The sequence below is a fragment of the Schistocerca piceifrons genome, chromosome 9 (assembly GCF_021461385.2).
Source record: "Schistocerca piceifrons isolate TAMUIC-IGC-003096 chromosome 9, iqSchPice1.1, whole genome shotgun sequence".
Taxonomy (NCBI): Eukaryota; Metazoa; Arthropoda; class Insecta; order Orthoptera; family Acrididae; genus Schistocerca; species Schistocerca piceifrons.
The window spans coordinates 165948430-166092608 of NC_060146.1; positions in this window are offsets into that span (position 1 = coordinate 165948430).

The window sequence follows — 144179 nt, forward strand, 5'->3', positions numbered from 1 at the left end:
CATCGTGCTGAAACCACATGCGGTTACGAATGGCGAGCGGAACATCTTGCAGCAGTTCTGGTAACACTTCTTGCAGAAAAATAAGATAGCTTTCGCCACAGAGTCGCGTGGGTAGTAAGTATGGCCCAATCAAAAAGTCGTTCACAATACCAGCCCACACATTAATACCGAAACGTTGTTGATACGCATGTGGACGCGTTGCATGTGGATTATCTGTTGCCCACACATGGGAATTGTGCGCATTAAAGACACCCTCGCGTGAAAATGTCGCTTCATCTGTAAATAGCACATGACCTACGAAATCCGGCTGCAACGCACATTGCTGCAACAACCACTGGCAGAAGTTCACGCGAAGAGGATAATCTGCCGGATTCAATGCTTGTACTTTTTGAAAATGGAAGGGGTGTAAGCGATTTTCATTTAACACTCTGCATACAGTCTGATGACTCACATGTACGTCACGCGCAACAGTTCTTGTGCTTGACTCGGGTCTATCAGCCACTATGTTCAAGATGCGTTCTTCCAGTCTTGGAGTGCGTACAGCTCTTAATCGACCAGCGTCATGTCTGTTGACGTCGAACGTACCTGTTTCACAAAGTTGACGATGTAACCGTTGAAAAATTCTATGATCCGGCATTCGTCGATTAGGATACTCTGCGCGATACATTCGTAACGCAGCTCTGGCGTTACCATTTGCACGGCCGTACATGTAATGCATGTCTGCTTTTTCTGCATACGTAAAGTCACCCATCGTCTACGGCAGCACAATTGTGAATGGCGCTTGTCCCTACTGCGATACATCATGTTCATCTACTGCCCTCTACCGGCAGTGACACCAACCGATCACTCCATTTCTCTTTCCCCTGTTTACGCCTCACCGCGTCACCTGCGACTATACATTCCTATACAATAAATCCTTGTTACAATGTCCTGTACCTACCATTAAAGTTTGTACCATGAATTCGGGACCACCCTGTATATATCAGTTCATGATATCCAGCCTTATAAATTTACTGTCTCTGATGGACAAACGTCCAGATCATCCGCTCTCAAAACTCCGCCATCTCTCTCCCCACATCCACCACTGCTGGCGGCTCACCTCCAACTGCGCAACACTACGCGCTGTTCATATCCAACTGCCCAACACTACAATAGCGAATATTTCAACACTGCCAACCAGCCACAGACTGCGCACAGCACAGCCAGTGATTTTCATACAGACCGCTACGTGGCGTTACCAATATAAAAACCTAAACAGCCTACTTACAACAGTAAAACTAAAATCATGCCAAATTGATTATCGGTTGCATGAGGCAGCACATCTCGTATGAAGCAAGGATTGTTAAGCAGAAGAACTAAATTCTACATATAAGCCGTTTACCATTTATGTCGATCATACTGTAAAAATGTGTATTTTGTTTTAGTACTAGTAACAGTAAGCCTCCATAATAGCAGATTCCAGTAGAACATGTGATTCTCGTTAGTGCGTAAGCACCTAGTTGCGAACTGAAAGGTCTAGAAAAGCGGTTTTATCTGCTGAGCTGAGCAGAGTGAGCGAACCTAGGCCTACCCTCGTGACGTATGCGCCACAGCCTGTCTTGCTCGTGGGCATCGTCACAGTCCGCATGCACATGACCGCTACCGTGTATCCTGGTATCCGTGAGCGATATTAATGGAATCCACCATGACGGCTGTGGACTAGTTGAAGATAGTTGCGGACCACCTGAATCCCTTCAAGCTCTTTATCTTTGTCGATGGTTCTGGCTTCTTTGAGCTCGAAAACCGTCCGTGTCACAAGGCCAGAATTGCGCTGCAGAGCTTTGAGATGCATGACAGCAAAGTGATGTTGATGTCTTGGGCACCACATCGGTGTGATTTGAATGCGATGGAACACATCTGGGACAATACCGAGCGGGGTGGCGCAGTGGTTAGACACTGGACTCGCATTCGGGAGGACGACGGTTCAATCCCGCGTCCGGCCATCCTGATTTAGATTTTCCGTGATTTCCCTAAATCACTCCAGGCAAATGCCGGGATGGTTCCTCTGAAAGGGCACGGCCGACTTCCTCCCCAATCCTTCCCTAATCCGCTGAGACCGATGACCACGCTGTCTGGTCTCCTTCCCCAAACCAACCAACCAGCCAGCATCTGGGACACTCCACGTCCACAAACCACCGGACCACAGTTTGTTGGAACTAAGTGACCTGTGCATAGACACTGTTTCATGTATCATCTAGACATCTACATCTACTTGATTACTCTGCTATTCACAATAAAGTGCCTGGCAGAGGGTTCAATGAACCACCTTCAAGCTGTCTCTCTACCCTTCCACTCTCGAACGGCACGCGGGAAAGTCGAGCGCTTAAATTATTCTGTGCTAGCACTGGTTTCTCTTATTTTATCGCCAAGATCATTTCTCCCTATGTAGGTGGGTGCCAACAGAATGTTTTCGCAATCGGAGGAGAAAACTGGTGATTGAAATTTCATGAGAAGATCCCGTCGCAACGAAAAACTCCTTTGTTTCAATGATTGCAACTCCAATTCACGTATCATGTCTGTGGCACTACCTCCCCTATTTAGCGATATTACAAAACGAGCTGCCCTTCTTTGTACTTTTTCCAATGTCATCCGTCAGTCCCACCTGATGCGGATCCCACACCGCACAACAATACTCCAACTCAGTTGGCAGTTGATGGTTGCTGACACATTCTTTGCGTATCCAGTAATGCTGGCAACTGGTGGGTTATGCATGGAGATCATATCAACCTGTACCGCACCAAAAACAGCCTGAAAATGACGCAATGAAGCGTTGAAACAAGTAGCGACAAAATAAAATCATAAGGACGGCTGTAGGTGTTTTTATTTTTTGTCACGATAGTAAACGGCCGTCGTCTCAGAGACCTCCTGCTAAAAGGATGGACATACAAAAGCAAATCAACCAAAGTTTTAATGTAGGCTGCAGCACTCACTGTGGTCCCACGTTCAGTGAAGTCCACCAGCAACATACAATGGTTATCCCACAACACTGTCACAAGCACTTTCCTAGGAGACTGAGTTACTTTGAATTTTTTTCGTACTTGGGAACCAGCATGTTCCCACGCTCCGTTTCGGGTGTATACCCACGAAGCACCAACAGTGACTATACTTTCAGAAAGTCATGCCCTTCTGCGGTGTAATGCGTTGGTGATCCAAGCTTTCCACCATTCGCTGGCCCTTGTAGTTATCTGTCAGGTTCTTAAGCACCCAGCGAGCAGTAACTTCATGAAATTTCAACGTATCCTCAACAGTATCGTACACCACATCATAGGAAATGTTGAACTGTTGCGATAAGGTTCGTAGTTGCACATGCCGGTCGTGCAAAAATTTCTGACATTCTGCGGGGTTGCAGATGTTACTGGCGAACCGGAGCCTGGCGAATCACTGAGGCTCCCACGGCCTTCTCGGAAGAATGCAGACCATCTGCAGACATTGCTACGGTCCATACAGTTGTCTCCATATGTGGCACTCACGTCCCTGCGAATTTCATTCGATGTATGCTCTCTGGTCCACAAATATCGAACTATATTTCGCTGCTCTTCACAAGCTGACGACAATAACATCCACGCCACGTTTATTTCACAGTTCTACCCTCTCTCGATAGAGCCGCACATGAAAATAAAATAGCCTCTGTAGCACAAACCTCAAACTATATCATCGTGAAATTTCAACATTCCAGCTGGATTAACAGCGGAGATAAAAATTATTGTGCGTTACTTTCCGATCCTTCTTCGTACCAGAAAATATGATATCTACTCGAAACTGGCAGTTATAAGAGTCGAGGGACATGAAAGGGAAGCAGTGGTTGGGAAGGGAGTGAGACAGGGTTGTACCCTCTCCCCGATGTTATTCAGTCTGTATATTGAGCAAGCAGTAAAGGAAACAAAATAAAAATTCGGAGTGGGTATTAAAATCCATGGAGAAGAAATAAAAACTTGAGGTTCGTCGATGACATTGTAATTCGGTCAGAGACAGCAAAGGACTTGGAAGAACAGTTGATCCGAATGGACAGAGTCTTGAAAGGAGGATATAAGATGAACATCAACAACAGTAAAACGAGGATAATGGAATGTAGTCGAATTAAGTCGGGTGATGCCGAGGGAACTAGATTAGGAAATGAGACATTTAAAGTAGTAAAGGAGTTTTAATATTTGGGAACCAAAATAACTGATGATGGACGAAGTAGAGAGAATATAAAATGTAGACTGGCAATGGCTAGGAAAGCGTATTTGAAGAAGAGAAATCTGTTAACATCGAGTATAGATTTAAGTGTCAGGAAGCCATTTCTGAAAGTATTTGTATGGAGTGTGGCCATGTATGGAAGTGAAACATGGACGACAAATAATTTGGACAAGAAGAGAATAGAAGCTTTCGATGTGTGGTGCTACAGAAGAACGCTCAAGATTAGATGGGTAGATCACATAACTAATGAGGAGGCATTGAATAGAATTGGGGAGAAGAGGAGTTTGTGGCACAACTTGACTAAAAGAAGGGATCGGTTGGTAGGACATGTTCTAAGGCATCAAGGGATCACCAATTTAGTATTGGAGGGCAGCGTAGAGAGTAAAAATCGTAGAGGGAGACCAAGAGAAGAATACACTAAGCAGATTCAGAAGGATGTAGGTTGCAGTAGGTCCTGGGAGATGAAGCAGCTTGCACAGGATAGAGTAGCATGGAGAGCTGCATCAAACCAGTCTCAGGACTGAAGACCACAACAACAACAACTCGAAACTTTGTGACCTGAAACACAATCATGGTAGTCATTTGAATAGGTATGAATCTAGGTGCTTCCACATACAAAAATATTTATAATAAAAAGTGACGTTATTTTAAAATATAGTCTCTGGTTCTTTTCTATCTTGTGTCTTAATTCTGCTTCAGTAGACATAAATAACACGGATAAGTTGCCCGTAAAAACTTCAGAGTGTTCTATTCATTGGTTCCATATACACGGTGTTTCAAAAATGACCGGTATATTTGAAACGGCAATAAAAACTAAACGAGCAGCGATAGAAATACACCGTTTGTTGCAATATGCTAGGGACAACAGTACATTTTCAGGCGGACAAACTTTCGAAATTACAGTAGTTACAATTTTCAACAACAGATGGCGCTGCAAGTGATGTGAAAGATATAGAAGACAACGCAGTCTGTGGGTGCGCCATTCTGTACGTCGTCTTTCTGCTGTAAGCGTGTGCTGTTCACAACGTGCAAGTGTGCTGTAGACAACATGGTTTATTCCTTAGAACAGAGGATTTTTCTGGTGTTGGAATTCCACCGCCTAGAACACAGTGTTGTTGCAACAAGACGAAGTTTTCAACGGAGGTTTAATGTAACCAATGGACCGAAAAGCGATACAATAAAGGATCTGTTTGAAAAATTTCAACGGACTGGGAACGTGACGGATGAACGTGCTGGAAAGGTAGAGCGACCGCGTACGGCAACCACAGAGGGCAGCGCTCAGCTAGTGCAGCAGGTGATCCAACAGCGGCCTCGGGTTTCCGTTCGCCGTGTTGCAGCTGCGGTCCAAATGACGCCAACGTCCACGTATCGTCTCATGCGCCAGAGTTTACACCTATATCCATACAAAATTCAAACGCGGCAACCCCTCAGCGCCGCTACCATTGCTGCACGAGAGACATTCGCTAACAATATAGTGCACAGGATTGATGACGGCGATATGCATGTGGGCAGCATTTGGTTTACTGACGAAGCTTATTTTTACCTGGACGGCTTCGTCAATAAACAGAACTGGCGCATATGGGGAACCGAAAAGCCCCATGTTGCAGTCCCATCGTCCCTGCATCCTCAAAAAGTACTGGTCTGGGCCGCCATTTCTTCCAAAGGAATCATTGGCCCATTTTTCAGATCCGAAAAGATTACTGCATCACGCTATCTGGACATTCTTCGTGAATTTGTGGCAGTACAAACTGCCTTAGACGACACTGCGAACACCTCGTGGTTTATGCAAGATGGCGCCCGGCCACATCGCACGGCCGACGTCTTTAATTTCCTGAATGAATATTTCGATGATCGTGTGATTGCTTTGGGCTATCCGAAACATACAGGAGGCGGCGTGGATTGGCATCCCTATTCGCCAGACATGAACCCCTGTGACTTCTTTCTGTGGGGACACTTGAAAGACCAGGTGTACCGCCAGAATCCAGAAACAATTGAACAGCTGAAGCAGTACATCTCATCTGCATGTGAAGCGATTCCGCCAGACACGTTGTCAAAGGTTTCGGGTAATTTCATTCAGAGACTACGCCATATTATTGCTACACGTGGTGGATATGTGGAAAATATCGTACTATAGAGTTTCCCAGATCGCAGCGCCATCTGTTGTTGAAAATTGTAACTACTGTAATTTCGAAAGTTTGTCTGTCTGAAAATGTACTGTTGTCCCAAGCATATTGCAACAAACGGTGTATTTCTATCGCTGCTCGTTTAGTTTTTATTGCCGTTTCAAATATACCGGTCATTTTTGAAACACCCTGTATAAAGGTGGATAAACTTGACTTATTTAAGACTAGTATTTCCCCCGACTTCTTTTGGGTGGATCTCGAACCCACATGAATTTTGAAAAGTCCTGAAGCTTATTATCAGTGAGACAAATGGATATAAAATAACCGAAGTTGAAGCTATCAAAAGGGCTCAGCGGTAGAGAATTGATGTGTTTGATAGCACAGATCTAGATATTTGAAGTATAAAATACCAACAGACCTGATAAGGGAACAGCTTCTTTATATACAGCATTTGATGTTTTGCGCATAGGAGCCATTATGAACAAATTGTCGCAGCTAGTGCGCCCCGAGAAGCTACATCGAGTTGTCCACTTGAGGAACAGTTCGCCCTCAGGTCGACGCTGGCGAATCGAAGCGTCTCTGACTTTTTGACCTGTTGATGGTCATGGCGAGGCTCACGGGAAACATCATGCTGCGACGATAAACTTCTTCAGGCTCCTGTTCACTTTCTGTTAATCTTCTCAATAGTGCTTGTTCGCCCTGAGCAGAAACAGAAGAAAGGTTACGCCGTTTTCAGGAAGGTATTATTACTACTTGAGAAATTTGTCAACAATAACAGTTACACCGATTCATGAATGAATTCAAAATGACTATCCTGGTTCATTTAGTTTAGTTTCATAAAACTTCTGCTGTTCCCATTTTTTCTTCTACTGTAATGAAATGATCCTTACACGAAACTGAGTCGATCCAAATAAAACGAAAAAAAAGTGCCAATTTTACTCATTTGTATGGAAAACTCACACTTGACCAGAAATTTGATTATGGCAAAATTGTTTGCACAAAAAAGCACCTGAAGCTTCCTAAGACAGTTTCCCTGCATCTCCTATGGATTCCGATGTCCCTGTACTGACCCAGTTAAAGAAACATTCTGCATGTGGAGATAACTCGGCTTCTAGGCGGCGTATCAAGAAGAAACATGCACCAGATTTTAAGTTAGACCTCCAACGATACAACTTTGAAAACCGCATCCACATTCGTGCAGTAGTTTTTGCATGATGCCTATACAAAAATAGGGACGGACAGAGAGACAAACAAAAACTAACGAAAATTCTAAAAAAATAATTGTTTTAGCTTCTATAGCTATTATAAAGAGCCCTCATATTAAGTTTTCTTAAACATGAGGGCTGTTCGGGAAGCGAGTTCCGATCGGTCGCGAAATGGAAATCACTGTGAAAACCTAAAATGTTTTATTTGCAACAGCTGACTACATCTTCCAGCTACTTCTCGACATAGTCGCCGCTCCGACTTGAGACATCTGTGATAGCCTTGTGCCAACTTTCCAACACTCTCGTCAAACAAGGCAGCTGCCTGTCTTTTCGCTGATACTCTACGCCGGTCTACAGCTCGTTGTCTGTGTCAGAATGTTGTCTTCAAAGCCAGCGGTTCAAGTGAGCAGAGATGAAACTCAGGGGCAGCCAGTTACGGACGGTATTGTGGGTGATCGAACACTTCCCATCGAAAACGCTGCAGTGGTACTGAACCGTGCTGCGGCTCGCGTTGGTGTGTTTGTAGGTTTCTGTCCTCTGTTGGAGGCCAGACTGTATCGTTTAGTTAACATGGTTGCGGTTGTCTGTCTTCTTCTCGTGTTGACTGGCGCCATTTGGTTTCGCAAGCGTTGCCTGTCCCCTAGTGGCAGCAGTGGCGCTTATCGATATGTAGCAGTGTGCGATTTGCAGGGGGGGATGGGGGGATTCCCCCCCCCCCTCCCTCTGCATCAGACCATCCCCTCCTCTGGTGACCGAGCGAGGTGGCGCAGTGGTTAGACACTGGACTCGTATTCGGGAGGACGACGGTTCAATCCCACGTCCGGCCATCCTGATTTAGGTTTTCCGTGATTTCCCTAAATCACTCCAGGCAAATGCCGGGATGGTTCCTCTGAAAGGGCACGGCCGACATCCTTCCCTAATCCGATGAGACCGATGACCACGCTGTCTGGTCTCCTTCTCCGAAACAACCAACCAACCAACCAACCTCCTCTGGTTTTAGTTTATGCATCCCAACCTGGGATGTTTATTTCCCAAGCACTGGAGTAAAACTTTACATATAATTTAAATTTGTGGACCCGAACACTGAAAGTTTTTAATAAGTCTTACTATTAATACTATTAATATGTTTCAGTTTTCTATCATCATAATAAGTACAACTTTTCACAAATGTGCCTCTACTTTTTGAATTCCCCTCGTATATCTCTACCTGTATGTAGATGATTTTGTAAATAAGCTTTACCTATAATGTACTTTTAAAGATATAACAAGGGATGGCTTTTCTGATAGTGCATACGCGTCAATAGTGAGTTTCGGCATTAACATATATTTATAAATAGCTGTTCAACCATGCGTAACGCCACGGTCCAAGCTAGTAACATATTTAATTCTACTAACCCCCCTAAGACATCCCCCCCCCCACTGGTAAAAGCACAAATCGCACCCTGATATGTAGTAAATGTGGCCCTACCTTTGGGGAGACGTTTTGGTTCTTCCAGGTCGAGTCAGTGTGCAGTTCGCTTGGGGACTCAGACGCTCATGGGCTGCCGGATTGAAAGCCTCTGGCCGTGAGGGTGCACGACCTCGTCGTAAACCGGATCCTGCAGATTTTAAGTGCTTTTGGATGCAGGTAGAGAAACCTCTATCATTGTGAGATCTTGCGATTCTCCACTGACTTGGGTTCGTGTCACTGCTCATAGTTTGCCGAGGTGAAAAGCAGAGAGTGGAGTGTTGGGGAAGGCGGATCTGATTAGCTATCCTGGACTTTTAATTACTATTTATTGCGCTCAGTTGGTTACTATTTGTTATGTTCAACCAGCGGTATTTTTCCTGCCTCGTGGCCGCTAACACTCCAGTTACCTGCCCTGGGGGTTAGTGTATGTAACGGCAGTGTACGTTTCCTCGCCAGGCCACTGCTGTCCGGTGAGGTGTGCAGTTTTGACAGCTTTCTTGATTGTAGGTTGCTTGGCGATTCTTCTACTCTGGTAGTAGTGATTCCTTTCTCGTTCGGGCGCTCTAAGCACACTATTCTATGGACGGAGTCCAGACCGCCAGTTCCGGCTTTGGCGTATGTTTACATCTTTGCATTTGCTTTATTGGACAGATAGCCTCAGCAAGATTATCATCAGTCATTCGTTGGACTGCCACTAGTCTGAGTTACCATCTTGTGAAGTGAATTCAACTGTTGGCTGCCTATCTCATCGCTCGCGAAAGTGTTTTTTGCCGGACCTACTCAGAAATCGATTCCTGGTGCACCATGTGTGACTGGCTCTTGTGTTGTATTGTTGTATTTGGCGCCGGTGGTGACACCTACAACGTAATGACATGAGGAAAGTTTCCAACCGATTTCTCATACACAAACAGCAGTGACCGGCGTTACCTGGTGAAACGTTGTTGTGATGCCTCGTGTAAGGAGGAGAAATGCGTATCATCACGTTTCCGACTTCGATAAAGGTAGGATTGTAGCCTATCGCGATTGTGGTTCATCGTATCGCGACATTGCTGCTCGCGTTGGTCGAGATCCAACGACTCTTAGCAGAATATGGAATCGGTGGGTTCAGGAGGGTAACACGGAACGCCGTGCTGGATCGGAACGGCCTCGTATCACTAGCAGTCGAGATGACAGGCATCTTATCCGCATGGCTGTAACGGATCGTGCAGCTACGTCTCGATCCCTGAATCAACAGATGTGGACGTTTGCAAGACAACAACCATCTGCACGACCAGTTCGCGACGTTTACAGCAGTTTACTATCCGCTCTGAGACCACGGCTTCGGTTACCTTGGTGCTGCATCACAGACAGGAGCGCCTGCGAGGGTGTACTCAACGACGAACCTGGGCGCACGAATGGCAAAACTTCATTTTTTTTGGGATGAATCCAGGTTCTGTTTACAGCATCACGATGGTCGCATCCGTGTTTGGCGACATCGCGGTGAACCCACATTGGAATCGCGTATTCGTCATCGCCATACTGGCGCATCACCTGGCGTGACGGTATAGTCACGTCTCGGTACCTCTTGTTCGTATTGACGGCACTTTGAACAGTGGACGTTACATTTCAGATGTGTTACGACCCGTGGCTCTACCCATCATTCGATCCCTGCGAAACCCGACATTTCAGCAGGATAATGCACGACCGCATGTTGTAGGTCCTGCACAGGCCTTTCTGGATACAGAAAATGTTCGACTGTTGCCCTGGCCAGCACATTCTCCAGATCTCTCACCAACTGAAAACGTCTGGTCAATGGTGGCCGAGCAACTGGGTCGTCACAATACGCCAGTCACTACTCTTGATGAACTGTGGTATCGTGTTGAAGGTGCATGGGAAGCTGTACCTGCACACGCCATCCAAGCTCTGTTTGACTCAATGCCCAGGCGTATCAAGGCCGTTATTACGGCCAGAGGTGGTTGTTCTGAGTACTGATTTCTCAGGATCTATGCGCCCAAATTGCGTGAAAATGTAATCACATGTCAGTTCTAGTATAATATATTTGTCCAATGAATACCCGTTTATCATCTGCATTTCTTCTTGTTGTATCAATTTTAATGGGCAGTTGTGTATTTTATATTTAAGACTGACTGCATAGTTCCTCAACTCAACTGTAACTGAACAAGCTTCAACTACGATTCTACGCACTTCACTGATGCGGGTTCCGTCTGTTCCGTAGCGGATGTCGTATCGTCCCAGTGAGAACTGCGCCCAACTGGGACTCTCACGCAAACGAGACCCAGTGACACAGAAATTCTCCCCAAGCTTCCTACACCGAGTGGCAGATAATGTGGGTTGTACACATACACACAAGTCTTCTCTCTTTTACATCTCCCCGTTTAAACGCTTTGCAGTCATCTCATTGGCGGCGGCGGCGTCATTCATTACGAGTTAATGAGGGAGCCTGCATTCAGCTGGTAGGCCAGCCGCGCGCACACAAACACACACGCACGCTCGCGCCAGTGTCCGCTAAGCCCCAGCACTCCGGCTCTGACAGGAACCTGTTCCCCCACCCCCTCCCTATTCACATCGCCGCCGAAATCTCGCAAATTAAACCACCGACACTCTCAGCTTTATTGGTCGCCGTATTTACACCGGGAGATGGCGTTGGAAATATCTGGAGAGGACAGTTTCCAATCACTGCCGAACATTAAACTCTTTGGCAAACGACGCAACGTGCTGACGACTTGGCTCAGATGTCGGCGCGTTTCGTAGGTTTTTGTGATGGAAAGGGAGGGGGAGTTATCTGACGCAGAGGGGGATGTGTCGATACTCTGTTTCTCGTCATTCCCTAAACTAGTAAGCCGCTGAAAGGTTCGCAGTAATTGACCGAAAGTCATCGAGGTATTGTTATAGGCCATCTGCTGCTCGTTAGCTATATAAACGATTTAGGAGACAATCTGAGCAGCCAGGTTACCTGTAGACGACGCTGTCGTTTATCGTATAGTAAAGTCATCAGAAGAACAAAACAAATTTAAAACGATTTAGATAAAACATCAGTGTGGTGCGAAAATAAGCAAAAATTGGTTCAAATGGCTCTGAACACTATGAGATTTAACATCTGAGTTCATGAGTCCCATAGAACTTAGAACTACTTAAACCTAACTAACCTAAGGAGATCACACGCAGGATTCGAACCTGCGACCGCAGTAGTCGCGCGGTTCCGGACTGAAGCGCTTAGAACCGCTCGGCCACCGCGGCCGGCGAAAATAGGCAACTGATCATAAGTAATGAAAACTGTAAGGTCATCCAAATGAGTGCTAAAACGAATCCGTTAAATCTTCGGCGCTTTAACGAACGAAACCCGGAAAAAATATAAACAAACAAGAATTCCACCGAATACAGCAATGTAGCTTCCGAAGGATTGAAATCGAGCTTGCTATGCGCTTTTGTCGGTGAATAAAAGCAGATATGGCCTCGTGATGACTGGGTGTTGTGTGATGTCCTTAGGTTAGTTAGGTTTAAGTAGTTCTAAGTTCTAGGGGACTGATGACCGTAGATGTTAAGTCCCATAGTGCTCAGAGCCATTTGAACCAGCAGATATGCAGAGCATAGGACACGTAATGTAGTCATCCAATAGCAACATCACTGTTAATTACTGCGGACACACGACTAGGGAAAGTTGATGCTTTAAATTAGCCACAAGAGAAGCTAACCTTCCACATATAATATTGATTGTCAATTTTTTCCCTAGCGTGTGGATAAGCAGGATCCTAAGAGCCCAGTTGAATATTTCCGACAAACACAATTTCAGATTTCATTGCCTTGCACCGAACAATTTGAGTGTTACCTGGCTGGGCCGGCCGGAGTGGCCGTGCGGTTCTAGGCGCTACAGTCTGGAACCGCGAGACCGCTACGGTCGCAGGTTCGAATCCTGCCTCGGGCATGGATGTGTGTGATGTCCTTAGGTTAGTTAGGTTTAAGTAGTTCTATGTTCTAGGGGACTGATGACCTCAGAAGTTGAGTCCCATAGTGCTAAGAGCCATTTGAACCTTTTTTTTTTTTGTGATTACATTTTCACGCAATTTGGGTGCATAGATCCTGAGAAATCAGTAGCCAGACCAACCACCTCTGGCCGTAATAACGGCCTTGATATACCTGGCCATTGAGTCAAACAGAGCTTGGATGGCGTGTACAGATACAGCTGCCCATATAGCTTCAACACAGTTCATCAAGAGTAGTGACTGGCGTATTGTCACGAACCAGTTGCTCGGCCACCATTGACAAGAAGTTTTCAATTGGTGAGAGATCTGGAGAATGTACTGGCCAGGGCAGCAGCAGTGGAACATTTTCTGTATCCAGAAAGGCCTGTACAGGACCTGCAACATGCGGTCGTGCATTATCCTGCTGAAATGTAGGGTTTCGCAGGGATCGAATGAAGGGTAGAGCCACGGGTCGTAACATATCTGAAATGTAACGTCCACTGTTCAAAGTGCCGTCAATGCGAACAAGAGGTGACCGAGGCGTGTAACCAATGGCACCCCATACCATCACGCTGGGTGATACGCCAGTATGGCGATGAAGAATACACGCTTCCAATGTGCGTCCACCGCGATGTCGCTAAACGTGGATGCGACCATCATGATGCTGTAAACAGAACCTGGATTCATCCGAAAAAATGACGTTTTGCCATTCGTGCACCCAGGTTCGTCGTAGAGTACACCATCGCAGGCGCTCCTGTCTGTGATACAGCACCAAGGGTAACCGCAACCACGGTCTCCGAGCTGATAGTCCATGCTGCTGCAAACGTTGTCGAACTGTTCGTGCAGATGGTTGTTGTCTTGCAAACGTCTCCATCTGTTGACTCAGGGATCGAGACGTGGCTGAATGACGCGTTACAGCCATGCGGATAAGATGCCTGTCATCTCGACTGCTAGTGATACGAGGCCGTTGGGATCCAGCACGGCGTTCCGTATTACCCTCCTGAACCCATCGATTCCATATTCTGCTAACAGTCATTGGATCTCGACCAGCCCGCATCTCGTGGTCGTGCGGTAGCGTTCTCGCTTCCCACGCCCGGGTTCCTGGGTTCGATTCCCGGCGGGGTCAGGGATTTTCTCTGCCTCGTGATGGCTGGGTGTTGTGTGATGTCCTTAGGTTAGTTCGGTTTAAGTAGTTCTAAGTTCTAGGGGACTGGTGACCATAGATGTTAAGTCCCATAGCGCTCAGAACCATTTGATGTCGACCAGCGCGAACAGCAATGTCGCGATACGATAAACCGCAGTCACGATAGGCTACAATCCGACCTTTATCAAAGTCGGAAACGTGATGATAAGCATTTCTCCTCCTTACACGAAGCATCACAACGTTTCACCAGGCAACGCCGGTTTGTGTATGAGAAATCGGTTGGAAACTTCCCTCATGTCAGCACGTTGTAGGTGTCGCCACCGGGGCCAACCTTGTGTGAACGCTCTGAAAAGCTAATCATTTGCATATCACAGCGTCTTCTTCCTGTCGGTTAAATTTCGCGTCTGTAGCACGTCATCTTCGTGGTGAAGCAATTTTAATGGTCTGTAGTGTAGTAAACGAGGATCCAATAAAAAAATTTTCCACAAATTTGGTTACTTTTGCGTATGTCCCTTCTTAAAGATAATTGCACCTGGCGATGTAAGGGATTTAAGTGAACGGTGACGTCTCCACACAGTGGAGGTAGCCGTGCCTGCCGTCAGGACGCGTGTGACAGAGTGTACGCCTGCAGCGCGCGGCGCAGCAGGCGGGCTGCGGCTAGACAGAGACGGAGAGCGCGCCGTCGTGGCAGCTCCCCTTTAAAGGCCGCTGAGCGATGGGCCACCGGCGGGCGCGCCCGGCTAACCGCGCCAATTATTCTGCGTCGCCTGCGCTGCCCGCCGCACGGCGCGGCGCCGCCCCCACCCCCGGCGCCAGCCCCCGCCGCCCACCCCACCCTCGCCCCCGACGGCCGCCCCCCGCCCGCGCTGCCGCCGCGCCAGGCTGGGCGCCGCCGCCCCCCGCCCCCGGCGCCCGCCGCCCGCGCACGTCCGCTCTGCCTGGGTCGGCCGCGCGCGCCGAGGCGCGCAGGCTGGCAGCGCTGCAGACGGCGGGGAGAGGCGAGGCGAGGCGAGGCTGCGCGCCGAAAGGAGGAGCGCCGCTCCTTCGTCGCCTGCCTGCTGCCTCTCCCCACGCCGCGCAAACACCTGCGCCCGGCGAAATATCTCCTCACACGCACGCACACACACACACACACACACACACACACACACACACGCTACATTCCAGTTTGAATTTTCCATTCCGTTATCAAAACTGGACGTACCTGTCGGCAAGGCATCTCTGCAATCTCTTATTACTTAGAACTGACCAAATTTGCACTGTGTTGCCCACATTCGTATCTGTCGAGCAAAATAAGAATGACAACCCATTTTACTAACACCGAAATTACAGGAGCCAACATTAAGAACAAAACACAAATGAAACAATGGCGGATTCAAACATGGCAGAGAGAGTGGGCTGCATCCGATAAGGGTCGCCGAATACACTCTTTCTTTCCTGATGTACACGAATGACTACAACTGAAACATGTCGACCCAAGCCGGGGGATGGTCCATTTCTTAACAGGCCACGGGCCGTATCCGGTGCATTTAAACCGTATCGGACGAACTGACGATGAAGTATGCGTATGCGGAGAAACTGGGACACCAGAGCTTGTCAGAGACCAATACAGAACGACAATGACATCGCCAGAATAATACGTAATCCCGATGGTTGGAACAAAATAAATAGCGTAGCCGATACTGTATCGAACACTCTGCACGAAGAATACAAGCGCCAAAACCCGTATGGAAGGAGGCGTGGACAAGCACAAACAACACAACAAACCACATGGGAGGACACAAACACGAGCACAGATTTCGAAACCGAGGAAGGAATGGGGGCGCAATGGGGAGTTTCCCTTGTAAGCAACTACACCCGGTACCTGTTATCAGGTGTAGGTTACCTGTCTAAAATCTGTCAGGGGCAACAAAAATTTGATTTTCAATAATATCCTTAATTATTAACCGAAATTAAACGCTAAAAATTCTCTCACTATCTACTTATTAAGAGGTGTAATTTTGCAGAAAATTTTTTAACACATGTGTCACAGTTAGAAACTGTATTTCTTTTGAGGCAGCGTAAGTGATGGCGCGCAAATACTCGGACTTTATTCATCCATTATTTCAGAATGAGTGCACAGTAAAGTTTACACATAGTATTAAATCATCAAGAAACTTTTTCTCGCCGACACTCTTCATAAAATTGCGAAAGAAAAATGATTTATCGCTTACTGCATTTTCTACAGCTACATCTACATGGCTGATTTATAAATCACACTTCATTGTCTGGCAGAGGGTTCAATGAAACACCTTCATACTAGTTCTCTGTTATTCTACTCTCTAAAGTAACGAACACCTAACCTTTACATGCGAGCTGTGATTTTCCCTATTTTATTATGATGATCGGTTCTCCCTATGTAGGTCGGAGTCACAAAATATTTTCGCATTGAGAGGAGAAAATTGGTGATTCAAATTTCATGAGAAGATGACACCGCAACGAAAAACGCCATTGTTTCAATGATTTTCACCCCAAATCCTGCATCATGTCAGTAACACTCTCTCCCCTCCATAATACACTCCTGGAAATGGAAAAAAGAACACATTGACACCGGTGTGTCAGACCCACCATACTTGCTCCGGACACTGCGAGAGGGCTGTACAAGCAATGATCACACGCACGGCACAGCGGACACACCAGGAACCGCGGTGTTGGCCGTCGAATGGCGCTAGCTGCGCAGCATTTGTGCACCGCCGCCGTCAGTGTCAGCCAGTTTGCCGTGGCATACGGAGCTCCATCGCAGTCTTTAACACTGGTAGCATGCCGCGACAGCGTGGACGTGAACCGTATGTGCAGTTGACAGACTTTGAGCGAGGGCGTATAGTGGGCATGCGGGAAGCCGGGTGGACGTACCGCCGAATTGCTCAACACGTGGGGCGTGAGGTCTCCACAGTACATCGATGTTGTCGCCAGTGGTTGGCGGAAGGTGCACGGGCCCGTCGACCTGGGACCGGACCGCAGCGACGCACGGATGCACGCCAAGACCGTAGGATCCTACGCAGTGCCGTAGGGGACCGCACCGCCACTTCCCAGCAAATTAGGGACACTGTTGCTCCAAGGGTATCGGCGAGGACCATTCGCAACCGTCTCCATGAAGCTGGGATACGGTCCCGCACACCGTTAGGCCGTCTTCCGCTCACGCCCCAACATCGTGCAGCCCGCCTCCAGTGGTGTCGCGACAGGCGTGAATGGAGGGACGAATGGAGACGTGTCGTCTTCAGCGATGAGAGTCGCTTCTGCCTTGGTGCCAATGATGGTCGTATGCGTGTTTGGCGCCGTGCAGGTGAGTGCCACAATCAGGACTGCATACGACCGAGGCACACAGGGCCAACACCCGGCATCATGGTGTGGGGAGCGATCTCCTACACTGGCCGTACACCACTGGTGATCGTCGAGGGGACACTGAATAGTGCACGGTACATCCAAACCGTCATCGAACCCATCGTTCTACCATTCCTAGACCGGCAAGGGAACGTGCTGTTCTAACAGGACAATGCACGTCCGCATGTATCCCGTGCCACCCAACGTGCTCTAGAAGGTGTAAGTCAACTACCCTGGCCAGCAAGATCTCCGGATCTGTCCCCCATTGAGCATGTTTGGGACTGGATGAAGCGTCGTCTCACGCGGTCTGCACGTCCAGCACGAACGCTGGTCCAACTGAGGCGCGAGGTGAAAATGGCATGGCAAGCCGTTCCACAGGACTACATCCAGCATCTCTACGATCGTCTCCATGGGAGAATAGCAGCCTGCATTGCTGCGAAAGGTGGATATACATTGTACTAGTGCCGACATTGTGCATGCTCTGTTGCCTGTGTCTATGTGCCTGTGGTTCTGTCAGTGTGATCATGTGATGTATCTGACCCCAGGAATGTGTCAATAAAGTTTCCCCTTCCTGGGACAATGAATTCACGGTGTTCTTATTTCAATTTCCAGGAGTGTACAAAACGTGTTGCTCTCCTTTGAACTTTCTCGATGTACTTCGATAATCCTATCTGGTAAGGATCCTACACCGCCCAGGACGGGAAAGCGTAGTGTAGGCAGTCTCTAAAGTAGATTTGTCACATTTTCTAAGTGTCCAGCCAATAAAACGCAGTCTTTGGTTAGCCTTTCCCACAACATCTTGCATGTGTTCTTTCCAATTTAAGCTGTTCGTACTTGTAAGTCCGCCGGCCGCTGTGGCCGAGCGGTTCTAGGCGCTTCAGTCCGGAATCGCACTGCTGCTACGGTCGCAGGTTAGAATCCTGCCTCGGGCATGGATGTGTGTGATGTCCTTAGGTTAGTTAGGTTTAAGTAGTTCTAAGTCTAGGGTACTGATGACCTCAGATGTTAAGTCCCATAGTGCTTAGAGCCATTTTGAAACTGTGTGAAAGTCCGCAGTAGCTGTTTATTGTATTTTTCCCCGTATGACGACCGGTTTCATGCGCTGGGGGTATATCTTCAGGTAATACAAAACTAATACTTCAAGTCCCATAGAGCTTTGAACCATTTGAACTTGTAATTCCTAGGTATTTAGTTGGAGAAACAGCCTTTAGATTTGATTGACTTATCATATAACCGAAGTTTAATGGATTTCTTTTGACACTCATATGGATGACCACACACTTTTCATTATTTATGGTCAATTGCCAATTTTCGCACCATACAGATGTCTTATCTCACTCGTTTTCTCTATTCATGCAGTAAAACTTTACCATCACATATGAAGTTTTAATTTATTACTTCTTTACTTCAGACTCTATCACAACACAGTTTGCGGGCAGTATCCACGTATACCACTGAATTTAACTGCAAAATTTTATAGTTCAGGAAATATGACCTGCATGAAATACTAGCTTTCATTTCAATAGGAGAGCAAATTACTCAGACTACTTCATCCAGTGTTTCATAGCGAGGCCATTTAATGACTTCAAGTATAATTTCGAACTTTTTATAAACTTTTTCCCGCTTACATGCCTAACGTCAAATATTTAATAAAGTAACACATTTCAAAGTAATGGGATGTTTCAAACAGTTTTATACATGGAAGTTCGCTTTTTTAAGGAATCAGGAGTTTACTGGTTGGGTTTCAAATCCATGGTTTTTAGTATTAGAGAGCTACAATGTTTTATGCAATTACAATACAAACAATACCATCGTCATTACAGAATAACTGGTCACTACGGAACACTAGCAAATTTACTATCATAAACTGAAGCCAAACCTCTCTGTTGGTACTTCATATCAAAAATTAAAGGTACTTTGGTTAGTACAAAAAGAGCGCAGGGTGAACAAGTGCCCTCTGCGCGAAGGACCAGGATTTAAAAAAAAACAGTCTCAAAATGATTTACTCATAAAACATTCCAAAGCATGAAACATGAAACTTTACACATCTTTTGCTAGACTGACAAACATATTTTATTAAAGGGAGACAGGTAAAAAATTTTCAGCGGTGTGTTCGCTCTTCTGTTTTCATTGAAACGTCGCAGACGAACTGCTTTGGGTGTCGAGTTAAAAGTAGCGCCGCTGTGAGGTTCCTTCGGCTAGCTCTGCGCTGGTAAATGATAAGATTTGCCTTATAGGACACAAGTTCCGTCTTTTTGCAAACACTCCTTCTTTTTACCAAAACATGTCTCAGCGCTTCTGTGCCATCATAACTGGGTTTTCGTTTGTTGAAAACAGTAAAAAGTGAACATAGCTTGTAACTGATGTAAAAAAGTGAGGCCTAAAGAAAGGTTTTGTTCGTTTTGGTTCTTACCGTGATTTTACATTGAATGTTTTCGCAGAACTAACAGTATGGTGTCCTGCACTGATAACTTGTCATCCGCAAACCAAACGATATAAAACTGAATTTCATCGACGAGTGAATACATCCTTTGGTATTTTAAAAGCCGTGATTTTGGCTTGTCAAAATATTTTGGGTATATATTTGTTACTACTCAGTTTTGTTGTGACTGATCCTTCCTCTTTTGCGTTCTTAGGACACTGCACACATATTAATGCACTTCGTGTAATTTCGTTCTTTATAAACGCCTTTTCACTTTAGCGAAGTAAACTTTTATTTTTTGATGAACTGCTTAACGGATCTGAAGATGGACAACACGGCCCGAAGCTGGGCACATTGAAACAATAATGGGCAGGATCGGGAGATTGAAAAAAAGCGTATTTCTGTTTTCTTGTGGCATACCACACTGTTAATTCCTTGATGAAGAAAAGACATTTACAGACCATAGTTGCTGATGTCTGTCCGCTGCAGGATCCTAGAACCTGTTTTGGGACTATCAAAGTTATTTTGCTCTGTCAACACAGCGTCGTCCTAGATAAACTGAGATTTTATAAAAACCGATGATATAGCCAGCCAGTGGATGATTTCACAGTTATCCAAAATAATGCAGAAATCTCTACTTATTAACCCAACCAATGTAGGCAAGGGAGGTACTACAGACTGGGGAGAAATTCCGTATGGAATTCCACATGGTTCGATCATAGGTTCCTCACAGACGCGGTGTGTTCAAAAAGTAATCGTAATTTCGTAATTTTTCGTATTGTATTAGCCAAATGCTCGTGAATTTTTCGTTGAGAAAAGTGTCTGAAAAGTATCTTGTACATCTTTAACCATATCGGCTACTTTCTTTGTAGCCAGCTACCGAACAGTTGCATGTATTTTTGCAGTATCGGCGATTATTTAGTCTGTACCTCTACATCTCCATCTACGTAGATACTCCGCAAGCTACCGTCCGGTGCTTGGCGGAGGCTACCCTGTACCACAACTAGTCATTTCCTTTCCTGTTCCACTCGCAAACAGAGCGAGGGAAAAAAGACTATCTATATGCCTCCGTATGAGCCCTAATTTCTTCGTGATCCTTGTATGTTGGCGGCAGTAGAATGTTTTGGCAGTCAGCTTCAAATGCCGGTTCTCTAAATTTTCTCAGTAGTGTACGTCGCCTTCCCCCCAGCTATTCCCATTTGAGTTCGCGAAGCATCTCCGTAACACTTACGTGTTGTTCGAAACTATCGATAACAAATCTAGCAGCCCGCCTCTGAATTGCTTCGGTGTCTTCCTTCAATCTGACTTAGTACCGATGCCAAACACTAGGGCAGTACTCAAGAACAGGTGGCACTAGCGGCCTATATGAGGTTTCCTTTAGAGACGAAGCACACTTTGCTGGAATTCGCCCAGTAAACGGAAGTCGCCCATCGCTTTCCCTACCACGGTTCTCATATGCTCGTCCATTTCATATCGCTTTATAATGTTACGCCCAGTTATTGAAATGATCGTATTGCATTGTCGGCCGGGAGGCCCCTTGTGGGGAAGTTCGGCCGCCGTATTGCAAGTCCTTTTTAGTTAACGCCACTTCGGCGACTTACAAGTCAATGATGATGAAATGATGATGAAGAACACACAACACCAAGTCATCACGAGGTAGAGAAAATCCCTGACCCCCCCGGGAATCGAACCCAGGACCCCGTGCGCGGGAAGCGAGAACGCTACCGCAAGACCACGAGTTATTTAAATGACTTGACTGTCACAAGCAGGTCATTCAAAATGCTGCATCCGAACATTACATGTTTGTTCCTCCTATTTATCCGCATTAACTTACATTCTTCCACATTTACAGCCAGCTGCCATTCATCGCATTAACTTACATTCATCCACATTTACAGCCAGCTGCCATTCATGGCATTAACTTACATTCTTCCACATTTACAGCCAGCTGCCATTCATCACACCAGAAATTTTCTATATGTCGTCTTGTATCTTACTACAGCCACTCAACTACGACACCTTAACCTACACCACACCATCATCAGCAAAAAACCGCAGATTGCTGCCCACCCTGTCCTCAAATCTTTTATGTATTCAGGCTGTTACAAAAAGGTACGGCCAAACTTTCAGGAAACATTCCTCACACACAAAGAAAGAAAATATGTTATGTGGACATGTGTCCGGAAACGCTTACTTTCCATGTTAGAGCTCACATTAATCATGGAATGGAAACACACAGCAACAGAACGTACCAGAGTGACTTCAAACACTTTGTTACAGGATATCTTCAAAATGTCCTCCGTTAGCGAGGATACATGCATCCACCCTCCGTCGCAAGGAATCCCTAATGCGCTGATGCAGCCCAAGACAATGGCGTATTGTATCACAGCCGTCCACAATACGAGCACGAAGAGTCTCTACATTTGGTACCGGGGATGCGTAGACAAGAGCTTTGAAATGCCCCCATAAATGAAAGTCAAGAGGGTTGAGGTCAGGAGAGCGTGGAGGCCATGGAATTTGTCCGCCTCTACCAATCCAATCTGTTGTTGAGAAGCGTACGAATACTTCGACTGGAATGTGCAGGAGCTCCATCGTGCATGAACAACATGTTGTGTCGTACTTGTAAAGGCACATGTTCTAGCAGCACAGGTAGAGTATCCCGTATGAAATCATGATAACGTGCTCCATTGAGCGTAGGTGGAAGAACATGGGGCCCAATCAAGACATCACCAACAATGCCTGCCCAAACGTTCACAGAAAATCTGTGTTGATGACGTGATTACAGAATTGGGTGCGGATTCTCGTCAGCCCACACATGTCGATTTTATCACGTTGGAATGAAGCCTCATCCGTAAACAGAATGTTTGCACTGAAATGAGGATTGACACATAGTTGGATGAACCATTCGCAGAAGTGTACCTGTGGAGGCCAATCAGCTGCTGATAGTGCCTGCACACGCTGTACACGGTACGGAAACAACTGGTTCTCCCGTAGTACTCTCCATACAGTGACGTGGTCAACGTTACCTTGTACAGCAGCAACTTCTCTGACGCTGACATTAGGGTTATCGTCAACTGCACGAAGAATTGCCTCGTCCATTGCAGGTGTCCTCGTCGTTCTAGGTTTTCCCCAGTCGCGAGTCGTAGACTGGAATGTTCCGTGCTCCCTAAGACGCCGATCAGTTGCTTCGAACGTCTTCCTGTCGGGACACCTTCGTTCTGGAAATCTGTCTCGATACAAACATACAGCACCACGGTTATTGCCCCGTGCTAATCCAAACATCAATTGGGCATCTGCCAACTCCGCATTTGTAAACATTGCACTGACTGAAAAACCACGTTCGTGATGAACACTGACCTGTTGATGCTACGTACTGATGTGCTTGATGCTAGTACTGTAGAGCAATGAGTCGCATGTCAACACAAGCACCGAAGACAACATTACCTTCGTTCAATTGGCCAACTGGCGGTGAATCGAGAAAGTACAGTACATACTGACGAAACTAAAATGAGCTCTAACATGGAAATTAAGTGTTTCCGGATACATGTCCACATAACATCTTTTCTTTATTTGTGTGTCAGGAATGTTTCCTGAAAGTTTGGCCGTACCTTTTTGTAAGACCCTGTATAGTGAACAACAGCGGTCCTATTACACTTCCCTGGGGACTCCTGACGATAAGCTTGTCTTCGATGAACACTCCCGGCCGTGGACAACATACTGGGTTCTGTAACTTAAGAAGTCTTCAAGCCACTCGCATATCTGTTAACTTATTCCATACGCTCGTACCTTCGTTAATGGGGCACCGTGCCTAACGCCTTCCGGAAATCTAGAAATATGGAATCTGTCTGTTGCCCTTCATCCATAGTTCGTAGTATATCCTGTGAGTAAAGGGCGAGCTGGATTTCGCAACCGGCCGGAGTGGCCGTGCGGTTCTAGGCGCTACAGTCTCGAACCGCGAGACCGCTACGGTCGCAGGTTCGAATCCTGCCTCGGGTATGGATGTGTGTGATGTCCTTAGGTTAGTTAGGTTTAAATAGTTCTACGGGGACTGATGACCTCAGAAGTTGTGTCCCATAGTGCTCAGAGCCATTTGAACCATTTTTTGAGTTTCGCACGACCGATGCAGTCTAAACCCATGCTGATTCGTGGACATTTAGCTTCTCAATCTCAAGAAAGTTTAATATATTCGAATTGAGAATATGTTCAAGGGTTCTGCAGCAAACCGAAGTAGAGGTATTGGTCTGTAATTTTGGGGGTCCTTTCTTTTACCCTTCTTATATACTGCAGTCACCTGGGACTCTGTGCTGGCGAGAGATTCACGATAAATGCAGGCTAAGTAAGGGGCAAATGGCATAGAGTACTCTTTGTAAGCCGAACTAGAATTCCATCCGGTCCTAAGTAAAATTCTATGTACCGACTTGACAGAAAATCCTAGGAAGTTCTTGTCTTACGTTAAATCAGTAAGTGCCTCGAAACAGCATATCCAGACACTCCGGGATGATGATGGCATTGAAACAGAGGATGACACGCGTAAAGCTGAAATACTAAACATCTTTTTCCAATGCTGTTTCACAGATGAAGACCGCACTGCGGTTCCTTCTCTAAATCCTCGCACAAACGAAAAAATGGCTGACATCGAAATAAGTGTCCAAGGAATAGAAAAGCAACTGGAATCACTCAGCAGAGGAAAGTCCACTGGTCCTGACGGGATACCAATTCGATTCTACACAGAGTACGCGAAAGAACTTGCCCCCCTTCTAACAGCAGTGTACCGCAAGTCTCTAGAGGAACGGAAGGTTCCAAATGATTGGAAAAGAGCACAGGTAGTCCCAACCTTCAAGAAGGTTCGTCGAGCAGATGCACAGAACTGTAGACCTATATCTCTGACGCCGATCAGTTGTAGAATTTTAGAACATGTTTTTTGCTCACGTATCATGTCGTTTCTGGAAACCCAGAATCTACTCTGTTGGAATCAACATGGATTCCGGAAACAGCGGTCGTGTGAGACCCAACTCGCTTTATTTGTTCATGACACCAAGAAAATATTAGATACAGAACCCCAGGTAGGTGCCATTTTCCTTGACTTCCGGAAGGCGTTCGATATAGTTCCGCACTGTCGCCTGACAAACAAAGTAACAGCCTACGGAATATCAGACCAGCTGTGTGGCTGGATTGAAGAGGTTTTAGCAAACAGTACACAGCATGTTGTTTTCAATGGAGAGACGTCTACAGGCGTTAAAATAACCTCTGGCGTGCCACAGGGGAGCGTTATGGGACCATTGCTTTACACAATATTTATAAATGGCCTAGTAGTTAGTGTCGGAAGTTCCATGCGGCTTTTCGTGGATGATGCTGTAGTATACAGAGAAGTTGAAGCATTAGAAAATTGCAGCGAAATGCAGGAAGATCTGCAGCGGATAGGCACTTGGTGCAGGAAGTGGCAACTGACCCTTAACATGGACAAATGTAATGTATTGCGAATACATAGAAAGAAGGATCCTTTATTGTATGATTATATGACATCAGGGAATATGCGTGCGGAACGATTTGAAGTGGAATGATCATATAAAATTAATTGTTGGTGAGGGGGTACCAGGTTGAGGTTCATTGGTAGAGTCCTTAGAAAATGTAGTCCATCAACAAAGGAGGTGGCTTACAAAACACTCGTTCGACCTATACTTGAGTATTGCTCATCAGGGTGGGATCCGTACCAGGTCGGGTTGACAGAGGAGATAGAGAAGAGCCAAAGAAGAGCGGCGCGTTTCGTCACAGGGTTATTTGGTAAGCGTGATAGCGTTACGGAGATGTTTAGCAAACTCGAGTGGCAGACTCTGCAAGAGAGGCGCTCTGCAGTGCGGTGTAGCTTGTTGTCCAGGTTTCGAGAGGGTGCGTTTCTGGATGAGGTATCGAATATATTGCTTCCCCCTACTTATACCACCCGTGGCGATCACGAATGTAAAATTAGAGAGATTCGAGCGCGCATGGAGGCTTTCCGGCAGTCGTTCTTCCCGCGAACCATAAGCGACTGGAACAGGAAAGGGAGGTAATGACAATGGCACGTAAAGTGCCCTCCGCCACACACCCTTGGGTGGCTTGCGGAGTATAAATGTAGATGTAATGATTTATTTACTTTCAGATCCTTCAGTTGTTTCTCTACGCCACGTGTTTTTATTACTATGTCGCGCATAGGGGAGCCTCTCCGATGGTCAAATGACGGTATGTTTGTCTGATTCTCCTGCGTAAACGATTTATTGGTCGTGAAAATTGGCACTTCGGCTTTCATTTTGCTGTCTTAAGCTACCACACTAGACTGGTCAACAAGGGACTGACAGGAAGCCTTAGACCCGATTAACGATTTTACATAGGACCAGATATGTGTCACAATTATATGAGCGGATTAAAGTGCAGCGAGGTTGTAGAAATGTGAAAGAGCGCTTTTGGGGAGTCTGCCATGAGTAAAACGATCATTTAATTGAAGTATAAGCGTTTCGAAGAAAGCATTGAAGAGAGGGTGACGAATGCCCTGGGCAGCGGGCGCTCCATCACACCATCAGGCGATGAAATGGTGCGGAAAATGGAAGGACTGATTACCAACGATCGCCGAATCACAATCGCAGACTTGTTTGGTGATGATAGCATACCAGCTGGCTCTTACCATGAAAATGACAATCAGAGAGGTCTTTGGCGGTGATGGCATACCAGCTGGCTCATTCCATGCAAATTTTTTTGGAAGTTCTGGGTATAAAACAGGTGATAGCAAAATTTGTTCGAAAACTGCTAAATTTCGAACAAAAACACAAGTCGCTCAGGAGTCGGCTGATTAAGCGAACAACGATAAAGAACGATTGAAACTGAGCGTTACAGGTGATGAAACACGGGTTTAGGGATGTGGGTTCAGAACTATGGCTCAATCGTCCCAATAGACGCATTTGGACCACCAAGACCGAAAAAAGCTCGACAAAGGCGTCAAATGTCAAGGTTACACAGTCACTGCGTTCTTCTATTTTAGTGGCATAATGCACTACGAATTCTTGCCACAGGGTCGAATGATCAATAGGAAGTACGGAGAAATCCGATAATAATGATAATAATGAATGTGGCGAAACCACGATAATGCATCTGATCATACTTCGTTGCGTGTCCTTGAATTGGCCGGCCGATGTGGCCGAGTGGTTCGAGGCGCTTCAGTCTGGAACCGCGCGACCGCTACGGTCGCAAGTTCGAATGCTGCCTCGGGCATGGATGTGTGTGATGTCCTTAGGTTAGTTAAATTTAAGTAGTTCTAACTTCTAGGGGACTGATGACGTCAGATGTTAAGTCCCATAGTGCTCAGAGCCATTTGAACCATTTCTTTTTTGTTCGTGAATTTTTTGCCAAAAATATTTCTGTAATGAGGCAACAGCCTCCATATACACCATTCTTGGGTCCGAGTAAATATTTTCCATGCCAGAAAATAAAGAATTCTTAGAAGACCGTTGTCTTACAAGCATAGATGAGATTAAAAACGCATAGCTGAGAGTATATTCAGCTTTTGGATTTTCCGCTCTTGAATTTTTTCCTTGTTTTCAGTTAAAATTATTGGATGTATGTTCCACCTTTTACGCAAAACACTGTTTTTTGTTGTTGCCCAAACATGTTTCGCAACTTCTATGTCATCATCAGTGGGCTTTGTTTATTGAACAACAATAAAAAGTAAACATATTTTAGGTACAGAGTTTTTGTTGGTTTTTGTTATTATCTTGATTTTACATTGTATGGTTTTGCAGAACCATCTTTATCGTGTCTTGCACTGCTAGCTTGTCATCTACTAATCAAACGATGTAATGTTAATTTAATCAGCGAGGTAACACATCCCCTGACTTTTAAAAACGTTATTTTGGTGTGGCAGTGTTTTGTCTATATGTTTGTTGCTACTCACGTTTCTTTGTGACTGATCCTTCTTCATTTGCTTTCTGAGGGCACTGCATTCACATATTGAATGTACTTCGCGTATTTTTGGTTTTGCAAATGCCTTCTAAATTCGCAAAACGCGCTATACACGATGTTGTGTGTCCTAAATGTTTAAAACATTACAGGAACATTACAGAAAAGCCAACGCTAACTGGTAAAGGAGCTTACACACACACACACACACACACACACACACAACGCGCGCGCGCCCGCATGCAGAAAAAGAGAGATAAAAGTAAGCAAAATTCAAATTCCGCGCCAAGCTCACTCGGGAACAAATGAATGCCGACGATGTTAGGAGAAACAATAATATCGCATACAGTACATTTTGCGATGTCGAAAAGTATTAAACCAAGAAAATTATGCGTCAAGAGTTCATTATTGCTTTTCTTCTGTTCACTTTTAAGAAAATACTTTTGAGCTTATGAAATTTGTTTATTTATACCTTATTATTCCAGAATGAGATTTTCACTCTGCAGTGGAGTGTGCGCTGATATGAAATTTCCTGGCAGATTAAAACTGCGTGCCGGACCGAGACTCGAACTCGGCACCTTTGCCTGTCGCAGGCAAGTGCTCTACCATCTAAGCTACCCAACCACGACCCACGGCCCGTGCTCACAGTTTTACTTCTGCCAGTACCTCGTCTCCTACTTTCCAAACTTTACGGATCTATCCTGCGAATTTGCAGAACTAGCACTCCTGAAAGAAAGGATATTGCGGAGACATGGCTTAGCCACAGCCTGGGGGATGTTTCCAGAGTGAGATTTTCACTCTGCAGCGGAGTGTGCGCTGATATGAAACTTCCTGGCAGATTAAAACCGTGTACCGGACCGAGACTCGAACTCGGGACCTTTACATTTCGCGGGCAAGTGCTCTGCCAACGGAGTTACCCAAGCACCACTCACGCCCCGTCCTCACAGCTTTACTCCTGGCAGTACCGAGTTCGAGTCTCGGTCCTGCACACAGTTTTAATCTGCCAGGAAGTTTCTGTGTTTTATTATTGATGCACAGATTAGAATTGTATAATATCTGTAAGAAAGTAGAGTAAACATTGTAAAGATTTGGTAATTAAGCTATTTCATTTAAATTTGCTCATACTGTTTCCATACCATATACTTTTGAGTGATAGTGGTAGACTTCTGTAACCGAGGTCACCCTCCCTCCAGTGCTCCGCCGTTGGGAAATATCGTGCCGCATTGATGGGCGAATAGGCACAGAAGTACTAACACTAGCATAAACTCTCAGGGTGGCAACGCGACGTTTTGCGGGGTGCTGTGCTCCTCGCTTGCTGTTCAACCGCCGTGCCACCCCCGCGACACGCATCACGCAATTGCGTGACAGACACGCACGTGCGCGGGCGTCGCACGCCCGTGCCACATGCGGCGCCTCGGCTGAACAGAGCGGCTGTGACTTTCCTGTGCGGCGTCCGTGAGTGTGGAATGAAACGGAGAGAAGCGGCACCAGTTTTAGTGTCATTTTCACGAGAAATCTGTAGGTGCAAGAAGTGGCGACTGACCCTAATCGTCGAAATGTCGCAGCTAAAACAAAAACTCGGAACAATATACTCAAGGAGGTACACAACTGGCCATTAAAATTGCTACACCACGAAGATAACGTGCTACAGACGCGAAATTTAACCGACAGGAAGAAGATGCTGTGTTATGCAAATGATTAGCTTTTCAGAGCATTCCACACAAGGTTGGCGCCGGTGGCGACACCTACAACGTACTGACATGAGGAAAGTTTCCAATTCATTTCTCATACACAAACAGCAGTTAACAGGCGTTGCCTGCCGAAACGTTGTTGTGATGCCTCGTGTAAGGAGGAAAAATGCGTACCATCACGTTTCCGACTTTGATAAAGGTCGGATTGTAGCCTTTCGCGATTGCGGTTTATCGTATCGGGATATAGCTGCTCGCGTTGGCCGAGATCCAATGACTGTTAGCAGAATATGGAATCGGTGGGTTCAGGAGGGTTATACGGAACGCCGTGCTGCATCTCAACGGCCTCGCATCTCTAGCAGTCGAGATGACAGGCATCTTATCCGCACGGCTGTAACGCGTCATTCAGCCACGTCTCGAACCCTGAGTCAACAGATGGGGACGTTTGCAAGAAAACAACCATCTGCACGAACAGTTAGACGACGTTTGCAGCAGCATAGACTATCAGCTCGGAGACCAGTGGCTGCGGTTACCCTTGACGCTGCATCACAGACAGGTGCGCCTGCGATGGTGTACTCGACGACGAACCTGGGTGCACGAATGGCAAAACGTCATGTTTTCGGATGAATCCAGGTTCTGTTTACAGCATCATGATGGTAGCATCCGTGTTTGACGACATCGCGGTGAACGAACATTGGAAGCGTGTATTCGTCATCGCCATACTGGCGTAGTACCCGGCGTGATGGTATGGGGTGCCATTGGTTACACGTCTCGGTCACCTCTTGTTCACATTGACGGCACTTTGAACAGTGGACGTTACATTTCAGATGTGTTACGACCCGTGGCTCTACCCTTCATTCGATCCCTGCGAAACCCTACATTTCAGCAGGATAATGCACGACCGCATGTTGCAGGCCTGTACAGTCCTTTCTGGATACAGAAAATGTTCGACTGCTGCCCTGGCCAGCACATTCTCCAGATCTCTCACCAACTGAAAACGTTTGGTCAATGGTGGCCGTGCAACTGGCACGTCACAATACGCCAGTCACTACTGTTGATGAACTGTGGTATCGTGTTGAAACTGCATGAGCAGCTGTACCTGTACACGCCATCCAAGCTCTGTTTGACTCAATGCCCAGGCGTATCAAGGCCGTTATTACAGCCAGGGGAGGTTGTTCTGGGTACTGATTTCTCAGGATCCTCGCACCCAAATTGCGTGAAAATGCAATCACATGTCAGTCCAATGAATACCCGTTTATCATCTGCATTTCTTCTTGGTGTAGCAATTTTAATGGCCAGTAGTGTAATAGGAACCCTCTCCGGTGCCAATGCAACATCACCAGCTGTATCTCTTCCATACTCACAAGGGACACTCTTCACCACACACCCCTCAGACGGCTCAGCGGATTGGCCGTCAAAAAACTGAAGACAAGAACATGAAAGACATTGCTAAATGTGTGGACAAGAACAAAAAACAATACAGAATTACAAATTCACTCAGAAATTTCATTAATAGAACCCCAGCGACTAATATCTAGAGAACCATTGTGCCGCACATCAATCAGCCTTCAGGACAGTCATTTCAACATCCTGGATGTCTCGAACAATCAATGGTAGGAACAGTCTTCCTTGATGCATGAGCAGTTAACTAAATTTCTGCGGGAACTATCGTCAAGTTTTCATGTACCCGACGACACTGGTGCATACAGAATCGGACCATAAGTGGCCCAGAGCAAATGTGAACCATTGCTACAGTCGTGTGTGAAAGCCCTCCCCTGAATGCACTGCAGCGAAGAGCAGCAAATCAGCACACCACATAACATCTGAATGTTCCCTCAGACCGTTCCAAGGGCCAATTGAAGGCACTCACAATTTGTCTGCATTAGCTTCTGACTAGATTTAAAACCTGTACATACACCTGTGAACCCAGTACAAGCTCAACATTGTGTGTATCTGTATAGAAATGCATACAGCGTGATTCAAGAGGAATGGCATGTAATGTCTGAGGTGGTTCTACATGTGAAAACAAACCGAAAGAGTCCTATGAACACATGTCCGATTTTCGTCGTTATGGAACTGGAGCTGGTTGAAGACTACACACCATGAATGGATATGAAGACAAGTGTGAATATTACTTACCAAAATGCTATGTAGGCACTACGGTTGACAGAATAATAGTGAGACAGGTGACTGATCCATCCTACGAGAGGTGTGGGGTTCTCTAAGAAATGGCAGCACTGTGACGTCGCACTGAGGCAGCAGCCGCCAGCGTACCAAGTGTGCAGTCGTGGGTTGAATCAGTGAGCAGTCGTGAGGCTGTGTGCGTGTCATGCTTAAGTGTTGTTTAATTGGGCAAGATCATTGTATAAGTGAATAGCAACAAACAGCATACATTCACTCTTGCGGAACATTCAGACATGTTGTTTCTGTACGGACACTGTAATGGCAGTGCCCATGCGGCCGTGGCACTATACCAGAGTCGTTCCCTGATCGACAAGCCCCTTGTGCCAGGGTATTTCTCAGGGTTTTTGAAACTTTACATGAATCCAGAACACTATTCCGTGTACACCTAACATCAGAATGTGAGGTCACCCAGTCAGTTACGGAAAAGGACGATATTATTGCTATAGTACAACTCAGTCCCACCACCACTAACATGGCGCATTAGCAATTTGCTCAATATTCCACAAATGCGAGTGTGGTGTACATTACATCCTGAGTGCTTGTACCCAATCCATTGCAACATCAACACCCAGGTGACTCAGTAAGTAGACACCAATGCTACATACTTCCATGAATTTACCAAAAAACTATTGGATCCCTGCTACTGGCATTTTCTGTGACCTATCAAAAGCCTTTGACAGTGTGAACCACAGCATTCTCTTAAGTAATTTAGAATATTACGGTGTCACTGGCAATGCTGCGAAATGATTTGAGTCTTATCTATCTAACAATACACAAAGGGTGTCATTGCGAAATACCTGTGCAGTGAGCAGTCAGTCTTCATCTGACTGGGAATTAATTACATTTGGTGTTGCTCGAGGTTCTATCTTGGGTCCATTGCTTTCTCTTGTGTACATTAATGACCTGTCAACTGTTACATTGCCAGATGCTAAGTTTGTTTTGTTTGCAGATGATACAAACATTGCAATAAGTAGCTAGTCAAGTACAGATTTAGAAATAGCGGCTAATCAAATTTTCACAGACATTAATAAGTGGTTTAAAGCAAATTCACTGTCATTAGACTTTGAGAAGACCCACAATATGCAGTGCAGAACCTGTAAGAGATTTCCTTCCAGCATTTGTATAACAGATGAAGACATGGAGATCTAAGAGGTTGACAGCGTTAAATTTCTGGAATTACAACTCGATAATAAATTCAGTTGGGAAGGTCATACCACAGTATTCCTTAAGCGCCTAACCAAGTCTGTATTTGCCGTGAGAATGATGTCCGATGTAGGAGGTATAAATATTAAAAAAACTTGCTTACTTTGCTTTCTTTCATTCTATTATGTCGTATGGGATCATATACTGGGGCAATTCATCAAATCTAGCAAAAGTTTTTAGGGTGCAAAAGCGTGTGATAAGTATAATTTGTGGTGTAAATTCAAGAACATCATGTAGAAAACTGTTCAAGGAACTTTGTATTCTAACCACTGCTTCTCAGTATATTTATTCCTTAATGAAATTTGTTGGAAGTAATACATCTCTATTTCCAGCCAATAGCTCAACACACAGTATCATTACTAGGAATAAGAACAATCTACATAAAGACGTAAAATCACTTACCTTGGTCCAAAAAGGGGTCCAGAATTCAGTAACACACATTTTTATTAAATTGCCAGCAACCATTAAAAACCTGGTTTCAGATAAAGCACGGTTTAAACAGAGTTTGAAAGACTTTTTGGTAGGTAACTCCTCCTACTACTTAGATGAATATCTTAACAGAGACTGTTAAGCCAGCTTAAGTAAAAATATCTGTTATATTTCAGTTTTGACAGCACTTGGTCACAACAATCAAGATTAGGTATTTTGTGTATGATAAATTTATTAATAGTGCATAACAGTGTTTCATTCTGACAGAGTTTTAATGCTGTAAATATAAGCTGTTCCAGTTTACCGCACTGTATTCACCTATTTTTGACAATCTACTGACAAATGATCAGGGTAGTAAGTATTATATTCAAGTGTTTTATGTTTTTATTTTATATTTTCTGACATGTTCCACGCGCACGAGAATCATCTCATTTTTTGGGTCTATGGAACGAAAACAGAATCTAATCTAATCTCACACTCACTGATGTATTTCGTTCCAAAGACGGACAAACAAGCAATTACGCAGGCGTTCATAATTTTTCAGCTGGTCAGTGTAAGTTCGACAACAGTTTTGTGAATGGGTAGCTGTACGTACAAATGTCTTGCAATACACTTTATTCACAGCTGAGGCTATATTTACATGCAATGGCATCATGGACACCTGTAATTTCCATCCATGGGCGATGGAGAACCCACTTGACACTAGGGAAACATGATTCCAAGTTAGGTTCTCAGTGAATGTGTGTGATTGATGACCAGCGATACACAAGCTTATTTCCTGACAGAAAACTGTGATATTTTTATAGCACATTGGTCGTTGTGAGGGAACCTTCACAAGTAACATAACTTTCAAGGAATAAAGTTTACATCACAACTAAACAAAAAACACCTGTCATAAAGTGCAAAAATGAATGCTGGTTAAATTATAGATGAAACTATTAATAAAAATTTGTTTCACTACAACATGAAACTATACTTTTCAACCCGCTGTACATAAAAATACTGCATTTGTTAAAGTGCCCATTTATGATTAAAAATAAACACTACTTTTACAAGTGCCTATATATGGGCAGAAGTTAATAAATAGGCACTGGTTATTATTGTATAACACTGATATTTGGAGTCATTAGTCCGGAGTTCTTAACTCATTAATTTTAATATTTTGAAAACTAGCATGGAAGTTCCAAGCCTATATTTCTATAGCAGTGTAAATTTAACACTTATATTTTTCTGTTATATGAAAAGAGCATTCTAAATATTTCTATACACAGTAATTACTATTTTGTTCACTTCATACACGCAGTATCAAATATTTTATAAGAAATATTGTAAAAAGTTCCTTGAATGGGTTAAACATCCACAAGGTAAACGTTGCCGAATCCTCAGAGTTGGGAAAAACATGGCGGACGATTCTGCCAATTATGTAGGAGCTCTAGCGCGGGCTGTGACGTCAGCGTCTCAGATTGCTACTGCGCGCACACACACACACACACACACACACACACACACACACACACACACACACACACACCCTACTGTGACTTCTACGAACCCTAGTAGTACGTAAACAAACAAAAAAAATCCCAGAAGTAGCTGTACACGGGCGAATCGAGTTTCACAAGGTCTTTGTTTGCGAAATCCACGTTCGTGTCTACAGAGGAGATTTACCACCTCAAAAAATACCATAAATGATTGTAGAAAGGGTTCCACAATCCCAATACATAACAGCACCGGCGACATGGGCCTATAATCTGAGCCTTGTGTCTGGATGCTTCGGGTCAGCTATTCGACGGTTTCAGGCGAGACTCCACTTTGTGTTACGTGCAGAAGGGACCAGTTCATTTCAAGCGCCCGAAAATAAAAACGTGTGGTCGCAACGTTTTGCAGGTGCACTTAATGCAACACCGACACTAGCTTGCGTGCGGCACGGCGGAGTCCAATCTGACTTCGCTTTCTGATATTTCGGCGCATTTTAAATGTTTTCCGCTAGATCTTGCAGCGCTGTTGACAGTATCAGGCGACCGTATGCAGACTTTTAAATGGAATACTAGGTGCCTGACAATTAGATCGTGAGGTCGGAAACGCTTTATGACATTAATTGATGGGGCAATGTAACTGTAATGCTGCAAACTAACAAATTCCTTTCCGTGTGTAATTTCTGGGATACTTGCGACCATTTTATTGTCTCACGTATATATTTAGAGGATACAAGGGTATCTACTTCGCAGACATCTGAATGGGCAAGTGTACCTCTGAGGACGTAACATCTTCCTCAGTAATTTACATCTACATACTCCCTTTGTCCGAAAAGTTCCAAGAGATATTTTTTAATTAATTTCTGAGTTTGAAAAGCTAAAAAGAAACAAATGTTATTTCTATGTTACCTAGTATGTGTGCGTCCTTGAAATGACCTCGACCATACTTCCACACAAACTCACATGGTGGTTCTTAGCAGCACACTTTTTGGGTTCTTGACGCATTAGTTATGGTGCCACAATGGATGGTGATTGTGAGCAAAGACTGATCACTAAGTTCTGCCTTAAGCTCGAGAAATTAGTCTCGAAAAGAAGTCTTAGTGAAATGTGGACAATGATTAAGCAAGCATATGCAGGCGAGCGTGTCTTCGAGTAGCACGAAGAATTTCGTGAAGGCCAAGATTCCGTGGAAACCGATTCCAGAAGTGGTCGCCCGCCTAAAGCACCTACCGATGCAAACGTGGAGTGTGTAAGGCAGTTAGAACAGGAAGATCGTCATGTAGCTGTGCGTGTGATACGAGAACTTAATTTGAATCGTGATGTGAGTCAGTAAGGGAAAGGGAGACTTAGTACATAACGTGTCCCTCGCGCACTAACAGACGAACAGAAAGAGGAGAGGAATTTCTGCTGTATTACTGGAAACAGCCAGACGAGATTCCACATTTCTATTGTAGGTTATTGCTGAGGATGAAAGTTTGTGCTACCAGTATGATCGTTACACGAAACGCTCAGAGTGGCGGAATCCCGAATCACCAGCCATAAAAAAAGTCAAACGGTAATGCTCGAGAACATAGACAATATTCATCGCTTTCTTTGATAGTAAAGGATTAGTTCACTATGAGTGTGTTTCTCCAAGTCAAACAGTTAACCAAATTCTTTACATCGAAGTCTTGAAACGTTTGCGACTGTGACTAGCAGTTTAACGTCACCGCCCTTATTTGTGGCATTATCAGGACTGGTTCTCACTGCACGACAATGCAAGACCCCATACTGCTCTTATGTTAGCGAGTATGTGGCCAGACATTCTGTTATCATTATCCGCCATATTCGCCCGACCTATCGCCTTCAGATTTTTTCTTGTTTCCGCCAGTGAAAAGGCGACTAAAAGGAGAGCTTCATCACGATATCACAGACATCGAATGGGCTGTGTCACTGAGTTTACACGCTTTGCAGCTGAAAATTTCCCTGCTTGCTTCAAGACCTCCAGAAAGGTTGGCTCCTGTGTACAGACTGCCAAGGGCACTACCTCAATAGGAGCTATGAACATTACTCGGTAACTGTAATTTTCTATTTAGATAAAATAAAAAAAAATAAAAATAAAAAGAAACTGTCCTGGAACTTCCCTGACAAGGGGAATACGTACTTCGCAACGCACCGTATGGTGCATGGTGAAGGGTGCCTTGTACCACTACTAGAGATTTTCTTTCCTGTTACATTCGCAAATAGAACGCGGGAAGAACGACTGTTTGTATGCCTCCGTGCGAGGTTGATCTTCGTGGTCTTTATGTGATATGTAAGTTGGCGGCAGTAAAATTGTTCTGTAGTCAGCTTCATATTCCGGTTCTCTAATTTTCGCCAGCCGCCCGTTGTGACCGAGCGGTTCTAGGCGCTTCCGTCCGGAACCGCGCTGCGGCTACGGTCGCAGGTTCGAATCCTGCCTCAGGTGGTTGTGTGTGATGTCCTTAGGTTAGTTAGGTTTAAGTAGTTCTGAGTCTAAGGGACTGATGACCTCGGATGTTAAGTCCCACAGTGCTCAGAGCCAAATTTCGCCAGAAGTGTTCCGTGAAAGCAACGTTGTCTTCGCTCCAGGGATTCCCATTTGAGTTCTCCAAGCAACACTGTAACCAACCTTCCAGTCAGCATGAGAGGACATTGCAGTTTAATTTTTGTCTTTGAATAAAAGTATCATTTGTTTTCGTCTCATTGGTTATTTCTTTCAGTTACCTTCAGTACTACACTCTAGCAGTTCCTTCTATGTACAGTCCGACTTTCCTCGCATCATGTTCCTTGGCAGAGAAACGTGATGTGAAGTTTAGTTTCGTTCTTATAGCACACCAGTGTACTTTGCCTGAACAAAATCAAACTTTAATTTCTTAACGCTTTGACGAAACGGAATTGTTTAATACGTGATACTAATAAAACGAAGTACAATAAAATCATCTCTGGATTTTTTTGGCATTTTAAGTGATTTTTTGGTATGTTTTTAATCTTTTCAACCTGTTTCAGTAACCAGAAATCTGCCAGCTGGGGTATGGAAACCAACCAATACGTCTCAAGGATCACATGTATGAGTTAATAGCGCTGGAAATCGTAAGTAACACAGAACGATAAGTTCACATTACGAAATTTGTGCTACAAAAGTTGATTCTAACCTAAAAACAAAGCGAGAGAAAAACAGGACAAAATGTAATATAGCAGCAATTATATCTACCACATGTATGTATAAAAGGAAAAATGCCTTACAGGCCACTGGTGATGTTTCCCAAATAAAAAAAGCAAAACGCGTATGGCAATAAACAAACTGCCTTCAGTTAGTTGCATAGACGGTACATATCTCCACGAATTTAAAGCAACTAAGGTGCAGACGGAAAACAGAAAAAATGACGATGTTGCAGAAGGGTTTAATCAATATGGTATGAACACGATTTTGATGCGAGCAGAAACACAGAACCAGCAGCAGGAGAGGGACTCCGAGAGTCATTTAGGACTCCGACTGTCATTTAGATGCTCTTAATCAGCGATATCATTGGACATCAGAATAAGTAACAATTTTATGAAAGTTAAACTGCCGGCCGCTGTGGATCAAATGGCTCTGAGCGCTATGGGACTTAACTTCTGAAGTCATCAGTCCCCTGGAACTTAGAACTACTTAAACCTAACTAACCTAAGGACATCACACACATCCATGCCCGAGGCAGGATTCGAATCTGCAACCGCAGCGGTCGCGTGGTTCCGGACTGAAGCGCCTAGAACCACTCAGCCACAGCGGCCGGCCGCCCGCTGTGGCCGAGCGGTTCTAAGCGCTTTAGTCCGGAACCGCGCGCCTGCTACGGGTTCGAATCCTGCCTCGGGCATGGATGTGTGTGATGGCTTTAGGTTAGTTAGTTTTAAGTAGTTATAAGTCTAGGGGACTGATGCTCTCATATGTTAAGTCCCATAGTGCTTGGAGCCATTTGAGCCATACCTTAGACTTGTGGCCTGTTGCATCATCTTGCTGTAAGAAGCGGTATTGTGTTTCATATTCTGTGAGTTGAGCACGAAATGTTCAAATATTTTCCGTATATGCAGCCATGTTGAGGGTAGTGTCAAAAAATGTAGTCCGCAGCTAGTGGTCGTGCGGTAGCGTTCTCGCTTCCCGCGCCCGGGTTCGATTCCTGGCGGGGTCCGGGATTTTCTCTGCCTCGTGATGACTGGGTGTTGTGTGATGTCCTTAGGTTAGTTAGGTTTAAGTAGTTCTAAGTTCTAGGGGACTGATGATAATAGATGTTAAGTCCCATAGTGCTCAGAGCCAAAAAATGTAGGTCCAATGATGTCCGTTCCCGTTACGATGCACCAAACGCCGGTTTTTTCCATCACGAAGTGGTTGCTGGCACACAATGTTAGGGTTCTCCGTTGCCCGGTACCTCGTGCTCTCTCAATTCACATGACTGGAAAGATGAAACCATGCTTCATCGATCATGATGTAATGAAAAGAGTCTAATATACCATCGTTCATCTTATTCAAAAGCCACGTGCAGTAATCTTCACGTTTCTGACTGTCATCTTCCCGTGATTGCAACAGAACCGTCAAACGATACAGCATCAATCAGACATTTCAAAATCCGCAACTCTACTCATACTTACACGCACATGTTGGACCATTTCATATGCACTCTTCTCGGGGCTCTGAATAATTCTTCGGAGAATGTCTGCAATAGCTTCTGGTGTGCGAACTGAAGGAATTCTTCGTCGTTTTACATTTTCCACAGATACATAGGTTCGCCAATTTTTATACAGACTCCGTATTGCTGTCTTTGCTGGTAGTTCTCTATCCGGATACTTGACCCGAAAATTTCGCGAGTTTCCTTAATCGAACTTGTTTTCACACGTGCTTCCACACTTTCAATTCTTTCTTCTACCGCCGGCCGCTATGGCCGAGCGGTTCTAAGCGCTTCAGTCTGGAACCGCGCGACTGCTACGGTCGCAGGTTCGAATCCTGCCTCGGACATGGATGTGTGTGATGTTCTTAGGTTAGTTTGGTTTAAGTAGTTCTAAGTCAACAGGACTGATGACCTCAGATGGTAAGTCCCATAGTGGTCAGAGCCATTTTTTTCTTTCTTCTACCGAGAAAGTCATATTGCAGACACCTCGTAACTTCAGTGATGAAATAAACTGAAATTCTGACAGAAGAATGCTAACAATCAATTATTGCATAAAACTGTCCATTGTTGTAGGTGTTTACTTCAGAAGTCGAAATATTGCATTTGCTGTCAAAGGGGCGGTGAGGTACTTTTAAATGCGCCACCTTGTAGAAGAGTTGGCCCCAGCTGAAGTAGCAGCTGTCGTGGCTAAATATCGGCACTTGGACAGTTGCAGACGTGCAATCTTCAAGATGGCGGTGTGTAGATTTTGCCTGGTGTGTAGGTGACAACACTGATGCAACGAGATATCTTAGTGCATCACACTTGTGCTATTGTTTTTGTACTGAACCATAATAATAAACAAAAATTACTAAAAGTTTTTGTTAGTAGTTTATAAAGTTAAGATCACGTCAGACAAACAATTGATAAGAGGACCTGCAACCCTAGACAACAACGGAGCGCAAGATAAATCTATCGAGAGAGTTGTGGTTTTGGCGTCCTACGCAGCCAACCGTACGTTTACGCAGCACATCATTTTCTTTCTAGTAGTCGCTTTTGACAGAATTTCTGTACGTCGTTTAAAAATACGAGGGTTGTCCAGAAAGTAAGTTCCGATCGGTCGCTAAATGGAAACCACAGTGAAAATCAGAAACATTTTATTTGCAAAAGTTAGCTACACTTCCCAGATACTTCTCTACATATTCGCCGCTCTGACTTAGACATTTGTCGGAGCGTTATACCAAATTTTCAACACCATCGTCATAGAAGGCAGCTGTCTGTGCTTTCCGATAACTCTCTACGCCGGTCTATAGCGCGTAGCCTGCGCCCAAGTGTTGTCTTCGTATCCAGCAATTCATGTGAACAGAGATGATGCTCAGGATGAGCCAATTAGGGCTGGTTGTGAATGATCAAATACTTCCCATCGAAAAGGCTGCAGGAGCGTCTTCACTGCTCCTGCAGAGTCTGGCTGAGAATGGCCATGAAGAAGGAAGTGCGTGGCACTTGTGTTAGGTGGGCTGCATTCTTTAAGGCGAAGCCTCTCGGCGGGCCCTCCTACTTGGCGGGAGACATCATGCTTCTAGGCACCTTTAGTCGCTCACAGTGCGCTCACAACTGAAAAGAGCCTCTTGACACATCTGGTTTTCACTGTGGTGTCCATTTTACGTCCGATCGGAACTTACTTTCTGGACAACCCTCATATACAGCCTGTAACCGTCTGAATGTTTCTTACAGCAGGTCTATCGTGGAAAAATTAATAGTAAGTCAGTCTAGAAAGTTTCGAGATTTTTGCCAATAACTTTTCCATATTATACAGGAGACTTCCGTAAGAGTGTGAAAAAATGCAACAGGACACAGAAAATGCTCCGCTGAACAATTCGAGATAGCGAACTTGGAGTCGGAGAAGCCAGCTTATGGAGATATGGAAGTAAGATTTTCTACCACTTTGTCTGGTATTACTGTTTTTAAGCTTATTTACAACTAACATGCATACAAGTTTACACATACTGCGCTGTTTATTTAAATGTACGTTCTGCACCAGCATCATATGCGATAATCTCATTGGGCCATATCTTCTACCTGGCCATCTCAATGGCCAAAGGCTTGAGGTTCGTCTCAGTGTGGATGTCCGCAACCATCTCAATGCTGTATTTCCTGATCGCTGGATTGGAAGAGGAGGCCCTATTCCAAGGCCTGCGATGTTACATGACCCGAATCCCCTTGGTTATTTCCTATGGGGATATCTTAAGTTATTTGTGTATGAGACCCCAGTGGATAAGAAGATGGAATTAATTGCCAGAATTGTAGCTGCCTGTGATGTGATTCGAAACACATCGGGGATATTTGTCAGCGTGCGTCAGAATCTTGTTCGCCGATATCATGCTTACGTTTAAGTTGAAGGCCATGTTTCAGCACATGGTAAGTTACAGTACAAATGGTACGTTCATTGTGCCAGTGACGGAATTTGCAGCTAACTGTAACTAATGTAAATAAAAAAAGTACACAGTAATGTGATTGTGCCGGCCGCTGTGGCCGAGCGGTTCTAGGCGCTTCAGTCTGGAACCGCGCTGCTGCTACGATCGCAGGCTAGAATCCTGCCTCGGGCATGGATGTGTATGATGTCCTTAGGTTAGTTAGGTTTAAGTAGTTCTAAGTCTAGGGGACTGATGACCTCACATGTTAATTCCCATAGTGCTTAGAGCCATTTGAACCATTGAAGTAATGTGATTTTATTCCTATTATCTTCTTAAGCTGGCTTCTCCGAGCGCAGGTTCCTTACCCCAATTTGTTCAATGGAGCATCCTCTATACCTGTTAAATTTTTGCACGCTCTTAGTGAAACACCCTGTATATACAGGGCGTTCGGAAATTCCCGTGACAGTCTTCTAGGACGTGTGGAGGGAAGTGAGCATATGATGTCCTGAATAGCAACCCATGTCCTGAAACCTTTTCCATTCTCCGACGGCTTCAGTTCAGATGTTTGAGTCATCCACTTCTGCTCAGGGTAAGAGAAAAGTGTCAGTGTTGCTTGTCCAGAGCATACAGGATGAAGTGTGCTATGTCAGACGCCATTAACGTCTGCCTTTCTGCGAGACCTATCCAATGCCTGTGCGTCTCCGATGCAGTAAATATGGTTCGGTGAACCGTGGCGAGCAGGCTCCAGTGTTATTTTGTTCATTTGTTGAGATCGATTGTGGTTGAGCTAAGCTATCTTTGCTTTTCCCGTATCTATCTGCCGGGTTGCAGGGCGAAGCGAGTTGGTTGTTAGCCTTCGACGGGTAACCCTCGAGTTCTCGTGACATTCGCTGGGAGACGAGCGTCAACGTCTGCCGAACGAGCGGGATGACCGTTACACGTTGTGGTGTGGAGGTGGCCGGGCGTTTTGGCGACACGGGCAGCTTGGAGATGACAAGTTCTGTGACTTCGCTGGGAACAAAATTTGAAGTGAATCGATGAAGCTATGGATCGCCCTCCTTCGTATTGTGTACGTGATATGAATTAAGTGGTCGTAATTGCGTTTTGTTGACCGACGCACTCAGAGGCATTTAAATTTTATTATTATGGTGAGACTTTCATAGTCGATCTTTAAGTTGGCCTAGTTAAATGGTCGCCGTTATTTGAAAGCTTTCTCGGAAGTTTTACTAGTGCTCTGTGTTTCTTGAAATCAAATGGTTCTATGTTGGCGTTTTCAAAGCCTGCACTCTATTAATACAGTTCTCCATGTGTAAAATGCTTAAGGTCAAAGTTGCGAATTTGTCAGTAGTGTAACGTGTTCTTTTACACGCTTACGCATATATCGAGACAAAGGTTCTGCACAGTGTTTCAATGCTTCAGAGTTATTGGAATGTCTTTGTGAATTGCGCAAAACCTTTGATTGTGCCAGCGCCTTGGCGGGGAGTGATATGTCATCCGAGGTCTAGGCCTGGCAGTGTTTAAGAACCTGGCCACGACCGGGAGTTGTTCACATACCGCCTTCCAAAGTTTAGTATTTTTCTTCCTTCTGTCAAGGCGGGTTAAGCTGTTTAATATACACTCCTGGAAATGGAAAAAAGAACACATTGACACCAGTGTGTCAGACCCACCATACTTGCTCCGGACACTGCGAGAGGGCTGTACAAGCAATGATCACACGCACGGCACAGCGGACACACCAGGAACCGCGGTGTTGGCCGTCGAATGGCGCTAGCTGCGCAGCATTTGTGCACCGCCGCCGTCAGTGTCAGCCAGTTTGCCGTGGCATACGGAGCTCCATCGCAGTCTTTAACACTGGTAGCATGCCGCGACAGCGTGGACGTGAACCGTATGTGCAGTTGACGGACTTTGAGCGAGGGCGTATAGTGGGCATGCGGGAGGCCGGGTGGACGTACCGCCGAATTGCTCAACACGTGGGGCGTGAGGTCTCCACAGTACATCGATGTTGTCGCCAGTGGTCGGCGGAAGGTGCACGTGCCCGTCGACCTGGGACCGGACCGCAGCGACGCACGGATGCACGCCAAGACCGTAGGATCCTACGCAGTGCCGTAGGGGACCGCACCGCCACTTCCCAGCAAATTAGGGACACTGTTGCTCCTGGGGTATCGGCAAGGACCATTCGCAACCGTCTCCATGAAGCTGGGCTACGGTCCCGCACACCGTTAGGCCGTCTTCCGCTCACGCCCCAACATCGTGCAGCCCGCCTCCAGTGGTGTCGCGACAGGCGTGAATGGAGGGACGAATGGAGACGTGTCGTCTTCAGCGATGAGAGTCGCTTCTGCCTTGGTGCCAATGATGGTCGTATGCGTGTTTGGCGCCGTGCAGGTGAGCGCCACAATCAGGACTGCATACGACCGAGGCACACAGGGCCAACACCCGGCATCATGGTGTGGGGAGCGATCTCCTACACTGGCCGTGCACCATTGGTGATCGTCGAGGGGACACTGAATAGTGCACGGTACATCCAAACCGTCATCGAACCCATCGTTCTACCATTCCTAGACCGGCAAGGGAACTTGCTGTTCCAACAGGACAATGCACGTCCGCATGTATCTCGTGCCACCCAACGTGCTCTAGAAGGTGTAAGTCAACTACCCTGGCCAGCAAGATCTCCGGATCTGTCCCCCATTGAGCATGTTTGGGACTGGATGAAGCGTCGTCTCACGCGGTCTGCACGTCCAGCACGAACGCTGGTCCAACTGAGGCGCCAGGTGGAAATGGCATGGCAAGTCGTTCCACAGGACTACATCCAGCATCTCTACGATCGTCTCCATGGGAGAATAGCAGCTTGCATTGCTGCGAAAGGTGGATATACACTGTACTAGTGCCGACATTGTGCATGCTCTGTTGCCTGTGTCTATGTGCCTGTGGTTCTGTCAGTGTGATCATGTGATGTATCTGACCCCAGGAATGTGTCAATAAAGTTTCCCCTTCCTGGGACAATGAATTCACGGTGTTCTTATTTCAATTTCCAGGAGTGTATATAAATATATATTGCATGTAACCTGTTCTTATACGAACTTGTTTCCTTAAATATTAGCTACTGGCAACCGGCTAAACTTTAAATTGCATAGTATGTTCTGAGTTCCTTGCGCAGCTCTTTCTAGTAGTCTTTTATTACCACGTCTGAGCACGTGAACATTCATTTTTAAAGATCAGTGTTTCTGCCGTAGTTTTTGTATGTAAGTGGTTCTGTCATGTTATTTAATTGGGACTTAGCTTGGCTCTAGTGTTGAAGTCTCCCTTTATTCCTAACTGTTTCCATTATATATGTATTTTGAGGTAAATGCTATAAGAGAGTTTGAATTTCTGAAGTTTATCAGTAATTGTGTTTTCTTAATGAGGGAAAATAAAGCGAGGGGTATTAATGCCCGGCAACGATAAGTTTGTAATTGACCTTTTAACAAGTGCTTCTATGACGCACAGAAATAGTACGCTTATAAGGGTATTTTAGTGAAGAATATTTTAAGTGTGGCCATCTTAATGTAATAAATGGTTTTAAGGAGTTTGATGAAGTGGCTATGTGAAGTAATTGATAAATGGTATGCTTAAGGTTTCTCTAAATGCCTGGCACATTAAGTTTTTTATAACTTTCTCTTAAGGGACTGTTTATTTGAGCATTGAGTAAGTTGGGTTTCTAACTGTGTTTGCAAAGCTTTATCTACTGGCTCGTCCACGATTTGTAATTGTCAAATTCCTTAAAAGGCGTAATGTCAATAAACTGTCTTAATTACAAATTGTGACTACCAACCATGACTCCATCGCGCTTCCTCTTCTATGCTTTCTAAGATATGGTGTGTGTGTGTGGTACGAACAAGGGAACCCACGTACCATTCGGTACACATTTTCGGAATACACAGACAGGCTCCTTGTGTATGTCAAAGCTCGAAATAATGGAAGAGCAGCTTGCTGGTTGTATCACGAACGTTTTTCGCATCGCAGCACCCCATCGCTCAAACTTTTTGCACAAGTTACGGAGCGGCTCCGAAAAGCAGGTGCCTTCACCGTGAGGAGGCAAGGCTGTGGTGCTCCACGGCAACGCTGCTCGCCCGAATTTGTCAGGGGAAGGGAACCCGTCAACCCGTCAACGACCACTCGAACAAGGGCGCGTGAAATGGCTAATGGTTGAAATGGCTCTGAGCACTATGGGACTTAACATCTTAGGTCATCAGTCCCCTAGAACTTAGAACTACTTAAACCTAACTAACCTAAGGACATCACACACATCCATGCCCGAGGCAGGATTCGAACCTGCGACCGTAGCAGCCGCGCGGTTGTGGACTGCGCGCCTAGAACCGCGAGACCACCGCGGTCGGCGCGACCGTAGCAGTCGCGCGGTTCCGGACTGAGCGCCTAGAACCGCTAGACCACCGCGGCCGGCCGCGTGAAATGGGTGTTAAGTCACAGTATCGTCTGAGACTTCCTGCGTGAGCAACCATCACATCCGTACTCTCTTACAAAGGGTACACGCTATGGGTCCAGGCGATATCCCAAACGCCGGCCGGTGTGGCCGCGCGGTTCTAAGCGCTTCAGTTTGGAACCGCGTGACCGCTACGGTCGCAGGTTCGAATCCTGCCTCGGGCATGGATGTGTGTGATGTCCTTATGTTGGTTAGGTTTAAGTAGTTCTAAGTTCTAGACTGATGACCTGAGAAGTTAAGTCCCATAGTGCTCAGAGCCATTTGAACCATTTTCGATATCCCAAACGCTTTGTTTACTACACGTGGTTTCTGAACTGCTGCGTCTATACATTCCTGTTTCCACGTCGAGCTCTGTTCACAGGTGAACGTAACATTTTTCACTCGCAGCCGCTGATTCCGCGTAATGTCCTGCTGCGGCTGACAGCACCGATGCCCTTCAGTTTACTTTTAATGCTTCACAGCTGCGGGATTCTGCATGGTGTCTGTTCTTTCGGACATGTGCCAAGACCACATGGTTCAGTGGTGAACCCATCTCCCTACTAAGCAGGAGACCTGGGTTCGAATCCCGGTCCGGCACAACTTTTCAACTTTCCCCATCGATTTCAATCAATGATCAATGCCCGCTCGCAGCCAATGTCTGTTATTCCTTTGTATAGTTTCCCTTTTTCGCCAAAACAAACGCAGTGATATTCCTCTTCCGTGAAGGCTCCAAACAGGCGGTCGCACATGCCGAAAATGTGCTCACCATACTAAGAGCCCGCGACTCGCGATCTCCCGGAGGTGGACAGCCTACACAGCAAACGCCAAGCAAGAAAAAGAACCGTTTTTGTGATTTTGTTCAGGTGACTAACACTTCATGTCAGCAGCTACAATTTTACACTGAAAAGCCAAAGAAACTGCCACAGCTGCCGAATATCGTGTAGGACGCCAGCGTGCAAGATAAAGTGCTGCAACACTATGGGGCATGCACTCGACTAATGTCTGAAGTAGTGTTGGAGGGAACCGACTCCACGAATCCTGCAGGGCTGTCCATAAATCCATACGAGTACGATGGGGTTGAGATCTCTTCTGAGCAGCAGGTTGCAAGGCATCCCAGATATGCTCAATAATGTTCATGTGTGGGGAGTTTGGTGGCCGGCGGAAGTATTTAAACTCAGAGGAGTGTTCCTGCAGCCACTCTGTAGCAATTCCGGGCGTGTGGGGTGTCGCATAGTCCTGCTGGAATTGCCCAAGTCCATCGGAATGCACAATGGACGTGAATGGATGCAGGTGGTCAGACAGGATGCTTACGTAAGTGTGACATGTCAGAGTCGTATCTAGACGAATCAGGGATCCAATATCACTCCAACTCCACACGCCTCACACCGTTACAGAGCCTCTACGAGCTTGAACAGTCCCCTGCTGACACGCACAGTCTATGGATTCATGAGGTTGTCTCCAAACCCGCATACGTCCATCCAGTCGATACAATTTGAAACGAGACTCCTCCGACCAGGTAACATGTTTCCAGTCGTCAACAGTCGAATGTCGGTGTTGACGGGCCCAGGCGGGGCGTAAAGCTTTGTGTCGTGCAGTCATCAAGGCTATACGAGTGGACGTTCGGGTCCGTAAGCCCACATCGATGATGTTTCGTTAAATGGTTCGAACGCTGACACATGTCGATTGTCCAGCATTGAAATCTGCAGCAATATGCAGAAGGGTTGCACTTCTGTCACGTTGAACGATTTTCTTCAGTCGTCGTTGGTCCCGTTCTTGTAGAATCTTTTTCCGGCCGCAGCAACGTCGGAGATTTCATGTTTTACCGGATTCCTGATATTCACGGTACACTAATAAAGTGAAATAAAAGATATAGCTGAGGAAAAGGGCGTATATGTTATCCTGTGCAGAACGTACTTAGATCGACTGTCTCAACATTTATGAAGTATTCATTAATCATGATATGAGGAAGACGTCATGTGCTTACAAGGTATGGCCTATCTAGGAAAATTTTTGTGCTTAAGCACGAAGTTTAATCATCTAAAAAGAACTTAGGAGTGGGAAGGATACTATAAAGCCAACATAGTTATTATTATGACTAGGTCTAGAAATTTTTAAGACGTAATTGTTAAGCACTTGGTTAGCTATACCTTTTATTTCACTTTACTAGTAAATTCAAGTTAAGTTCGCGTCTTGTCCCAACAAATAACTATCATACAAAACTTCCTGGCAGATTAAAACTGTATGCCCGACCGAGACTCGAACTCAGGACCTTTGCCTTTCGCGGGCAAGTGCTCTACCAACTGAGCTACCCAAGCACGACTCACGCCCGGTCCTCACAGCTTTACTTCTGCCAGTATCTCGTCTCCTACCTCCAGGTAGGCAAAGGTCCCGAGTTCGAGTCTCGGTCGGGCACACAGTTTTAATCTGCCAGCCAGGAAGTTTCATATCAGCGCACACTCCGCTGCAGAGTGAAAATCTCATTCTGGGAACTATCATACAGTTTATGTGCAGGCGCAAGGTATTGTGTCCGCCTAGGAGGGCCTCATGACACTACGGTCAGTTCCAGTACAGCTCTCGTGGCTGCCGCATCGCGGTCGCAAAGTAGGGCCGAGGCAGTTTCAGATACGTTTTTACAGTCTGACGATAATTTATGGATTTGTAGTTTTAGCCTGACGATGTCAACTATGGACAAACCGTATTTACTGTTATTCTGAAGAAGGTTGGGTTATCCCGACTGAAACCTAGGTAAATTCTAGGTAAACGGTGCAACTGAGGCTGTTGATTATTAAAATTAAAATTAAATCTTGATAACCTGCCATTGTAGCAGCAGTAACCGATCTAACAACTGCGCGAGACACTTGTTGTCTTATATATGAGTTGCCGACTGCAGGGCCATATTCTGCCTGTTTACATATCTCTGTATTTGAAGACGCATGCCTGTACCAGTTTCTTTGACGCTTCAGTGTAAGGGCGGACCTTGTTCACGGTTAACTAATAGTGATATACACATCGATACATGTTTCGACATGACAAGTCTGACCATTCCATAGGAGGGGGTAAGAACTAGTTGATGTCGGCCGGGTGAAGACTGGAGCGCGCGGCGATTAGCTGGCAGGCGGGGGTCGCGTGCGACGCTCCGTGCGGCGAGGCGGCTGAGGCGTCGCGGCGCCGGGCGTCCGTGTGGCGGCAGCGGCGGCGGCGGCGGCGGCCCCTAATTCGATAAGTGCCGGCGGCGTTGTTGTCGCGCGTTAATATCTAAACAGCCGGCGTCGGCGCCTGCTGCCGCGGCCGCGGTCGATACAGCTCGCCGCCCGGCGCGCAAAACCCCACGACTGCCGTCCGCACCCTCCGCCACACACCTCAGCCCGCCCGCACCCTCCCGGTCTTCAGCCGCTGACTCCTCCGCCACGCACCTCGAGGCTGCTTGCGGAGAATTGATTTGGATATACAGGGTGGTCCACAACTCGTGTCACTCTTTTCTAGTGGTTATAGAGGGGACTTCGTAGATCACGATTTACAAAGGAATCCATTTCCGGAAACGTCACCCCAACGACGAGACAGAGCGTCAAAGTTATAAGTTCCGGCGCCTGTATATATATATATATATATATATATATATATATATATATATATATATATATATAGGGTGATTCCGCGATGATGTTCAGACTTTCTAGGATGATGGGGAAGGATAAACGTATCAATTTGAGGTAAGGGTCCCCGTACCGGAAACGAACGAGTCGAAAGTTACAAGGGAAAATCATTCTGATACCTATGATAGTTGAATATACGTGCCGGTACTGTTTTCGCTTAGACTGAAGTATAGGCAACTTTCAGAGGTGGTAGTGTGGAACGAAACAAGGGAAAAATCTCTAGCAAGCACGGGCTCTAAAATGCATATCTGTGGAGCTATGGGCACTTGTCCATCTTCGCTATTGTGAAACACATCTTCTCTACTGAACAACAGCCCATAGATCCTTAGGTATACATTTAAAACCCCATACTTACTGGATATTTTTTCTTGTCTTGGTCCATACTGTTGTTGTTGTTGTTGTTGTTGTTGTTGTTGTGGTCTTCAGTCCAGAGCCTGGTTTGATGCAGCTCTCCATGCTTCCTGTGCACGCTTCTTCATCTCCCAGTACCTACTACAACCTACATCCTTCTGAATCTGCTTAGTATATTCATCTCTTGGTCTCCCTCTACGATTTTTACCCTCCACCCTCCCCTCAAATACTAAATTGGTGATCCCCTGATGCCTCAGAACATGTCCTACCAACCGATCCTTTCTTCTAGTCAAGTTGTGCCACAAATTTCCCTTCTCTCCAATTCTGTTCAATACCTCCTATAAATACATGTATGCACAGGGTGATACCATGATGATGTTATAAACTTTCACATCAGATTAGATTAGATCAGATTTACTATCATTCCAATTGATCTGTAGTGAGGAGGTCCTCCAGGATGTAGAACATGTCAGAAAAACAATAATACATGGCAATTTTTACAACTGAAACAAATAAGCTAATGTGCCTTCCACAGGTCCCAAGTGGAATGGTCGTCATTTTCTTAATGATCACTATATGACGGAAACATTTTACAAACACTAATGCACTGAATTTAAAATAAAAAAGATTTTTTATTTATAAGATAATAAACATGTAATAGAACTACTATAATACTTATTTACAATGAACACATTACTGCAATGAAATTAAGCAGAAGTTTTACATATTCGTGTAGTACGTAAAGAAATATGAATGTTTTAGTTGGACCACTTTTTTCGCTTTGTGATAGATGGTGCTGTAATAGTCACAAACATATGGCTCACAATTTTAGACGAACAGTTGGTAACAGGTAGGTTTCTTAAATTAAAATACAGAACGTAGGTACGTTTAAACATTTTATTTCGATTGTTCCAATGTGATACATGTACTTTTGTGAGCTCATTTTCTGAGAACGCTTGCTGTAACAGCGTTATTACTGCAAATACCACACTAATGCAATAAATGCTCAAAATGATGTTCGTCAACCTCAATGCATTTGGCAGTACGTGTAACGACATTCCTCTCAACAGTGAATAGTTCGCCTTCCGTAATGTTCTCACATGCATTGACAATGCGATGACGCATGTTGCCAGGCGTTGTCGGTGGATCACGATAGCAAATATCCTTCAACATTCCCCAAAGAAAGAAATCCGGGGACGTCCGATCCGGTGAACGTGCGGACCATGGTATAGTGCTTCGACGACCAATCCACCTGTCATGAAATATGCTATTCAATGCCGCTTCAACTGCACGCGAGCTATGTGCCGGACATCCATCGTGTTGGAAGTACATCGCCATTCTGTCATGCAGTGAAACCATCTTGTAGTAACACTGGTAGAACATTACGCAGGAAATAGGCATACACTGCACCATTTAGAAGCCGACGCCGGCTGTTTAGATATTAACGCGCGACAAATCGCCGCCGGCACTTATCAACTCCCATAATGCAGCGCCATACATTAACCCGCCAAGGTCGCTGATGTTCCACTTGTCTCAGCTATCGTGGATTTTCCGTTGCCCAATAGTGCATATTATGCCGGTTTACGTTACCGCTGTTGGTGAATGGCGCTTCGTCGCTAAATAGAACGCATGCAAAAAATTTGTCATCGTCCCGTAATTTCTCTTGTTCCTAGTGGCAGAACTGTACACGACGTTCAAAGTCGTCGCCATGCAATTCCTGGCGCTTACAAATATGGTACAGGTGCAATCGATGTTGATGTAGCACTCTCAACACCGACGTCTTTGAGATTCCCGATTCTCGCGCAATTTGTCTGCTACTGATGTGCGGATGAGCCGCGACAGCAGCTATAGCACCTACTTGGGCATCATCATTTGTTGTAGGTCGCGGTTGACGTTTCACATGTGCCTCAACACTTCCTGTTTCCTTAAATAACGTAACTATCCGACGAACGGTCCGGACACTTGGGTGATGTCGTCCAGGATACCGAGCAGCATACATAGCACACGCCCGTTGGGCATTTAGATCACAATAGCCATACATCAACATGATATCGACCTTTTCCACAATTGGTAAACGGCCCATTTTAACACGGGTAATGTATCACGAAGTAAATACAATCCGCACTGGCGGAATGTTAAGTGATACCACGTACTTATACGTTTGTGACTATTACAGCGCCATCTATCACAAAGCGAAGAAAGTGGTCCAACTAAAACATTCATATCTCTTTACGTACTACACGAATATGTAATAAGAAACGGGGATTCCTATTTAGAAAAACGCAGTTGATATCCGTTTGACCTATGGCAGCGCCATCTAGCGGGCCAACCGTAGCGCCACCTGATTTCCCCCTTCAAGCTGGACAAGTTTCGTTCTTTGTAGTTTTTTCGTTTGATGCTTATTTCTTGAGATATTTGGCCCGGTCACTATCAATGGACCACCAAATCAGTTGGTTCTACTGAGAAATTCATCAATAGAGTAGAAGGAGTTGGCCACTAATAAATCCTGTAGGCTTCTCTTAAACTGAATTTCATCGGTTGTTAAGCTTCTTATGGGTGCTTGCAAGTTATTGAAAACATGTGTTCCTGAATAATGCTTACCTTTTTGTACAAGAGTAAGTGACGTTAAATCCTTGTAAAGATTATTCTTATTTCTATTATTGATTTCATGAATTGAGCTGTTGGTTTGAAAAAGTGACATATTTTTAATTACAAATTTCATTTAGGAATAAATATATTCGGAGGCAGTAGTTAGTATCCCGAGTTCCCTAAACAAGCTTCTGCAGGATGTTCTTGAGTCCACACCACATATAACTCTTACTGCACGTTTTTGTGCCCGGAAAATTTTAGCTTGGCTTGATGAATTACCCCTAAAAATAATCCCATATGACGTTATGGAATGAAAGTAAGCATAATATGCCAGCTTTTTCATTTTTATATCCTCTATGTCTGACACAATTCGCGTTGGAAATAGAGATTTGTTAAGACGCTTCAGCAGTTCTGTGTGTGCTCTTCCCAGTTGAATATCAAGGATGATGGAGACGTATAAATGTATCAATTTGAGGTAAGGGTCCCTTACCGGAAACGAACGAGTCGAAAGTTACAAGAGAAAATCATTCTGATACCTATGATAGTGGAATACACGTGCTGGTACTGTTGTTGCTTAGATTGAAGTATAGGCAACTTTCAGAGGTGGTAGCGTGGAACAAAACAAGGAAAAAATGTCTAGCAAGTACGGGCTCTAAAATGCATACCTGTGGAGCCATGAGCACTTGTTCATCTTCGCTATTGTGAAATATATCTTCTCTACTGAACAACATCCCACAGATTCATAGGTATGCATTGTTAAGCCCATGTTTACTGGACATTTTTTCTTGTCTTGGCGCACAGTGTTGTTGTTGTTGTTGTTGTTGTTGCTGTTGTGGTCTTCAGTCCAGAGACTGGTTTGATGCAGTTCTCCATGCTGCTATATATAATGTGCAAGCTTCGTCATCTCCTAGTACCTACTGCAACCTACATCCCCTGAATCTGCTTAGTGTATTCAACTCTTGGTCTCCCTCTACGATTTTATCCTCCAAGCTGCCCTCCAGTACTAAACTGATGATCCCTTGATGCCTCAGAACATGTTCTACCAGCTAATCGCTTCTTCTAGTCAAGTTGTGCCACAAATTTCTCTTCTCCCCAATTCTATTCAATACCTCCTCATTAGTTACGTGATCTACCTATCTAATCTTCAGCATTCTTCTGTAGCATACATTTCGAAATCTTCTATTCTCTTCTTGTCTAAACTATTCATCGTCCAGGTTTCACTTCCATACATGGCTACTCTCCATACAAATACTTTCAGAAACGACTTCCTGATACTTAAATCTGTACTCGATGTTAACAAATTTCTCTTCTTCAAAAACGCTTTCCTTGCCATTGACAGTCTACATTTTATATCCTCTCTACTTCGACCATCATCAGTTATTTTGCTCGCCAAATAGTAAAACGCATTTACTACTTTAAGTGTCTCATTTCCTAATCTAATTCCTTCAGCATCACCTGATTTAATTCGTCTACATTCCATTATCCTTGTTTTGCTTTTGTTGATGTTCATCTTATATTCTCCTTTCTAGTCCATTCCGTTCAACTGCTCGTCTAGGTCCTTGTATGTCTCTGACAGAATTACAATGTCATCGGCAAACCTCAAAGTTTTTATTTTCTCTCCAGCGATTTTAATCCCTACTCCGAATTTTTCTTTTGTTTCCTTCACTGCTTGCTCAATATACAGATTGAATAACATCGGGGATAGGCTGCAACCCTGTCTCACTCCCTTCCCAACCACTGCTTCCCTTTCATGCCCCCCGGCTCTTGTAACTGCCATCTGGTTTCTGTACAAATTGTAAATAGCCTTTCGCTCCCTGAATTTGACTCCTGCCACCTCTAGAATTTGAAAGAGAGTATTCCAATCAACATTGTCAAAAGCCTTCTCTCGGTCCACATTATGATAGAAACGTAGGTTTGTCTTTCCTTAATCTATCCTCTAAGAAAGTCGTAGCGTCAGTATTGCCTCACGTGTTCCAACATTCCTACGGAATCCAAACTGATCTTTCCCGAGGTCGGCTTCTACCAGTTTTTCCATTCGACTGTAAAGAATTTGTGTTAGTATTTAGCAGCCGTGATTTATTAAACTGTTACTTCAGTAATTTTCACATCTGCCAACGCCTGCTCTCTTTGGGATTGGAATTATTATATTCTTCCTGAAGTCTGAGGGTATTTCGCCTGTCTCATACATCTTGCTCACCAGATGGCAGAGTTTTGTCAGGGCTGGGTCCTCCAAGGCTATCAGTCCACACTACCATCTCTGAACGTTGCCTATCCTACAGTCTAAGCAACCATAGTACCGGCATATGTATTCCACTATCAGAGGTATCAAAATGATTTTCTCTTGTAACGTTCGACTCGTTCGTTTCCGGTACAGGGACCCTCACCTCAAATTGGTACGTTTATCCTTCCCCATCATCCTAGAAAGTCTGTAACATCATCGCGGACTCATCCTGTACATACATACATTTACAGGTGCAGAATGTCGTCGTTCAGTTACTCCAGGAGGATAGAAGACGGCTTAGACAAAATTTCTAGTTGGTGTGATGAATGATAGTTAGCTCTACACGTACAAAAATATAAGTTAATCCAGATGGGTACGAAAACCAAATCCGTAACTTTCGGGCACAGCATTAGTATTGTATTACTTTACACATCACGTCGATTGAATATCTAGGGGACATGAAATGGAATGACCACGTAACGACGGTATTAAGGAAGGTAAATGGTCGACTTCGGTTTATTGAGCGAATGTTAGGAATGTGTGGTTCATCTGTAAAAGAGACCGCTTACAGAACACTAGTGCCACACATTCTTGCGATTTGCTGGAGTGTTTTGGGATCCCCACCAGGTCAGATTAACGGGTGCCATCCAAGCAGTTCAGAGGTGGGCTGCTACATTTGTTACCGGTAGATTCGATCAAAATATGAGTGTTATGAAGTTGCTTTGAGAATTGAATTGGGAATCACTGAAGAGAAGACGGCTTTCTTTTTGTAGAAAACTGCTGAGAATATTTAGAGAACCAGCAGTTGAAACTGACTGCACAATTATTCTACTGCCGCCAACGTTCATTTCGCATAAGGCCCATAAATATAATTCAAGAGAAATTAAAGATCGTAGGAGATATATAGACAGCCGCTTTTCCCTCTATCTACTCGCGAGAGAGGAAATGACTCGTAGCAGTACAAGATTTCCTCCATCATGCACCATATGATGGCTTGCTGAGTACGCATGTAGAAGTAGATACAGATGTACATGAACCCTGTGTACCTACTGAGAAATTCCAGCCGCCTTGCAAACCCCTGTTCGATCCATTCTTGAGTACTGTTTGTCAGTATGGGACTGTTAGCATGTGAGATTAACAGACCAGATAGAAAAAAATCAAAGTAGGGTCGCCCATATCGCCTGAGTTTTGAAGTGTGAGCCCAACAGCGTTCCATAGATGCTCGTCAAATTCTAGTTATGACGCTACAAGGGAGCTGTCGTGCACCACTGAAAGGTTCGCTACTAAAATTACAACTTTGTACGTACAACACGACTCCAGGGATACCCCTACCATCAGCAAATCTCCCACCACACAACCTGCTCACGGGTTTCTGTCCCTAGGGACCAACATCCACACGTCTCCCGATAAACTCCAGGTGAGTTATGAAGCGATCGTGTGACTGACTCTCCAGTGCTCGAAAGTCTAATGGAGATAATAACAAAACATTACAAGAAAGACGTTGGGCATCTCAGAGAAATTTACTTCTAAAATTACAAGGGTGCATGTTCCACAGGACCCCCACAGATACCACGCCATCAATATTCCCCGACACCCACCTCTGCCAGCACCAAGCCAGCCCACTCTAGGAGTAGGTCGTTCGCGAAGGAACTGATAAGACGAAGCGATTCACTGAACTGGACAGAAGGCTCGAAGATGATCAGTGCTCAGTCGTCATATTTCCTAAAGCAGTACGATGCAGCTATGAAAATTAAAAATAACCCCCCAAAAATGGCCTTGGATGATTGATTACAAGGTTTCCAAACGCTTCTCAATACAAAACATTATGCCTTTTCTAACATATCCGATAGTAGGTGAATGTGTAGCGTAATCCGATTCTAATCATAGCTGCGTGGTTCAAATCTCAGTGATAGTGTTCTTTTCCCTTTTATTTAAATTCCATGTTTATTAACAAATGTAAATCTTAATTAACAAATGGTGGATAATAACTCTTTTGTCAAAATTAAATCTTTTTATTATTAGTTACTATTTGTATGTTTTCACCATAAATTAAAATATAGTACAACAATGCGAAACATCAAATATAGAATAAAATACTTCTTTATATTTAGAGATTCAACAGTGTTACTGATGCATATAATTTTTTTCATTGAACAAAAAGGCATTTTGAAATTCAGTATAAATTTTAATTTATTTTCATATGACTCGTAAATAAAAGTGAAAAGCTATTTTAATTACAAATTCTATGATTCAGTATTCGTTAACTAACATTGCATTTATTAAGAAATATGGAATACATTTAAAAATGATATTAGTGAGACTGAAGCCAACCACGTTACGATGACAATCCTATTATGCTAGGCACTCACCTACATTTTTTTTGTCCATTCTGTCTCTCTCCAAAAAAGTCTTCTTCGACTAGCTTCTAATATTGTGTTCTTCATTTTTTTTTTCCTTTTTAGGGTTATACTGATAAAAACGAAACCCTTGTGGAATAACTTTGTTGTCCGTCTGTCTGTCGGTCCCTCTGTTAAGACTCCTTTTCCTCAGGAACTAGTAGAGGCACCAAGTTGAAATGTGTGTCAAATACGAGGCCTGCGGTGCCTTGACGGTTCAGAGGCCGTTTATGTCACGTATTTAAATACTAGCAAACTCACTCATAAGAAGTTATAGATCAACGACCTATATGCTCGTACGTAGTTAACTTCGTAAGGAAGAAGAAACAGTAGTCGATTTAGAAGAGGTAGGAGATCCTGTATTAGAATGGGAATTTAAAAGAGCTTCTGAGATCTTGTGATCAAATAAGACAGAAGGGATAGATAACAATCCATCAAAATTTCTAAAATCATTGGGGAAGTGGCAACAAAACGACCACTCACGTTGGTGTGTAGAATGTATGAGTCTGGAGACGTACCATCTAACTTTAGGAGAAACATCATCCACACAATTCCGAAGACTGCAAGAGGTGACAAGTGCGAAAATTATTGCATGACCACCTTACCAGCTCACGCATCCAAGTTTTTGACAAGAATAATATACAGAAGAATGGAAAACAAAATTGCGGATGTGTTAGATGAAGATCAGTTTCGCTTTAGGAAAGATAAAAGCACCAGAGAGGGAATTCTGACGTTGTGGTTGATAATGCAAGCGAGACTAAAGAAAAATTAAGACACATTCATACGATTTTTCGACCTGGAAAAAGCGTTCGACAATGTAAAATGGTGCAAGATGTCCGAAATTCTGAGAAAAATAGGGGTAAGTTATAGGGAGAGACGGGTAATATACAATACGTACAAGAGCCAAGAGGGAATAATAAGAGTGGACGACCAAGAACGAAGTGCTCGGTTTGAAAAGGGCGTAAGACAGGGATGTAGTGTCTTTCCCCAATACTGTTCAATCTGTACATCTTCAAGCAGTGATGGAAATAAAAGAAAGGTTCAGGAGTGAAATTGAAATTCAAGGTGAAAGGATTTCAGTGATACGATTCACTAAAGACTTGCTATCCTGAGTGAAAGTCAAGAAGAATTACAGGATCTGCTGAATGGAATGCACAGTCTAATGAGTAAGAATATGGATTGACAGTAAACCGAAGAAAGACGAAAGTAATGAAAAGTAGTAAAAATGAGAACAGCGAGAAACTTATCAGTACTGATGGCCACGAAGTAAATGAATTTAAGGAATTCTGTTACCTAAACAGTAAAGTAACCAATCACAAAGCAGGGAGGACATCAACAGCAGACTAGCACTGGCAAAAAGGGCATTACTGTCCAAGAAGTCTAATAGTATCAAACATAGGCCTTAATTTCAGGAAGAAATTTCTGAGAATGTACGTCTGGAGTACAGCACTCTATGGCAGTGAAACAAGAATTGTGGGAAAACCGGAACAGAAGAGAATCTATGCATCTGAGATGTGGAGCTACAGACGAATGTTGAAAATTAGGTGGACTGATAAGGTAAGGAATGAGGAGGTTCTGTGCAGAGTCGGAGAGGAAAAGAATGTGTGGAAAACACTGGTAAGGAGAACGGACGGGAGGATAGGACATCTATTAAGACATGAGGGAATGACTTCCATGGTACTAGAGGGAGCTGTAGAGGGTAAAAAATGTAGAGGAAAACAGAGATTGGAATACGTCAAGCAAATAGTTAGGATTAAATGCTACTCTGAGAGGAAGAGGTTGTCAGAGAAGAGGAATTCGTGGTGGGGGGCCGTATCACACCAATCAGAAGACCGATGACTAGAAAAAAAAAAAAAACTCGAAACCTCGCGGTGCGAGTCTTACACGCACCTGTCTGTTTTTCTTCCTATTTAATCTTAATAGTTGAAATTAAATTTATTCATGTTTAAAATGGAAAAAAAGTATCTTCATCGGGATTAAGGTTTTCTTTCTGGTCCAGTAAACATCATTTGCAGTCCAAGGAAGTCGTCGGTCCTTGTTGTATTTCAACTTGCATACCATGTCAGTGTAGACCAAGACAGATAATTAAAAAGTTTTGGAACCATTCAACATATTTTCTACAATATCTTCGTCGCATGACCCACTGTTGCTGTTGCAGATAATACTGAAAGCCGAATGTGTACGGAGTGGTTGGGGCTATCGAGCAGTGAGGGAAATGGTTCACTTACCAAGAATACGACCAGTGTTTAGTTCCTAGGAACATGTGCGAGTCTGGCTGGCGAAGTACTCAGAAGTCTGTGCTGGCAGGGTCCGTTCCGGTAGTTAAAGCAAATTATCTCCTCGTTCACCACTAAGTTTCATTTTGGTCACGAGGAAGGAATCTGTGTGGGGGGGTATCCTGTAACTGACACTTCCTGCAAAGAAGGTCTGCTATAGGGCTGTGAAAAGATATCGGTATATCGATATTTTTCCCAGAAATATCGATATGTAGCGGCGATATTGATTGAACGATATATCGGTCTCCAAATGGAAATATCTAGGGCCGATATTTTTATTTTATATTTTTTTCGCCATTTTAAGTAAATATTTGAAAGTGTTCGTTTGAAATCAGTGAAAAAACATTCAAATAACCTCCGGGAATTCAGGCCGGTAACACTTTCAGCGACCGCCGATATTTCGGCGGGAGAACACCCCGCCATTTTCAAGGCAAACTGCAACGGACAGGCGGCGTTCATGCAAATTTAATACCTCGGTTCTCCGACAGAAGCAGGAAAGATAACACACACACACACTGAACACTAGTGCCACCAAAGATGACCAAAGTCAGAGCTATCGATAGTGAGACTATGAATTCGCAGGTGAGGCAGCATTGACTCTGTCCCTCTGTTTTTTGACAAGGGAGAGAGCCGGATTCCAAACAGAGTTTAAACAGAAACCTCCATCCCTGTTAACGAGGTTGCTCGCTAATTTAATCTCAACTGCCTCCTTAATAACACTGTCCCAATAGCTGGACGTGCATGCCAATATCTCGGTGTTATTATATAACATGGGGTGACCAGTATCCAAGCAATGTTCGGCAATAGCAGATCTACTTGGCTGCTGTAATCGTGTGTGCCGTTTATGCTCAGTACATCTGTCCTCCACGGTCCTGATAGTTTGACCATCTGGTCTCACAGTGAAAAAACAGTCTATATCGCTATGGGTACTTTATTAAAATAACCGGTTTCGGCCTAGAATCAGGTCGTCTTCGGGCAGCATCATCAGCTGAAATTGACGACATGCTGGAACAGTCAGTTGACCTGAATCACTGAAAGCGCCGTCACTGTCTATATGCAGCCTTCTTCTCTTAGGACTGAATCCCAGCCGCCTTTCTTGTTCCTGTACTCTCATTCACATCGTCCAGCAGTCACCGGTTTCCATCGTATCACAGAAGTTAAGCACCGCCGGGCGTGGCCGGTGCTTGGATGGGTGACCGCCTAGGTATGCAATGTGCTGTTCGTGATTTCCCTTTGTCTTAGCGGTAGAGGGGACAGAAGGGGTGGTAGCGAAAAGTTCCTGATAAGCAGGCCTTACGCCAGTGTCCTGCGTGCAACTTCAAACTTCTCTACAGTGTCTCATGAAATGAGGGTGATCCGTCTGTCGGATGGGGACTTAAAGCTCGGCAGCCCCCTCGGTTATATTCGTGACGAGTAGGCTGCATGACGCCACCAGGTTTCACCCTCTCCGTTCTCTCATCACCTCCAACACGAACATGTCACTACACTACACACACACACCCATTACAGACGTCTATAATTAACAGATACACTTAAACACACAACAGGGACAGGTGCCTGCGGTCGCGGACAGTTAATACCTTTTCAATCAGGCAGCTGAAACTGCCCTAGGAGTCTCCCAGTCAACTGACTTTATTTTTACTTGGTCCAATCATCTCTTCGTTGGTCTCTCTACGTCCAATCGTTAGACGAGGCCAGACTATCTCAAATGGGCACTTGTCACTTCTTCCCCACGGGTGTGTGGAGACAACAGTTCCTTCCTCTCCTTTTTAGTTTCTTACGCTATCCGTCCTAGTTTTATGTACAAATGCTCATGACAACTTCATTTTTGCGCTTTGCACTATGTTGTCGACATGTTTGTTTGTTGTGCAGGTTTCTACGCCTATGTTGTTATCGGGGTAAAGTATGACTGAAAGAGCGTCTGTTCGGATCTTAAGAGGACTTGTTTGTTTCAGAGGAGATTCCAGACTTCGTGATAGAACTAAGCTGGTTTTTAAGTTCGGTTACTGATTTCATGCTGTATGCTATTATCGCTTGAAATGATGCATTCAAGATAATCGTACTAGTCTACTGTTTCCAGCTGTGTGTCTTCCAGTCTTATTTTCCTTTCTTTTTCCGTCTGGTGACTGACATTACAACCGTTCTTGACATTTTAATTGTTAATTGTTTTCCGACGGTCATTCCAGAAGGCTAGCTTCTTCTGGATTTATTTCTGCTAATAATTTGATGACGGTGAACAACAAAATACTCACCGACTAACACCAACATGACTTGTGGGTTATGGATGTATAATGCAGACCGTACGCACTGTGTTCCATGTAGATAAGCTCACCACAAAAAGAAGCAGTAAACCCCAAGGAACATCAAGCCAGTACACTATCGTGCAGTGGTTCCCGACTTTTCTTAGACCAATACCCCTGAGTGTCAATTAGACATTAGCTAGTAGCGCCCCCCCTCCCCCCCCCCCCCCTCGCTCCTCCTGTGCCACCAACATTATCACCAACTTTAGCGCTTAATAAACCTGTATAATAGAAGACGTTTCTTGTAAAATTTTTATTTTTAAGATGGTGAAAGATGAATTATATTTAGTTCGAGTATGAGTGTGTGTTAGAACGAGGCCTACGAGAAAGACAGGCCGCGGCGCGTACGTCACGAAGGTGGGTCTGCGCTCGTTCGCTCAACTCAGCAGACAAAGTACATTTCTACACCTGTTAACCCGTAACTAGATGTTTACGTACAAACGAGAATTGCATCTTCTACTGGAATCCGCTATTATAGAGTCTTACTGTTATTAGTCCTATGATGATTGGAAGTCCATAGGCGTACTTATAATTTGTTACGGTTGTACTGGGGTACAATAAAATTAAAGTCACGCCAAATTGATTATCAGTTGCATAAGGCACCACTTCTTGTATGAAATGAAGACTGCTAAGCAGACGAGAGTAAATGCTACAAGCAAGCCGTTACACCATTTACATCGAGTACTGATCTTAAATTAAATTTTGCTGTGGCACTGTTAATCAGTAAGGCTTCAGAACAGCAGATTCCAGCAGAATATTCAATTCTCGTTAGTACTTACATGCCCAGCTGCGAGTTAACAGGTCTAGAAACGCATTTTGCCTGCTGAGCTGAGCGAGCGAGCGAGTTCAGGACTACCTTCGTGGCGAACGCGCCGCGGCCTGCCTTTCTCGTGGGCCTCGGTGTTAGAACGAATGACGAACGAATTCATGGTGCATCGCAATTGCTACCCACAATTTCTCAGATAAGAAAGCTAACTATCCACAGTGAGGTTAGACACTTGTTACAAAACATACTTCCTCTGCATTACTCCTCTCCAATGTGGCACTTGCTTGACCTGCACGCAGTAACCCCATTTAAAATCAAACAATTTCAGATGTGTCCACTATACTTACTGCTCGTAAATCACTTCATTGCTGCACTCCTTACTTCTTACATGACAGAAATGGGATGTCTTTAGGCTGTTGATGCTCTGTGTCCGACCACAGCCACTAATAGTAATAACAACAACAATAATAATAATAATAATAATAATAATAATAATACGTTGTACAGCATTACAATAGCACTTACATAATTTTTCCTGTGTCGTGCTGTTACTTAATTCACTTATCTGTTTCGAAGCTAGTAATGGAGCAATTTGTGGACTACTGCAGGTACGAACCAAGCGATTCGATTCGGTTTCAGTCACGAAACCAAATTATTTTCAAAAGATCATTACTATTATCACAATTTTCTAAGACTCTAATACTGATCATTTAAGTTCTCAATAACTACTATTACTTAATTAGTAGCATTAGTGTGGTGGAGGTTACAGATTCCTCACGTATTCCACGCACTACGGACAAAAAAATGGTTCAAATGGCTCTGAGCAATATGGGACTTAACATCTGAGGTCATTAGTCCCCTAGAAGTTAGAACTACTTAAACCTAACTAACATAAGGACATGACACACAACCACGCCAGAGGCAGGATTCGAGCCTGCGACCGTAGCAGTCGCGCGGTTACAGACTGAAGCGCCTAGAACCGCTCCGCCACAGCGGCCGGCAAATCACTATTAAAAAGAAGACTCAAGCAATTTAGCGTTCCACCAGGTTTTATTGATTTAAGCCTCAGTGTTTTGAAAACTCGAAGTAATTAACAAAATTTTAAAAAGACGTAGTTCGGAGGATTTATACTAACATTTCACCAGTCACAGAAAAAATAGTCCAACATAAAGATTAATAATAATAACAGGCCGGCCGCGGTGGTCTAGCGGTTCTAGGCGCTCAGTCAGGAACCGTGCGACTGCTACGGTCGCAGGTTCGAATCCTGCCTCGGGCATGGATGTGTGTGGTGTCCTTAGGTTAGTTAGGTTTAAGTAGTTCTAAGTTCTAGGGGACTTAATGACCACAGATGTTGAGTCCCATAGTGCTCAGAGCCATTTGAACCATTTAATAATAACAGTGAGAATAATACCCTAAAACCGGGAAAATCTCTATTGCATTCATACCTGCGTATGAGTTAGATATGTGTGCGTCATGTGCCTATAAGCTCGAATGCAGTGCGGCGTGGAAAGAGGCTTCACGGTGACGTCACAGCTCAGTATCCGTGGTTACGACGTTCTGTCGTGCTTTCTGAAACGACGTAGCCAAATATTGTGTCGAACATTGCAGCAACATAGGTAAGTCAGCTACGGAGGCGAGGCCCAGAGGTAGGGTCAGCGTCAAAGTGGATGCCGGGGCATCGGCAGCGACGGGGCGGCGGCGGCAGGCCTCGAACCGCGGACCGCCGTCCCAGCGGCCGGTGGCGGCGGCGGCGGCAGCGGGCGCGCTAACCTCATTAGCGGCCGGCGCCGCCCCCGCCGCCCCCGCCGCCGCTGGCCCGCGATCGATGGGCGCCGGGCGCGCCAAGCTCACGCACGCGGCGCAGCCGGCCAGCGCTTAACCACCCTCCGCCACGCGCCCCGCTATCTAATTAGCGCGCTGCGTGTCTACGTATAAGCGGAGTCGTCCGACCGGATTCCGTGGCAAGAAAACTGTTCTCAGCAGCCCTGCACGAATTTGTTTTCGCGGTACTCATCACGCCGAATAATACAAGGGTCATTCCAAACGAAATGCACACTATTTTTGTAAAAATAGTTTTCATTCTGCATGTGTTAAAGTTTCACAGTGAGATACATCCTTCCCGCTTGTCTTCAAACTTAGTTCAACCTGTTCCCGTGAGCAGCGCTGTCACAGCATGTCTTCAAGATGGCTGCTACACTTGACGTTCGTCAGAAGCAACGTGCTGTCATAGAATTCCTGTGCTGTGAAAAAGAGACAGTGGGAAACAGCCACAAGAGGTTGAAAAAGGTGTATCGAGATGCTGCTGTCGATCGCAGTACACTTAGTCGGTGGGCAAGCAGGTTAAGTGATGAAAGCGGGCACGGCAATATTGAGGATTGTCCTCGCAGCGGCAGGCCTCGTACTGCAGATATTCCAGACAATGCGCAGAGAGTTAACGAATTGGTGACTGCTGGCAGACGCATCACAGTGAACGAATTGTCACGGGGTTCCCAGGATGTTGACAGTTGCTCACAAAGAAACAAGAAAAACGGTATGCAGCCAACTTTTGGAACAGTACGAAAATGGTGGAGATGATTTCTTGGAAGAATTGTTACAGGTGATGAAACATGGCTCCATCATTTTTCACCAGAGACGAAGAGGCAATCAATCCAGTGACATCATGCAAAATCACCCAAGAAAAAAATTCAAAACCACACCTTCTGCTGGAAAAGTTATGGCTACAGTGTTTTTCGATTCCGTAAGACTCTTGCTTGTGGCCATTATGCCAAGTGGAACCACCATAAATTCTGATGCATATGTGACGACACTGAAGAAACTTCAAGCTCGACTGAGTCGTGTTCGACCACATCAGCAAAACCAGGATGTTTTGTTGTTGCACGACAATGCACGGCCACATGTCAGTAAGAAAACCATGCAAGCGATCACGACACTCGGATGGACAACACTGAAACACCCGCCTTACAGTCCTGACCTGACTTCATGTGACTATCATCTCTTTGGGAAACTGGAAGACTCTCTTCGTGGAACAAAGTTTGAAGATGATGACACTCTTGTGCACGCTGCCAAACAGTGGCTTCAACAGGTTGGTCCAGAATTTTACTGTGCGGGTATACAGGCGCTGGTTCCAAGATGGCGTAAGGCAGTTGAGAGGGATGCAAATTATGTGGATAAATGAAAATGTTGTTCCTAAAGGATGTATCTACACACTGTAAAACTTTCAAATATGTAGAATAAAGATGGATTTTTAAAAAAATAGTATGCATTTCTTTTGGAGTGACCCTTGTATGAATTATTTCTAAAATTTCTTCGTAGTAATATTGGTTAACTGTTTTTCCGGGAGGCACCCAACTTTATGAACAATTCCCTTGGAATCAAAGAAGCACACAAGCATGCATTTCACTTTTGAATTTGAGATGCGAGCATTTTTTGGTCTGGGTTATCGCTTTGAGCACCACTGCGAACTTTGGCGTTTTTGTCTCTGGATCGTACTGAAAAATTCAACTTTCATCACCAGTTATACCACGGCTCAACAATCCTGGATTCATTTCCATTTGCTTCAACAGATCGGCTGCCACATTTTTCCGTGTTTCTCGCTGGTTTGGTGTGAGATTTTTGGGGACAATTTTTGCACACATCTTTCTCATACCAAGATCTTCAGTTATTATTAGACAAATGGTTTCTCGATTGATGTCCAGTTCTTCTGCAATCATTTTCACGGATAATCTTCGATCAGATCGTACGAGTTCACACACCCAGGCCAAGTTGACATCCGTCTGTGAGGTTGATGGTCGTTCATTGCGGTCTTGATCTTCAACATTCGTTCTGCCTTCACTAAACATTTTATGCCAATGAAAAACTTGAGCTCTTGACATAACCTCCTCTCCAAAAGCCTTCTGAAGCTTACCGTAGGTTTTCATCGCGTTTTTCCCCAATTTAACGCAAAAAGAAGTAGCATACCGTAGTGCAATATTATGGAGTTCCATTTCCGTGACGAGGGATACAAATACGTGTTAACTTATTACAGCACAACTCACGGCTGAGCATTTGCATCGATGTGTCGCTTGGACTAGAAGCAGCTTATAGACCAAGGTCAAAGATATTGTGCCTACACAAGCCTGCAGGGTTGCCACATCTTGCAAAGAAAATCAGTCTCATTACTTCATTGTCGCACCTTGTAAATCACAGTGGCTTCAGTGTATTTATAGAGACGTTGAATAAAAGTGTAATTTCTGTGCATCTCATTGTGCATTTCTACAATTACTTTCTGTACAATACTGTACCAGTTCTTTCTATGCATGGTCTGAGTTTCATCCAGCTATGTTACTCAAGAGTGATTCTCAGAGTAGCCATATAGATGTAGATGTAGATATACTTTATCTCTAATAACTTCATAATTCCAAAGAGTTAACATTTTCACAGGTTTTTCTTCTAAAACTGCTACAGAAGAGAATTTACCTTAAACTGGTAAAAGAAAGATTAAATTCTTGTCATCAGATTACGTTTACAACTCAAATGTTTCCAAGATACAGCCGTTTTGAATATACAACTCTAATTAATGTTACAAACACAAAGATTATTTATGGCCAACAAACCTAAAAGAAAACTGAAGAGTTTAACAATAAAGCCCAAGTTCAAGAAGACGAATTCTTGCATTAACAGAAGCTCAACATAAAGAATGGAAAGACCGCAAAGGAAATTAACAGAAGAGTAAAAATTGCTTGGCTGCTTACGATAAACTATACAGCGGTTTCAACACGAAGACCGCGTTTCCTTACGGTAAGAAAACGAAGACGGGATATGCATTAATCCGACTTATGTGGACGGGTTGCCGATAGCAATTCTGCACTTTATCTTCCTTTCCATAGCATACACTCATTTTTACTTTTATAGACACAGACACAGAATAGATCATAGGTTTGCTTTGTCAGAATGTAACTGCTTTTGTATTTTCTCATGGAGTTCTACGGGGTGTTCAAAAAGTCTGTCCGCAGTGCCGTATGATTGTTAGCCGCGCGTGCCGTACGATTGTTCGCCTGACTGGGTTTTTCAACGAAACAATAAACGCACAACGATACTGCAATGATATTCTGTACCCATTCCTTGAAGAACTTGCGTTAGGTGAAATACTGAACGGTTATTTTCAACAAGATGGTGCAACCGCGCACACAGCTCGCGTTTCTATGTCACTGATGTTTTTGGTGATCGCATAATTTCACACGGACTTTGGCCTCCACTATCTCCTGACCTAACACCACCTTACTTTTTCTTCTCGGGTGCAGCGAAAGCAACTGTCGATAAAAACCGTCCAAAATCCATCGATGAATTAAAAACTGCAATATCCACTTTCACTGCTTCTGTTACAGAAGAAATGTTACAGCTTGTTTTTGGAAACATGATTAGACGAATTGAATTGTTTATTCAACAACAGGGGAGACACTTTCGACATTTAATGTGAAAATTTGTAAGAGAAAATGAATATTCAATAAATTAATAACTTGTATTTCACTGAGTTTTATTTCGGTATATTCACTGCGGCATACAGCACGTGCGGCTAACAATCATACGGCACTGCGGAGAGACTTTTTGAACATCCCGTATATTTACATTTTTTACTTTGAACCCTTTAGTGTGGTTTGTGCATTACAATTGCGCACAGTGTATGTCTGCACAGAAGCCTTCTCATGTGCTTTTCATGCTGCAAAACCCTGAAATACATAACATTAGGTCGCGCTACACAATACAGCCTGGAATTGATGCAAATTACGCTGAGCAAATTAAGTGCGTATGTAACAGATTTAGGACTAAAACAGAAAAAAAGTGTGTATAATACTTTGCAGAGATAAGTAACGAGATCAACAAAAGACGACACATAGGTTTCGGAAAATGTGGCAAAAACAGAAGAAAGAATAACATCGTGTTTTGCTGACAGCAGTGTTTTTCTGAGACTCAAATTGTAAACGATGTTTTCAGAAGAAATAAAATGGTTCAAACGGCTCTAAGCACTATTGGACCTAACATCTGAGGTCATCAGTCCCCTGGACATAGAACTACTTAAACCTGACTAACCTAAGGACAGCACACACATCCCTGCCCGAGGCAGGATTCGAACCTGAGACCGTAGCAGCAGCGCGGTTCCGGACTGAAGCGCCTAGAACCGCTCGGCCACAGCGGCCGACTCAGGAGAATTATTGGGAGCCTTTGATAAATAATATCTGCTAGAAAGTGGAAAAAAATTTGATTTTCAGCGTTCAGATCAGCATTCGGGTTGATGATTTTTGTAATGCATTAACATAGGTAGCATATTTCGGTATTATATCCGTGAAACGTCTGCAAGATTGCAAAATCAGTAAAACCTGAGCTGTCACTGTTAGTTCACTTCTTTTTTTATTTTGTTTATTCTATTCTATTTCAGTTTTGTCCGCACCTTCGACAGCTATCGGGGATTTCACTTCATCTATTACGCACTGGTCGTCAAGAAAACTTCTAATTGAGTGAGTACAAGGTGATCTCTCATAAACGTTTCTGTAATAGTGTGCACGAGCGGGTTCCTACGATCTCGGAAGTCTGATCAGCACTAATTAAATGTTAACACAGCTACAAAGGTGACAAATCTCTTTTTTTACAATCGTTTTCACTTTTTTTATTTTTTCACTGCTATTCCGCAAAAATCATGCTTCACCTCAATCGTAAGACAGCACACATCGTCGACACAAAGTAAAATCCGAAAGCTTTCAGCATCTGACAGAAAACGAGACTCGCTTCTCAAAAGCATCCTGCTACTTTTCGCTTACATCAAGGGTCCTGCTGCTCTCAGTAAACAGTGTTATTTTTTTAAAAAATCAGCAATAATAGAAGTTATTATTCTGCGCGAGAAAAATATTTTTAATTAGAAATTTCGCTATTAGCATTTGTGAAAATGAACGGTGCGGCGCCATTTCCACAAATCTGAGCGCGCTCAGTCAAAAGCAGTTGATGAATTTCAGTGACGCAAATCGAGTTTTCCCCACCTGCTATGCGGAAGAAATATATATATATATATATATATATAGTGTTTATTTGAAAGTAACGCATTTCAGTTCACGGCGACTCCACTTAGCGTACAATCGTCACATTAATTGAAACATTTGTGCAGGAAAGATATGATTTCGGAGCAATTTTCTCTCGGACTAATACTTCGTTACAGCAACGACGTTACCAGCAGCACGCCTGTAACGAAGTTGCCGTTATTATTCGCTGTCTCATTACTCGGACTGAGAAAGCGAGTCCTCGGTCACCTTTATGAAGATGTCACAGACACTGCCTGCAGTTCTGCAGGTGTGGCTAGTCGACAGCGACAGGTGCAATATTATTACTTTTTTTTAGTTGGTTATGCATGTAACTTCCCAGGTGAGATTTTATCTAATCAAGTGTTTTTTGAGATTCGATTTACCGTTAACATGGCGGCGTGCTAGGACTGCACAAGGCTTAAAGACTTCCTGTAAAAAGAAAGAGCTAGTCACATCCACATGCACAGGGTGCGGCACCGTTCGTAGCGTGAGTTGACTTGCGTATTACGATGACGTAATGCAGGAATGCGCGCCAGCTGGTGCCTCATTCGTGTACTAATGAGCCGCCATTTCGAGTGTGACAGTGATATGGAGCGGTGGGTTGCACAGCATCGTGCCTTTGCTGTTGAAAGTTATTTCTAGAATGACGACTCTGAAATTGCTACGCAACGTCTATTTCGGCAACATTTCAACTTGGGACGTCGTGGGAAAGTTCCCGATGGACGGACCATTGTGAGGTGGGTACGCGCATTTCGAACAACAGGTTCTGTTTGCAATGGCAAACCGGGAAGAAGTGAAAGAACTGTGCGGATACCAGAAGCAGCGTTAAATGTTCGTGCTGCACTTTTATGTAGCCCAAAAAGATCTGCTCGTTGCCATGTGCAAACTGTGCATACGTCCGATCGCTCATTCGGGAGAATATTGCACGAGGATCTCCAGTTTCACCCACACAAGCTGCAGATTTTTCAGGAAATTAGGCCTCGCGATTGAGTTTCACGCAAAACATTCTGCTTAAGCTTTCGTGATCCCCTTCGCCAAAATCCACAAATTTTGCACGCCATCCTGATGTCAGATGAAGCTCATTTCGAGTTATGTGGTTCAGTGAATAAACAGAATATGCGTTATTGGTGTGATGTAAACCCACATGAGCTCCACATAAAGTCCTTGCACAGTTCTCGTGTCACAGTGTGGTGTGGAGTTGCTTCCTTTGGGATTATTGGCCCTTCCTTCTTTGAGGATGACAGTGGTGTGGCTGTAACTGTCACCAGTGAACACTACCTAAAGATGCTGCAAGACTTCGCTCTTCCCCAATTACATATGGTCGATGTGGATGTGGAACAATTACGGTTTCAACAAGACGGAGCGACCTCGCATGCACCCAGAATTTGCATGGATTTCTTGCGCAGACCTTTCCTGGTAGAGTAATTTCCCATTTTGGTGTCATTTCCTGGCCGCGTCGCTCACCTGATCTTTCGTGTGCAGATTTTTTCCTTTAGGGCTGCCTGAAGTAAGAAGTATGAAATATTCCGAACACGTTGTGCCACCATTCCTGAGTTGAAGGATCGCATCAGAACTGCTGTCAGCAATGTCCCAGGGAATACGTTACGCCGAGTTATGGAAAGCTTCCAATGCCTCCTAGATGAATGTGTTGTGCAGAGGGGGCATCGTTTGACAGAGTCATACTCAAAAAGTAATCCACGCAATGGACAATGACTTATACATTAGTAAATGTATTTAACTATTAATTATCATAAGAGGTAATAAATCAATTACAGTTACTGCCTGATGGTGTGTTTTTAATATCCTACTATGAACGCTGCCGCACCCTGTTTAAACCTTCAGACTGGAATGAAGTTCAGGAAAAACCTCTCAGTGGATCACACGAACCAGTGTGAGACATGGATAATGGGGAAGACACGAATGGAACGTGAGACACTACTTTTATCATCTGGAGAAGACTGATTTCTGGAACAGTTAAACGATTTATACGAGGTGCGGCAATAAAGTAATGAGACTGATGTGAAAAAAAAATGTAGCTTACCGTTTTAGTCAAGTTTAGTGTTGTCTCCTTCAAAGTAGTTCCCTTCTGATTGCACACACTTTTTCCAGCGCTTCTGCCATTGATGGTAACATTTCTGGAACTCATCTTCTGTAATATCCTCCAGGACCCTCGTCACAGCTTTTTTGACATCTTGTGTTGTTTGAAAATGGTCTCCCCTGACCGCCGTTTTGACTCTTGGAAGTAGAAAAAAGGCGCACAGAGCGATATCTGGTGAATAAGGCGGCTGTGGTAGTATTGAAATTTGTTTTGAGGTTAAAAATTGCTGTACTGACAGAGCAGTACGGGATGGCGCATAATCGTGATGCAGAATTCAATTATCAGCAAACTCTTTTATGAAGTCTTTCTAAAATTTCTTTGTAGTAATATTGGTTAACTGTTTGTCCAGGAGGCACCCCCTCTTTATGAACAATTCCCTTGGACTCAAAGAAGCATACAAGCATGCATTTCACGTTTGACTTTGACATGCGAGCTTTTTTGGTCTGGGTGATCCCTTTGAGCACCATTGCAAACTTTACCGTTTTGTCTCTGGATCGTAATGAAAAAACCCAACTTTCATCATCAGTGATAACACGGCTCAACAATTCTGGATTGATTTCCGTTTTCTCTAACAGATCGACAGCCACAGTTTTCCGTGTTTCTCGCTGTTGTGGTGTGAGATTTTTGGGGACCATTTTTGCACAAATCTTTCTCATACCAAGATCTGCAGTTATTGTTAGACTAATCGTTTCTCGATTGATGTACAGTTCTTCTTCATCATTTTCACGGATAATCATCGATCAGATCGTACAAGTTCACGCACCCTGGCCAAGCTGACATCCGTCCGTGAGGTCGATGGTCGTCCACTGTGGTCTTCATCTTCTGCCTTCACTAAACATTTTGTGCCAACGAAAAACTTGAGCTCTGGACATAACCTCCTCTCCAAAAGCCTTCTGAAGCTTACTGTAAGTTGTCGAGTTTTCACCCAATTTAACGCAAAAAGAAATGGCATACTGTTGCGCAATATTTTGCGGTTCCATTTCCGTGACGAGAGACACAAACACATGTTAGCTTATTACAGCACAACTCACGACTGAGCATTTGTATCGATGTGCCACTTGGACTAGAAGCAGCTTATAGACAAATGTCAAAGCTACTGTGCCTATGCAAGCCTGCAGGGTTGCCATATCTTGCAAAGAAAATCAGTCTCATCACTTTATTGTCGCACCTCGTGTGTGTGTATGTGTGTGTGTGTGTGTGTGTGTGTGTGTGTGTGTGTGTGTGAGTGAGTGTGTGTGTAGGGTGTTTATATAACAGCATGCAAAAATGTAACAGGACACAGAGAATGCTCCACCGAACACTTTGAGGCAGGTGACCTGGGCTTGGAGAAACCAACTTAAAGAGATATGGAACTAACTTGTCTACCGCTTTGTCTAGCATTACTGTATTCCAGCTTATTTACAACTAAGATGCGTACAAGTTTACATGTACTGTGTTGTTTATTTACAGATACGTTCTTTATTCCCTGCAAGGAAACAAAGAGGACGAGCCTGATTACCAGGAAGTCATGATGCAGGTTTTGTTTACTTTACTTGCCTGTAAGGTGGTTCTGTTGTATCATATTTACATTGTCCCGTTATAGAACGTGCTATGAATCAACGACAGACCCATTCATTACTCAGTCCTATTGAGAGACGTACAGTACAATACGATGGAGCAGTACCGGTGCAGTTTCGTGGGACTCACTGACATGCACCTTCTGTATGGAGAACTACGTTGCAATGCTCTGGCTGCTGAAAGGCTGCACAGGGAACGATTTCCTAATAGGAATCATTCCTCATGACGAGTATTTATTTCTCTCCATCGACGAATGCGGAAGACTGGTTCATTCGAAAGAAGGAAGAGGTACCTGGCGACACGAGGACCACTCGCACACCCGTTTTTGAAGAGGAGGCTGTTGCAACGTATTGCAGTGGGCCCCACTACAAGTACTCGTCGTATTCACATTTTTTAAGATACAGTACAAATGGTACGTTCATTGTGTCAGTGATGGCATTTGCAGTTACCTGTAACTAATGTAAATAAAAAAGTAAACAGTAATGCGATTTTATTCGTATTTTCTCCTTAAGCTGACTTCTCCAACCCAAGGTTCCCTATCTCAGTGGAGCATCCTCTGTGTCCTGTTAAATTTTTGCACGCTCTTACGGAAACACACTATGCACACAGAAGCGCCAAAAAAAGTAGGCATCCGTATTCAAATACAGAGCTTCGTAAACAGGCACAAAACGGCGCTGCGGTTGGCAACGCGTATGTATGACAACAAGTGTCTGGCGCAGTTGTTGGATCGGTTACTGTTGTTACAATGGTAGCTTATCAAGATTAAAGTGAGTTTGAACGTGGTGTTATAGTCGGCTCACGAGCGATGGGACACAGTATCTCCGAGGTAGCGATGAAGTGGGGATTTTCCCGTACGACCATTTCATGAGTATACCATGAATATCAGGAATCCGATAAAAGATCAAATCTCCGAAGTTGCTGCGGTCGGAAAAAGACCCTGCAAGAAAGAGACCAACGACAACTGAAGACAATCCGTTCAGTGTGACAGAAGTGCAACCCTTCCACAAATTGCTGCAGATTTCAATGATGGGCCATCAACAAGTGTCAACGTGCGAACCATTCAACGCAACATCATCGATATGGGCTTTCGGAGCCGAAGGCCCACTCGTGTACCCTTGATGACTACACAACACAGAGCTTTGCGCCTCGTCTGCGCCCGTCAACACTGACATTGGGCTGTTGATGACTGAACCATGTTGCCGGCCGCGGTGGTCTAGCGGTTCTAGGCGCGCAGTCCGGAACCGCGCGACTGCTACGGTCGCAGGTTCGAATCCTGCCTCGGGCATGGATGTGTGTCATGTCTTTAGGTTAGTTAGGTTTAAGTAGTTCTAAGTTCTAGGGGACTTATGACCTAAGATGTTGAGTCCCATAGTGCTCAGAGCCATTTTTGAACTGAACCATGTTGCCTGGTCGGTCGAGTCTCGTTTCAAATTGTATCGAGCGGATGTACGTGTACAGGTATGGAAACAACTCATGAATCCATAGACCCTGCTTGTCAAGCTGTTAGAGCCTCTGCAGTGGTGTGGGGCGTGTACAGTTGGAGAGATGTGGGACCCCTGATACGTCTAGATTTGACTGTGACAGATGACACGTATGTAAGCATCCTGTCTGATCACCTGCATCCATTCATGTCCATTGTTCATTCCGACGGACTTGGGCAATTAAAGCAGGACAATGTGACACTCCACACATCCATAATTTCTACAGAGTGGCTCCAGGAATACTCTTCTGAGTTTAAATACTTCTGCTGGCCACCACACTCCCCAGATATGAGCATTAGTAACCATACCTGGGGCGACCGTTGTGGCCGAGCGGTTCTAGGCGCTTCAGTCCGGAACCGCGCTGCTGCTACGGTCACAGGTTCGAATCCTGCCTCGGGAATGGATGTGTGTGATGTCCCTAGGTTAGTTAGGTTTAAGTAGTTCTAAGTCTAGGGGACTGATGACCTCAGATGTTAAGTCCTATAGTGCTGAGAGCCATTTGAACTAGATCTGGGATGCCTTGCAGCGTGCTGTTCAGAAGGAATTTCCACCTCATCGTATTCTTACGGATTTATGAGGAGCACTGCAGGATTCGTGGTGTTAATTCCTTCCAGCATTGCTTCAGAAATTAGTCAAGCCCATGCCACGTCATGTTCTCGCACTTCTGCGTGCTTGCGGGGAGCAACACATTCTGAACGTGACACCGGAAACACTTCGATCAGTTGTGGAACTTGCTGTTTCTCGATTTCAGCTTGTTGCAGAAAACAGTGGATAGGATATTGAACATGTTCTGCGCCAGTCACACGGAAATTAATAATCTGAGATGATTCATGTTCTTGAATGGTTTGTGACAATGACACCATTGAACAAAGCAACATAGTGTGATATTTCTTGTCAATTTAAAAACAGAAGCCACTTGCAACAAAAAAAAGTGCAACAGGTTGCTGCAACGTAGCCTGTTAGTTCATTCCCCTCCAAGTTTGCCATCATTTTCAGGTAATGTTAGCGCACATTGGAAATCAAACTTGGTTTTCTAAATGCTTGAAATCACGCTCTTTCCAATTGTGATTAGTTTGAAATCAGTTATGGAAAACAGATTTTCTAAAAGCATATTGAATGTAATCTATTTTTGTAGCTTTTACGAAAATCAAGTTTGAACTGATTTTGTAGAAATTTAGAAAACAGAACATGAATGAGATGGTGTATTGGAAAACCTTATTGTACTAAGTTGTTGTGTCCACAGTTTCACGTTTATCATGCATTTAATCAACGAGATATAAGAAGCGGATGTCAAGGTTTTACTCACAGTGTGACTTTTCTGGCTAGTTTGCTACAATTTACATATTATTAGCAGTTGTTGGAAATTAAACCCACTGTTCAGGGAGTGGGGTTAAAAATGTTGTTTTGGATGAACTTTAATAGAAAACAGTATTTGTAAAAGAAGTGTTAAATATACCCTATTTTCAACTTTTCATGAAAACTGTCATCCGTTTGATCACTTTCTAGGTTATTGGAAAATAGTAGGTGAATGAAATTTTACATTCCACATCCTTGTGTTACCGACCTATCGCGTATTAAGTTTCATGTTCAGCATGCGTTTACCCTCAAATACACTTTTTTGGCAGTTAAAACCATGGTATTTGTAACTAGCCCAATTTGGAAATTTTTATAGAATAATAGTTTTTTTGCAAAAAGGGTAAAAAATGTGTTTTCTATTTTTTTTTACAAAATCATCAACTTTGTACTTCATTTATTCAGTATTGGAAAGAGGTCTCTAAATAATACTTTATAGGTGAGGTTTTTATGTGTTTTTTGGCCTCAGGATAGTTAAAAACCGATATGATTGATGCTTTTTATGCAGTTTTTGGCCTTAGGAGAATAAAAACCCGGTTTGATTGATGCTTTTTATGCGGTTTTTGGCCTCGATAGATTAAAAACCGATGCGAGTGATGCTTTTCATGCGGGTTTTGGCCTCAGGACAATTAATAACCGATTTTTCCCATCCGATGTGATATGACCTTGCCGCGGTGGATGTGCATACGTAACTAACAGTATCACACCTGTACACCCATGCACGCTGAGTAGTACAGTTTGTTTAACATCAAACGTACACCTTGGGCATTGTTGTATGATTCATTTGTCATTTGTAGTCGACCACTATTAAATTATGATTCTTACAGTGCCATCTATTGTTGCATTTTGTAACTTTTTTTTTTTTTTTTTTGCCATACGTTCGCCCCCCCCCCCTTCTCCGACAATATTCCGTTGCAATCTGACGTCATTCTGATCAGTGGTGTTACTTATGAAGCGATTTGAAAGTTTAACTTTAAGGGTCCTATCACATTTCTCTGGGTTCTTCTGACGATACAATTGTCTCTGATGAACGCTAGCCGTCGAGGGCAGCATTCTACATTCTATAGCTTAAAAGGTCTTCGAGCCACTCACATATCTGTGAACTTATGCGATATGCCTTTACCTTCGTTAACAGGCAGCCTGCAATGGGGCAGCCGGCCGTTGTGACCGAGCGGTTCTAGGCGCTTCAGTCTGGAACTGCACGACCGCTACGGTCGCAGGTTCGAATCCTGCCTCGGGCATGGATGTGTGTGATGTCCTTAGGTTAGTTAGGTTTAAGTAGTTCTATGTTCTAGGAGACTGATGACCTCAGACGTTAAGTCCCATAGTGCTCAGAGCCATTTGAACCATTTTTTTGCAATGGGCACCGTGTCAGATGCTTTCCGGAACTCTAGAAATATGGAATCTACCTGTTGCCTTTCATTCATAGTTCGCAGTATTCCGTGTGCCAGAAAAGTGCAAGCTGCGTTTCCCACGAGCGATGCTGTCTAAAACCATGCTGATTCGTTGACATAAGCTTCTCAGTCTGAAGAAAGTTTATTATATTCAAACTGAGAATATGTTCAAGGATTCTGCAGCAAACCGAATTTTGGGATATTGTCTGTAATTTTGTGGTTCCGTTCGTTTATTCTTATTATATACACACAACTAGCTCTTTATTCACATGGCGTGTTGAGTGCTATTGACAAGGGATTTCATATCGATTCCGTATTTCTGGATTTCCGAAAGGCGTTTGACACGGTACCACACAAGCGGCTCGTAGAGAAATTGCGTGCTTGTGGAATATCGTATCAGTTATGTGACTGGATTTGTGATTTCTTGTCAGAGAGGTCACAGTTCATAGTAATTGACGGAAAGTCATCGAGTAAAACAGAAGTTATTTCTGGCGTTCCCCAAAATAGTGTTATGGGCCCTTTGCTGTTCCTTATTCTATATTAACGATTTGGAAGACAATCTGAGCAGCTGTCTTCGGCTGTGTGCAGATGACGCTATCGTTAGTCGACTAATAAAGTCATCAGAAGATCAAAACAAACTGCAAAACGATTTAGAAAAAATATCTGAATGGTGCGAATAGTGGCAGTTGACCCTAAATAACGAAAAGTGTGAGGTCATCCCCATGAGTGCTAAAAGCAACTCGTTAAGCTTCGGTTACACTATAAATCAGTCTAATCTAAAAGCCGTAGATGCAACTAAATGCCTAGGAATTACAACCACGAACAACTTAAATTGGAAGGAACACACAGAAACTGGACGTGTGTGATGTCCTTAGGTTAGTTAGGTTTAAGGGATTGATGACCACAGCAGTTAAGTCTCATAGTGCTCAGAGCCATTTGAACCATTTTTGAACATAGAAAATGTTGTGGGGAAGGATAACCAAAGACTGCGTTTTATTGGCAGGACACTTAGAGAATGTAACAGACGTATTAAGGAGACTGCCTACACTACGCTTGTCCGTCCTCTTTTAGAATACTGCTGTGCGGTGTGGGATCCTTACCAGATAGGACTGATGGAGTACATCGAAAAAGGCAGCACGTTTTGTATTATCGCGAAATGTGGGAGACAGTCTCTCTGAAATGATACAGGATTTGGGCTGGACATCATTAAAAGAAAAGCGTTTTTCGTTGCGACGGAATGTTGTCACGAAGTTCCAATCACCAACATTCTCCTCCGAATGCGAAAATATGTTGTTGACACCGACCTACATAGGGAGGAACGATCACCATGATAAAATAAGGGGAATCAGAGCTCGTTCGGAAAGATATAGGTGTTCATTCTTTCCGCGCGCTATACGAGATTGGAATAATATAGAATTGTGAAGGTGGTTTAATGAACCCTCTGCCAGGCACTTAAATGTGATTTGCAGAGTATCCATGTAGATGTAGATGTAGGAGTCACTTGCGCTTTTTTCCAGTCGCTTGGAACTTTATGCTGGGTGAGAAATTCACGATAAATACAAGGTAGGTAAGGGGCCAGTGACGTAGAGTACTTCTTGCAAAACAAAACTGGGAGTCCATCCGGATCTGGTGATTTATTTGCTTTCAAATGTTTCGGCGAACTGTGGTCCATCGCTGAATGAAGTGTGATGCCATTCATGAGCAGTCCATGCTTCGAGGTCACAGCACCATTCCAAACGCTGTTATTTGTGTTGCTATGGCAACGGCTGCCTACGCATGGGACGGTAATTCCGTAGACTGCCCGTACAATGTTGCGGAGAGAATTACGCGTTCGGCTATGGCAGCCGCAGACGTGAAGGGATTACGACGTGGTTGGTGCACAATACGGATTGTCCCTTGTGATGGTCAGGCTTGATCGACTGAAACTGTGACGCGGAGCAGGGGAGAGTGGGGGAATTCGGTGCCGCGCGTAGAATGACTGACGTCAGTGTGTCTTTAACGGTGAGTGCCAGTCCCACCTGATCGATGCTGCCATCTGGTGCTCAGTTATACAAATGAGCATACAGAACGCAGGAACCGTTACTTGCCATTTATCAACACAAGAAGCAAGAGTGTGTTTTGTCTTTGCTTCTTCTAACATTTGATCTCTATTTTCTAAGCGGTAAGCCATTTCCTGTTGCATTAAAATAAAAGTTTTTGTTGTTATGCCTATCTTTGCGCATTAACACTCACGATTAAATAAGTGTTATTTCTCTTAAGCAAAGCGGGATTGTGGAACTGTAGTTTTATATAGGCCATGCTTGTTGGGGTAATTTGACGAACATTGGCCGAGTTGCTTCATTCAACTACGGCTGTTTCTAAAATAGTTAAACATGGATATATTGATAATTTTTTCCAGAAGATACCTACATATATCTATGATCTTTTTTCCCAATATATATCGATATCAAAATGGGAACATCGAGTGCCAATATTTTTATATTAGATTACATTTTTTCACAATTTCACTGTGAGGAGTAAGTATGTGTGGCACTAAAGAAAAAGTCTAATTGCATTGGCGGGAGGGGGTGGCGGTTTGAATGGAATAAAAAGATTTTCGATGTGAAGAAACAGTACACCAATTGCGTAAAAAAAATTTTTTTAACGCAGTTAGTGTGCCATTGCTTCACATCGACATCCTTCAAAAACCGTTGCTGAAAATGGCGAACAAAAATCTATCAACAGAATCTGCAATGTTCAGCTTCATCACGTAATTTTGTCACAACAACTGCTCGGACGCCGGTGTTGGCAGAAAAAAAAGAAAAAACAAACGGGGAAGTCGAAATGAATTCGAATATACAGCTCTAAAACAGGCATTATATTTACAGTGTTCAGCTGATATTTTTATAGGCAAGTACGTCGATATTTTTTCGCCATTATTACGGTATATCGATAGTATTTTCGTTATAACGAGACCCGAGAGTGATACTATTTAAATTTCGGTACATCGAATTTCCGCTTATTTTAAAAAATATCAACAGTCCCACATTTAACACCACTTCACTTTCACAGCAGTGAAAGTACACTACTGGCCATTAAAATAGTTACACCACGAAGATGACGTGCTACATCCGCGAAATTTAACCGACAGGAAGAAGATGCTGTGATATGCAAATGATTAGCTTTTCAGAGCATTCACACCTACAACGTGCTGACATGAGGAAAGTTTCCAACCTATTTCTCATACACAAACAGCAGTTGACCGGCGTTGCCTGGTGAAACGTTGTTGTGATGCCTCGTGTAAGGAGGAGAGAAGCGTACCATCACGTTTCCGAATTGCGCGATTGCGGTTTATCGTATCGCGACATTGCTGCACGCGTTGGTCGAGATCCAATGACTGTTAGCAGAATATGGAATCGGTGGGTCAGGAGGGTAATACGGAACGCCGTGATGGAGCCCAACGGCCTCGTATCACTAGCAGTCGAGATGACAGGCATCTTATCCGCATGGCTGTAACGGATCGTGCAGCCACGTCTCGATCCCTGAGTCAACATATGGGGACGTTTGCAAGACAACAACCATCTGCACGAAGAGTTCGACGACGTTTGCAACAGCACAGACTATCAGCTCGGAGACCATGGCTGCGGTTACCCTTGATGCTGCATCACAAATAGGAGCGCCTGCGATGGTGTACTCAAAGACGAACCTGGGTGCACAAATGGCAAAACGTCAATTTTTAGGATGACTCCAGGTTCTGTTTACAGCATCATGATGGTCGCATCCGTGTTTGGCGACATCGTGGTGAACGCACATTGGAAACGTGTATTCGTCATCGCCATACTGGCGTATCACCCGGCGCGATGGTATGGGGTGCCATTGATTACACGTCTCGGTCACCTCTTGTTCGCATTGACGGTACTTTGAACAGTGGACGATACATTTCAGATGTGTTACGACCCGTGGCTCTACCCTTCATTCCATCCCTGCGAAACCCAACATTTCAGCAGGATAATGCACAACCGCATGTTGCAGATCCTGTACGGGCCTTTCTGGATACAGAAAAAGTTCGACTGCTGCCCTGGCCAGCACATTCTCCAGATCTCTCACCAAATGAAAACGTCTGGTCAATGGTGGCCGAGCAACTGGCTCGACACAATACGCCAGTCGCATAGGCAGCTGTACCTGTACACGCCATGCAAGCTCTGTTTGACTGAATGCCCAGGCATATCGAGGCCGTTATTACGGCTAAAGGTGGTTGTTTTGGGTACTGATTTCTCAGGATCTATGTACCCAAATTGCGTGAAGATATAATCACATGTCAGTTGTAGTAAAATATGTCCAATGAATACCCGTCTATCATCTGCATTTCTTCTTGGTGTAGCGATTTTAATGGCCAGTAGTGTAGGTAGCTGAATGAGATACCTTAATGTGTATTTAATGGAAGCCAAAATAATATAGAGCATCACTTTGATAAGAATGGATTATTCTGTTCAGATTCCGAGGACTCACAGTAAAACAGTAAGAACTGTTATACTAGGGGATAAAAAAAAATTATTGTGCGTTACTTCTCGATCCTTCCTCGCACACTGACATCTGGCCACGTGTCCTGGATGCTTGACTTCTTTTGTCAGGCAAATTAGTTTATTTTCCAGCACAACCGAGCACAATTTCGACAGTAAATTACCGATCTCGGGCGTAACTGGCCACCATCGCAGCTAATGACGGATGCACCGTGGTTCACTCCGACCAAGGAGAAAGACACACACTCACAAACGGAAGGCGGACTGGAGATCGAATTTGACACTGGATCAGAAAGTGATCTGTGCTCATGACTCAGTTCTATTGTATAACGCTAAACTTGATCCATCGAAGCAGCTTCAGATTTGATTTTAGATAGCAAATAACATGCTTGGCAATACGACTAAAATCGGCTATCGACACGATTATTGTGCTTCGAACGCAGATACTTATCGTACAATGTAGGTATGCAGTATTTATTATCGAAGGTGTCGTGGTATAACCGTGGGAGCAAGTAAACAGAAAAATCAGCGATCGTCAAACTTTTCTCAATACGAGAAAGATTTGCTGCTGGAAATTTTGTACGGCCGATTAACGAAGTAATTGAGTGGAAATGAAAAGAAAAAAAAGAGAAAGAAAGGAAAAAACAGATAAAGTCACTGTGGGTCACAAGATACACTACTGGCCATTACAGGTGCTACACCAAGAAGAAATGCAGATGATAAACGGGTGTTCATTGGAGAAATATATTATACTAGAACTGACATGTGATTACATTTTCACGCAATTTGGGTGCATATATCCTGAGAAATCAGTACCCAGAACAACCACCTCTGGCCGTAATAACGGCCTTGATGCGCCTGGGCATTGAGTCAGACAGAGCTTGGATGGCGTGTACAGGTACAGCTGCGCATGCAGCTGCAACACGATGCCAGTCGGCCCTAAGTCTCCCAGAGGTGCCGCCATCGGCTGGCCGCTCTCTCTGTCTCGCTCAGAGCTGCGGGCGTGCGTGAGTCACGACTCAGATACGGCCGCAGCCGGCAGCCACAGCACGGCGTGTGTGGGTGGGCGGGTGTGTTCCGTCCGCGTGGCCAGCCGCAGTGGGAGTCGGGACGCGTTCCCACCGGCACGCCGGCGGCTGAGTCACGTGCAGCGCGCTGGCGCCACCGACTCTTAAGACGCGCAGTGGCCGAAAGTCACGGTCAGGTACTGCTTGCAGTGGGGTAACTGTGCTTTGGCAGCCGGGACGTGTCAGCAGCACATGTGTGCAAACCCTTCCAGCCTGCCCGCCCCATCTCCGTAGCAACCATTAAACCACCTCAACCTGCCTCAAAGGAGACACAAGAGTACACGTGTACTGAATCACAGTGGTTAAATCGGGCCAGGTTGGGTTTCCGCAGCTTCACGGGACCCGTTCAGTCACCTGCGTCTGTCAGCAGGTTGCGCTGTAAGTCCAACGTGACTACAGAATATGTTTACGTTGGCTGTTTCACTGCAACTCGATTATCATAACGTTGGAAGTAGCAAAGTGTAAAAACCAACCTTACAGGCAACTAAGGAGAAATTAAAAACGGGGGATGTATACCTATCGGAAACAGAGACCGAGTGCAGCATGAGAAGCATTTTCGTGGGTGTGTGAGAAGTCACACCATGCCCTCTGCCTCGCTTCTCGCATCCGTTTATCTTCTCCCACAAGGATCCTTTACCAACTCCCCGAATTCCTACCCTCCTCACTCACATTGAACACCTCCGAACAATTTACTCCATCTGCAAGCTCAGCTCCAATAGTCCTATCGTTTCCCCACTACTTTCCAATACTCATACGCTGCTCCACGTTTGCCAGCACATCTCACCAACCTACATGAAGTCTACAGGCTCTCCAAAGAAACCTCAACCCTCTCCCTTCCCAGATCGTCACCGCCACACCGACTACCAACCTACCAGCTGTAGGGCCATCCTAACAGGGCTCCCTTTCTCTCCCCACCCCACATTTCACTACCCCTTTTTTCCACTTCTATTTGTTTTCCGCACCTCCACCCTTTCCCTAACAACTATTAGTGACACCAATTCCGCCCCCCCCCTCTTCTCCACCCTTCTTTTATCCCAACTGCCACTCCTACCCCACTGCAATGCACCAGTCCTGCATCCTTATACCACCACATTCTTTATCTCTGGCCAACCTTTTCCCCCTCAACAACTGACTCCCTATTGCAGGGCAAGTCCTTCCAGTTTCTAGTGACAAAAAAGTGCTTTGACATAGCAGTGATTCGCCAACACGTTTTAAATGTTTTAACTGTGCGCTTATTGTGTTTCATTTTACCTTTTACTATTACTGTTTCTAACTACCAGGGAAAAAGTCTCCCATTGTATATTTGAAAATTTCCATTTTATTTTTCGCCTTTAAGAAGTTTTAAATTCAGCATATGCATCTCCAGTATGTGTTGCTTGTTTTTTCATCTACTTTACTATTTTATTGTCCATTGGCTGAAGAGCGGGTTGACTGTACCCCAAACAGCCCCCCACCCCCGCCCATATTGATTGTAGGGGATGAAATAACAGTAAAGAAAAGAAAAAAAAGAAAAAATCGGAAGGTATCTCGCAATGCAAACTACATAAAAAGTTACTAAGCACACATTCGGCAACCTCGAGTATGTTACGACATGTTTGAAAATTTGACCAGAAGTTTCCTCATTAGACACATATTTTGGAAGAGGACGAAGAGTTAGTGGCTGGCGAGTGTATGGAAATGTGTTCTAATGACTTGAGGACATTTAGCAATATATAGACTTCCTAAATTTAAGGCAAACATTGACTGAAATAGAAAAACAATATGGCTTTGTGGATATTAAAAACTAGATTCTGAGGATAAGTAACGTAGTGTGAAGGAAACTTAGTACGAAAGAAAAGCTTCTTATTTCAGACATGCACTTTTTATATCAACATTATACGAAAAATTAACTTCGTGTCTGCTAAAATGCATATGGAGAATTTTAGCCACCTAGAACGAATTCAGTGAACTCGCAATACACATCCTGAAAAAAGTAATTAAAATTGGTATAACTGGGATCATATTTGGATGGAACACACTTATGTTACAGAAACCAGACTTCCAAAACCTACCTTTAGCTGGCTTTTCGATGTTCTTAAGTGCAAAGGATCCTGACCTTTGAGGTGGTTCTCATTACTGCTGGAAGCTTGCATTAGAAGTGACGCGGTAAATGTACGAGGTGCATTCAAGTTCTAAGGCCTCCGATTTTTTTTCTCCTGACTGGAAAGAGATAGAAATATGTGCATTGTTTTAAAATGAGGCCGCGTTCATTGTCAATACGTCCCAGTGATGGCAGCACCGTACGGCAGATGGAATTTTACCGCCAGTGGCGAGAATGAGAACTGTTTTAAATACTTAAAATGGCGACGTTTTCCTTACTTGAACAGCGTGCAATCATTCGTTTTCTGAATTTGCGTGGTGTGAAACCAATTGAAATTCATCGACAGTTGAAGGAGACATGTGGTGATGGAGTTTTGGATGTGTCGAAAGTGCGTTCATGGGTGCGACAGTTTAATGAAGGCAGAACATCGTGTGACAACAAACCGAAACAACCTCGGGCTCGCACAAGCCGGTCTGACGACATGATCGAGAAAGTGGAGAGAATTGTTTTGGGGGATTGCCGAATGACTGTTGAACAGATCGCCTCCAGAGCTGGCATTTCTGTGGGTTCTGTGCACACAATCCTGCATGACGACCTGAAAATGCGAAAAGTGTCATCCAGGTGGGTGCCACGAATGCTGACTGACGACCACATGGCTGCCCCTGTGGCATGTTGCCAAGCATTGTTGACGCGCAACGACAGTGTGAATGGGACTTTATTTTCGTCGGTTGTGACAATGGATGAGACGTGGATGCCATATTTCAACCAGAAACAAAGCGCCAGTCAGCTCAATGGAAGCACACAGATTCACCGCCACCAAAAAATTTCGGGTAACCGCCAGTGCTGAAAAAATGATGGTGTCCATGTTCTGGGACAGCGAGGGCGTAATCCTTACCCATTGCGTTCCAAAGGGCACTACGGTAACAGGTGCATCCTGCGAAAATGTTTTGAAGAACAAATTCCTTCCTGCACTGCAACAAAAACGTCCGGGAAGGGCTGCGCGTGTGCTGTTTCACCAAGACAACGCACCCTCACATCGAGCTAACGTTACGCAACAGTTTTTTCGTGATAACAACTTTGAAGTGATACCTCATGCTCCCTACTCACCTGACCTGGCTCCTAGTGACTTTTGGCTTTTTCCAACAATGAAAGACACTCTCCGTGGCCGCACATTCACCAGCCATGCTGCTATTGCCTCAGCGATTTTCCAGTGGTCAAAACAGACTCCTAAAGAAGCCTTCGCCGCTGCCATGGAATCATGGCGTCAGCGTTGTAAAAAATGTGTACGTCTGCAGGGCGATTACGTCGAGAAGTAACGCTAGTTTCATCGATTTCGGGTGAGTAGTTAATTAGAAAAAAAATCGGAGGCCTTAGAACTTGAATGCACCTCGTAAATGTCGTGTGACTAGCGCCTCCCCTCGGGTAGACCGTTCGCCGGGTTCAAGTCCTTCGATTTGACGCCACTTCGGCGACTTCTACGCGTCCATAGGGATGAAATGACGATGATTAGGACAACACAACACCCAGTCCCTGAGCGGAGAAAATCTCCGACCCAGGCGGTAATCGAACCCGGGTCCTTAGGACTGACATTCTGTCTCGCTGACCACTCAGCTACTGGGGACGGACGGTGAACCGATGATGGTTCGCATTGAGAATAGCCAGTACTAGCCAAGGAGTGCGAGGTTGCAGAGAAAACCGTTCACACTGAAATAAATAAATTGGCCCGATGTACACTTCTGGTTAGCTGGGCCGGCGTTGTCGTGCAAGTAGCAGTTCTGTGAAAGTCGAGAAAAACAAGCAAGCGCAGAGGAAATGTTTTTGTCGGTACACACCTTTTTGTTAATTGAAAGGCCGCTTCCATTATCCTTGCTCCTGTTAAGTAAGCTTCCTTGTTCTAACCATTCGGTTCTCTTCTTTCACCTAGATATTTAAATACTGTAGTCTTTTTTTTGTTCTTGCACAATTAATTTCGATGCCTCCTTCGCGTCTCTCTTATACGAGGGCAGTTCAATAAGTAATGCAACACATTTTTTTTTCTGAAACAGGGGTTGTTTTATTCAGCATTGAAATACACCAGGTTATACCCCAATCTTTTAGCTACACAACACTATTTTTCAACGTAATCTCCATTCAATGCTACGGCGTTACGCCACCTTGAAATGAGGGCCTGTATGCCTGCACGGTACCATTCCACTGGTCGATGTCGGAGCCAACGTCGTACTGCATCAATAACTTCTTCATCATCCGCGTAGTGCCTCCCACGGATTGCGTCCTTCATTGGGCCAAACAGATGGAAATCCGACGGTGCGAGATCGGCGCTGTAGGGTGCATGAGGAAGAACAGTCCACTGAAGTTTTGTGAGCTCCTCTTGGGTGCGAAGACTTGTGTGAGGTCTTGCGTTGTCATGAAGAAGGAGAAGTTCGTTCAGATTTTTGTGCCTACAAACACGCTGAAGTCGTTTCTTCAATTTCTGAAGAGTAGCACAATACACTTCAGAGTTGATCGTTTGACCATGGGGAAGGACATCGAACAGAATAACCCCTTCAGCGTCCCAGAAGACTGTAACCATGACTTTACCGATTGAGGGTATGGCTTTAAACTTTTCCTTGGTAGGGGAGTGGGTGTGGCGCCACTCCATTGATTGCCGTTTTGTTTCAGGTTCGAAGTGATGAACCCATGTTTCATCGCCTGTAACAATCTTTGACAAGAAATTGTCACCCTCAGCCACATGACGAGCAAGCAATTCGCACAGATGGTTCTCCTTTGCTCTTTATGGTGTTCGGTTAGACAACGAGGGACCCAGCGGGAACAAACCTTTGAATATCCCAACTGGTGAACAATTGTGACAGCACTACCAACAGAGATGTCAAGTTGAGCACTGAGTTGTTTGATGGTGATCCGTCGATCATCTCGAACGAGTGTGTTTGCACGCTCCGCCATTGCAGGAGTCACAGCTGTGCACGGCCGGCCCGCACGCGGGAGATCAGACAGTCTTGCTTGACCTTGAGGCGATGATGACACACGCTTTGCCCAACGACTCACCGTGCATTTTTCCACTGCCAGATCACCGTAGATATTCTGCAAGCGCCTATGAATATCTGAGATGCCCTGGTGTTCCGCCAAAAGAAACTCGATCACTGCCCGTTGTTTGCAACGCACATCCGTTACAGACGCCGTTTTAACAGCTCCGTACAGCGCTGCCACCTGTCGGAAGTCAATGAAACTATACGAGACGAAGCGGGAATGTTTGAAAATATTCCACAAGAAATTTCCGGTTTTTTCAACCAAAATTGGCCGAGAAAAAAATGTGTTGCATTAATTATTGAACTGCCCTCGTACTCTGTCTTGTGCAAACATATACATATCCTCGCACTGGGATCTGTCTCTTGTTCTAGATTCATCTGCAGTGTTGCGTCTTCCTCTTGCTATAACTCCCCCACTTCGTTTGATATAGTTCTTCGCCATTCCATGTGACGAAGTGCGCTGAGCTTTGCGGAAATGGCGCCACTTCGTACATTTTCACAAATGCTAATTGCGAAATTCCTAATTAGAAATTTTCTCAGAATGAGCCCTGTCCCTTCCATCTGATCATCTGACCATTTAACTGTTATTGTTTCTCTGACTCCATTCAAATGGCTCTGAGCACTATGGGACTTAACATCTGAGGTCATCAGTCCCCTAGAACTTAGAACTACTAAAACCTAACTAACCTAAGGACATCACACACATCCATGCCCGAGGCAGGATTCGAACCTGCGACCGTAGCGGTCGCGCGGTTCTAGACTGAAGCGCCTAGAACCGCTCGGCCACTCCGGCCGGCTCTGACTCTATTATCTGCATGAGACACTTTGAATTTCTTGATTTCTAGTCTGACTTTGTTGAGTAATGTCTCCTGTTCAGTCTCCATTCCTTCTAAGAAGGGGACCGCGCCTACTCCTCATCACGAATTTCGCCCACATTTATGGTATATGCAGGGTGTGGCCAGAAGTAAAAGTGACGGAAGTTGGAGCTCCAGATGGTCAAGCGATTAGAGAAAATAGCATTTTATTATGAGGGAGGATCAGAGAGTAACGCACAATAATTTTTTTCTCCCCTGGTACCGCAGCTGGAAGGCTGAAATTTCACGACGATATAGTTTGTTTTCATGTGCAGCTCTAGTGAGAGAAGCCCGAACTACGAAGCAAACATGGCGCACATGTTACTGTTGTCAATCTGCGAACAGCTACGAAATGTAGTTCGATGTCTGTGAGCCGAAGGAAATAAACCCAGCGAAATTCGCAGGGAAATGGGTGGCGTGTTTGGGGAAGACCGTACGGACCGTAGCAATATGTCAGGTGGTGTTCATTCTTCCGAGAGGGCCGTGTCAACCTCAGTGATTCACCACGCTCAGGGCCGCCAGTAACAGCTGCAACCCGCAGAACGTCGTAGCCACTGAGGCAGCAATTTTGAACGACTAGCATGTGCAACTGCGGACCCCTATGGAGTGGAAACATACTGGTTCCCCAGTATGACAAAAAATTCAGAGTGTCTCAGACTGCTGGGACAGTGTTCTGGGACATGCATGGTGTGTTACTGGTGGACTTTGCTGAACACGCAACCACTGAGAATGCTGCATCCTACATTGCGTCGTGCCCTTTATTATAACGCCACAACATATGGTTCAAATGATGCAAATGGCTCTGAGCACTATGGGCCTTAACATCTGAGGTCATCAGTCCCCTAGAACTTAGAACTACTTAAACCTAACTAACCTACAGACACCACACACATCCCTCCCCGAGGCAGGATTCGAACCTGCGACCGTAGCGGTCGCGCGGTTCCAGACTGAAGCGCCTAGAACCGCTCGGCCACCCCGGCCGGCTAACGCCACAACATTAATGCTTACTGTGTCAAACCTCTTCATGAGAATGCTTGACGCCATATTGCTGCTCCTTTTCGTGAGAGAATAGACAAATTTCATCTCTGTTTGGCCCCGTGAAGAAATTTCTGGCCAGTGAACGCTTTGTGACAGATGTGAAAGTTAAATCACCACTCCGCAGATGGCTGTACTCAACCACGATGGGTGAAATTTGTTGCGAACCTTGGTGACTATGTAGGAAATAGATAAAAGATGTAAGTTAATTTTTTTTTTGTTTTGTTACATATTAAACTTCTTGGTAATAATATTACTGCGCCTCACTTTCCGATCTTCCCCGAAAAATAGTTCCAATGGCTTTGCCCATTGCCACGCGGGGGAGCCGTATGATCTTAGGCGCCATATTACGGGCCGTGCGGTTCCTCCCGTCGGAGGTTCGAGTCCTCCCTCGGGCATGGGTGTGTGTGTGTGCGTGTGTGTGTGTGTGTTGTTTATAGCGTAAGTTAGTTTCAGTTAGATTTAGTACTGTGTAGGCCTAGGGACCGATGACCTCAGCAGTTTGGTCCCATAAGACCTTACCACAAATTTCCAAAAATTTTCTTTGCCCATTTTCTTTAATAGTCCAGTATTCCAAGCCAACGGAGATTTTAGGAATAGACATTACTCGTTTTTAATCTAAAAAAAATAGCACTATGGCAAATTGATGTGCTGAATTTTTTACCCGGCTTTTAGCAAAAAATAAAAAAACCTGTAATAAGCGAGACTAAATAAATACCGAAACGTACCGGTTATTCAGAACTAAAATAGCAGCACGTTTTTCCCATTGTTACCACACTGCCCACTTGGACCGGCGCCTGCTGCCATGGACTAGGGATGACAGTTACCGCTAAAAAGCGAGTTTTCAATGATATGAAGGTTTTCCATGCCAGATTAACCTACCTACCAAAAACGCTCAGAGTAAGCGGTTTCTGAAATAACAGATTTTCGGTTCTTTATTCCTGTTATTTCCTGTAATAGAAGCAGAAATCGAACAAAGATTGAAAAATTTTGTCCCTCTCACTTTCAAGATATATAGAATCAGAGTATTAAATTAAATAGGCAAATAAAAGAAAACTAAGTCCGTCCACTGTTCGCTGCTTCTCTCGAAATGTGGTAAGTGGTTGGATACTACAAAAAATCACCAGTATTCTCCCACTGATTCTAATTTTTTACAACTCTGCTCGAAAATTAAGTTGTAATGGAGGGTTAGACCACTATTTGAGCATTGCGAGTAGTCAGTGCTAAAGGGTGAAAACTGAAGTTGAAGAACTCTGTTTTTGGTGTTGATTTGTCCGTCGTCGAGGGCTACAAGCAGATAACGGCATATTATACAGACACAGGCACCAGATCAGCTGCTTTCTCTTTTCATTGTATACCACCAACGAATTGGTAACTTTTCCATTTTTTAATGTTACTAGTCTATAATTTCGTTCCTCTTTCATCAGTTCTCAGAAATGGCAGACAAATCTTTAATCTTGTAAAGTAAATAAAGCATTGTACTTCACTGCTACGCCACTTCGTAAAAATATCTCCAGACTAGGGTTGGTGCCATTCTGCAATACAACGGATGTCCGACGACGACAGCGAGAAACCATCGTGTAGACCATTTGGGGGAAGTTTTGCACACCGCATGTACACCCGTACATTAAGACAAAAATGGCTCTGAGCACTATGGGACTTAACTACTGTGGTCATCAGTCCCCTAGAACTTAGAGCTACTTAAACCTAACTAACCTAAGGACATCACACACATCCATGCCCGAGGCAGGATTCGAACCTGCGACCGTAGCGGTCACGCGGTTCCAGACTGTAGCGCCTATAACCGCACGGCCACTTCGGCCGTACATTAAGACATGACACACACATGGTAACAGGTACATCATTCACTCAGCAATGCCATACCAGCTCTTACGCCATGTGTACGTTGCTCGTTTCTGTCGGCACTGTTATTAAAAATGGCACTCATCGCTTTCCCCATTTCCTGTAATAACAAAATATTTTTAACCAGTGCAAATCTTACGAATAAAAGTTAATACTTCTTTAAAAGAGGTTAATTTAGAAACGAAAAATGTTAGCGCTGCTGCCATGGCCAATTGATATTTTGGTTTTTTACTCGGTTATTAGTAAAAAAATTAAAAAAAACACCTATTCCAATAGAGGCCAAACAAATATCGCGAAATACCAGATCCTCAGAACTAAAACATCAGTAATTTGTTTAACTGGTCGGTGAAATGTTATTTTATAAATGTATAAAGAATAAACTCCAATTTTAATAAAACCTGAAAACAGTATAAATAATTTTACACATATAAATAAATTTTTATATTAATTGAAAGAAACGATGTACTAATGAGATGATGTATTTTTAATCATTCATGAATTATTTTGTAAAGAAGTATCTTTGACTTCAAATGTGTAAAGGAAACTCTGTGAAACAAAATGTAGTAGGTACATTCGTTTGTATAACGATATAAAAATACGGAACGCGACTTTTTTTCTCTCTCTTTCGTCCCCCGCTACAGAGATAAGCTGTGTCAGCGTCACTTGTACGCTTTTGTTGAATAATTCTGTAAATTTGATGTTAAGTAACCGTGTTTCATTTGAAGATCCCTTTTCTTGCTATTCGTGTTATATGTGGTTTTACTGTGCATTTTTTAAGTCCAAATTCAGGCCGCATCTTCGAGAAGTTGCTGGCGCATTGTTTGGTGGTCACGGCCAAACACTGTTAGTGTTCATTCGCCATTTAATCTATCTGATTATAATTCATAAGCACCTGAGATCGTTTTTACCGATCTTTGTCTCTCATAATAGGGCAGTGTTATTACGTGAACCGCATAATAGTCAAATGGGTCATTGGCCTCCAAACAATGTCGCCTACCAACACACTCGCCGGTCCAATGTAATGACGATGCCGGAAGGCAGATTTCAGCTTAATTAGAAAAGGGAGTAAAGTTTTTGTGTGCTGTGTTTTATCATGTCAATAGTATTACCTACAGCAAAGCAAGAAATATTCATGTAGTAGTGTTCTCAGCCAGTACTTACCGATTATTCAATGCCTTCTTGAAAGTCATGTTTACTAGCAGGGATAAAATCTGTTAACATTCCATTTTTAACTCATATCTGTCTAACCATCTACATCTACATACTCTGCAAATCACATTTAAGTGCCTGGCAGAGGGTTCATCGAACTACCTTCACAATACTCTATTATTCCAATCTCGTATAGCGAGCGGAAAGAATGAACACCTATATCTTTCCGTACGAGCTCTGATTTCCCTTATTTTATCGTGGTGATCGTTCCGCCCTATGTAGGTCGGTGTCAACAAAATATTTTCGCATTCGGAGGAGAAAGTTGGTGATGCGAATTTCGTGAGAAGATTCCGTCGCAACGAAAAACGCCTTTCTTTTAATGAAGTCCAGCCAAAATCCTGTATAATTTCTGTGACCCTCTCTCCCATATTTCGCGATAATACAAAACCTGCTGCCTTTCTTTGAACTTTTTCGATGTACTCCGTCAGTCCTATCTGGTAAGGATCCCACACCGCGCAGCAGTATTCTAAAAGAGGATGGACAAGCGTAGTGTAGGCAGTCTCCTTAGTAGGTCTGTTACATTTTCTAAGTGTCCTGCCAATAAAACGCAGCCTTTGGTTAGCCTTCCCCACAACATTTTCTATGTGTTCTTTCCAATTTAAGTTGTTCGTAATTGTAATACCTAGGTATTTATTTGAATTTACGGCTTTTAGGTTAGACTGACTTATCGTGTAACCGAAGTTTAACGAGTTCCTTTTAGCACTCATATGGATGACCTCACACTTCTCGTTATTTAGGGCCAACTGCCAACCAATAACAATTTAAAATACACTGATGTCTGCCGGCCGGAGTGGCCGAGCGGTTAAAGGCGCTACAGTCTGGAACCGCACGACCGCTACGGTCGCAGGTTCGAATCCTGCCTCGGGCATGGATGTGTGTGATGTCCTTAGGTTAGTTAGGTTTAACTAGTGCTAAGTTCTAGGGGACTTATGACCACAGCAGTTGAGTCCCATAGTGCTCAGAGCCATTTTTGAACAATGATGTCCAAAATTAAAGCAACAAGCTGCTATTTCCCCGTGTTCTGTCTAATTCACAGTATAATCATACAAAATGACAACAGACGTCCGTACAGTGGTGTTCCGCTTGTAAGGTGGCATTCCGGTCAATGGACAATCACGTCAGTGATTACGTCACGGCACCTACCAAATGGTTCAAATGGCTCTGAGCACTATGGGACTTAACTTCTGAGGCCATCAGTCGCCTAGAACTTAGAACTAATTAAACCTAACTAACCTAAGGACATCACACACATCCATGCCCGAGGCAGGATTCGAACCTGCAACCGTAGCGGTCGCGCGGCTCCAGACTGTAGCGCCTAGAACCGCTCGGCCACCCGGCCGGCTAGCCGTAAGGGCACGACGGTACCGCCTTAGTACTGCACGGCAACTGCCTTCTGACCTCGCAGCTGGGCGTGTTGTATCCAAACAGTGTACACAAGGATTTGGCAGAGTATCCTTTGCTGTCGGAGACCTTCTGTATGTGTACCTCTGATGGGTCTTCACAAAAGAGAACGTCTAGAGTGTAGACAACAACATGCCATCTGGACAGTGGTCCAATGTTCCATTTGGTCTGGAGAGTGATTCTCAACGCATTTTGGAATCCAAAACCTGTGGAAAGAGGCCGACATCGGGGAGGATCCCTAATGGCGTGGGCAGGGATTATGTTGACGACTTGAACACCTCATCATGGAACTGTACGGCAAGGTGTAACACCTGACAGGTGTGTCGACGACATCTTGAGTCCTCATGTGCAGTTGTTGCGAGGTAGTGTGGGCTCAGATAATATATTGATGGAAGATAATGCTCGACGTCATAGAGGATGGTTGGTTGATGTTTCCTTGCAGACAGAAGATGTTGTATGCATGGCGTGGGCTGCTCGCTCTCGCGATTTGAATCCCATAGAGCATGTCAGGAATGCACCAGAGGGATGAGTTGCATCATGTCAGTTCTAAATGGTTTAAATGGCTCTAGGCACCATGGGACTTAAGATCTGAGGTCATCAGTCCCCTAGACTTAGAAACTACTTATATCTTACTAACCGAAGGACATCACACACATCCATGCCCGAAGCATGATTCGAACCTGCGAACGTAGCAGCAGCGCGGTTCCGGACTGAAGCGCCTAGAACCGCTCTGCTTCATGTCAGCATCCACCAACCACTCTCAAAGACTTCGGGCAGCTCTGCAGCCTCAAATTGACATTGATGACATCACTCACAGCATGCCCTGTCGTTGTTAGGCCTGTACTGCTGCCAGAGATGATCGCACCCCATGCTGAGCACATTAACCAGTTGCCGGAATATGTGTGCGAATCCGTTAAGTTGGAGAAAACGAAGAACATTTTTATCTAGCAAGTTGCAGTTGTTTACGTTCTGTTTTCTGTACATTGTTTCTACTTTACTATCAGCTGTTTACACTGTTTTGCGGCAAAATAAACGCAACCTTGCAAAACTTCCGTTCGTTGGTTTAATTTTGGACACCAGTGTATTATTTGTTAATTGAGAAACTGTTGTTGTTGTGGTCTTCAGTCCTGAGACTGGTTTGATGCAGCTCTCCATGCTGCTCTATCCTGTGCAAGCTTCTTCATCTCTCAGTACCTACTGCAACCTACACCCTTCTGAATCTGTTTAGTGTATTCATCTCTTGGTCTCTCTCTACGATTTTTACCCTCCGCGCTGCCCTCCAATACTAAATTGGTGATCCCTCGATGCCTCAGAATATGCCCTACCAACCGATCCCTTCTTCTAGTCAAGTCGTGCCACAAACTCCTCTTCTCCCCAATTCTATTCAATACCTCCTCATTAGTTATGTGATCTACCAATCTAAACTTCACCATTCTTCTGTAGCACCACATTTCAAAAGCTTCTATTCTCTTCTTGTTAAAGCCGGCATGAGTGGCCGAGCGGTTCTAGGCGCTACAGTCTGGAGCGCGCAACTGCTACAGTCGCAGGTTCAAATCCTGCCTCGGGCATGGATGTGTGTGATGTCCTTAGGTTAGTTAGGTTAAAGTAGTTCTACGTTCTAGGGGACTGATGACCTCAGCAGTTGAGTCCCATAGTGCTCAGAGCCATTCTTCTTCTCTAAACTATTTATCGTCCACGTTTCACTTCCATACATGGCCACACTCCATACAAATACTTTCAGAAACGGCTTCCTGACACTTAAATCTATACTCGATGTTAACAAATTTCTCTTCTTCAGAAACGTTTTCCTTGCCATTGCCAGTCTACATTTTATATCCTCTCTACTTCGACCATTATCAGTTATTTTGCTCCCCAAATAGCAAAACTCCTTTACTACTTTAAGTGTCTCATTTCCTAATCTACACTCCTGGAAATGGAAAAAAGAACACATTGACACCGGTGTGTCAGGCCCACCATACTTGCTCCGGACACTGCGAGAGGGCTGTACAAGCAATGATCACACGCACGGCACAGCGGACACACCAGGAACCGCGGTGTTGGCCGTCGAATGGCGCTAGCTGCGCAGCATTTGTGCACCGCCGCCGTCAGTGTCAGCCAGTTTGCCGTGGCATACGGAGCTCCATCGCAGTCTTTAACACTGGTAGCATGCCGCGACAGCGTGGACGTGAACCGTATGTGCAGTTGACGGACTTTGAGCGAGGGCGTATAGTGGGCATGCGGGAGGCCGGGTGGACGTACCGCCGAATTGCTCAACACGTGGGGCGTGAGGTCTCCACAGTACATCGATGTTGTCGCCAGTGGTCGGCGGAAGGTGCACGTGCCCGTCGACCTGGGACCGGACCGCAGCGACGCACGGATGCACGCCAAGACCGTAGGATCCTACGCAGTGCCGTAGGGGACCGCACCGCCACTTCCCAGCAAATTAGGGACACTGTTGCTCCTGGGGTATCGGCGAGGACCATTCGCAACCGTCTCCATGAAGCTGGGCTACGGTCCCGCACACCGTTAGGCCGTCTTCCGCTCACGCCCCAACATCGTGCAGCCCGCCTCCAGTGGTGTCGCGACAGGCGTGAATGGAGGGACGAATGGAGACGTGTCGTCTTCAGCGATGAGAGTCGCTTCTGCCTTGGTGCCAATGATGGTCGTATGCGTGTTTGGCGCCGTGCAGGTGAGCGCCACAATCAGGACTGCATACGACCGAGGCACACAGGGCCAACACCCGGCATCATGGTGTGGGGAGCGATCTCCTACACTGGCCGTACACCACTGGTGATCGTCGAGGGGACACTGAATAGTGCACGGTACATCCAAACCGTCATCGAACCCATCGTTCTACCATTCCTAGACCGGCAAGGGAACTTGCTGTTCCAACAGGACAATGCACGTCCGCATGTATCCCGTGCCACCCAACGTGCTCTAGAAGGTGTAAGTCAACTACCCTGGCCAGCAAGATCTCCGGATCTGTCCCCCATTGAGCATGTTTGGGACTGGATGAAGCGTCGTCTCACGCGGTCTGCACGTCCAGCACGAACGCTGGTCCAACTGAGGCGACAGGTGGAAATGGCATGGCAAACCGTTCCACAGGACTACATCCAGCATCTCTACGATCGTCTCCATGGGAGAATAGCAGCCTGCATTGCTGCGAAAGGTGGATATACACTGTACTAGTGCCGACATTGTGCATGCTCTGTTGCCTGTGTCTATGTGCCTGTGGTTCTGTCAGTGTGATCATGTGATGTATCTGACCCCAGGAATGTGTCAATAAAGTTTCCCCTTCCTGGGACAATGAATTCACGGTGTTCTTATTTCAATTTCCAGGAGTGTAATTCGCACATTCCAAATGTGTGTGAAATCTTATGGGACTTAACTGCTAAGGTCATCAGTCCCTAAGCTTACTCACTACTTAATCTAAATTATCCTAAGGACAAACATACACACGCATGCCCGAGGGAGGACTTGAACCTCCGCCGGGACCAGCCGCACAGTCCATGACTGCAGCGCCCCAGACCGCTCGGCTAATCCCGCGCAGCCCTGCAGCATCACCCAATTCAATTCGATTACATTCCATTATCCTCGTTTTGCTTTTGTTGATGTTCATCTTACACCCTCGTTTTAAGACACTGTCCATTCCGTTCAACTGCTCTTCTAAATCCTTTGCTGTGTCTGACAGAATTACAATGTCATCGGCAAACCTCAAAGTTTTTTATTTCTTCTCCATGGATTTTAATTCCAATTCTGAATTTTTCTTTTGTTTCCTTTACTGCTTGCTCAATATACAGATTGAATAACATCGGGGACAGGCTACAACACTGTCACACTCCCTTCCCAACCACTGCTTACCTTACATGCCCGTGGACTCGTATAACTGCCTTCTGGTTTCTGTACAATTTGTAAATAGCCTTTCGCTCCCTGTATTTTAAGGAAACGTTAGCGACAGCCCCAGACATTTGCACAAGCCCCGCCCATTTACCCCCCTCCACACCTACCCACCGCCACACGGACCAAGAGCGCAGCAATATGATCTTTGGTAGTCCTCGTCGCTGTCGTGTTTTTGTTCGTCTTTTTTTTTTTTTTTCTTTTTTTTTTTTTTTTTTTTTTTACCGCAGTCGTTCATACTAGGAGTGTTGTGCTGTTAGTACTTCTTAGCAGTTTGTGTAATACTGTCAAAATGAAACATAGATATGCACTCTCAATAAAGTTATCATACACAAGGTACCTAATCTTGCCTGTTGTGGCCAACTGCTGTCAAAACTGATATCTAACAGACATTCAAATACGATAAGATGTGTTGGAATGACACTGACGAAACTATGTACATATGTTTAACAATAGGCAGCTCTAAAGCTCTCAAACACTGAAGAAGAACTCAAAGTAATCTCGTGTCTGCTACAAGCAAGCAGTCATAAGCGTTCACAAGTAAAAATTCACCGATTACACAGGCAAATATTAATGAAGAATGTCACTGTATAAAAATCTCACTGCTTGCATTACGCATTTCTATATTATCCCATTCTTATATTCTTTAGTCTTAATGAGGTAATCAGAAACAAACCAAAACATCGACTTTGCCTTGTTTAGGCACAACATTGACTTTAGACAATCGAGATAATGGACAGCATCCCTTGGCGATACTACCAATTAATATTTCCCAACATAATTTATTACACTACGCGAGGTTACGGAAGTTTGCGCTCACTGCAGTTAACAAATACCAGATTCTTTGATATAGTGCAGATGAAAGCTCATGAAATAAAAAAAGACATTGTGTATACCATTTTCATTTTTCATTCTTATTGATGATTTTACAACTCGCATATTCAATGAACATATTTCTAATTCTTTTCACAATGGTACCTGGGAACTGTATTTCGTACTAACTACTGATTTTCTCCCTTCTAATGACTGGCATATCTGTGATACGAACAACTTTGATGTTGGAACATGCGGCAGACAATGCGCGGAGCTTAGGATATGGATTGGTGTGGAGGGGAGTGATTGGGCGGGACTTGTGCACCGTCCGGGCTGTCGCTAACGTTACGTTGTATTTTACCCCTGCCACCTTCGGAATTGAGAAGCTATACATCGGCTTATCCCACCGTCGCCGCGACGCAGCGAGTCCGGTAGCGCCCCGTGTGGTCCCCGCAGTGGTGGTGCTCGGGCAGCTCCTTAGCGATGCCCTAGCGCCAGCCAGCCAGCTAGGCTACCTAGCCAGCCTCTGGCCGCTGCCCGCCTCCAGATTTAGCGCGCCGCGGCTCCCGCGCCTTCCGTTGCGTTGCTCTCCGTTCCGTTCGGGCTGACCCTCGGCTGCGCCGCTCCGCCGCCCACGCTTCGCCGCCCCCTCTCCCCCTCCCCCCTCCCGCAGATATCGACCGCCAGGCGGCAGGCCAGGCGCGGCGCCGCGACGCTGCCGTGCGGGGGCGTCGCGCCCCGACGCGCTCGCTAATGCCGCCGCGACTCACCACCCCCGCCACCCACACCACGGCTCACGCCACGCCACCCGCGTCTCTCCCGGCGTAAACTATTTCGGCCGTCTGCGGTAGGGATGGCACTTATCACTGAAACAACCTGTTTTCAGCTACACTCTTTTTTTTACCTCAAATTTAACCTGACTATAAAAATTTCCACGGAAACAGAAAAGATTGTAACAACTACAGAGCGTGCGTGGCGTTCATCTGAGATTCACTTGTTCTGCGCAACGGATTAATCTGAGATGTATCCTTTACCCTGTGGCTCCTGCAAGATGCAATTTCCACCCCCACACTACTGCAGAAGTCAGACAAACGCTCCTAACGTTCTAAAGGGAAATGCCTGAAAAACTTTCAGCAATAAATATCTTCTGGAGTCGTCCACTGTAAGGAAATGACACAAAAATTCACAAAATTTCTTACCGTAACTAGTGGGGTACTTGGGTACTGGAGTAGTGCTAGTTAGTGTAAGAAAATCATGAAACTAACGAAAGTTATTATTTATTTTGCAAAAATTCTGAGAAATCACAATGGCACTTTTAGTTATGAATTGAACAAGTTATATCCTGGTTCTTTTCGGAATGTGAAGTTACCTCTCAAGGATAGGATTCGCTAACGAAATTGCTACACAAAGTTTAAGATGGTTGTTGACTTGGCAGAATGGCTGAGAGGCGCGCCTACTCAACTGGAATAATTATCCTTTAGAATGTTGCTAGGTACGGTCGAGGCTGTCGCGAGTGAAATGCAGTGAAGTGTACTGTTGTGGAGGAAATATGGGACTCGCAATAGCTGTAGCGCACAATACCGTAAGCTGCGATGACTGCTGTCTGCGCTGCTCACTGCTGACAAATAAGATAACTCTCGTTCTATCTGGATTGACCTTCGCCAATCAAACTCTCCCTACACCTTGATGAAGTCAAGGATTCCTATTCGCCCCTAGTCTAACTATTGGCGTGGTACACTGGTCAGATAACCAGTCCACTGCGATGCCACTCAAAAATTCGCTCGCAGGCGTTTAACTATATCTCTGTCCATTCACACCGCACAATAAGTGTGTCAGCGAACACAATGAACAACGCTTAATCGCAAGGACTCAATATAGAGAGTCGCACTTCGATTCGCTCTCGACAGAGGTGCTCTCCCAGTGAAGTACTGAGGAGAGACTTGTTCCTCGCTCCAAGAGCGACAACGGAATGGCGCCTTTCCACGCCAGACGTGAAGGGGTATATCTTTTGGTCTCTTCCATTACTCCTTCAGCTCAAGGCGTCAGAAATATCGTCTGCCATTCAGCATTGCTCTTCTAAAACGGGAGAATGACGTTTCGTTTAAGGCGACCAATCCGAAAATCTGTAGTATCAGCGTTTGGCGTTTGCTGTCTCCCTGTGAAAATCTCTGAAACTGCGTGCTATGTGTAAAGAATGCGTAGGCTGGCCGCTCCCACACAATGTAGCGGAATTTGCTTTTAAGCCAAACACGGGGACGTTTCTCCTTTATCTTGGGCGAACACTGTCTGCTCCAAGGGCGTCCACCGGCCAACGTAGATGCGTTGGGACTGGCCTCCTGGCATGCGGTTGCCTCTCTTGAACTAAAAGCTCCTGTGACCATCGTGTGTGGAATGTATGTGTGTACGCCAGCCTCGAGTGTTTCACCACGGTGCGCACTTGCGATTTATTAGTTATTTGCATATCGTTTACATGAATTCATACACCATTGACTTTATCTTATCGAGTTTGGGTTCGAATGTGCGGAATATGATTGTGAGGGCGGAATATGTAAGCAACGAAGGTCAGGAGACCACAACGTCTTACAGGAGGTATCTCTTTAATCAGCGTTGTGGGTAAAATCTTCTCAGGTATTATTGAAAGGAAAGTGTGAGTATTAGTTGAGGACGAATTGGATGAAAATCAGTGTGGGTTTAGGCCTCTTACAGGTTGTCAGGACAAGATTTTTAGTTTACGGCAAATAATGGAGAAGTGTTACGAGTGGAACAGGGAATTGTATCTATGCTTTATAGATATAGAAAAGGCATATGACCGGGTTCCTAGGAGGAAGTTATTGTCTGTTCTACGAGGTTATGGAATAGGAGGCAAACTTTTGCAAGCAATTAAAGGTCTTTACATAGATAGTCAGGCAGCAGTTAGAGTTGACGGTAAATTGAGTTCATGGTTCAGAGTAGTTTCAGGGGTAAGACAAGGCTGCAACCTGTCTCCACTGTTGTTCATATTATTTATGGATCATTTGTTGAAAACAATAGACTGGCTGGGTGAGATTAAGATATGTGAACATGTCTCGCATATGCGGATGACGTATTTGTGATGGCAGATTCGATAGAAAGTTTGCTAAGTAATATTTCAGAGCCAGATCAGAAATGTAAGGACTATGGTATGAAGATTAGCATCTCCAAAACGAAAGTAATGTCAGTGGGAAAGAGAGACAAATAGGAGGAACAAAGTTAGAACAGGTGGACGGTTTCAAGTACTTACGATGCATATTCCCACAGGATGGCAACATAATGAAAGAACTGGGTCAAAATGGTTCAAATGGCTCTGAGCACTATGGGACTTAACATCTATGGTCAACAGTCCCCTAGAACTTAGAACTACATAAACCTAACTAACCTAAGGACATCACACAACACCCAGTCATCACGAGGCAGAGAAAATCCCTGACCCCGCCGGGAATCGAACCCGGGAACCCGGACGCGGGAACGCTACCGCACGACCACGAGCTACGGACGAAAGAACTGGAAGCGAGGTGTAGCAAAGCTAATGCAGTGAGCGCTCAGCGACGACCTACTCGTTTCTGCACGAAGGAAGTCTGTGCCAACACTAAGTTATCTGTGCACCGTTCAATCTTTCGACCAACTTTGTTGTATGGGAGCGAAAGCCGGGTGGATTCAGGTTATCTTATCAGTACGGTTGAGGTTACAGATATGAAAGTAGATAGGATGATTGCAGGTACTAGTAGATGGGAACAATGGCAGGAGTGTGTCCACAATGAGGAAATCAAAGAAAAACTGGGAATGAATATATATGTAGCAATCAGGACGAACAGGCTTAGATGGTGGGGTCATGTTACACGCATGGGAGAAGCAAGGTTACCCAAGAGACTCATGGGTTCAACAGTAGAGGATAGGAGGAGTCGGGGTAGACCAAGGAGAAGGTACCTGGATTCGGTTAAGAAAGATTTTGAAGTAATAGGCTTAACATCAGAAGAGGCACCAATGTTAGCACTGAATAGGGGATAATGGAGGAATTTTATAAGGGGGACTATGCTCTAGACTGAACGCTGAAAGGAATAATCAGTTTTAAATGATGATGATTAAAATTGCTCAAAATAACCGGTATCTGAAATAACCGTCTTTCGATTCTTTGGACAAAACTCTCCCATCGGTGTGCAAGATGTAAGAGACAGGCAGTATACCCTCAGTCTCCAAGAAGAATATACACTCAACAGCCAAAGAAACTTTTGCAACTGCCTAATATTGTGTAGCGCCCCCACGAGCACGCGGAAGTGCCGCAACATGACGTGGCGTGAACTCGATTGATGTCTGACCTACTGCTGGAGGGAATTGACACCACGAATCCTGCAGTGCGCCCCATAAATCCGTAAGAATACGAGGAGGTGGAAATTCTGAACAGCACACTGCAAGGCATCCCAGATATATTGAATAATGTTCATCCCTGGGGAATTTGGTAGTCAGCGGAAGTGTTTACACTCAGAAGAGTGTTCCTGGAGCCACTCTGTAGCAATTCTGGACGTTTAGGGTGTCGCATTGTCCTGCTGGAATTGCCCAAGTCAGTCGGAATGCACATTGGATATAAATGGATGAACTTGATCAGACAGGGTGCTTACGTAATTGTCATCTGTCAGAGTCGTATCTAGACATATCAGGGGTCCCATATCACACCAACTGCGCACGCCCCACACTGTTACAGAGCCTCCACCAGCTTGAACAGTCCCCTGCCGATATGCAGGGTCCATGAATTTATGAGATTGTCTGCATACCCGTACACGTCCATTCACTCGATAAAACTGAAACGAGACTTGTCCGAGCAGGCAACATGTTTTCAGTCATCAACAGTCAAATGTCGGTGTTGACGGGCTAGGACGAGGTTTAAAGCTTTGTGTCGTGCAGTCACCAAGGATACGCAAGTATTTCTTTGGCTCCGAAAGCCCATATCGATGATGTTTCGTTGAATGGTTCGCACGCTGACACTTGTTGATGGCCCAGGATTCAAATCTGCAGCAATTCTCTTCAGTCGTCGTTGGTCCCGTTCGTGCAGAATCTTTTTCCGGCCATAGCGATGTCGGAGGTTTGATGTTTTACCGGATTCCTGATATTGACAGCACACTCGTGAAATGATCATACGGGTTCAAATGGTTCAAATGGCTCTGAGCACTATGGGACTTAACATCTGTGGTCATCAGTCCCCTAGAACTTAGAACTACTTAAACCTAACCAACCTAAGGACATCACACACATCCATGCCCGAGGCATGATTCGAACCTGCGACCGTAGCAGTCGCGCGGCTCCGGACTGAGCGCCTGGAACCGCACGGCCACTTCGGCCGGCTGTTGTTGTATTGCAAGGCGCCACGTATATCGTTTGTATATGCATACGTGTATGTCGTCGTTGTCGCCTCTTCTTTCCCTCGTCGATATCAGAGCATGAGAAATGTTTCTGTTTACCTATTTGTTGTTGACAACACACAACTACACGGCCACGGTATCACCTGATTCCGGAATAGCTAGCTTAATATAGTTTAAAGATAGTGGGTTTCGCTGCAGCGTTATTTAAGTGTGATATTATTCTTCACTTAACCTTTGAGACTTCAAGAACGAGCTACTCTTAATCAGGCCCAAAACGCGACTTGTAACGAGAGCACATACGATCAGTCTGTCACAATATTAATAATACGCAACGCTCTACACCACTATAAGAAAATATCACTGTTCATGAAATAACAAAATACACGAATAAACTTCTATATATTTTTCCTTTTATTTAATCAAATGCTTTCAAATGTTTATTTCGCGCCCACAAATCATCCATACCTCGATGCAGATTGTAAACGTGTGCATGAAAAATAGTACACTGTTTCTGCTGGTAACCACGTATGAGCTACTTCGATCAACAGCATTTATATTGGATTTTGAAACTGATCTTTCTATCCAAACTTACGTCCTCCACAATGGTTCATCAAATATTCTCCCCTTTCGCGATAATTAAGAATTCGCGTAAATTGTATTTTCGCGAGTTTTGCAGCAAACCATCGGCGGCGCGAAAGCAGTCTTGATTCCGCGACACACTCGCAACGCTCACTAGCCTGTCACGAAATTGACCTGCATACATCTACAACCAATTTCAAGGTCATAATTCGCCGTACACGATTGTGTGCAATTGAACTTCGTCCAATCAAATATTTCTGGAATCGTAATCACAGATCCCGACACTGACCATCCATAAACGCACAATTAACACTCTTTTTTGTAAGAGTAAAAGAATAACGTCACGTCATCTACATGGTTATTAAAATATTATTCCAAACGACCTCAAACATTTATCGTCATTATATTTTAACGGTAATCAGAAAAAAATGATTTATTATCGGAAAGTAACACATAACAGATCGCAAATCGCACGTAACTAAATGACATAGCGTCAGGACTTAATCACGCAAAACTATATAAACAAATCCCCAAAATCTCGATTTCTCCATACCAACTGACAGATACAAATAAGATATTCAAGACCTCATAGATCATTCCTGACCTGTAATGTTATAATACAACCAATCTGAGTGTCTGACATCTGGAGATTTGGGCGGTAGAAGACATGTTAAGGAGAGGCAAAGCTACGTTTATAACATTTGTAGACTTAGAGAAAGCTTTTCACAAGGTTGACGACAATTCTCTCTTTGAAGTACTGAAGTTAGTAGGGGTAAAATACAGAGAGCGAAAGGTTGTCTACAATTACTACAGAAGTCAGACGGCAGTTATAAGAGTCGAAGGGCAAGAAAGGGAAGCAGTGGTTGAGAAAGGAGTGAGGCAGAGTTGTAGCCTATCCCCGATATTATACAATTTGTGCACTGAACAAGCACTAAAGAAAACCACACAACAATTTGTAGTAAGAATTAAAGTCCAGGGAGAAGAAATAAACATTTTGAGGTTTGCCTATGACACTATAATTCTGTCAGAGACAGCAAAGATCTTTGAAGAGCAGTTGAATGGAATGGATACAAGATGAACATCAACAATAGCAAAAAAAGGATAATGGAATGTAGCCGAATTAAATCCGAGGGAATTAAATTAGGAAACGAGACACATAAAGCTGTAGATGACTTTTGCTATTTGGACAGTAAAATAACGGATGATGGTCAAAATACAGAGGAATTAAAATGTAGACTGGCAATGGTAAGAAAAACCGTTTCTGAAGATGTTTGTTAACATCCAATATAGATTTAAATTTCAAGGTATTTTCTGCAAGTATTTGCATGGAGTGTAGCCATGTAAGCTAGTGAAACACGAATGATAATGAAATGTGATGCTACGGAATAATGCTAAAGATTAGATGCGTAGATCACACAACTAATGAGGAGGTACTGAATAGAATTGGAGAGAAAAGAAATTTGTTGCGTAACCTGACTAGAGGAAGTGATAGGCTGGTAGGACAAGTTCTGATACATCAATAGATCGCCAGTTTAGTACTGGAAGGAAACTTAAGGGGTAAAAATCGTAGAGGGAGACCATGAAATGAACATAGTAGTAGATTCAGAAGAATATAGGTCGCAATAGTTATTCGGAAATGAAAAGGCTTCCACAGGATAGAGTAGCAAGGAGAACCGCATCAAACCAATCTACTGACTGAAAACCACAACAACATTACGGTAGAGTCGTGCAGTGTCGGTCGGTTTAAATTGTTTGACTTTTCTGTGTAACAGTGACGATTAATCGGAATGTTAATATACCATTGTCTTACCTCAAGACATGTTCGATGAATAGTGCAGTGTAAAGAATTTTATTTTTTATTTGTAGTACTTAATTAAATAGAAATTAAAAGAGTTACAATTACGAGGCTTGTAGAAATTGTCCTGCCATTGTGTGGTATTTGATGATATCAGTTATTAATGATAAACTGCACTGATAGTTATTGAGTAATAATAGAACACAAAACATGGGAACTTAATGTTTCTGTCACAGTTCATTTCACCAACGTTTACCTTATTATTTCACAGAAATCGCAAATGAAATACAAAATATTCTACTGATCCACACATCCAGCATGTGCTCAGCCTGTATACTTCTTCAGGTAACTCCAGACACATAAAGCACTTTTCAATCTTTTCTTTCAACTCAGTATTTCCAGTAAATTCCAAATTTCTTCACCGCTCTGTAATTGGTTTTCCATGAACACCACTGTCGTGTCTATATTATTTTTTAACACTCAACTTAAGTCCAGCTTTTTTCAGCTCTCTTTCAGACTTTATTTTTTCTGGCTTGGTCGCCATCTTTTTCTTTTGTAATTGTTGGAAACGCTTCAGATGCCACCGTCGTGGTCATTTTGTTAGACATACCTTACTCGCAGCTATTTTCGTGCAATCTTCATTCCATTTTCCTCTTGTTCTCGCTTTTCCGCCACGTCAAAATGAAAAGATGTAAGAAGAGGAAAATATGACTGAAAAATTGAAACTACTTCTGGCCATTACTGAAAGACAATCGGGTGACCTGTACTACACGACGAATACGCTGTAGCACCCACTCATATTGTACGTTCTTTTATAGAAATTATCGCGAAACTTTTGGAGATGTCATTCCTTATATAACATAGATAACCGAAATGTAGCAACGAAATTGATCAATTACGTTACCAACGGGTACGACAGGGCTCAGAATATCTTTCGTCCGCTAAAAGCTACAGAAACACCATCAAGCACTCACAGCAGACAAATAAATGAACGGAGGAGGGAGATATCCGACTCCAGTGGACATGGATACACAAGTTTCCTTCTGCTTATTATACTCTTCTGCCATTTGGAGGCGGAAAGGGAAATCACGTAGATTCTGCAAGTCTTACTCCTACTATTTTTTCCAATAGTAAAGGTAGACATCGCATAAAGACTGAATAATTCTACAGCTTCCTCGTACTTTCACATCATACCTTTCAAGATACATAGAATCAAAATATTAAATGAAACAAGTTTATAAAAGAAAACTTACTCCGTTCTCCATCGACCTGCTTATCTCAAAACGGAATGAGCAGTTGAACACTACAAAAAATCCACCAGTTTCTCCTACTGATTCTAATTTTTTAAAGCTCTGTTAAAGAATCACTTTGTAATCCGGGATCATACCACAATTTTTATGAATAGTCAATGCTAAAGGGTGAAAACTGGGGTTGGAGAACTCTAGAGTTTGTGTTAAGTTCTCCTTCTACAGCGGCTACAAGCAGATAAAGGCTATTATGTAGACACAGGGAGCAAATCAGCTAATTTTTACTTTTATTATATACTATGAATGAATATTGCCATAACTTTCTGTCCCTTTGATTAGTTCCGAGAAATGTCAGACAAATAATAAGATTTTCTTCGAAATTCATAGCGTTAATATTTTTTAACTATTTTGAAACAAAAGCCGTTTTACAGTGAAATATATATCTTCACCTTTTAATGGGAATTTGATTACAATTGATTTTCCGGTGAAAAACTAAAACTACGCTTTCAAAAAATTGAAATGAACAACTTGGACACTGGGCAAAATAAAATCTTTACATTTAGACAACAGTAGTTAAAATTTCAATAATAAATTAAACCAAAGGCGAATATATATTATCCAACCTGTTCATAAATACTCATTGCACAATGTGCCGATCTTTATGTTGACTCTGAAAGGCACAAACAATATCATTCAACGAAGATATCAAACTTTCAGGGGACACAGAACGCTCTACCAAACTAGTTTATTAAAAAAAGTTTGATCTAAAACCGAACATTTTAGCATCACTGCAATGCGAAATTGGTATACCGGTTTTACATCTGGTTATTATTAACGAAGACAAATACCTATTATAACCGAGACGAAACAAATATCGAAAGTCAATACTGGTATTGTTTGCAACTGCTCGGTTTTTCCCATCCCTAGCCTGCAGGTGCCTCGCCGAATACTGACAGCCGTCCCGGCTCTCATTTAAAAAACGTGTCCCACGTTACTCTCTCACACCTTGCCATCAGTCAGGAGTCGTGTAACAACGCCAATCGAGCTTTCGAAAGCGCAAGATCCTTCCTCCAGAGGAAACACAGTGGAACACTGAAGGGGGAAGGGGGGGTAAGATACCAAAAATTTAAAAAGAAATCGATTTTTCAATAATATGCTCATTTTGCAGTGCACATCTTCCTGGAAAGTCTGATACACAAAACATATCTGTTTGAGGAAATATAAGACATGTTATTTTGTCTTAAGTGTACCAAAGTACAGTACCGTGCCTCTTCCTAGAACATACTTCTGTCATACGTCACTGTATTTTGCTCTGTGGAATTCAAATGGGTATATTTACGCCAGGGATTATCATACCTGAAACAAAGGACTACCAATGTTATTGGACTTACTGAAACTTATTGAAGAAATGTCTTCATGGCGGTGCCCAAAACCCAAATGAGAGTTTTAACGAATGTAAATGGAAAAGATTGCCAAAAATCACATTCGTGGGATGAAATGCACTTTCTATTGGTGTTTATGATGCAGTTTCATGTTCTAATGATGGTGCGCAAAGCAGGAAATATGTTTTAGAGGAAGCAGGAACTAAGCCCAGAGTGAACTATATGAAAGCTTTGTATGCGACAAACAGAGAGCATGCAGTGAAAGCGGATAAATCATTTTTGGAGGTGCCAAATCAAGAAGATTACATCATAGGAATGTGAAAAGAAAGAAAACTGACACAGAAAGTGAAAAAGAACCTCTTTGTAGTCCTGGACTGTTCTAAATCAATGCCAAATACAAGAAGAAATTTTTAACAGGCATTTTTCGCAAAACACAAATTTGTGTGCGTAGATACATATAACACTCAAAATGTTGCTTTCAAACTTGATATTCTGATAAAACTCAAACTCTTTCATGCAAAAACTCCTGAATTTTGCGAATGTATTAGAATGTGGTAGAAATAGAGGTAATTATCTACAAACTTTGAGCTTTTCTCTACACATAAAGTTTAAAATGTAAGTGTTTATTCACTTTTCATCAATCGAATAAATTCTAGAGTTTCAAAGACCTGCAAGTACGCTCCGTATTCACAGGAAAATTCATCGAAGGATCTCTGTTACCTACGAAGAAAAGCGTACCTTCGTCAACAGGTGCATCCAAAAGCTAGCGAAAAAACTAAGAGATTTTACACGTAAAAAAATATTGTTCTGTTAGCTTTTGGAACTTCCACGATTATGAGCGTGAATCCAGAATCATTCCTGGTCAGGCTGAAAAAGTTTTACGAATTTATTTCGAAAGGTATTGACAGTGGAGATTAAAATGTCCTTTGGCGCTTCTCCTGCTCCCAGTTGACCAGTTTGGCGTATTACCCCTGCTTAATAAAGTAACCGAGAGAGCTTTGCAGGCAAGCCTACTATGCAGGACTATTTACGCGTAACACTGGGTTGCAGCCTATTGCAGTGCAGGCGCGGTAGATCATACTATTGGAATTTGAGATACGTCGTGCGAAATTGGCACAGAACTACAACAAGAACAATGGCGAAGAAAGAGATAAAAAAGAAAGAAAAATGAATAAAGAAACTGCAGCGAACTAAATACGGACAACGACCTGCTTGAATTTTTCTTGGATTGCGCCTTTTGCCAGTGGAGAGGTTCTTTTAACGAATTTGAAAGCAATATTTTATCGGCAGATTTTGGTCGTACGTAAAACGTAAGAACGCTACAAATCATTCAATATCTTCTCTTCCTGACAGTACGGGTAATGTAACGGATGATGGTAAACAGAAGGCCGAAATTCTAAACCTAGCTTTTAAAAACTAGCTTACGGTAGAGTACTGCAGCACCATTCCCCCTTTCATTTATCGAACAAACGCAAGGATGGCTGACATAGTGTTTAGTATATTTGGGATTGTAAAACAGTTAAGATCCTTAGACGCCAGGAAGGCATCTGGCCCAGACGGTAACCCCGTAAGATTATATGTTGACTATGCCACAAGTATAGCACCATTCTTATCCGTCATCTATCAGAGATCATTGAAACAGCGGAAAGTTCCACGGGACTGGAAGAAGGCACAGGTCATAGCAATCTAAAAAGCGGTAGAAAATCAGATGCACACAATTATCGGTCAATTTCACTGACACCGATTTATTGTAGAATCTTGGAACATATTTTGAGTTCAGACTTATGACCTTTCTAGACTCTGAGAAGCTCTTCTGCAGAAACCAGCACGGTTTTAGGAAACATAGGTCATACGCGACACAGCTGGCCCTCTTTGTGCATGATATACAAGAGGCCCTAGAGACCGGCTGCCAGGTTGATGCCATATTCCTCGACTTTCGAAAGGCGTTCGACTCAGTTCCGCACAGTTGCTTGCTCCAAAAAGTGTGCGCTTACGGTGTATCCGATGACATATGCGGTTGGTTAGAAAGTTTTCTGACAAACAGAGAGCACAATGTTGTCCTGAATGGGGTGACTTCAACAGAAACAAGCATAACTTGAGTTGTGCCCAAGGGCAGCGTAATAGGTCCGCTGCTTTTTACGATCTGGTTGATGGTATTGACAGTGGCATCAGATTCTTTGCCGATGATGCTGTAGTCTACAGGAAAGTAGTATCACACGAAAGTTGTGAACAAATCAATGAGGATTTGCAGAAAATAAATGCGTGCTGTAATGACTGGCAGTTATCTCTCAATATGAGTAAGTGTAACTTACTGCGTATAATAAGGCGAAAATCCCCATTAATGTACGAGTACAAAATAAATGCCCAGTCTTTGGAAGCGGTAAAATCCGTCAAGTATCTGGGTGTGACTATTCGAAATGATCTCAAATGGAATGATCAGATTACACAAGTAACGCGTAAGGCGAACACTAAATTGCGGTTTATTGGCAGAATCCTGAAGCGATGCCGTCCTTCAACAAAGGAAATAGCTTACAATACGTTAGTTCATCCAGTCTTGTTCGTCTGTATGGGACCCCTACCAGTTGGGTCTGATTGAAGAGATTGAGGAGATCCAAAGAAGAGAGGCAAGATTCGTGACTGGTACATTTAGCCATCACGAGAGCGCTACAAATCTCATAGAAAGTTTGAAGTGGGACACACTTGCAGATAGACGACGCGCTAAAAGGAAGGGGCTGCTCGCTAAATTTCGAAATCCGATCATCGCCGACGATGTAGAGCATATATTGTTACCACCAACTTTCGCCAAAGATAAGGGAAATAAGAGCTCGTACTGAGGCGTTCGGGGTGGCCGAGCGGTTCTAGGCGCTTCAGTCTGGAACCGCCTGACCGCTACGGTCGCAGGTTCGAATCCTGCCTCGGGCATGGATGTGTGTGATGTCCGTCGGTTAGTTAGGTTTAAGTAGTTCTAAGTTTTGAAGGACTGATGACTTCAGCTGTTAAGTCCCATAGTGCTCAGAGCCATTTGAACCATTTGAACTGAGGCGTTCAGATAGTCGTTTTTCCCTCGCGCGATCCTCGAGTGGAACAGAGGGGCAGGGGGGGGGGGGGATATGACTTTGTCGCGAATTGTGCCCTCCGCCACATGCCGCTTGGTGGCTAGCGGAAAATGTATTTAGATGTAGATGAAGTTGTGAATTTCACACATCTGAAATCATATAAACATTCACAAATACGCAGCACATGACAGAAATGACACTGAGTTTTCAAAATGTGGTATTACAAGAAGGTCCAGAAATTTACGCCATGTCCTAACGCTCAGATGGACAATATTAAACCGGTATGATCACTCACGTTGAATAGCACTGCTTTACATATTATGGGTGTAACTAAAAATGTCTGAATTGTATACTCAATCTTCTGTTAGTGTTCTGTTTCACGCCGAGGAAAGGCGCCATAACTTGCAGTCGGCAGCATCTTCGAAGCCGCGCGGAGTGGCCGCGAGGTTTGAGGCGCCATGTCACGGATTGCGCCCCCCCCCCCCCCCCCCCCGGAGGTTCGAGTCCTCCCACGGGCATGGTTGTCTGTATTGTTCTTAGCGTAAGTTCGTTTAAGTAGTGTGTGAGTCTAGGGACCGATGACCTCAGCAGTATGGTCCTTTAACAATTCACACACATTTGAACATTTTTGACTATCTTCCATGCGGCCCCCCATTACCGTGAGCTGTCCGCTACTGCTCTCCGTGCGAGAGGAGTTCCCATCGGCACTTGTTGTCGCCTTTGACTTAAATCAAATTAATGAGTGGAAATAATTGGTTGAAATGGCTCTGAGCACTATGGGAACCAACTTCTGAGGTCATTAGTCCCCTAGAACTTAGAACTAGTTAAACCTAACTAACCTAAGGACATCACACACAGCCATGCCCGAGGCAGGAGTCGAACCTGCGACTGTAGCGGTCTCGCGGTTCCAGACTGCAGCGCCTAGAACCACACGGCCACTTCGACCGGCTGGAAATAATTGTCGAAATGTTTTGTACTGATGGACAGCTATGTTGGAAATGGAAAAATGCCATGTCTAACATCGGCTCTTGTTTAAAGTTGGCCGGCCGAAGTGGCCGTGCGGTTATAGGCGCTGCAGTCTGGAACCGCAAGGCCGCTACGGTCGCAGGTTCGAATCCTGCCTCGGGCATGGATGTGTGTGATGTCCTTAGGTTAGTTACGTTTAACTAGTTCTAAGTTCTAGGGGACTAATGACCTCAGAAGTTGAGTCCCATAGTGCTCAGAGCCATTTGAACCATTTTTTTTAAAGTTGATACTAAGAACATGGTGTGTGACTTCTAATGTGAAAACATACATCGACATGATAGGTGCTGCATTTCTCAATCAATAAAACTGATGTATTGAAATGTGACCTGTATGAATTTTTTTTTGTCTGTCGTCGTCATCTGATGATTAATTTGAAGCCGAGTTTAGTCGATGGATTTTTGGAAGGTCATTGAATATTAAAGTGAGGCGCCGATCGATATACTGAGAGCTGCCAACATAAATACTAAGCAATTGCAATTTGGAAAAAACCAAATGGTTTTATGAATGTTGGGTACAAAACTGAATCTTCGTCTCTCCCAACTTCCAAACTTGCAGAAAGTTAATGAGAACAATTCTTTCAGTTCAAATTTTCCTTGTGGCGCCCCTCTGGAAAAGAAGTCCGCTGAGCGAAAATTTTCAATACGGTACACATATTGGTGTGAAACGTATTTAAAAATGGATGTGGCCCTGAAAAACTACAGAAACCTTCACCACGACCAAACAACACAAGAAAACATATACAAAATATCTGACAGTTGAAACTTCCTGGCAGATTAAAACTGTGTGCCGGACCAAGACTCGAACTCAGGACCTTTGCCTTTCGCGGGCAAGTGCTCTACCAACTGAGCTACCCAAGCACGACTCACGCCCCGTCCTCACAGCTTTACTTCCGCCAGTACCTCGTCTTCTACCTTCCAAACTTTACAGAAGCTCTCCTGCGAACCATGCAGAAATAGCAGTCCGCAATATCCTCTCTTCTTGCTACAGTTGCAGGTTCGAATCCTGCCTCGGGCATGGATGTGTGTGATGTCTTTAGGTTAATTAAGTTTAAGTAGTTCTACGTGCTAGGGGACTGATGATCTCAGATGTTAAGTCCCATAGTGCTCAGAGCCATTTTTTTATATTAGACAGCCAGCGGAAGGCAGGCTGTCCAGAGCAGCGAGAACTCAGTCTTGTAACCTACCCCAACCAAAAGGTGAGAGCCGACTCTCTCAAGAGCACCCGTACCAGCCGAACACCGAACATTCCCGCTCCCACGACAGTGGCCGTGGTTAAACGTTCCAATCAGCAACTCGAAAACTGGCGGGAAATTCCACTCTATTGCCGACGCACTACTATTCCACCAATGGAGATACTTGGCGCCAATTTTGCTACGTCACGGGGCTATCACCTGAGCAAGCCAATCACAGTTACGATTTTGCAGAAAACGCGGGAATTTGCCTGCCAAGACTGCCTGGGAACCCAAGTCATTCCCACGCCTCACTGGTAGCCCGCCAGAAAGTGTTTTCACTACGTTTTTGCGAAGTAACGGAATCTCTAGCCCAGCCGCTCCGTCAGGCCCCTGCGGGCATGGTGCTCCCCGCTCTTATGACAATGTCGGCGTCTCGAAAGAATCCACTCGACTCCCTCACACCCGTCGGCTTAACCCTTTCAAGATCAGCAGAGCCCGCCTGTCACCGGACCACCCGGGTGACGAGAGACGCTGCGTGGGAAGTCCGCGTGTGAAGGAATAGCAACTTTTCACCGCATGCAATTAGAGACGAAAACTGAATTACTCAGAGTAAGATAGAAACGTGAGAGGGGGCTCATGCCACGTCTCAGAGTCACACAGAAGTGTGTTCCACATATTTCCAATCATACAAACACAAACACATATACCTACCCTTATTTGGAAATTTATCCAGTGGTGTAACTGTCTTTTGATTTGCTCCGTCACGACGCAGTGATTGGAGCCGCCGGTTGTCATGTCATCTATACATTCTATCGCATTAATACACCTATCCTGCAACTAGGCGGCAGGCAGCAGCGGCCGCACGCCGGACCGCCAGCTGCGCAGAAAATTCGAGCGGCCAGCGGCAGCGGCCGCGGCCGCGGCGAAAGGCAGCCGCGCCACCGCGCTAGCCCAGAGGCGCACACAGAACTGTGCGATAGAGAGAGAGAAAGAGACAGAGAGAGCGAGAGCGGTAGAATGGGGCACCGCGAGGCGCGCTGCTGGGTGGAGGATGAGGGGAGAGGGGCAGGGGGGACGGGACAATTTAGGCGCGGCGGCGGCGGCACGCGCCACGGCGCGCACACACGCACGCACGGCGGCAGCCCGCGCCGCGCCGCGCTGCCCCCCCCCCCCCCCCCCCCACCGCAGCGCGCCGGGCCATCGATCTGCGTCGGCCGCGCGCGGCGCCTATCTGCCTCCCTGGCTGCCTGCCTGCTCTCCCCCTCCTCCCGCCCCTCGCCGCTCTCGCTTCCTCTTCTTCCGTCACCGTCTCTCCGTCTCTCTCTTTCCGGCCGCGCGCCCCGTTTTTCCGTCTCTGTCCGCCGCCGCCGCCGCTGCCGGCTGTTTCCGGCGGCGCGCCGGGCGCTAACGCGGCAGATTTAATCCGCTGCCGCCGCCGCCACCCCCGACGCCGCCCCCGTCTTCGCACGGCGACCTGCCTTTCCCCGCGCCGCCCCCCGCCATCCCACCTCGCGAATAGCCGCCGGGTGTTAAGGAGGCGGACGCGGCTGCCGGCTGATTAAATGCGCGGGGGCAGCGGCAGCGGCGTCGCCGGGGACAAAGACGCCGCCCCCGACCCTCGCAAATTTGGCCGGCGGTGCGTCCATAACCGCAGCCAGACGGCCTCCGGTCGCCCCTCCTCACCTCGTGCTACACATTGTTTTGTCTTCGGCTATCCCGAGTTGTTGTTGTGACACTTTTGTGTAACTGCTTATAGTATTCCACAGCTGGGCTCTGTTGCTTGCAGTGACTACATCTAGTAGGTTACCCGCGTCGGCGACAATTCCATCTGACCTGTCATCCCCATCTGGAAGTTGTAGCAAGGGTTCGATTGTTATGTACCAGAAGATAGGGCCGCAGATCGACCGTTGAGGGCACCCTTGAGAATTCTTTTAACTACTTTCCGGCTGCTGATCTGCCATTCAACTATTCGGTCTTTATTGTGTATATATAGAAATATTGAGGTGCCAGAAGTCATGGGATACCTCCTAATATGGAGTCGGACCTCCTTTTCCCTGCATAGTGCAGCAACTCGACGGGGCTTGGCCAAGTACTTGGCCAAGCTCCTCGCTCCACATGTGGGACACTACGAACATCATATAAAAAACGCAGCAGAATTTATCAGCAGAATCAACCGTCTACGCCTTAGTGAGGCCCATCAAAGACGCTTTGGACCTAATTTCCCAGTACTTTGTAAGTGAGGTGGTCGAGCTATTTAGGCACACTCTTACGTGCTCCTATTTCGTGCACAACGGCCGGCATTACGATCAGACAGTCGGCATAGCAATGGGTAGCCCGTTGGCTCCAGCTGTTCCAAACCTCTTCATGCAGAATGTTGCGGATATTGCCATAGATACTGCGCCATTGAAGCCGAAGTGTTTCTTTCGATACGTTGACGACACGTTCGTCATTTGGCCACACGGACGTGAGAAACTAGGCGAGTTTTTGGAACACCTCAATGGCATCAACAGTAATATCCAGTTCACCATGGAGGTGGAAAAAGATAATGCAATGCACTTCCTCGACGTCCTTGTCCACCGTAAACGAAATGGCCACAGCGTCTACAGAAAACTCACCCACACACACCTGTACCTGCACGCCGCCAGCCATCATCTAGCACAGAAGCGCACAGTATTACAAACATTGGTGCATCGAGCAAGAGTAATATCAGACGACGATAACCTGCACCATGAACTGAGCCACCTATTCAAGGTTTTCAGGAATAACGGCTACAGAGCCCATCACGTGAAAGAAGTGATTTCTGGAAAATATCGGAATAAGACCACCGACGAAGAGCAGGGAAAGAAAGTTGGTTTGCTGCCATTTTGTGGCTCTGTGTCGGGCAAGATAAGCCGCCTGTTGAAAAGACACTAGATCAAATCAATCTTCAGGCCACCAACGAAAATCCGTCAATTACTGAGACCAGTTAAAGACGCAGTAGGTCTCAGAACACCTGGAGTCTACGAGGAAATGTGACTGTGGCCAGAAACACATCGGACAAACAGTGCGCACTGTGGAACAACGCAGGTAAGAACATGAGAGGTATTATCGCCTACGCTATCCAGAGAAATCTGCGTTAGCTGAGCATGCGTTAGAAAACGGTCACCACATAAAATTTGAAGATACCTCTGTCGTGGCTCGCTCTAACGGCTTGTGGGACAGTTTAATAAAGGAAGCTATTGAAATAAAAATTACCTCGAACACCCTGAATAGAGACGGTGGCTTACAGCTCAGCGCTGCGTGGGATCCAGCGATCGCGCGGTTGAAGAGGGCACATCGAGCGCCGACTCAAAACATGCCCATATATGGCAATGTCACGGGCACCAGTGACGTTACAGCTTGTGTAGTTTTAAGCAATTGACGCGGTTGGAAACCAGAGAACATTTTATTCAAGTTCTAATGAACTTGTTCGGAAAAGCGTGGTTTTCATGCTAGAGACCATTTATTCAACCATACGGACTAATACGCGCTGTGCCATGCAGCCACAGGTACAGTATGTGCTGAAAATGATTTCCATCTGCCTCAACGCATGCGTATGCGCGCCGTGACATGTTCTGTCTCACACGTTCACATCGGCCGGGCTGCATCCGAACAGTGTCAAAGGCAGCATGAGTACGCTACTCCAGTGTCTCCACATCAGGTACGGGTTCTGCATACACTATACTTTGAGATGCCCCCATAACCAGAAGTCACACGGGTTGAGGTCCGGTGAACGAGCAGGCCATGCAAATGGACCCCTTCGTCCGATCCATCAACCAAGGAGGTCACGATTGAGAACATCCGGTCGTTATCGACTAAGTGGGCTGGAACACCATCACGTAGCAGCCACCAATGGATCTCTTCCAGCAGGGGAGGCACTCAAGAAACACCGGTAGTTTCGGTCTATTAGGCGTGGTCTCAAAATATGGTCACCAATTATTCCGGTCCACAAATTCCGGCTACACCGATGTTGATGATTCGCTGTCACCATACCACGGGGGTTCTGCATACTATCCCACAGATGACTGTTACGAAAGCTGAAGATCCTACTCCGAGGAAAAGGTGGCCTCGTCTGTGAATAGGATGGATGACACAAATCCCGGAATTGTGGTTCAAATGGCTCTGAGCACTATGGGACTCAACTGCTGTGGTCATAAGTCCCCCAGAACTTAGAACTACTTAAACCTAACTAACCTAAGGACATCACACACATCCATGCCCGAGGCAGGATTCGAACCTGCGACCGTAGCGGTCGTGCGGTTCCAGACTGTAGCGCCTTTAACCGCTCGGCCACTCCGGCCGGCCCGGAACTGTGGTTACCTGGTGAAGAAACCAGTAACAAAACTGCTCCAGATGTGGAAAGTGTGTCGCTAGTAAGCCCTGCACACGCTGCAAGTGACAAGGGTAGTAACAATTGTCTGCAGAATGTTCCACACGGTCCTCTGACTTACCCTGTACTGGTGGGACAACCGCCTGGTACTGACACAGCGGTCGCCTTCCACAGTGTTAATCACATTCTTCTCCAAGTCTGGTGTCCGAACATTTCGCGTACGTCCTTCACGATTTCCTGCTTCCTGAACGACGCTGCCTCAGACAAACGGCGAAACACTGTTGTAAACATTGAATGCTGTGGTTGTTGTTGGCGGGGACAGGTCTGCTGATACAACCTCGCTACCCGCCGCCCGTTGCCATTTGCCTTTCCGTAAGTAAAAACGATGTCGGGAAGGTCTCGATTCAAATACGGAACCATTGTGTACAACGCTGTATCACATCCACTACAAGGTGGGTCAGCAAGAGAAGTGAATCGGACACACCATTACCCATTACTATGGCGGGAGAGGGCACTAGGGCATGACGTATGAGGAACAATGCCATAAAAAACTTCGCCGTTAACGTCCGGACGCATCTCAGTTGTGTCTTCCCTGGTCGATGAATCGGACGAGGGGGTTCAGTTGTATGGCATACTCGTTCATTGGATCTTAACCCTTGCGATTTCTCGTTATGGGGCCATCTCAAAAGAGTCGTGAATGCAGAGTCCAATCCTGATGTGGCGACGGCCAGGCAGCATATTCATGCTGCCTTTGACACTGTTCCGATGCAGCCTGGACGATGTGAACTTGTGGGACAGAACATATAACCTCCAATGGAAACCATTTTCAACACATACTCTAGCTGCGGGTGCACGGTACAACGCGTATTAGACCGCAGTGTCTGTAACAGTGTATGATTGAATAAAAGGTCTCTACCTTGGAAACCATGCATACTGTAACTGTGGCTTCACGGTAGAGCACGTATTAGAATGCAGTCTCTGTAGCAAAGTATGATTGAATAAATGGTCTCTAGCATGGAAACCATGCATTTCCAGACTAGCTCATCAGACCTTCCTTGTTCCGTATCCTCTGATCGATCGCTGCCTAGAGTTTGTACACGGTGGAAAAATCACCCTGTGCATGTATATAAAAAAGTTTAAAGCAAGCTGGAGAGATAGAAAGTCCAATGAGTGGGTCCTCAAGGAAGTACATGAAACAAGGGAATTTATCCCTACCATAGAAAAGAGGAAAACAGAATTCGTTGCCCACCTCACGATGTGTCAAAGCGAATTCTTGACCATCATATTGGAAGGAAAGGTTTGAGGGAAGAAAGGAAAATGAAGTTAGTGGAAGAGTCACCTGGATTCTGTGGAGTTATATTCAAACTGTGTGATCTGAGACGCTCAGCAGAGGACAGACAAAGATGGTTCCAACTTTTCTTCGTCTTTAGTTGTGCTTTCGTCTCGCGTCTGAGCAGGGTGGGCATGGTTATTTACGCAAGTGGTATGGTTAGCTTAAGGGGTGGCCGAATGCCCGTCCTATCGACACCCCATTACAGAATGTGGGTACCCTGGTATTCATCTGAAGGTATGAGAAAATTTTCTAAATATTTGCGTATGAGGCGCAACGTGGGTACCAGCCCGGTATTTACTAAGTGCAGGGGTGCTCAACCCGTCGATCGCGATCGAGTGGTCCATCGCCATGGCTTTATCGGTCTATCTTACAGCATCTTTCTCCGGAATGTGTTTAAATTAAGTATTTGTGAACAATAAGTGCAGATAACCACAGGGAAACATACCATTTCCATGTGGATGGGAAGGACAGTTTTTTGTTTCATTACATAAAGAAATGTGAATACATCTACATCTACATGACTACTCTGCAATTCACATTTAAGTGCTTGGCAGAGGATTCGTCGAACCACAATCATACTATCTCTCTACCATTCCACTTCCGAACAGCGCGCGGGAAAAACGAACACCTAAACCTTTCTGTTCGAGCTCTGATTTCTCTTATATTATTTTGATGATCATTCCTACCTATGTAGGCTGGGCTCAACAAAATATTTTCGCATTTGGAAGAGAAAGTTGGTGACTGAAATTTCGTAAATAGATCTCGCCGCGACGAAAAACGTCTTTGCTGTAATGACTTCCATCCCAATTCGCTTATCATATCTGCCACATTCTCTCCCCTACTACGTGATAATACAAAACGAGCTGCCCTTTTTGCACCCTTTCGATGTCCTCCGTCAATCCCACCTGGTAAGGATCCCACACCGCGGAACAATATTCTAACAGAGGACGAACGAGTGTAGTGTAAGCTGTCTCTTTAGTGGACTTGTTGCATCTTCTAAGTGTCCTGCCAATGAAACGCTACCTTTGGCTCTGTGGTGTCACCGCCAGACACCACACTTGCTAGGTGGTAGCCTTTAAATCGGCCGCGGTCCGCTAGTATACATCGGACCCGCGTGTCGCCACTATCAGTGATTGCAGACCGAGCGCCGCCACACGGCAGGTCTAGAGAGACTTCCTAGCACTTGCCCCAGTTGTACAGCCGACTTTGATAGCGATGTTTCACTTACAAATTACGCTCTCATTTGCCGAGACGATAGTTAGCATAGCCTTCAGCTACGTCATTTGCTACGACCTAGCAAGGCGCCATTATCATTTGCTATTTATCTTGTGATGCATGTACCGTCAGACCGATGTTCACCAATTATGGATTAAAGTTAAGTATTCCAACAGCTACGACCTTTTTTGCTAAAGTCTAACTTCCTTAAATGTTCCAGACCTCACGCCAGCCTGCGTGAGCTTAACGCGTGCCTTTCGGCTACCAATCATAGTGGCTTGGCTGTCTTGCCATGTCACAACAGGCTCGCCTTCCCCACAATATTATCTATGTGGTCTTTCCAACTGAAGTTTTTCGTAATTTTAACACCCAGGTAATTAGTTGAATTGACAGCCTTGAGAATTGTACATTTATCGAGTAATCGAATTCCAACGGATTTCTTTTGGAACTCATGTGGATCACCTCACACTTTTTGTTATTTAGCGTCAACTGCCACCTGCCACACCATACAGCAATCTTTTCTAAATCGCTTTGCAACTGATACTGGTCTTCGGATGACCTTACTAGACGGTAAATTACAGCATCATCTGCGAACAACCTAAAGAGAACTGCTCAGATTGTCACCCAGGTCATTTATATAGATCAGGAACAGCAGAGGTCCCAGGACGCTTCCCTGGGGAACACCTGATATCACTTCAGTTTTACTCGATGATTTGCCGTCTATTACTACGAACTGCGACTTTCCTGACAGGAAATCACGAATCCAGTCGCACAACTGAGACGATACCCCATAGGCCCGCAGCTTGATTGATATGTAACGCTACTTTAGCCATACCTAAAAAGGGGAAAACACAACGCCATTTTAGAACAGTCACAAAGACTTCGAGTCGGAAGCAGCCGTTGGTAGCTTTCTAATCTTAAAATTAAATTGCAATCAAAGCAGTCGTTTTTGTAAAGCCTGTACAAAGAAGACTTTCATCAAACATAGCCTCATTTCGTGTATCAGGAGCACTGATAAAATATGCAAAACGATCTGAAGATGGCATAGTTGCTAACTACTGCCATCTGGTAGCTAGTGAAGCCCTGTTTTCCGTCTCAGGTTATAATTTGTGCAAGACTGATATTTTCGGATTTCAATGTAAAAGAAGACTTGGCTACAATTTTCACTTTGGAAGATACTACAGGAGGACAAGATTTTTACAATGCATTCAGTACCTTCTTTTCTATAAATATCATTGAATCATGCGTTAGCAAGTGCTTTGTGGACATATTTTTGGCACATGCTATGGGTATTGTGACGAAAATTGTGAAATCCATTCGCTCGCAATCACTACGGAGAAGAAAGTTTAAAGTACTATTAGAGGAACTGTTTAGCCAGTATGGAGACCTGCTATTGCACACCGAAAATCAACGGCTGAACGGAGGTGCGGTTCTAAGCACACCTAGAGAAATTGTGCCAGTGATAAAATCTTTTGTGTCTGAAGTAGAGGAAGATTACTCACAATTGTATGATTTCTGGTTTCTGGAGCTGGCATTTGTAAGTAGTATGGCAGTGAAACATAAAGAGTTAAACAAAGAGCTTGAAGGAAAAAACCGAACTGTCAAATCATAACTTTTATGTCTTCTATAAAGGTTTTCATGCGAAAACTTGTTCTTTGAATAACACAATTACAGGGATAAATGTGAAACACGTTCCTCAAATGAAGTCAGAAGTATTCGATCAACAAACATCATTGGATCAAGAAGCTGCAAAGTAGTATAAGGCCAACCTGTCAGCAGTGAAGTCAGTTTGAAAACCGAATTTCAGATTTCAAGGCAATGGATCTGTTCTTTCATAGCTCAACCTTTCCAAAAAGTAGATGTGGAAGGTATTTCAAATAGAATGAGTACTCTTTCTCTCTTTTGGCGGAACTGAAATTGAAGAAGAAATAATTCGATTTCAAAATGATATTTTCTTAAGTTCAGAATACAGAGAAGATAACTTTCGGAAATTAGTGAGTGTAAAACTCTACCCTAATCTTGTAAAAGTGGCATAGTATGTTTTACCGTTTTTTGGATCAACTTGTAGTGCAAGTGCAGAAATAAACTGACTGTTCCTCATCTTTCAGACTGTGTGAGATTGGCTCTGACAAACTATTCATGACGTTATAGCAAACTTGCTAATGACATGCAAAGCCTAGTATTCACTAGGCCTTTTTCAACGTTTATGATGCTGTTCACTTTAATATTTCTCACAATTTTAATATCTTGAAAACTGAGTAGTACACCTTCAATTTTTTATGGAGAGAAAATTACTTTTTATGTATTTTGTGTAAATAGAATGGTTAATTTGGCTATGGTGTTCTTATACACTTGAACCTTTATGAATTTCTTAGTCAACAGATCATGTGGTCTAAATTGTATCCAGTAGATGTACAGCCTAAATACGCTGAGCAGTCTTGGTATATATTAAATGTCACGCAGAAATTTCTATCGATTAGTCTCTGTCAATTTAATAGAAAATTTGGAAATTTGTGGTAAGTTACTATAGGACCAAACCGCTGAGGTCATCGGTCCCTAGGCTTACACACTAGTTACTCTAACTTAAACTAACCTACGCTAAGGACAACACACTCGCCCATGCCCGAGGGAGGACTCGAACCTCCAACGGGCGACAAATTAATTAAACTATGATCATTTTATGTAATGTTAGCGTCGCCATCTTGCCCCGGCTTCCCCTTCATATTTACACAGTGACACACTATCCGCCGTGAGTAGCGTCTTCATTGTGGTGGGCAGCTGTTCTGCACAAATCACTAAACACTGCAGGAATTTGTCGCGCGGAGCCGCAGTGGGCAACCGGAAATGATGTGGCCGTACGGAACGGATCGGTCACGGAGGTTCAGTCGTAGACGAAGCTCGTGCCAGACTTTGCTTCATTGATAGCATACCAGGAAAATGCATCTACTAAGCAGACTGCTTGCAGGGCACTAGAATTTTCCTCAAGCTAGTAGGACCCATCTGTATAGCAGATTGCCTGCAGGCCACTACAATATTCCTCCAGTATGTGGTCCTGTACCGAACAGGAGTAACAGGGGACACGAACCGTGTGAAAAGATGGGCAACTCGTATACTCACAGGTTTGTTTGACTGATGTAAGAGTGTCACGGAGATGGTGAAGAAACTGTACTGGCAGATACTTGAAGACAGACGTAAACCATTCCGTCGAAGCCTACTTACAAAGTTTTAAGAACCGGCATAAAGTGTTGAATCTAGGAATACACTATGACCCCCTGCGTATTGCTCGCAAGGTCAGTATGAGACTACCAACAGTGCGCGAAGGGGCATTCAGGCAGTCATTCTCCTCGCTCTCATTACGTGAATGGAACGGCAAGAAGCCCAAGTAACTAGACAGTGGGGCGTATCCTCTGCCATGCAGTGGTTCGCAGAGTGCAGATGTGCAAGGGACATTTCATGAATAATGTATAGGTTGCTATTACTGTAGACTGTTTGAGCAACAATAACGAAAATTACGTCAGATGTAGTGGAAAGCTTGAGGAAGAAGCACGTGTTTTTGTGTTTTCGCTGTGTACTCTAACGTAAAACTTACGACAGGCAGAAATGGACCCTGACAGGGGTCTCGAATACTGTGACTGTTGAAGACCAGAGGTCGTACATCAAGATCGAAACTTTACACGCCAAAAACACGACAGAAATCCACAGTGCGTTAAGTGAAGTTTGTGGTGAGTTGTAGTGGGCGTTAGTACAGTCTCACGTTGGGTTAATCTTTTTCGTGGTGGTCATGTGAATATAGACATTAATCCAAGACCTTGAAGGCCAAAATCGTCAACCAGTAAACGAAGTGTGAAGCTTCTGGCAGATGCTCTTGTAGAAGATCGCTGCGCGACTTGTGAGGAACTCTCTGGAGCCATGTGCATTCCCTCAACATCAGTATTCTGTATTCTGACAAATGATTTGAAGAAGAGAAACATTTCTGGGAACGTGGATTAGAGAGACTTTCAACCGGAATTGAAATCACATTCCAATGAGTGGAGAACTGTAGACTCTCCACATCCAAAAAATTTCGACGCGCTCAAAGCTCTAGCAACGATGATTTTTGCTTAGCGTCATGACAAAAGTCCCACGTGGAACAAGTGTCATAGCAGCGTAACACGGTAATTTCGTGCAAAACCTGCGCAGAAAAATACTCAAAACCCGACCCAAGTTGCTCGTGGCTGGGCCACCCATTCTCCGCGACAATCATCGCTCGCATATCGGCAATGTTGCAGCCAAAACACTATAGGGATGAGAAGGGTAGCCGCATCCTCCCTACCGCCTGGACATGAGCCTACCAGACTTCGACTTGTTGAAACCTATCAGTGGACGTCGTTATCTTTCTCTGAAAGAGCTTTCTATCACCGTTACTCGATCCACTCGACAGACCTTCCAAGATGTTGACATTCAGTCACAGAGAAGCAGGGAGCCTATACTGACGCACTGTAAGGAGATATTGAAAGAAACGTGTAAATAAAAATATCTAGTGTGCATTATTTATGAAACGTCCCTTGCAGATTGTGTAGATTCATAGAATATGGCATAGAGAATAATTATGATATTACACTCGCAGCACCTACTCAGAACAGTTCAAAAGCTCTGACAGCTAGCCACACCCTCATCTGAAAGGAGGATCGGACGATCGGGAGTCAGGATAACCACACGGTGCTGCTTACGGAGGGGGCGCTCTCTTCATTGTAGAAAATGGAAAGAATAAACAACGAAGTGACCCTCAGATTCCTGGGCAGCCGACTGGACAGTTATTAGTGAGCCAGACAGACGGGACTGCTTCGTGCGGTGGCTGCACTCGTCGCGCTGCGCCGAGCTGGGTGAGTGACAGCCAGACCACCCCGGTCCCCCCCCCGCGGCCACCACCTGCGCTCCATTCATCGCGGCCTGCCGGGCAGTTAGCGGCGCGGCGCGTGCCAACTCGTCTCCCCCCACCGCCCCCTTCACGCCACGGCCTGCTCCCCGCACCCCTTCCCCTCTCCGCCATCACCGCGGCGCTTAACCGCGGGCCTTGGCTCGCCGGTCGATGCCTGACGCCTGGGCGCGACGGAAAACCTCACCCTCGCGCGCCATGGCCACCCTGTGCCTGGCCCCATTTGACAGTGCGCCACAGCTCTGGCCCCATTTGACAGCACCACAGCTCTTGCCCCATTTGACTGCGCCACAGCTCTGGCCCAATTTGACAGCATCACAGCTCAGGCCCCATTTCACAGCGTCACAGCTCAGGCCTCATTTGACAGTGCCACAGCCATAGCGTCTTGCCGCCTCTGACAGCTCTGGCATCTGGCCCCATTTGACAGCCTCACAACTCTGGCCCCATCTGATAGTGCTACAGCTCAGCTGCTCTTCTCCTCGCCTGTTGTCTGCTTCATCTTCAGCGCCCTCGAAATACCTACCCAAAGGCGCGCAAACCTTTCGTCAGCACACTTTCTTTCCGAGGATTCTAGTTTATGTAATCTCGTAAGCAAGGTCTCTAGTTTAAAAAAAACGTAAATAAGGGTTTATTTACAATAAATTGTACATAGTTTTGAAACTTGAACATTTTAATATTTTTGCACATAATCGCCATTTCGACCGACGCTTTTTGTAAAGGCTGCAGCAGTTTTTGTTTGCCCATGTCATACCTACTCACTGTCATGCTACTGAAGAAGTGCCAAACCTCGTTTTTCACCTCGTCATCGTCACTGAAGCGCCTTCTAGCCAAGTGTTCTTTCAAGTTCAGAAACAAGTGATAGTCACTGGGCACTAATCTGGACTGGGAGTGGACAGGTGATGACACTCCATCCAATTTTTTGATCCATGGCCTGACGAGCGATCTGGAAGTGAGCACTGTCATTGAAATGGTTCAGTCCCTGCTCAACAATCCTCTTTCTGAATCGTCCATCTGAGTTTTTTAGTGTGTGCCAACGCCTGTCGACATTTATAGCTGGCCATGAATCATTAAGTCAACCAATAACATTCCCTTTCGATCCGAAAACACAGCTGCCATGACTTACTGGCAGCCGGCTGGAGTGGCCGTGAGGATCTAGGTGCTACATTCTGGAACCAAGAGACCGCTGTGGTCACAGGTTCGAATCCTGCCTTGGGCATGGATGTGTGTAATGTCCTTAGGTTAGTTAGGTTTAACTAGTTCTAAGTTCTAGGTGACTGATGACCTCAGAAGTTAAGTCGCATAGTGCTCAGAGCCATTTGAACTTACTGGCAGACTGAGTTCTTACGAATTTTTGCGGCTCGGATGACTCGGAAAACCGCCAGTCACGTGATTGTTGTTTCGCTCAAGTGTGAAGTGGAAAGCCCAGGTTTTATCACCCATGACTATTGAATCCAAAAGGTGTTGTCCTTTTTATGTGCATAGCGCTGAAGAAATTGGAGGGAAGTTTCAAAGCGTTGCCATCTCTGATCTTCTGTCAGCATTCTTCAGACCCCTCTTGGACACACCTTCGGAAATTCCAACACTTCAGTCAAAGTCCAGTGCTTCGAGAAACCTCAGGAACAGCATTGCGGAGCTAATTGAGAGTGATGTGCCAATCTTGAACACGATTTGTTCAACCTCTGTGTTTGTCTCTCTGGCAATTGGCAGTCTCCCGATACTTTCCTTGTCATGAATTTCAGTACGACCACCTGAAAACTCTCTGCGCCACTTGCGGACATTTTTGACATCCATACCCGACTCTCCATACATTTTCGTTAACTATCGATGAGTGTCGATTGGTTTAACATCTTCTGAACTAAAAAACCGAATAACTGCGCGAATTTCGCACCTGGCGGTAGTGGCTAAAGGGCGCTCCATTACAACTGGCTCCAAGCCAATAATGAAAGTTCCAGCGGGTGTGACGTGGTTCCTCGAGAAAGTGAAGGGAGCAACGTAAAAACAGTGTGGCCAGCAGCCATGTAAACAGTTCCCCTGCACCCCAAGCGCTTTTGAGATCTTACCTTCAGGATTGCCCTTGTATGCAGTGTCTGTTCTTTCAGACATGTGCTGAGAACAGACACCGTTTTGATCCTGCAGCCACTATGAATCAAAAGCCAAAGTAATGACATTGGCTGTGAGTGGGTATCAATTTAAATCTATGGGGAAAGTTGAAAATTTGTGGCGGACCAGGATTTGAACCCAAATCTAGTGGTCAGGAGGCAGCTGCACAGACCACTGTACCATTTGGGCAAAGTAGGCATCACAACTGCACAGACTACACTAGCACACATCCCATCATGTGGACAAGAGGACCACTGATTATTCCCTTAGTGCAGATGGGAAATAACGAAATGATGCGACTAATGAGGATAATTGGCAAACGGTACTACATCAGTAGTGTGTGGTGCAAGTTGAGAATTTGGGTCTGACAGGATCCGTGCTAGGGTAGTCTGTGCCTGGATAGCTCAGTGGTCAGCTCATTTGACTAGTAATCGGGGGACACAGGTTCGAATCCCGACCTGGTAAGGTTTTTCAACTTTCTCCATTGATTCGAATTAATGCCCTTTAGCAGCCAATGTCTTTGATTCCTTTCTGTCCTGATCCGGGTGTGGCTCAAGAAATGCTTCACTGATAGATACTGGGATATAAAGAAACTACCACTACCAGCATACATTTTTTACAATGTTTCACCAGTATGTCACTGAATTGCAGCTGTTTCGCGCCATCTGTTTTATGACAGATCACGGGAATGTGAAAGCAGATTTAGTCAATCGCACTGATACGGCGCACATGCAAGCTGATATGCCCCCCAAACTGTTAAAGACTTTCTAAGTGCCAGAATGAGATTTCCACTCTGTAGCGGAGTGTGCGCTGATATGAAACTTCCTGGCAGATTAAAACTGTGTGCCGGGCCGAGACTCGAACTCGGTACCTTTGCCTTTCGTTGCAAGTGCTCTACCATCTGCGCTACCCAAGCACGACTCACGCCCTGTCCTCACAGCTTTACTTCCGCCAGTACCTCGTCTCCTACTTTCCAAACTTCACAGAAGCTCTCCTGCGAACCGCAGCAAATGGAATCTCGTCAGTAAGTTCCAGCGGGGTAGGACGCCTTCCTCTTCCACACCAAACTCACCATTGTTTTCGAATTTCATTATCATCTTCTTTAACGCATTTAATGATACCAGATCTGTCCTCAGACATTTCGTCGGCAACTCTCTCTCAACGCAGGACTGCAATTGCTGCTGTCCACATAAAACAGTTTCACTAACAACACACGCTTTCTCTTCTCGATAGCTATACTGTCCACTCAGGTTATGGCTTGTCAAATGAGAATGTCAGTGTCATACCATCACACAGTGCTAGATTTACACCTGGTGGCCACAATTGGAACTAATATTTTTTTCCACGGTAAACCGGTTGCGCATTAACGTATCTACAGAGTTTCGCTACCATTCGATAATTACAGCCCACACTGGACCTCCCTAAGTAGCTGCACTTTAATTATAACTGCCCATACCTCCCAACATCGGCAGTATTGCCCAGCGACACTGCTAAGTTGCCGTATATTGCACCCAACTACTGCTGTAAAATATGGCACGTGCATACGCACCTTTACGAAGATCGGAATATAGTACGATTAAAATTACTTGATAGTTGACGCCTGTCACTCGTCGCTACAGTGTTGCCACATCTGCTGCCGACTACCGCTCGGTTATAGGTGCGGGTCACTTCATACAGGGTGTTTCAAAAATGACCGGTATATTTGAAACGGCAATACAAACTAAACGAGCAGCGATAGAAATACACCGTTTGTTGCAATATGCTTGGGACAACAGTACATTTTCAGGCGGACAAACTTTCGAAATTACAGTAGTTACAATTTTCAACAACAGATGGCGCTGCAAGTGATGTGAAAGATATAGAAGACAACGCAGTCTGTGGGTGTGCCATTCTGTACGTCGTCTTTCTGCTGTAAGTGTGTGCTGTTCACAACGTGCAAGTGTGCTGTAGACAACATGGTTTATTCCTTAGAACAGGGGATTTTTCTGGTGTTGGAATTCCACTGCCTAGAACACAGTGTTGTTGCAACAAGACGAAGTTTTCAACGGAGGTTTAATGTAACCAAAGGACCGAAAAGCGATACAATAAAGGATCTGTTTGAAAAATTTCAACGGACTGGGAACGTGACGGATGAACGTGCTGGAAAGGTAGGGCGACCGCGTACGGCAACCACAGAGGGCAACGCTCAGCTAGTGCAGCAGGTGATCCAACAGCGGCCTCGGGTTTCCGTTCGCCGTGTTGCAGCTGCGGTCCAAATGACACCAACGTCCACGTATCGTCTCATGCGCCAGAGTTTACACCTCTATCCATACAAAATTCAAACGCGGCAACCCCTCAGCGCCGCTACCATTGCTGCACGAGAGACATTCGCTAACGATATAGTGCACAGGATTGATGACGGCGATATGCATGTGGGCAGCATTTGGTTTACTGACGAAGCGTATTTTTACCTGGACGGCTTCGTCAATAAACAGAACTGGCGCATATGGGGAACTGAAAAGCCCCATGTTGCAGTCCCATCGTCCCTGCATCCTCAAAAAGTACTGGTTTGGGCCGCCATTTCTTCCAAAGGAATCATTGGCCCATTTTTCAGATCCGAAACGATTACTGCATCACGCTATCTGGACATTCTTCGTGAATTTGCGGCGGTACAAACTGCCTTAGACGACACTGCGAACACCTCGTGGTTTATGCAAGATGGTGCCCGGCCACATCGCACGGCCGACGTCTTTAATTTCCTGAATGAATATTTCGATGATCGTGTGATTGCTTTGGGCTATCCGAAACATACAGGAGGCGGCGTGGATTGGCCTCCCTATTCGCCAGACATGAACCCCTGTGACTTATTTCTGTGGGGACACTTGAAAGACCAGGTGTACCGCCAGAATCCAGAAACAATTGAACAGCTGAAGCAGTGCATCTCATCTGCATGTGAAGCCATTCCGCCAGACACGTTGTCAAAGGTTTCGGATAATTTCATTCAGAGACTACGCCATATTATTGCTACGCATGGTGGATATGTGGAAAATATCGTACTATAGAGTTTCCCAGACCGCAGCGCCATCTGTCGTTGAAAATTGTAACTACTGTAATTTCGAAAGTTTGTCTGCCTGAAAATGTACTGTTGTCCGAAGCATATTGCAACAAACGGTGTATTTCTATCGCTGCTCGTTTAGTTTTTATTGCCGTTTCAAATATACCGGTCATTTTTGAAACACCCTGTAAATGCTTTTAATGTGTAATGCAGAGCAGTATTGGAAGAGGCCACCAAGAGGTATGACGGATATGCGAGATTCTGTGTCGACAGCTAATTTTAAGTGACCAAAGGCAGCTAACCACAACGTCCTGATGTGCACTGTCTCCGAGAAAACGGCGGTCAACACGGCGATTGAAGCTAGCCTCTACGAGCAAACTCAAGGCAGTTTCACCGTTAAAAAAACAAAGTGTAACTTTTCACTAACGTTCACTGGCTACCTGAAACTATCCTCACTGTGCCTTCACCAACCGCCGCTTTACCAGCCTATAACAAGCAGTCCTGGTTGGCTCTTGGTTGCAGATTACAGTCTACACAGGCAGATTCCAAACGAAAGAAAATAAAAGAAAGAAAACTGAAAGCAAATAAATAAGTCAATACGATAATGAAAACTATGTGACAAAGTATTAGAAATTAAGAAAATTGCATTTAAAACAGTTAACTGGATATAAATAAAAATGAAAGTGTTGTGGTTAGATTTCGAAATTTAAAAAAAAGATACGCTGTATTTCACGAGATTCTAAGGAGCGACATGGTACACGACAGGTGAATACTCTAACACTAAGCTACAACACTCTACAGTTTAAAATTGTTACACCTCCCCCCCCCCCCCCCACCCGTCACTTCCCCCCTCCCCACCACCGTGTCACCATAACTAATGAAGGCCGATCTCTGCAAATATAATAACTCTATACGTGGCGCTCAGTCGCTTCTTGTGCACAAGGATCCAGTAGTCCAGTAGTGTGTGTTCAGTGCTGTGTATAAAACTCGTAGCATTTCGCCTCTACTGTTCAATCTGTACATCGAAGAAGCAATGATGGAAATAAAAGAAAGATTCAGGAGTGGAATTACAATTCAAGGTCAAAGGATATCAGTGATACGATTCGCTGATGACATTGCTATACTGAGCGAAAGTGAAGAAGAATTACATGATTTGCTGAACAGAATGGTCTAATGAGTATACAGTATGGACTGAGAGTAAATCGAAGAAAGACGAAGGTAATGAGAAGAAGTAGAAATGAGAACAGCGAGAAACTTAACATCAGGACTGATGGTCACGAAGTAGATGAAGTTAAAGAATTCTGCTACCTAGGCAGTAAAATAACCAATGACGGATGGAGTAAGAATGACATCAAAAGCAGACCAGTACAGTCAAAAGGGACATTTCTGACCAAGAGAAGTCTTTTTTTTTTTTTCAGTCTACTGACTGGTTTGATGCGGCCCGCCACGAATTCCTTTCCTATGCTAACTTCTTCATCTCAGAGTAGCACTTGCAACCTACGTCCTCAATTATTTGCTTGACGTATTCCAATCTCTGTCTTCCTCCACAGTTTTTGCCCTCTACAGCTCCCTCTAGTACCATAGAAGTCATTCCCTCGTGTCTTAGCAGATGTCCTATCATCCTGTCCCTTCTCCTTATCAGTGTTTTCTACACATTCCTTTCCTCTCTGATTCTGCGTAGAACCTCCTCATTCCTTACCTTATCAGTCCACCTAATTTTCAACATTCGTCTATAGCACCACATCTCAAATGCTTCGATTCTCTTCTGTTCCGGTTTTCCCACAGTCCATGTTTCACTACCATACAATGCTGTAGTCCAGACGTACATCCTCAGAAATTTCTTCCTCAAGTTAAGGCCGGTATTTGATATTAGTAGACTTCTCTTGGCCAGAAACGCCCTTTTTGCCATAGCGAGTCTGCTTTTGATGTCCTCCTTGCTCCGTCCATCATTGGTTATTTTACTGCCTAGGTAGCAGAATTCCTTAACTTCATTGACTTCGTGACCATCAATCCTGATGTTAAGTTTCTCGCTGTTCCCATTTCTACTACTTCTCATTACCTTCCTCTTTCTCCGATTTACTCTCAAACCATACTGTGTACTCATTAGACTGTTCACTCCGTTCAGCAGATCATTTAATTCTTCTTCACTTTCACTCAGGATAGCAATGTCATCAGCGAATCGTATCATTGATATCCTTTCACCTTGTATTTTAATTCCACTCCTGAACCTTTCTTTTATTTCCATCATTGCTTCCTCGATGTACAGATTGAAGAGTAGGGGCGAAAGGCTACAGCCTTGTCTTACTCCCTTCTTAATACGAGCACTTCGTTCTTGATCGTCCACTCTTATTATTCCCTCTTGGTTGTTGTACATATTGTATATGACCCGTCTCTCCCTATAGCTTACCCCTACTTTTTTCAGAATCTCGAACAGCTTGCACCATTTTATATTGTCGAACGCTTTTTCCAGGTCGACAAATCCTACGAAAGTGTCTTGATTTTTCTTTAGCCTTGCTTCCATTATTAGCCGTAACGTCAGAATCGCCTCTCTCGTCCCTTTACTTTTTCTAAAGCCAAACTGATCGTCACCTAGCGCATTCTCAATTTTCTTTTCCATTCTTCTGTATATTATTCTTGTAAGCAGCTTCGATGCATGAGCTGTTAAGCTGATTGTGCGATTATTCTCGCACTTGTGAGCTCTTGCCGTCTTCGGAATTGTGTGGATGACGCTTTTCCGAAAGTCAGATGGTATATCGCCAGACTCATAAATTCTACACACCAACGTGAATAGTCGTTTTGTTGCCACTTCCGCCAATGATTTTAGAAATTCTAATGGAATGTTATCTATCCCTTCTGCCTTATTTGACCGTAAGTCCTCCAAAGCTCTTTTAAATTCCGATTCTAATACTGGATCCCGTATCTCTTCTAAATCGACTCGTGTTTCTTTTCTATCACATCAGACAAATCTTCACCCTCATAGAGTCTTTCAATGTATTCTTTCCACCTATCTGCTCTCTCCTCTGCATTTAACAGTGGAATTCCCGTTGCACTCTTAATATTACCACCGTTGCTTTTAATGTCACCAAAGGTTGTTTTGACTTTCCTGTATGCTGAGTCTGTCCTTCCGACAATCATATCTTTTTCGATGTCTTCACATTTTTCCTGCAGCCATTTCGTCTTAGCTTCCCTGCACTTCCTATTTATTTCATTCCTCAGCGACTTGTATTTCTGTATTCCTGATTTTCCCGCAACATGTTTGTACTTCCTACTTTCATCAATCAACTGAAGTATTTCTTCTGTTACCCATGGTTTCTTCGCAGCTACCTTCCTTGTACCTATGTTTTCCTTCCCAACTTCTGTGATGGCCCGTTTTAGATATGTCCGTATCCCACTTCTTTGCGTATTTATTCTTTCTGACTAATGTCTTGAACTTCAGCCTACTCTTCATCACTACTATATTGTGATCTGAGTCTATATCTGCTCCTGGGTACGCCTTACAATCCAGTATCTGATTTCGGAATCTCTGTCTGACCATGATGTAATCTAATTGAAATCTTCCCGTATCTCCCGACCTTTTCCAAGTATACCTCCTCCTCTTGTGATTCTTGAACAGGTATTCGCTATTACCAGCTGAAACTTGTTACAGAACTCAATTAGTCTTTCTCCTCTTTCATTCCTAGTCCCAAGCCCGTATTCTCCTGTAACCTTTTCTTCTACTCCTTCCCCTACAACTGCATTCCAGTCGCCCATGACTATTAGATTTTCGTCCCCCTTTACATACTGCATTACCCTTTCAATATCCTCATACCCTTTCTCTATCTGTTCATCTTCAGCTTGCGACGTCGGCATGTATACCTGAATTATCGTTGTCGGTGTTGGTCTGCTGTCTGCTGTCGATTCTGATTAGAACAACCCGGTCACTGAACTGTTCACAGTAACACACCCTCTGCCCTACCTTCCTATTCATAACGAATCCTACACCTGTTATACCATTTTCTGCTGCTGTTGATATTATCCGATACTCATCTGACCAGAAATCCTTGTCTTCCTTCCACTTCACTTCACTGACCCCTACTATATCTAGATTGAGCCTTTGCATTTCCCTTTTCAGATTTTCGAGTTTCCCTACCACGTTCAAGCTTCTGACATTCCACGCCCCGACTCTTAGAACGTTATCCTTTCGTTGATTATTCAATCTTTTTCTCATGGTAACCTCCCCCTTGGCAGTCCCCTCCCGGAGATCCGAATGGGGGACTATTCGGAATCTTTTGCCAATGGAGAGATCATCATGACACTTCTTCAAATACAGGCCACATGTCCTGTGGATACACGTTAGGTGTCTTTAATGCAGTGGTTTCCATTGCCTTCTGCATCCTCATGTCGTTGATCATTGCTGATTCTTCCGCCTTTAGGGGCAATTTCCCACCCCTAGGACAAGAGAGTGCCCTGAACCTCTATCCGCTCCTCCGCCCTCTTTGACAAGGCCGTTGGCAGAATGAGGCTGACTTCTTATGCCGGAAGTCTTCGGCCGCCAATGCTGATTATTTATCAAAATTTAGTCAGTGTCGGGGATCGAACCCGGGACTGAAGGCGTTTTGATTATGAGTCAAAGATGCTACCCCTAGACCACGGGTAGAGAGAAGTCTATTAATATCAAATATCGGCCTTAATTTGAGGAAGAAATTTCTGAGAATGTAGGTCTGGCAAAATGGGCATTCCTGGCCAAGAAAAGTCAACTAATATCAAATATTGGCCTTAATTTATGGAAGAAATTTCTGAGAACGTACGTTTGGAGTACATCATTTTGTGGTAGTGAAACATGGACTGTGGAAAAACTTGAACAGAAGAGAATCGAAGCGTTTAAGATGTGGTGCTACAGACGAATGTTGAAAATTAGGCAGACTGATAAGGTAAGGAATGAGGAGGTTCTGCGCTGAATCGGAGACGAAAGGAATATGTGGGAAACAAGGATAAGGAGAAGGGACAGGATGATAGGACATCTGTTCAGACATGAGAGAATCACTTCTATGGTACTAGAGGGAGCTGTAGAGGAGAAAAACTGTAGAGGAGGACAGAGATTGAAATACATGCAGCAAATAAATGAGGACGTACACTGCAAGTGCTACTCTGAGATGAAGAGGTTAGCACAGGAGAGGAATTCGTGGCGGGCTGCATCAAACCAGTCAGAAGACTGAAGAAAAAAAAAAATACACTACTGACCATTAAAACTGCTACACCACGAAGATGACGTGATACAGACGCGAAATTTAACCGACAGAAAGAAGATGCTATGGTATGCAAATGATTAGCTTTTCAGGGCATTCACACAAGGTTGGCGCCGGTGGTGACACCTACAACGTACTGACATGAGGAAAGTTTCCAACCTATTTCTCATACACAAACAGCAGTTGGCCGGCCAGTGTAGCCGAGCGGTTCTAGGCGCTTCAGTCTGGAAACGCGCGACCGCTACGGTCGCAGGTTCGAATCCTGCCTCGGGCAAGGATGTATGTGATGTCCTTAGGTTAGTTAGGTTTAAGTAGTTCTAAGTTCTAGGGGACTGATGACCTCAGATGTTAAGTCCCATAGTGCTCAGAGCCATTTGAACCAGCAGTTGACCGGCGGTGCCTGGTGAAACGTTGTTGTGATGCCTCGTGTAAGGAGGAGGAATGCGTACCATCACGTTTCCGACTTTGATAAAGGTCGGATTGTAACCTATGGCGATTGCGGTTTATCGTATCGCGACATTGCTGCTCGCGTTGGTCGAGATCCAATGACTGTTAGCGGAATATGAAATCGGTGGGTTCAGGAGGGTAATACGGAACGACGTGCTGGATCCCAACGGCCTCGTATCACTAGTAGTCGAGATGACAGGCATCCAATCCGCATGGTTGTAACGGATCGTGCAGCCACTTCTCGATCCCTGAGTCAACAGATGGGGACGTTTGCAAGACAACACCCATCTGCACGAACAGTTCGACGACTTTAGCAGCAGCACAGACCATCAGCTCGGAGACCATGGCAGCGGTTACCCTTGACGCTGCATCACAGACAGGAGCGCCTGCGACGGTGTACTCAACGACGAACCGGGTTGCACGAATTGCAAAACGTCTTTTATCGGATGAAACCAGGTTCTGTTTACAGCATCATGATGTTCGCATCCGTGTTTGGCGACACCTCGGTGAACGCACATTGTAAGCGTGTAATCGTCATCGCCATACTGGCGTACCACCCGACGTGATGGTATGGGGTGCCACTGGTTACACGTCTCGGCGCTTTGAACAGTGGACGTTACATTTCAGATGTGTTACGACCCGTGGATCTACCCTTCATTCGATCCCTGCGAAACCCTACATTTCAGCAGGATAATGCACGACCGCACGTTGCAGGTCCTGTACGGGCCTTTCTGGATACAGAACCTGTTCGACTGCTGCCCTAGCCAGCACATTCTCCAGATGTCTCACCAAATGAAAACGTCTGGTCATTGGTGGCCGAGCAACTGGCTCGTCACAATACGCCAGTCACTTCTCTTGATGAACTGTGATATCGTGTTGAAGCTGCATAGGCAGCTGTATCTGTACACGCCATCCACGCTCTGTTTGACTCAATGTTCAGGCGTATCAAGGCCGTTATTACGGTCAGAGATGGTTGTTCTGGGTACTGATTTCTCAGGATGTATGCACCCAAATTGCGTGAAAATGTAATCACATGTCAGTTCTAGTATAATATATTTGTCTAACGAATACCCATATATCATTTGCATTTCTTCTTGGTGTAACAATTTTAATGGCCAGTAGTATATACATATATTGTTAGTATCATTGTGTGTGTGTGTGTGTGTGTGTGTGTGTGTGTGTGTGTGTGTCCTTGGTGTGGTTTTCGTCTGTGGTGAAATACGAATTAAAATGACCAGTTCCAGGATTCGGAATCCAAACACAACAAGAAAGAAAGTCGGAGAAAGTTAAGTGACCAATTCTTGTGACAGTTTGGCAATGGCGAACGGTTCGGGCGTGATGTTGAGCGCTCTGATTAGAAGAAATCAATTACAGTGCATGACGTGTGAACTACCAAGTAATTTTAATCTCACTATAGTCCGAGCGAAAGGAGATCTTGTAGTAGTGACGAGACACGGGGTAGCCGCAGACGGCTGCCTGTGAGTACGCAGCAGCTCGGGGCTGCGGCGCGCCAGCCGCTGCTCACACACACACACACACACACACACACATAAACAGCAGAGCGGCGTCCCCTTGCCCCCCTCCCCCCTTTCCCCCCACGGCGTCCCGGCGGCACGCGCCGCGGCACGCGCCACAGCCGCCAGCGCCGTCACGCCCCGACGCCGCCTCCCCTCTCACCCCTCCGTCCCTCCTCCCCCCCCCCGTCACCATCTCCCCCCCCCCTCACCCCACACCCGCCGTCCCACGTCACGCGCCGCAGCCGCCGGCGCCGCCGCGGACGGAAATAAACGGCGCCGGCAGGCTGGCAGCCCGGCAGCGCGGTGCGTGGCGGAGGGTGGCTCCGCCGCGCCGATAAAACTGCCGGCAATAACTGGCCGTAATAGCGCGCCCTGGACTCTGCAGTGGCGTCCGTCCGCCGGTGGCGCGTTCTGCAATTGCGAACCCACAGCGACGGAACGGTCACTGGGTCGTGTGGCGTTAAGAATAGAACTGCTGCTAATTTTTTAAAGCGCATCATATTCGCCGTTGACTCTAGAAATTATTTATTTTGCTATCGAAATTTCGGCTCTTGGACCATTTTCAAATAGTACTGTAAAAGATTTTTCTTCAGCACATATCCCCCGACATGAATACATGTCACGGTCAAAAATAGACCTTTTGACAATGTTAACAGGGTTCAGGCAAATCGTTAAAAATCGTCGTTCTAACACACTTACACTGAACTAAAGCAGTGGCGCAAAAATATATTCACAGTAAGACCTGTGAATCAAAATCGCTTTCAAACACGACACAGTTTGCCGCAGGAAGAAAATCAACGCCCGTCTCCACCGTTAGCGAGAGAACATTGCATTGGGAAACGCATGCAATTCAACATTTACAGAGTCCGTCAGCTCGAAATAGAGCGTTGTTCGAACAAGCGCTTCTTATTAAAACTGTGTGCCGCACCGAGACTCGAACTCGGGACCTTTGCCTTTTGCAGACAAGTGCTCTACCATCTGAGCTACCCAAGCACGACTCACGCCCAGTCCTCACAGCTTTACTTCTGCCAGTACCTCGTCTCCTACCTTCCAAACTTTACAGAAGCTCTCCTGCGAACCTAGCAGAACTAGCACTCCTGAAAGAAAGGATAGTTCTGGTACGTTCGCAGGAGGGCTTCTGTAAAGTTTGGGAGGTAGGAGACAAGGCACTGGCAGAAGTAAAGCTGTGAGGACGGGGCGTGAGTCGTGCTTGGGTAGCTCAGATGGTAGAGCACTTGCCCGCGAAAGACAAAGGTCCCAGTTCGAGTCTTGGTCCGGCACACAGTTTTAATCTGCCAGAAAGTTTCATATCAGCGCACACTCCGCTGCAGAGAGAAAATCTCATTCTGAAAGCGCTTCTTGAATGAGCTAGAAATCATCGAACGCGCACAGAAGCTGCCTGTCGGAACTGGTTTGCCCGTATTCAAATGACGCACGTCGTCGAGTGCACCAAAGACTAAATGAAGGATTTCATCCTTAATATAACTGCGTAGGCTTCCGCGGCCAGAGTCAGTAGACATAAAAGATTTCTGGGTGGTGCGTTCTAGCTAGGCAGTGTCCCTTAGAACGCACCAATAGACCCAGAAAAAGGTCGCTGCAACGGTGGCCAAAACGTTGGTTTTCTCCAGCAGTAGTTTTATACATTATGACTCGGTACCGTTCACAGAAAACTTTTATGTCGATTTCATCCTTGGTGTCTCCAACGTAAGGTACAAGCCAGAGGTGGGTTTGTGATGATTTGGGGTGTTTTTCTTATCATGAACTAGTCCCGCTCACTGAGGTGACCAGTGACATGAACCAGCATGTTTATTTAAACACCTTGCATTATCAGACGACAACAACAGACTTCATTGGGTTGGAAGATTAAGTAACTGGTTTTCTCAACACTTCCCTAGTACATATTCTCCAGACATAAACCCTATATTATATGCATAAGATAGATTGAAAAGGGCTGTTTACAGACGACGTGACCCACCAACAACTCTCAGGGATATACGCCGAATTGCCGTTGGGGAGTGGGACAATCTGGACCAACAGCGTCTTGATGAACTTGTGGATGATATGCCGCGACTAATATAGGCATGCATCAATGCAAGAGACGTGCTACTGAGTATTAGAGGTACCGGTGTGTACAGCAATATGGATCACCACCTCTGAAGGTCTCGCTGTATGGTGGTACAGTATGCAATGTGTGGTTTTCATGAGCAATAAAAAGGGTGGAAATGATGTTTGTGTTGATCTCTATTCCAATTTTCTGTACAGGTTCCGGAACTCTCGGAACAGAGGTGATGCAATTTTTTTATGTGTATATTTCACCACACATTTATTTAACTATTGAATACAGCTGATAATACAAATTCATGGTAATTTAAGAAGTGGTCAGCCGCATGTGTTAGCTGTCTGAAAATAGTGCCAAAAGAAGCTTCCGTCACGCAGACCTAAACAATTATTTAAGGAATATTTAACGACAGTCTGTTGTCGTCTAACATGAGCGCGCTTGTGCAAAAATGCTGGCTTATTTTTTGTGAACTAACATTTACTTATATCTATTGTACGTGATCTGAGTGTGAATGAAAGTGTATAACATTTCTTTATTTACGAGGTGTATTCCGAAAGTAAGGTCCGATCGTTCGCGCAATGGAAACCACAGTGAAAATCCGATAAAGCTTTGCCTGGGATAAATTGAAAATGGCTGTTTGTGGACCTGGCTCCATGTAACTATCATCTCTTTTGGAAACTGAAAGACTCTCTTCATGGAACAAGGTTTCAAGATGATGACTCCCTTGTGCACGCTGCCAAATAGTAGCCACAACAGGTTGGTCCAGAATGTTACCGTGCGGGTATACAGGCACTGGTTCCAAGATGGCGTAAGGCGGTTGAGAGGGATGGAAATTATGTGGAGAAACGAAAATAGTTCCTAAAGGATTTATCTACACACTGTAAAACTTTCAAACATGTAGAATAAAAGATGGATTAAAAGAATAGTGTGCATTTCTTTTGGAGTGATCCTCGTAATAAGTGACATTTTACCCCAAAATTTTCACTCTGTATATGTCGCAAAGTTTGGGACAGGGTGCCACTTGCCGCTGCTGTCGTCGCAACGTGGACGCACGAGAACCTAACCCTGCCGGTAGAACTTCTGTGCGGCGTAACGCCAGAATGTTTGCCCTCGCTGGGGCGGCTGCGTCACAGCGGTGCCCCATCAGACTGGCAGCGAGCGCCCGCCATATCTCGGTCTAATTGCGCCGCCGTGGCACTGTGCTGGGCATACGGCGGGCGATATCTGCGCGCGATTCGCGATAAACTAGAAGCAGAGAGCAGTTCTGTCCGCTGTCCTCCTCTCAATCTGAGGCGTAAAAATTAACCAAAAACGACAGGTAACAGAAATAAGGTAGGCAAAAGGAAGGTTAGGGTTCAACGATCAGTCAATGATAGTGTCATTATAGACAGAGCACGAGCTCGGATTGGATAGGAGATCGCCTGATACCTTTCTACAGCAATCATCTCATTTCTCACCTCTAGCGATTTAGAAGAACCCAACTTCGGGTCTGGTGGTCTGACAGTAACGCACTTGCCTGGAAACCCAAAGGTCACGAGGCTGAACAGTCAAACCTTGGATTTTTCAGTCTGCGTTTTAACCTAGGCTTCGCCAGAAACGACACGTGATTCAGTTTACATCTTAAACTGTTGGGGGGTTTCCATCTTAAACTGTTGATCCCCTTTCTGCAGATGGATAAGTGGGGGTAGGTTGGGGACATGCTACTCACTGAAGTGGCGACCAATTGTAAGACGTGCATCACATTAATGCGCCACAGGAAGATGTTAATATTATAGGAGCAACCAAGAAACACCTGAATCTGTGTAGCCGGATGGCGATTTGAACTCCACTCCTGATGGTTGTCTACCCTACTGCAGATACGCTGACGCAGAGGGAACGTGTCGCGTCAAGAACACCTTGATGATGGCATCCCAGAGATGCTCGATAATGTTCATGTCTGGGGAGTTTCGTGGCCAATGGGAGAGTTTAAACTCAGAAGAGCGTTCCTGGAGCCACTCTGTAGCAATTCTGGGCGTATAGAGTGTCGCATAGTCCTGTTGGAATTGCCTAAATCCGTCGGAATGCACAATGGACTTGAAAGGATGCAGGTGATCTGACAGGATGCTTACATACGTGTCATCTGTCAGACTCGTATCTAGACGTATCAGGAGTCCCATATCACTCCAACTGCACATGTCCCACACCATTACAGAGCCCCCACCAGCCTGAACAGTCCCCTGCTGACATCTAGAGTTTAAGGATTCATGAGGTTGTCTTCATACCCATAGACGTCCATACCCTCGTCCGACCAAGCAACATGTTTCTAGTCATCAACAGTCCAATGTCAGGGTTGACGGGCCCAGGCGAGGCGTAAAGCTTTGTGTTGTGCAGTCATCAAGGATACACGAGTGGGTCTTCGCCAACAAAAGCCGATATCGACGTTGTTCCGTTGAATGATTCGCACGCTGCCACTTGTTGATGGTCCACCACTGAAATCTGCAGCAATATGCGGAAGGGTTGCACTCTTATCACGCTGAACGATTCTCTTGACTCGTCACTGGTCCCGTTCTTGCAGGATCTTTTTTCGGCTATGTCGGAGATCTGATGTTTTACCGGATTCCTGATATTCATGGTACACCCGTGAAATCGTCGTATGGAGAAATCCGCATTGCATCGCTATCTCGAAGATGCTGTGTCTCATCTCTCGTACGATTATAACATCACGTTCAAACCTGCTTAAATCTCCATAAAATGCCATTGTGGCAGCAGTAACCTATCTAACAACTGCGCTAGACACTTGCTGTCTTATACAGACGTTGCCGAACGCAGCTTCGTATTCTGCCTGTTTACATGTCTCTGTATTTGAATACGCGTGCTTATACCAATTT